The 142883-nt window shown below is 47.8% G+C and overlaps 2 protein-coding genes, 1 long non-coding RNA gene and 2 pseudogenes across 7 annotated transcripts; 2 read left to right on the plus strand and 3 right to left on the minus strand.

The window, feature by feature from the left end:
- The first annotated feature begins 10443 nt into the window (after positions 1-10443).
- LOC130605836 (nuclear factor of activated T-cells 5-like) lies at positions 10444-19417 on the plus strand. 5 transcript variants are annotated; one of them, XR_008973806.1, is made up of 4 exons: positions 10444-13147; positions 14214-14460; positions 15704-15759; positions 18105-18714. XR_008973806.1 is itself a non-coding variant. In XM_057421638.1 (3 exons), exons 1-2 carry the CDS (start codon positions 10789-10791, stop codon positions 14450-14452), a joined length of 2598 nt encoding a protein of 865 aa, XP_057277621.1. In that variant the 5' UTR covers positions 10444-10788; the 3' UTR covers positions 14453-14460; positions 18105-18714. The 5 variants fall into 5 exon arrangements, 2 of the variants coding, with proteins under 2 accessions (XP_057277621.1, XP_057277608.1); XR_008973803.1 differs by adding an exon at positions 18729-19417 and having other exon boundaries at positions 10445-13147; positions 15321-18229; XR_008973804.1 differs by having other exon boundaries at positions 10445-13147; positions 15321-15759.
- Positions 19418-35087: 15670 nt separating this feature from the next.
- LOC130605865 (RNA-binding protein NOB1-like) lies at positions 35088-37941 on the minus strand (annotated as a pseudogene).
- Positions 37942-38264: 323 nt separating this feature from the next.
- LOC130605854 (uncharacterized) lies at positions 38265-39187 on the minus strand. Its single transcript, XR_008973811.1, has 2 exons — positions 39126-39187; positions 38265-38423 (listed from the first exon to the last, which is right to left on the minus strand). It is a non-coding gene; the product is annotated as an uncharacterized LOC130605854 (long non-coding RNA).
- A 16363-nt stretch (positions 39188-55550) lies between these two features.
- LOC130605826 (NEDD4-like E3 ubiquitin-protein ligase WWP2) lies at positions 55551-92703 on the plus strand (annotated as a pseudogene).
- An 877-nt stretch (positions 92704-93580) lies between these two features.
- Positions 93581-99543, minus strand: LOC130605857 (26S proteasome non-ATPase regulatory subunit 7-like). The gene is made up of 7 exons (XM_057421659.1): positions 99456-99543; positions 98745-98836; positions 97293-97385; positions 96437-96534; positions 96051-96131; positions 94655-94746; positions 93581-94065 (listed from the first exon to the last, which is right to left on the minus strand). The coding sequence occupies exons 1-7, from the start codon at positions 99527-99529 to the stop codon at positions 93627-93629; spliced, it is 969 nt and encodes a 322-aa protein (XP_057277642.1). The 5' UTR covers positions 99530-99543; the 3' UTR covers positions 93581-93626.
- Between the last annotated feature and the right edge of the window lie 43340 nt (positions 99544-142883).

Below are 142883 nucleotides of genomic sequence, written 5' to 3' on the forward strand. Positions count from 1 at the left end.
ATAATGTTGAGACCTGTTTGCTGATTGTGATGGGGATCACCACGTTGGCACGCATACAGAGTGTGTTTTGCCCACGACCATTTCGTCTGATTTCAACAGTTAAGCAGAGTCAGGTTTGGGTCTTGTCTGGGGTTAAACAACGATATAGGAGGACCAAGAGATTTTCACAGAGGCTGGACAGCTATGAGTGGCAGGGTGTGTGGGATAGTATGGGCAAGTATCTAGGTCAGTGGGCCACTCGAGTACTTTGGAATTTCACCACCGAACAACTGCAAAATCCAGAAGAATTAGTAAAACACTTAAATGAGGTGTGCGGTCATTCTGGCCATACCAGAGATGGACAAATCATGGCAACGTGCTGGGGCTTGGCCTATGCTTACAGGGCCCTGTTCAACACTATCCAGCACCTTCAAAAGGAAAAAAATGTCCCTGGATCTGAGGGCAAAGCAACAGTCAGCGCAGCTACTCCAGCTCCAAGCACTGCAGCTACACCACCCCCAGTGACAACTACAGTCTCTACCCAAACTTTGGCTGCAATGGACAGCGCAGCTACCCCAGCTCCAAGCACAGCAGCTACACCAGCCCCAGAGACAAGTACAGTCGCTACTCAAACCACAGTGATAATCACTGCAGCTAAACCAGAGGACCACTTTGTACCAATATCGTTTGCCCCTGTATGCAAGAGAAAAAGCAAAAAAGAGGCAAGAAGGGTGAAGCGAGATGAAGAAACAATGTATTCACCACCCGGGCCAGCATTTGCTCAGGAGTCATCATCACATGAGGAAGAAAAAGAAGAGGTGACTTCTCGACCTCGGACCTCAACCGAGCTATGGAATATGCGAAAAGATTTTACCCATCAACCAGGGGAGCACATCATCACCTGGTTACTCCGATGCTGGGACAATGGGGCCGATGGTCACGAACTAGAAGGTACAGAAGCCAAGCAGCTGGGATCACTTGCTAGGGAAGGGGGAATTGACAAAGCAATTGCAAGAGAGAAAAAGTCCCTCAGTCTTTGGAGGCGGCTCTTAGCAGCTGTGCAAGCAAGGTTTCCATACAAGGACGATGTTATGAGTCGTTCAGCCAAGTGGACTACTTTAGACAAAGGCATCCAGTCTGTACTGGAATGTGCCATCGTAGAGATGATCTATCACATCAAGCCGAATAACGGGGATATACCCATAGACCCAGATAAAGTCGAAGGTACACGACCCATGTGGTGAAATCTTACACGGAATGCACCGTCATCATATGCCCATTCATTGGCAACAGTAACCTGTAATGACATAGTACCACTAACAGTGGATGAAATGATTCATAAACTCCGAGAGTTTGAAGACAATCTCACCCCTTCCATCATCTCAGCTGAGGAAAAACTGTCCCAGGATCTCAAACAATTGAAGGACGACCTATCTGATTTATCCATCTCCTCCCGTGTACCAACACACGTCTCAGCCATTAACAAGAGGCGTCCTGTTGTTCGATAGAGAAGATACAGGAGGTATACGCCACTGGGTACCCTATGGTTTTACTTGCGGGATCACAGAGAAGACATGATGAAGCTAGATGGAAAACCTACTTCAGCTTTGGAGGTACAGGTGAGTGAACTGAAGAGAGGAGCAAGGGCCAAGACTGATCACCCCACAATAGCTGTGGCTTCAGTCTCTGGTGAGCAGTTTCCCGGATGGAGTGGAAGAGCTGATTTTACTCCAGCTCCTGTGATAACGAAGAATAATCCCTTTTACCACGACTTAAGTGTCCAACGCTGTGATGACCATTAGAGGGGCCCTGCCTCCAGCCAGGTGGAGGTAGGGGACAGTCGGATTTACTGGACTCTGTGGATCAGATGGCCTGGCATATCAGTCCCACAGAAGTATAAGGCTCTAGTAGATACCGGTGCACAGTGTACCCTGATGCCATCAAGCTGTCAAGGGGTGGAACCCATCTATATTTCTGGAGTAACAGGAGGATCCCAAGAGTTGACTGTGCTGGAGGCTGAAATCAGCCTGACTGGGAGGGAATGGCAAAAGCACCCCATTGTGACTGGTCCAGAGGCTCCATGCATCTTCGGCATAGACTAACTCGGGAGAGGGTACTTCAAAGACCCAAAAGGGTGCCGACGGGCTTTTGGTATTGCTGCTTTGGAGACTGAGGGAATTGAGCAGCTGTCCACCTTGCCTGGTTTTTCAGGGGATCCTTCCGTTGTGAGGCTGCTGAAAGTTGAAGAACAGTAAGTGCCAATGGCGACCACAACAGTGCACCGGCGGCAATATCGCACCAACCGAGACTCCCTGATTCCCATCCATCAGCTGATCCGTAGACTGGAGAGTCAGGGAGTGATTAGTAGGACCCGCTCGCCCTTTAATAGCCCCATAAGGGCAGTGCGAAAGTCTACCTGAGAGTGGCGACTAGTGGTAAACTTTTGTGGCCTGAATGAAGTCACACCACCCTTGAGTGCTGCCATACCATACACGCTAGAACTTCATTATGAACTGGAGTCAAAGGCAGCCTAGTGATATGTCACGATTGATAGTGCCAATGCATTTTTCTCAATTCCTTTGGAAGCAGAGTTCAGGCCACAGTTTGCTTTTACTTGACGGGGCGTCCAATTCACTTGGAACAGACCGCCCCAGGGGTGGAAACACAGCCCTACCATCTGACATGGACTGAACCAGACTGCACTGGAAAAGGGGCAAGCTCCAGAACACCTGCAATACATTGATGACTTTATTGTGTGGGGCGATTTAGCGGAAGAAGTCTTTGAGAAAGGGAGGAAAATAATCCAAATCCTGCTGAAAGCTGGTTTTGCCATAAAACCGAGTAAGGTCAAGGGACCTGCACAGGAGATTCAATTTTTGGGAATAAAATGGCAAGATGGACGTTGCCAGATCCCCACAGATGTGATCAACAAGGTAACAGCAATGTCTCCACCAACTAATAAGAAAGAAACGCAAGCTTTCTTGGGTGCAGTGGGGTTCTGGAGAATGCACATCCCAAATTACAGTTTGATTGTAAGCCCTCTCTATCATGTGACCCGGAAGAAGAATGATTTTAAATGGGTCCCTGAGCAACAACAAGCCTTTGAGCAAATTAAACACGAGATAGTTCATGCAGCAGCCACTGGACCAGTCCAGACTGGGACAGATGCAAAATATGTAATCTACACTGCAGCCGGGATGAACGGTCTTACCTGGAGCCTCTGGCAGGAAACTCCAGCAGGGATTTGAGGTTGACCACTCTGTTTTTGGAGTTGGGGATACAGACAATCTGAGGCCATCTATACCCCAACTGAAAAAGAGATCTTGGCGGCCTATGAAGGGGTTTGAGCTGCTTCAGAAGCAATTGGCACTGAAGCACAGCTTCTCCTGGCAACGTGGTTGCCCATGCTGGGCTGGATGCTCAAAGGCAGGGTCTCCTCTATACATCATGCAACCGATGCTCCATGGAGTAAGTGGGCTGCACTAATTACACAACGAGCTTGAATAATAAATCCCAGTTGTCCAGGCATTCTAGAAGTCATCATGGACTGGCCAGAGGGCAAAGATTTTGGAATGTCACCAGAGGAGGAGGAGGTGATGCGTGCTGAAGAGGCCCCACCATATAATAAACTGTCAGAAAGTGAAAAGCAGTATGCCTTGTGTACTGATGGTCCTTGCTGTATTGTGGGAAAGCATCGGGGATGGTAGGCAGCTGTATAGAGTCCCTGACGACAAGTGGCAGAAAATGCTGAAGGAGAGGGTATATCGAGTCAGGTTTTTTGAGGTGAAAGCCATTCAGCTGGCCTTGGACACTGCTGAACGAGAAAAATGGACAGTAATTTTTACTGACTCATGGATGGTGGTGGCAAATGCCCTGCGGGGGTGGTTGCAGCAATGGAAGCAGAGCAACTGGCAACGCAGAGGGAAACCTATCCAGGCTGCCGCAGTGTGGCAAGATATCACTGCACAGGTACAGAACCTGGTGATGAAGGTACGCCACATAGGTGCTCATGTACCCAACAGTCGGGCCACTGAGGAACACCAGAACAATCAACAAGTAGATAAAGATGCTAAGATTGAACTAGCTGAGATGGACTTGGATTGGCAACATAAGGGTGAATTATTTTTAGCCCGGTGGGCCCATGACACTTCAGCCCATCAGGGCAGAGGTGCAATATATAGATGGGCTCATGATTGAGGAGTGGACTTAACAATGGACACTATTGCCCAGGTTATTCATGAGTGTGAAACATGGGCTGCAATTAAGCAAGCCAAGCAGTTCAAGCCTCTTTGGTATGGAGGGTGATGGCTGAAGTGCAAATATGGGGAGGCCTGGCAGATAGACTACATCACACTCCCACTAACCCGCCAAGGCAATTACCACGTGCTTACCATGGTGGAAGCAATCACTGGAGGGCTGGAAACATATGCTGTGCCCCACGTCACTGCCTGGAACACTATCCTGGGCCTTGAGAAACAGATTTTGTGGTGACATGGCACACCAGAGAGAATTGAGTCAGACAATGGGACTCATTTCCAGAATAACCTTACAGACTTTAGGGCCAAAGAGCATAGCATTGAGTGGGTATATCATATCCCCTGCCATGCACCAGCCTCTGGGAAAATCAAACGGTACAATGGGCTGTTAAAAACTACACTGAGAGCAAGGGGTGGGGGAATTTTCAAGCACTGGGATACACACTTACCAAAGGCCACCTGGTTGGTCAACACCAGAGGATCTGCCAACAGGACTGGCCCAGGCCAGTCAGAACTTATACATATTGTAGAGGGGGACAAAGTTCCTGTTGTGCATATGAAGAATTAGCTGGGGAAGACAGTCAGGGTTATTCCTGCTTCAGGTAAAGGCAAACCCACTTGTGGGAGTGCTTTTTCTCAGGGACCTGGATATACTTGGTGGGTAATGCAGTAAGATGGGGATGTCTGATGCATACCATACCTCAAGGGGTTTTGATTTTAGGGGAAAACAGCCAATGAACTTAATTGTATGCTGTTGCCTGCTGTGTAATACTTTTATAGCCCATCAACTAGATGTGTTCAGGTCACCAGCGACTGGCCCTGACTTCCCTCCAACCATCATCCCAACAGAGAATGATCTTTGATAAACCAGACGAGTTCTGCAGTAAAGGAACGATCAGCATCAGCAGGCAACGATCCAACACTGCACACAGTCTCTCTGCTCCGAAGACTGTTACAAGGGATGGAACCTGACATCATGGACTGAATGGACTCAGCAGCATTATAGGGATTGGTCCATGCACTAAGAAATGATCTCTTTCTCTCTGTCTGTGTGTGTATGTGGATGTATATACATGTAAGAGCGATGGTAAATTGAAAAATGTGGGATCTGAGCATGATGTGAATGGTATTGAATAAGGGGTGGATACTGTCCTTGGTTTAGCAGCAGCAGTCAATTTTTCTCCTTCTTAGTAGCTGGTGCAGCACAAGCTTTCTTGGGTGCAGTGGGGTTCTGGAGAATGCACATCCCAAATTACAGTTTGATTGTAAGCCCTCTCTATCATGTGACCCGGAAGAAGAATGATTTTAAATGGGTCCCTGAGCAACAACAAGCCTTTGAGCAAATTAAACATGAGATAGTTCATGCAGTAGCCACTGGACCAGTCCAGACTGGGACTGATGCAAAATATGTAATCTGCCAATGCAGTTCAAGCCTCTTTGGTATGGAGGATGATGGCTGAAGTGCAAATATGGGGTGGCCTGGCAGATAGACTACATCACACTCCCACTAATCCACCAAGGCAATTACCACGTGCTTACCATGGTGGAAGCAATCACTGGAGGGCTGGAAACATATGCTGTGCCCCACGTCACTGCCTGGAACACTATCCTGGGCCTTGAGAAACAGATTTTGTGGTGTCATGGCACACCAGAGAGAATTGAGTCAGACAATGGGACTCATTTCCAGAATAACCTTACAGACTTTAGGGCCAAAGAGCATAGCATTGAGTGGGTATATCATATCCCCTGCCATGCACCAGCCTCTGGGAAAATCAAACGGTACAATGGGCTGTTAAAAACTACACTGAGAGCAAGGGGTGGGGGAATTTTCAAGCACTGGGATACACACTTACCAAAGGCCACCTGGTTGGTCAACACCAGAGGATCTGCCAACAGGACTGGCCCAGGCCAGTCAGAACTTATACATATTGTAGAGGGGGACAAAGTTCCTGTTGTGCATATGAAGAATTAGCTGGGGAAGACAGTCAGGGTTATTCCTGCTTCAGGTAAAGGCAAACCCACTTGTGGGAGTGCTTTTTCTCAGGGACCTGGATATACTTGGTGGGTAATGCAGTAAGATGGGGAAGTCTGATGCATACCTCAAGGGGTTTTGATTTTAGGGGAAAACAGCCAATGAACTTAATTGTATGCTGTTGCCTGCTGTGTAATACTTTTATAGCCCATCAACTATAACTAGCAACGCAGAGGTAAACCGATCTGGGCTCCTGCACTGTGGCAGGATATCGCTGCCTGGGTGCAGAACCTGGTGGTGAAGGTACGCCATGTAGATGCTTATGTGCCCAATAGTCAGGCCACTGAGGAACACCAGAACAGCCAACAAGTGGATAAAGCTGCTAAGATTGAAGTGGCTCTGATGGACTTAGATTGGCAACATAAGGGTGAATTATTTTTGGCCTGGTATGCCCATGACACTTCAGGCAATCATGGCAGCAATGCAACATATAGATAGGCTCGTGATCAAGCGGTGGATTTAACAATGGATGCTATTGCCCAGGTTATTCATGAGTGTGAAACACGTGCTGCAGTTAAGCAAGCCAAGTGGTTATAGCCTCTTTGGTATGGAGGATGATGGCTGAAGTATCAATATGGAATGCCTTGCAGATTGATTATATCACACTCCCACCAACCTACCTAGGCAAGTACCATGTGCTTACCATGGTGGAAGCAACCACTGGATGGCTGGAAGCATGCCACTGCCCGGAACACTATCCTGTGCCTTGAGAAACAGATTTTGTGGCGAGACAGCACCCCAGAGAGAATTGAGTTCGGCAATGGGACTCATTTCCGGACAAACTTATAGACACTTGCCCCAGTAAGCATGGCATTGAGTGCGTATGTCACATCCCCTACCATGCACCAGCCTCTGGGAAAATCGAACGGTACAATGGGCTGTTAAAAACTTCACTGAGAGCATGGGTGCTGGGACTTTCAAACATTGGGATACACATTTACCAAAGGCCCCCTGGTTGGTCAACACCAGAGGATCTTCCAACAGGGCTGGCCCAGCCCAGTCAGAACTTTTACATACTGTGGAAGGGGATAAAGTTCCTGTGGTGCACCTAAAGAATTTGCTGGGAAAGACAGTCTGCTTCAGGTAACGGCAAACCCACTTTGCCCGGGGACCTGGATATACTTGGTGGGTAATGTAGGAAAATGGGGAAGTGGAGTGTGCACCTCAAGGGGATTTGATTTTAGGGGAAAACAGCGAATGAACTCCATTGTATGCTGTTGCCTGCTATGTAGCACTTTTATAGCCCAACAACTAGATGTCTTCAGGTCACCAGCGACTGCCCCTGACTTCCCTCCAACCATCATTACAACAAAGAATGAACTTTGATGAAACCAGACGAGTTCTGCACCAATCCAAAACTGCACACAGCCTCTGCTGCTCTGAAAGACTGTTACAAGAGATGGAGCCTGACATCATGGACCAGATGAACTCAGCAGCTTTATAGGGATTGGTCCATGCACTAAGGAATGATCTCTCTCTCATTGTGTGGGTCTGTATGTATTTATGTACTTATATGTATATGAAATAAGAGTGATGGTGTATTGAGAATGTAGGATCTGAGCATGATGTGAATGGTATGGAATAAGGGGTGGATACTGTCCTGGGTTCAGCATTCGCAGTCAATTTTCTCCTTCTTAGTGGCTGGTGCAGTGCTGTGTTTTTGACTTTCAGCCTGGGAACACCACTGATAACACCTATGTTTTCAGTTGTTGCTCAGTAATGTTTGCTCTGACCAAGGATTTTGTGAGTCTCGTGTTCTGCCAAGGACAAGGGGAAGCTGGGAGGAAGCAGAGACAGGACACCTGACCCAAACTGACCAAAGAGCTATTCCATACCACAACACATCATACCCAGGATATAAACTGTGGGCAGTTACACAAAAGGGCTAGATCACTGCTCTGATCGGGCTGAGTATTGGAAAAGCGGGTGGTGAGCACTTGTATTCTCTTCCCTTGTTATTTATTTCCCTTATCGTTATTATTATTTGTGGTAGCAGTAGTGGGTTTGTATTATACCTCAGTTACTGGACTGTTCTTATCTCACCCTTTGGGAGTTACATTCTTTCGTTTCTCCTCTTCTATCCCTGGAGGAAAGAAGGAGGCTGTTAACCCAGGAAGCTGGGAAATGGTAACACAAAAAAAAAACCAAAAAACAAAAAAAGGTGGAACAGGGCAATTAAAAGCAAGGAGTTTCCTCCTAAATCTGATGTCCCCACCCAGAACCGCTTCAGAGTTCTGCAGGGGGCTAATGAGGAAGCACACATCTAACCACATGAACATGTGGGTCATCATTAAATGGAGAACAGCTAAGGAGGACATTATTCTGGGGATCTCTTACAGACCACCTGATCAAGAGGACTTTATAGACAGATAGGAACAGTCTCATGCTCGCAGGCCCTTGTCCTCATGGGGGACTTCAACCACCCTGATATCTGTTAGAGGGATGGTACAGCCTGGCAAAGCAATCCAGGAGGTTCCTCGATTGTGTGGAAGACAACTTCCTTCTGCAAGTAATAGAGGAGCTGACAAGGAGAGGTGCCATGCTTGATCTCGTGCTCACCAACAGGAAAGGGCTGGTAGGATATGTGATGCTCCAGGGAAGCCTTGGTTGCAGCGATCATGCGATGGTTGAGTTTGAGATCCTCAGGACAGTGAGAGGAGTCTGTAGCAAGCTGACTGTCCTGGACTTCAAAGGAGCAGACTTTGGCCTCTTCAGGAACCTGCTTAGTAAGGTTCTATGGGATATAGCCCTAGAGGGTAGGGGGGCCCAAGACTGTTGGTTGACATTCAAGGGTCACCTGCTACAAGCTCAGGAGTGTTGTGTCCCGACTGGAAGGAAATGGAGCAAGAGGGCCAGGAGACCTCCTTGGATGGATAAGGAGCTGCTTAGGAAACTTAGAGGGAAAAAAGGATTCTTATAAAAGGTAGAAGAAATGGTAGGTGGCCTGGGAATAATACAGGGATGTTGTCCTCCCGGACAACAGCTTCCAAACTAGGGACCAGGTTAGGAAAGCTAAGGCCCAGTTAGAATTAAACTTGGCTAGGGATGTGAAAGATAACAGGAAGGGATTCTGTAGATACATAGTGAATAAAAGATAGACTAGGGACAATGTGGGCCCTCTCCGGAGGCTATCAGGAGAGCTGGCTACCCTGGATTTGGAGAAGGCTGAGGTTCTTAATGACTTTTTTGCTTACAGCTGGGTCCGGGCAGTCCCAGGCCCAGCTACAGATTGGATGGAGAAGAGATTCAGGGCAGCCCTGCAGAGAAGGACCAAGGGTGTTGGTCGATGAGAAACATAACATGAGCTGGCAATGTGAGCTTGCAGCTCAAAAAGCTAACCATATCCTGGGCTGCATCAAAAGGAGCATGACTAGCAGGTCGTAGGAGGTCTCCTACGTTGGAGATATTCAAGGCCCGCCTGGACGAGTTCCTGTGTGATGTACTCTAGGTTACCCTGCTCTTGCAGGAGGGTTGGACTAGATGATCTTTTGAGGTCCCTTCCAACCCTTAGGATTCTGTGATTCTGTGATCCTGCACCTCTACTCTGCTCTCGTGACACCTCACTTGGAATATTGTGGCCAGTTCTGGTGTCCTCCACATAAAAAGGATATGGAACTGCTGGAACAAGTCCAGAGGAGGGGCACAAGATTGATCAGGGGACTGGAGCACCTCCCATATGAAGACAGGCTGAGAAAGTTGGGGCTGTTCAGCCTGGAGAAGAGAAGGCTGCATGGAGACCTCATAGCAGCCTTCCAGTATCTGAAGGGGGCCTTTAAGGATGCTGGGGAGGGACTCTTCATTAGGGACTGTAGTGACAGGACAAGGGATAACAGGTTAAAACTTATACAGGGGAATTTTTGTTTGTATATAAAGAGGATGTTTTTTACTGTGAGGGTGGTGAGGCACTGGAATGGGTTGCCCAAGGAAGTTGTGAATGCTTCATCCCTAGCAGTGTTCAAGGCAAGGTTGTACAGAGGCTTGGATGACTTGTTTTAGTGTTAGGTGTCCTTATCCATGGCAAGTGGGTTGGAACTTGATGATCTTAAGGTCCTTTCCAACCCTAACTATTCTATGATTTTATAAGACTCCATTGCGCTAACAGCGGTTTTCCAGGCTGGCTAACTTCCCTGTTTTGAAGGTTCACTGAACCCATGCCAAACAGTACTTTTCCATTCCTGTGTGTTTCACCATGGACCATTATCGTCTGACACAGACACAGAACTAGTAAATTACTTTAAGAATATTGTTTTAATCACTTCCTAGTTTTGCTTTCATTAAATTGTACCTTGACTTTTTCTGTGAAATAGCATTTCCATTGCTAGTCATTTCCTAATTTTTTTTTGTTATGTAAGAAGCACTATATACATAGCCAGCAAATCTTCCATCTGATATTTCCTGGACATAGTGGATTGGTGGAAATTTTGTAAGCATAACCCAAGTAAGCTTAAAAATTGCTTAATGTCTGGTTCATTTTAGGCTTCAAGTGTTGTTGGACCAGCTCAACAAACACTGGAAAACAGTATGTCCAGCATATCAACTTCTGCTTCTCATTTACCTTCTGAAAATGAAAACCAGCAGCAAATACAGACGAAGCTGTATAATCCAGAGACACTAATTACTATCCAAACACAGGACATTTCCCAGCCTGGTAGCTTTTCAGCAGTCTCTACTTCAGGTCAGCTGCAGAGCAGTGATACGTTATTGCAGCAAGCTGCACAGTTCCAAACAAGAGATTCCCTAACCAGGGAAGTCTTGCAATCAGATGGCACAGTGGTCACTTTGTCACAATTAACTGATGCATCACAACAGTCTACACTCTCAGAACCAGCACAGGCATTTCAGGAACAGATTTCATCAAGTATTTTCTCATCAGGAAGTGGTGTGAGTAAGTTACAGAACACTATCCAGCAACTGCAAGTTGGAAATTTTCCAAGAAACACTGCTACTGGCAGCAATAGGAATGTTGACTTGGTGCAACAGGTATTGGAAGCTCAACAGCAGTTATCCTCTGTTTTATTTTCCGGTTCCGACAGCAGTGAGGATGTTCAAGATCAGCTAAATGCAGATATCTTTCAGCAAGTTAGTCAGATACAAAATAGTGTAAATCCTGGGATATTTTCCTCATCAGACACAGCTGTTCATTCCAGATCAGAGAACCTTTTGCCTGGACGAGCTGAAAATGTTCACTCACAACCTGAAAATGCATTGTCCAATCAACAGCAGCAGGCGATGGAGACTTCTGCTGCAGTGGTGATAGGAATCCAACAAAAAATTTGCCAGGCTGCAACACAGATGCAATCTGATTTGTTCTCTTCAACATCAGGAAATGGAGCCCTCCAACAGTCACCTGTTTACCAGCAGGCTTCTCACATAATGAGTGGGTTATCAACAAGCGAAGACATGCAAATACAGTGTGAATTATTCTCTTCATCTCCTGGTGTTTCTGGAAGTGAGACTACTCCTACTGCTCAGCAGCAGGTCTCCAACAATGGACATACTATGTTTCAGGCCGCAAATTCTGCAAGTGGCGAAGGAGCTTCAGAACAGAACAAACAGATGCAAAGTACTGTCTTTCAGACCATGGTTCAAATGCAGCATAGTGGAGAAAGTCAATCTCAAGTTAATCTGTTTTCAGCTACTAAAAACATGATGGCTGTTCAGGCAAGTGGAACTCAACAACAAGGAGGTGGTCTATTCCAGCAGAGCGAAGAAATCATGTCTGTTCAGTCAGGAAGCTTTATGCAGCAGTCTCCACATTCTCAAACTCAGCTTTTTCACTCTCAGAATCCTATTGGTGATACTCAGAATATATCACAGGAAACACAAGGCTCTATTTTCCACAGTCCAAATTCCATTGTCCACAACCAGACCAGTACCAATTCCTCAGACCAACTGCAGCCTCCAATGTTCCACTCACAGAACACCATCGGTATATTGCAAAGCTCTTCAGTTCCTCAAGACCAGCGGTCTGCTGACATGTTCCTTTCCCAGAGTTCAATGAGCAATGCTGCAACTCAAGAACAGGTATCATTCTTTACAAGCCCAAATTCCATTTCTCCTCTTCAGACAGCAACAAACACTGAACAGCAGACTTCTTTCCAGCGGCAGACAGAGATAGCTCACATCCAGAGTTCTATGCTTCCCCAAGAACAGCCCCAGACTCAGCCTACTCAGCAAGGTTTGTTTCAGTCTCAAGTGTCACTAGGCTCCATCCAGTCCAGTTCAATTCCTCAGAACCAACAAGGAACTATTTTCCAGCCTCAGCATTCAATAGTTGCTATTCAGAGTAGTCCTCCATCTCAAGAACAGCAGCAGCAGCAACAGCAAAACATGATGTTCAGTAATCAAAATGCAATGAGTACAATTGCTTCTCAAAAGCGGAACATGATTTTCAATCCAAATCAAAACCCAGTTACCAATCAGGAGCAACAAGGCCAGTCCATTTTTCATCCACAGACTAACATGACATCAATGAACCAGGAGCAGCAGCCCATGCAATTCCAGAGTCAGAGTACTGTGTCTTCTCTTCAGACTTCTGGATCCAGCCAGGCTGAAGCACAGCAGCCAGCCATCTTCCATAACTCACCCCAGATTCAGTTGGTCCAAAGTTCATCAAGTTCTCAAGAGCAACAAGTCGCACTCTTCATCTCTTCATCTTCCATGTCTGCTTTACAGAATAGTATGAGCCAGCAAGAGATGCAGCAGTCTCCTATGTACTCTTCTCAAAACAGCATGGCAGGAATGCAAGGAACTGCTTCTCCTCCACAGCAACAAGCTGCTTTATTCCACAACACAGCAGGAGGTGCTATCAACCAGCTGCAGAATTCTCCTGCTTCGCCTCAGCAAGCATCAGGAATATTCCTGTTTGGCATTCAAAACAGTAAGTGATAGATGCCTATTCTGAGTTTACAATTTAGAAGAGCTACTCATTGGAGTCCACAAGACTCAATTCTAAGATAATTAAAAAAAAATAAATAAATAAATCATGGAATAAGTAATGTAGAACCTCAGTTGAGAATATAGTCATCATGGTGCTCTGGATGTTACTGATTTTGCATAAGAACTCTTAGCTTAAATACCTCTTTTGGTTGTCCTACACTTAGGATTAACATGTGACAAGACCACCTTAGAACTGTGTGTATAGATACTTATGTAGAAATAAATATCTATACAATATATTCTAAAAATATTATTAATAACACTATACAAATAATATGTAAAATACATGTACGTACATGTTAAAGGGTTATGCCATCTTAAGACATCTCCACTAATCTTTCTCTTGCTGCATTTGGTTTCCACAGTTTACACAATGGCTTTGTGGAGAAGAGAAGGCTCTAGGGAGACCTTAGAGCAGCTTCCAGTGCCTCAGGGGGCTGACAGGAAATCTGAAGACAAGGCCCTGTAGGGACAGGAGAAGGGGGAATGGCTTTAAACCAACAGAGGGAGATTTAGATGAGATATTAGGAAGTTCTTCCCTGTGAGGGTGGTGAGGTGCTGGAACAGGTTGCCCAGAGAAGCTGTGGCTGCCCCATCCCTGGTAGTGTTCAAGGCTAGGTTAGAGAGGGCTTGGAGCAACCTGGTCTAGTGGAAGGTGTCCCTGCCCATGGCAGGGAATTTAGAACTGGATGAGCTTTAATAAGGTCCCTTTCAACCCAAATCATGCTATGATTCTATGATTCAGCACTTCCCTTATGCTCTGCATTTTGTTTTTCTTTTAGCTAAGTGTTGTCCTCTGGGGTGTTAATAGGGTTTGGTTATAATACAGGGTCCGTATATTCCATACATACACCTTGAAACCCTGAGGGAGTGGTGAGCAGGGGTGGCCATGTGAACAAAAGTGCCTATAACTTTCTACACAGCTCATATGTAAAGAACTTGGCTGATTCACTGCATGTGTTAAACTAATTTAAATGGTACTCTGTTTTTCACTTACTGTTTAACAGACTGTGGCCAGCTGCTAACTTCTGGACCAGCGACGTTGCCTGATGAGTTGATGGCTATAAGTCAGCCGGGTCAGCCACAGAGCAAGGGACAAGCAGCTGTGCCCACACTTCTCTCCCAGCAGATATCTGAGACGTCTCCACTACCTTCAGCTATGGCAACCAACCAGAATATTGAGAAAATAGATGATCTGCTCGTGTCATTGCAAAACCAGGGGAACAATATAACTGGCTCCTTTTAATTAGTCAAGTAAGTAATTTGTTTGGGTTTCTGGGCTCTTTGCATGCAGGCTTTTGTTCAGTAAGTCTTTACTTTGGAGTGTTAGCTAAATACCAGTGGTTAGGATGAAGAGTTATTTTAAAACAGTCAAAGATCAGAATTTGTATGAAATGGTTGGTTGAGATTGGTTCTTGTTGTTCAATTGCTGTATGTTTTATCATCTGCTGATAGGGTGTAGTACTTGATGAAGAAGGAAGGTAGATAACTGACAGCTTGGCAGATAAAAGTGTTATGAAATACAACTATAGTTAAAAACTTAAGGCTTATTGAGTAAGTAACATCTCAAATCTGTACTATTCTGAAGTTGCCCCCAGGGATCCAGTAATGTAATGTGAAAACAAGTTTAGGTAGAATATGGCAGCTGTTGAGAGTGTGCAACATGCTGAGTCTTTGTGAAAACACCATCAGCTGTTACTAGGAAACATTCTGCTTTTAAAAGGTGCCTTTTTCAGTGAGGTGAAAGAGGCTTTGACTACAAATGAGTACCAAGAACCAGGAGGACTGTGGAATCTTGTATTGTCCACAGTGTGTAACTTGGCACTAGTTAACTCTGTTGCTGTCCTAAATCCCCTGTAAGTTTCACTTAAGTGATACACTTCATTTTCTAATATAAACTGTTGGGTTTTTTTTAAATTTTATTTAAGTTATAAACTTAAATTAAAAAAAGTGGAAGGAGAATAATGCTGCTTTGGGAGAGTGCTGCATTCTGATACTGAGTTTCATGTCTGCTGGTGAGCAACACTTTCAAGATGAAGGAACTAAACTGAAGTAAGGGGCTGGCTTTTGTTAGTTATGTTTTAATTCTTTTGCTTGCTTGTTTTTTCCTGCAGAAATTCTGTGAAGAAAAAAGTGATGATTTCCCAGATACTCTCAGACCTTCTGACTCTGGATTAGGCTGTGTGGAACTGATTGCTTCTGTCAGTGGCCCTCTTCTCTAAAGAGCACACACATGGCCAATTGCAGCATCTAGCACCTAAGGCTATGACCATAGTATTTGGGATTTGTAGTGCAATGCTGAAAAGCTATGCTTTGTTTTACAAGAGCATGGGATTGTACCATTACCAGATTCCTAAGCCTCATTAACAGTGGGGTGCTCTTTGACTTTAAAGCATATCTGATCAGCTATTATTGTTGTTAGAAGGTAATACATGTCACCACATTTACTTTTTTTCCTCCTCTTCCTTCTTCACATCCCCTCTTTTGACTGGAAAAGCTTGTGAAGCAGAAACATCAAATGCCTGTGCCATGAGCCATGACTCATAGCTGTCAGTAAGTGAAGGGATTGTTTTAGAATTGAGTGGGAGAGCTAATACTGTGATTTGCTAATTGCAGTAGGCAGCAATGACAAATTGATAACTATAATCAGCAAGCAGAGAATTGTTTGTTTCTGTAGATAGCCAGAGGTGGGTGCTTCCCATCTGCAGATGTGATTAATCATTTTCCATGTCTCTTATGTGTAACTGTACATGGAGCAAGGGTTTGGTGGCTCTAAAATGAAGACATGAAGGGGAACTTTCAGTTAAATTTTGCTCTTAAAATCTTGTCCTCTAAAATACCTTCTAAAGAATGTTCTGCCTGGCTGAGGAAAGAACTCTGTCTCTCGCTCTGACTGGATGGGTTAGAACTCTGTAAAGCTGCATTAGCTGTTCTCAAAACAGTCTTCTCCCTTCCATTCTTTTCATGGTTTTCCTTCTCTCTTCCCCAGTTTCATATTGTGTTTTAAAAAAAGGCATAAATATCCTACTGGCTTTAAATGCCAGAAGCAGCTTTTAGAAATCCATGGCATTAAATTGCTTAGTCAATAGAAGCTTTGACAAATAATCAAGAATTAAGGAGAGGGGAAGCAATTTCTCCACCACCTTCTAAATGCAGGAACCCCCCTTAACCAGGCATTTTCCAGCTGTTACTGATGTAAATCTTCAGCTTGACTTTACTCCAAGTTAGGGGCAAATTACATAATTTTTAAGCATTCTGGAAAATTTCACTTAATCCTGAACTGTTGCATCTTTGTAGCATATTGAGCTCACTGCAGTTTTGAAGTGATTATTTTTCCCTACCAACAGTCCCCCAAATCTAGTTTCTAGATGGTCATGTTTCAATTTAAAAACTAAAAAAAAACCCCATTGACTGATGTTACAGAATATAAGAACAACCCACTTCAGATCATGCAGTTGCATTGTGAGGTATGTGAATTTTTTGGGTGCTCCAACTATCCAGAAAGTTTTGTGAATTCTCACTACAACCTCATTCAGATCTTTGTTTCTTCTGCATGTAGAAAGCTGTTGCTGCCTTGAGACTCAGACAGCTGTCATGTATGGCGATTATGCCTTGATAGAGTGTAGTTCGTATCATGTCATTTTACATTTTTGTTATTTTAAATAACAAAGACTAGTCTGTAAATGGTTTTCTAAGTTCTTCTAGTCTGTTTACCGTGTTTTTTCCCTTAACTTGTGTGTGTAATTGAGCCACGTAGAAAGTTTGTTTAATGGATTTTCCTATTTGTCAGTCTGTCCTGCCGTTCACTTTCTCTTTCTGTCTCTCTCTTTCTCTCCCTCATTGAGAGGCAATGAATTACATTTTCAGTAGTAAGGTTTCTTGCCGATATGAAGGGAACTTTTCAGAAAGAGACCTGCTCTTGGTCATTTAATTTTGAATACAGTTTTCAATCGTTCAGGTTTTGGATGGTTTATATCTAACGTGTGTTTCATTTTTTTGGAAAGCTATATTTTGTATTTAGGAAATGGTATACTATTTTGCTATTTGTACTGAGTGAGTACACTGGCATAAATATACAAATTTATATACATATATATATAATATTCTTTTTGCCACACATTTTTGTGGTAAACTTGTGAGTTTGTCTGATGCTCTACCACAACATGACATCTGATAACTGGGGCAGGGTGGGGTTTGTCATGTCTTTATTGAGTATTTAATTACTTTTTGCAACATAACTTGTTCATCTTTCACCATTCCATCAGGCAGTTTATTGTTCCAACTGACTATGAGAAGCTTCCCTTTGTGTTTTGATGTGTCTGTCACTCAGCAATATGACCTAGTAAGGAAACTCATAGGAACTTAGGCATATATAAAGTAACAGGGTTTCATTCAGAATGAGCCATTCAGCTTTTTTCCACTATCATTGTCTATTTAATATTTTTATTATCAATGCCTCTGTGTTTTAATTCTTAGTTTATGATTATGCTAAAATGTTTAAAATTTTAATCATGATAAAAAAAATCCCTGCTTCCTAATGTCCAGAGCTGCTTTAACCCTGAACCATACTTTCTCTTTCTGCAACTTATTTTTTATCTCCTGATAAGACAAGATATTAACAATCTCGTTATGGTTCATGACATGAAAGCAGCAGCCTTGCAGCATTGACTAAATGCTATGTGAGGCTATGTAGGAGACTGAGAATTATGGACCGAAGCAACTTCCAGATGCTTGTGGAAGTCAATAGCTAGTTATTTGAAAATGAACTAGTGGCTTTTGCAGGATCACAGTCCCACGACAAGCTGCTGGATGTCATCCAGAGCCTTCATACACAGAAGAAGTAATAGGAATGATAAATTCACTTGTGTGCTGCTTCAGTTTGTTCCATTGTTCCAAAGGGGTGTATCCTTACATGGAAGTGCTGTTGGTCAGTGTCAAGTCACCAGGGACCAATTCTCCATTTAACAAGATGGGTGTCCAAAAGAGAACTTCATACCAAGACTGCTACAGTTCCAGGGGAAGGGTATGTCTGAATTGTGTGCTGTTTTGGGTTGATCATGAAGAAAAGAGAAAAAAAAATCTAAAGTAAATTAGAAAAGGCCTGTGCTATCATGTTTTTTGCTTCTGGATAACGCCTTTTCTTGTGTTAAATTTGTCATGTTCATTTTAGGTCAGTGTTTAAATGTACAACACTTGGAACATGTGATTGGTTATAAAAAGCATGTCTTCTGAATGAAGAAATTGCTCAGCAGTTGATCAGTGGTTGCAGACAGCTGTTACAAAGGATAAAGAGAGGTTTGATAAGCCAATAAAGAGCTTAAAGATGGGCTGCAGGATTTCATGGCAGAAAGACCCAATAACAAGTGTGAGCCACATCTGTATTTTATCAGTCCTAAACATTTACTTTTGGAATTTAAGCAGTTGATATTGATAATTGGAGCTTACTCTGCCTTTTTTCTTTTATTTTAATCCCATTCCTGTATTTACTCCTTTACTCTGGTGTGCCTGTGATCTGTGAGTAGATGGATGGAGCCTGCAGAAATGAAGTGGTGACATCATGTCTAGTCCATTTTGGGTGAGAAAGAAGATACTGAGATATCAGTCTCTCTAAATGTAAAGTTCCCAATGACATTACTCTATAAGGGGAAGTTACTATCATATCCACAGAGCAGCAATGAAGTATGGAAGATACTACTGGGTGAAAATGAAAAACTGTAGACCTGCATTGCTGGGATGGGTTTTAAGTGTCTTGTTTTTTTCTGCTGCTTGAGCTCGCTTCTGCAAGAACTGTTAAGTTTAAACCTGCACGTTCAATGTGGACACTACCCTTCAGCTGTGTGTGCCTCTAACACACCCATGGTCCGCTCTCTGCACGGCATCTGTGGGGTGTTGGGATTCACAGAACACCCATTTGTTGGCACAGGTTAAAATCTGGGGAAAGGTACCCGCTAGCCACCACTTGTGACTGCTGCATGCGTTCTCTTGGCTGCTTATATGGGTTTATGTGTATCTATATGTATATAAAATCATGAGTAGCACATAATACACAGTTATCAGCTAAGTGTCTCTTCTGGCAGGAAGTTATTGGTTCTTTCTGCTTAATTAGAAAGTCTATGTTTTGTTATTAATTGCCTCCCCACTGTCCTATTTTTCAGAAGTTATTCAAGCCAAATGCTTTGTTATTATTTTAACATAAAAATAATTCCAGAAATTGTAGCATCATAGAATAGTTAGGGTTGGATAGGACCTTAAGATCATCTAGTTCCAACCCCCCTGCCATGGGCAGGGATGCCTCACACTAAACCACGTCGCCCAAGACTTTCCAACCTGGTCTTGAACAATGCCAGGGATGGAGCATTTACCACTTCTCTGGGCAACCTGTGCCAGTGCCTCACCACCCTCACAGTAAAGAACTTCTTCCTTATATCTAACCTGAACTCCTCCTATTTAAGTTTAAACCCATTACCCCTTGTCCTGTCACTACAGTCCCTGAAGAAGAGTCTCTCTCCAGCATCGTTATAGGCCCCCTTCAGATACTGGAAGGCTGCTATGAGGTCTCCACGCAGCCTTCTCTTCTCCAGGCTGAACAGCTCCAATTTTCTCAGCCTGTCTTCATACGGGAGGTGCTCCAGCCCCCTCATCCTCCTTGTGGCCCTCCTCTGGACTTGTTCCAAGAGTTCCATGTCCTTTTAATGTTGAGGACACCAGAACTGTACACAGTACTCCAAGTGAGGTCTCACAAGAACAGAGGGGCAGGATCACCTCCTTTGACCTGCTGGTCATGCTCCTTTTGATGCAGCCCAGAATACAGTTGGTTTCTGGGCTGTGAGTGCACACTGAAGTTGGCTCATGTTCATTTTCTCATTGACCAACACTCCAATTCCTTCTCCACAGGGCTGCTCTGAATCACTTCTCCACCCATCCTGTAGCTGTGCCTGTGTTTGCCCTGACCCCTGTGTATGACCTTGCACTTTGTATTGTTGAACTTCTTTAGGGAAACAATGCCATCTAGAGGGACCTTGACATGCTTATAAGGGGGGCTGATGCCAACCTTATGAAGTTTAACCATGCCAAGTGCAAGTTGTTTTAAGATAGAATAAAGCATGAGCAGTTCAGCATTAGTAACTTTGGTAGGTTTTTTAAATTAAAATACTGAGAGTCTGGGCAGCTGTATCAGTGGACATTGCACTAATTTAGATAAGTTAATTTATTTTTATTCATTTACTTTTTAAGCTTCTATTGTGATTCTGGTTTAGGATATAGTTTCTAAAAAGGAAACTTGTCTGAACAGAATTTTTATTACCTTTCCGGAGTCTTCAGAAAGACAACTAATCAAGTCAGAAGCTTGCATTTGTCATAAAATGTAGTTTAAATCATTATTTGAGTAGCAGGAAAGATGATTTATAAAAAAGTAAAATCCAAAAGTTGTTACTGGACTAGAAAAGCTGCGTTTTCCCCCAAGGGTATTTTCATTAAGAGTTAGAATAGAGTTTGATTGTCAGTTTTTGACTCTTGTGCCTCTCTACTGGGGCTGCTTTTTCAGGGTTATTCCAGGAGAGGGGTACAAGAGATTACAGCCAGCAATAGAGGCAAGAACAAGAATGAATTGCTTTGTGTACTCTCAGCTGTGAGTTGAGGGTGGAAGGTGAGAACTGTTGATCAGTGGTGACTTTTCATTAGTGCAAAATTTATTTTCAAGGAATAGGTGTTTGTTGTGTTCAGGACTGGTGGTAGCTCTAGTCTTTTAGCAGCTAAAAGGAAACTAGTGCCGAGATGCTTTGTTTGGGGGGGGGTTGTTTTAATTTGGATCAGTGTTTTGGGATAGATTGTGAGGGTCTCTGTTGAAATGGGATAAATGCTATTTAGATACAAAGAAAAACGCAGCAGCAGATAAACTTGTGGAAGTGTACTTGTAAAATTCTCTACTCAAGTTTGGGGATCTGAGGGGTCACACGAGAGAGTGGCTTTTCCTTTCTTACAGTCTGTATAGGTATGTAAATAGGCAATGCCTCTATATTCTAAGATTATATATATGTTTATAGAGGAATCATATATATTATATGTAAGTAATTAGTAGACATGTGCATAGAATACTGTTATATTTACATTTTTATAAACCTGAAATAATATTACTTTTCCTTAGTATGAGGTCATTTACCAAGAATTTTGTATTAACTCATTAATAGTTGTCTAAATGCCTTTCAGTATTGTACGTGTGGTGCTGTTGGTAGTATTGCTTCAGAAACTTGCTCTGCTTGTGAACGTCACTAATATCCATGGGTTGAAACCAGCTGTACACTTTTGTACTTTTATATTTTTTTTTTTAATAATTTCAGCTGTGGGGGTAGCAAAGCACTACCAAAAAAACTGATGGCCCTGGGCAGAGTTGCCCGCTGGATGGGCTCAGGAGTTGCGGCAGCAGCATGGGCTTTCTGCATCTATGTGCTCCCCTGACAGCTTTCCACAGGTGACTCCTGACTTTGGGACCTTTTCCCATTCTCAGTTTCCTGCAGCTTGTGCAGATAGGGAATGTCAGTGGCCGTGTTGCTCTGGAGGAGCTGGGCTGACACCAGCAGCTCTCTTCTGGTGAGTTATTAGTCGTTGTTGCATAGCAAAGGATCCCAGGTGTGGCTCAGCTGTGTTGTGTTTGGATCGGGAATGTGAAGCTTTATCTGTTACTCCTCTTTCTTCTCATAAAGGCAGGCATCTTTATTTTTCTTTATTTTAATGTGACATTGTACTGCAACAGTCCATATCTGGAAAACTCCTTGAAAGCTGGTGAGAGCTCTCCTTGTTTTTTAGGCACAAGGGTCCCTGCTGTGCACTGATCTCTTACTTAGATTGTGTGAGGAACTGGGCTTTCTCAAAAAAATCCACGTTGTAAAGTCACTGTGTTATTTTGTCCACCATGACTCTTGATGACAAATTGGGTGCAGTTTGACACAAGGTTGTTTAATGGACACAGCATTGCCGTGGTACAGGCTCTATCCACGCACCTGTGCCAATCTGAAAGCAAATGTCCTTATTTCCTCTCTTTGAGCCATCAGTTTGTGGCGTATCAAGACATGGACTCAGGTCGGTGAGGATGCTGAGACAAAACTTTATTACAATCAAGCCCCTTTATCCCCATGTTCCGTACTTTCCCAACCTGCACGATCACGCAACATTCAATCTCAGTGGCTTCTTTAATAATCTCCCAGGTAAATAGTCCAATCACAATGCTGATCACGCGCTGTTCATTGGGCAACATTTTCATCTTCTTGCTTCACTTTTTCTCCCATTCTTCAGGTCCTCTGGCCTTCAACTGAAATTCTTTGTTACAACAACCTGGCTTATCGCCCCAAGGCTTGCTTGTTTACATTTCCTGTCTTTCAACATTCCAACTTATTGCCCCAAGGCTTGTTTGGTATCAAAGCCTCAGAGCTTGTTCCCAGAGTGTTGCTCAAGCTCATCATGCAAATTCTATCACCTTCACCTCCCACATCTCCCCCTTCTTTGTTTTGTACATCTACTACCAATACCTGCTTAAGGGCCCGATCAATAAGAGATTGTATAAGTTTCATTAAACAAGGAATACAAATTAACAAGCTAATAAACACTAACAAAACAAAAGCTCCTAATGCAATCAATGTTTTTACCCATGCTCCTAGTCCAGCAAATAAACCTGAAAAAGGGTTCCAGTCATCCTCAACCTGAATTTTTCCTGCAAGATCTTTGAGAGTTTGAATACTTTTGTGAACCGATTCAGAGTGTCCTGAAAGGTTCATGCAACATAGGCCTTCAAAGTCCTCACACCCATGACTGTGGGCAAGGAGAAGAAAATCTATGGCAGCCCAATTTTGTAAGGTTGCATGTCTTATGGAATCTACATCAAGGAGGAGACTGGAAAGAGCATTAGATGTAGCATTTGTTTGCTTTGCAGGCCAACATCCCAATTTGTTTAAAGTTCCAAAAGATTTTGCAGCAGCTACTCCTGGTGCAAAAAGGGATGCTGGCATTATCTCTGTAGGATTCCAGAATGTAGCCCTGTCATTGCAATCATGAGTAAAAGCATGAGCAGATCTTTTTACCCTGTGGAGATGGTGAAACATAGTATAATTCAGTATCATAGAAATATTTGGGATTAACATTGTTAATCTGCCTAGACTACAAGGGCCTCCTCGTAGGTGAGAAGGGATGCCAGGCTATGCTCGATCTCTACAGATTAAAAGGATACCTCAAGGAAGTGATACCAGTATGTTAGAAGAGCAAGAAAGGTTGACAAAAGTGTAATTACACCACACAGAAGCATTTTGATAAACAGCTAAAGAAGAGTTAACATTCTGCACTAACGATTGGTTTCATCCTGTATAATGAAAATATAAACACATCCATTTTTATAGATCCTAACAAATCAATTTCTTGTGGTTCTAAAAAGGCTACTGGTCGTTGTACCACCCAGCCATCCCATGTGTCCACGGGGTTTGTGGCTGCCATTACTTGGGCTGTTAAGGGGATGTCAGCCACCATCCAGTTGTCCAACAGCAGTCCTACCAGGCATGTACTGAAAGGATTCATAGGTGTAGCAACAGACAGGCACAGGGTGTCTTGTTCTATCACATTGGCTAATGTTACCCAGATGTTTTCTTTTGGCTGGGCAGGAAGCCACGGTAGGGTCAGGCCTCCTCTGATGAAGAGGCAGAAGACAAGGCCAGACGAACCCATCATGTAGGGACCCAACGAGGTCTTTTATCTGTGGAAACAAAAGCATAACCTTGTCCCCAGGTTATTAGAGGGAATGGGCCTTCCCATTTATGAGTTTCAAGGTTATGTACTTTAACATGAGCTTTCCCCTGTTTAAAATCCTTAGAACCCCCAAAATGGTGCTGTATAGGAGGTCTGTCCTCCATCCAGCGTTTTAAAAAATTCAAAACATAACAGGCTTTCGCTATGCATTCTTATGGGATTAACCCTGAACTCCCCCTTTTTTGTTTCTGCAACATTGTTTTAAGGGTGCTATGTGTGCGTTCAATAATGGCTTGGCCTGTGGGAGAATGTGGAATACCTGTGATATGTTGAATTCCCCATTGTTGAAAAATTTTTTGTGTTTTGTGTGCTCTATAGCCTGGGCCATTATCTGTTTTTATGGGTTTTGTGACTCCTAGGGTATAAAAAGCTGTAATAAAATGTCGACAAACATCTTTGGCCTTTTCACCTGAGTGTACCGATGCATAAATACAAGATGAAAAAGTGTTGATAGAAACATGGACATACTTGTATTTGCCAAATTCTGGTACATGAGTAACATCTGTCTGCCAAATTTCAAGTGACAAAAGACCACGAGGATTAGTTCCAGTCATCAGTGTGGGCAAAATTTGTTGACAATCAGGACACGATTGTATGATTTGCCCCGCCTGGCCCTGAGTCAGCTGAAAAGCACGTTGCAGAGCTTTTTCATTTTGATGATAAAATTCATGGGATAAACAAGCTTGTGCAAAACGGTCAGGTAAGACCGTAATACCTGCAAGCCTATCAGCCTGTGTATTTCCTTTCTTATGGGTCTGGGTAGGGTTGTATGTGAGCATATATGTTGTATAAAGTATGGGTGTGCCGTTGATCCAGGAGCCACTTGAGCTCCCAGAGAAGGGCAAATAATGTTCCGTTGGAAACTTCCTTCAGAAAAGCTTGCTCTAGCCTAGAAACAAGGCCTGCTACATAGGCAGAATCTGTGATAATATTTATAGGCGTAGTCAATAATTTGAAAACATGGACTACAGCAGAGAGTTCTACTACCTGAGGTGATCCTGTGACAATATGTATATCACTTTTCCAGTTTCCTTCACTGTCTCTCCAAACTATTACTGTTCGGCCCTGTCTTGCCAGACCCATCAGTAAATACTGTGAGACCTTCAGCTATTGGTGTAATAGCTAATTGTGAAGTAGGTAAAAGGGGAAGAGAGTGTAGGGATTGTATAATTTTATGTCCTGGGAAGTGAATACTTATTTGTCCTGTAAAATCTGCTAGAGCACACTGAAAACCAAAAGATTGGTGAGTTTAAAAGGTCAGTTTCTTTGTATCAAGAGGCAGATATATAATTAGGTTCAACACCATCTAAAGTCAATAACTGCTCTCTTCCTTTCTGGATGACCATAGCTATCATTCCAATGGCTGTTGTAACTTTTTCCGCAAATGCTTCCGTAATCAGAGACAGATCGTGTTGTCTGGACACAACATTCATACAAGCATTTAACATATCATCTATGCTAGGATTTCATAAAGGTCGCAATACTTTCTGACAGTCAGGGTTAGCATTTTCAATAGCAAGTTGCTTAAAAATATATTTGCATGCTTTCTCATTGTTGATCTGTTTTTCCAGAGACCCATTAAGTCAGTCTAAAAATGTCATAAATGGCTCGTTTGCCTCTTGTTTGATTCAGACAAAAAGCTGTCTCTGTTTACCAGCTTCAGGGACAGCTTTCAAAGCATGAAGTGCCAATTGTTTAACTTGCTGCAAGCCCACCTGGCAAATCCTGGCTTGCACAGCCTTGGTGCCAAAATCAGCTTGCCCCAGTAATGTACAGCAGTGACCACTCGCAATGGGTCACGAGCCCCCAACACTAAGTTTTCAGTAGCCTGGGTGCCTGCAAGCTGCCTCATTTTTGACTCCCACATAGTGTATTGCATGTCTGTCATTATCAAACAAAACAACATTTTAAAATCATTTGGGGTAAATACATGAGTATCACAGAGAGACTGTATCAAATGGGTTGTATATGGGGCCCCAAGTCCATGATCTGTCACTGTTTGCCTGATATCTTCAATAAAAGCATAAGAGACTTTCCCACCGCAGATCTTGATCTGGCACATACACCACAGGGAAAGCATGCAATACATCTGCATCCCCTGCTAGTCTCACTTCCCCCTTTACAGCTGCCCATTAATCATGAGGATCTGGGGGATATAAATCAGGCCCCTTTTACAGATCAATAGGCCCTGGGTCAAAAGGACGATCCAGGTCATCCTCAGAATTATCAAGCTGCAGAACCGCAGGAGCAGCAACAGCAGACTGTTTTCTTGATCTCACGGCAGAGTCCGGCAAAAAGGGCAGTGGTAAGAGAGCCAAGAGTGCTGCTTCTGCTTCCTTTGCTTGTGAGCCAACATGAACTTTTAAAGTTCCAAAAATAATTTGCTAATGGCTCAATAAAGTGGCAGCAAATGTAACATTTTTTTGTGTCACAGTCCCATGAATTAACACCAGTTTTATCCCAAACCTCCAGGGTATAAATATGAGTGGAATTAATAGATGGATCAACTTTTGATGCCCGGAGAAGGATACGTTTCAATTCTTCCTCATCTACTTTTTTCCCCATACTTCATAAGAATATCAGCAAAGACTTGTAAAACATTTGTTTGCTCTTTTATTAAAGCAGTCCCCATAGTTCTCAGCCGCTTACCCTTGTCCTGGGAAAGGCAATTGAGTGCTCTGGATACGATTCCTTTCAGCGTGTACGCTTCCTTTCAGCATGTAGTCCTGTAGTTCAGATGAGCTACGCCACCGGATCAATGACTAGTCACTTCCGTGCCCCACATGGTGTATCAAGACACGGACTCAGGTCAGTGAGGATACCGAGACAAAACTTTATTACACTCTGTCCTGGGTTCAGCAGTAGCAGTGATTTATCTCATTCTTAGTGGCTGGTACACTGCTGTGTTTTTGACTTTCAGCCTGGGAACAGTGTTGATAACACCGATATTTTTAGTTGTTGCTCAGTGGTGTTTGACCACTGACTTTCTGAGTCTTGTGCACTGCCAGGGAGGAGGGGAAGTCGGGAGGAAGCAGAGACAGGACACCTGACCCAAACTAGCAAAAGGGGTATTCCATACAAGAGCACATCATGCCCAGTATATAAACTGGGGGCAGTTACCCGGAAGGACTAGATCACTACTCAGATCCGGCTGGGTATCGGTCAGCAGGTGGTGAGTGGTGGTATCCTCTTCCCTTGTTATTTCCCTTATCATTATTATTATTGGTGGTAGCAGTAGTAGCTTTGTGTTATACCTTAGTTACTGGACTGTTCTTATCTCAACCCGTGTGACTTACATTCTTTTGATTCTCCTCCCCATCCATCTGGAAGTGGGGCGAGGAAAGGGGGGGAGTGAGCGAGCTCCAACCACAGTGCTAATCACTGCAGCTAAACCAGAGGAAAGATTTGTGCCAATGTTGGTTGCCCCTGTACGCAAAAGCAAAAGAAAAGCACAAAAAGCAACCCACATAACGAAGAAAGATGAGGAAACAATGCACTTATTACCCAGGACAGCATCTGATCCGGAGTTATTATTACATGAGGAAGAAGAAGAAGAGGTGACTTCTCGACCCCAGACCTCAACTGAGCTACGGAATATGCAAAAAGATTTTACCCGTCAACCAGGAGAGCACATCATCACCTGGTTGCTCCGATGCTGGGACAATGGGGCCGATGGTCACGAACTAGAAGGTAGGGAAGCTAAGCAGCTGGGATCACTTGCTAGGAAAGAGGGTAATTGACAAAGCAATTACAAAAGAGAAAAAGTCCCTCAGCCTTCGGAAGCAGCTCTTGGCAGCTGTGAAAGCAAGGTTTCCACCCAAGGGCGATGTTATGAGTCATTCGGCCAAGTGGACTACTCTAGAGAAAGGCATCCAGTCTCTGAGGGTATCAACCATTGTAGAGATGATCTATCGCAGGCTGGATGCCAGGAATGCACCCATAGATCCAGATGAAGTCAAATGTACACGACTCATGTGGAGGAAATTTACACGGAACGCACCGTCATCATATGCCCACTCATTGGCAGCCATAACCTAGAATGAAATAGTACCACCAAGAGTGGATGAAATGATTCATCAGCTCTGACAGTTCAAAGACAATCTCACACCTTCCATCATTTCGGCTGTGGAAAAACTGTCTCAGGAGTTCAAACAACTGAGAGATGACCTATCTGATCTATCCAGCTCCCGACGTGTACCAACCCACGTCTCAGCTATTAATGAAAGGTGTCCTACTATTCAAGAGAGAAGATACAGGAAGTATACACCACGTGCCACCCTATGGTTTTACCTGTGACATCACGGAGAAGACATGAGGAAGTGGGATGGAAAACCTACCTCACCTCTGGAGGAATGGGTGCGTGAATTGAAGAGGGGAAAAAGATCAAGGATGATCATCCCATGAAAGCTGCGGCTTCAGTCTCTGGAGAGCAGGCTCCCAGAAGGAGTGGAAGAGCTGATTTTACTCCAGCTCCTGTGATAAAGACTAATCCCTGTCAAGAAGACGTAAGTGGCCAATGTTGTGATCACTGCCTCCAGCCTGGTGGAGGTAGGGGACAATCGGATTTACAGGACTGTGTGGTTCAGATGGCCTGGCACATCAGTCCCACAGAAGTTTAAGGCTCTAGTAGATTCCGGTGCACAGTGTACCCTGATGCCATCAAGCTGTCAAGGGGTGGAACCCATTTCTATTTTTGGAGTGACAGGAGGATCCCAGGAGTTGACTGTACTGGAGGCTGAAATCAGCCTGACTGAGAGGAAGTGGCAAAAGCACCCCATTGTGACTGGTCCAGAGGCTCCATGCATCCTCGGCATAGACTACCTCAGGAGAGGGTACTTCAAGGACCCAAAAGATTACCAATGGGCTTTAGGTATTCCTGCTTTGGACACAGAGGAAACTGAGCAGCTGTCCACCTTGCCTGGTCTCTCAGAGGATCCTTGTGTTGTGAGGTTGCTGAAGGTTGAAGAACAAGTGCCAATTGCGACCACAACAGTGCACCGGTGGCAATATCACACCAACTGAGACTCCCTGATTCCCATCCGTAAACTGATCCGTAGACTGGAGATTCAGAGAGTGATCAGTTGGGCCCGCTCACCCTTAATATAGCCCCATAAGGGCAGTGCGAAAGTCTAACTGAGAGTGGTGACTAATGGTAAACTTTTGTGGCCTGAATGAAGTCACATCATCCTATGATGCCATACCGGACATGCTAGAACTTCACATGCAGCTGCTCCATCCCAAGCAACAAAATCAACAAGCACAACAGCTACTCCAACTCCAACACCAGACACTGCAGCAACTCCAAACCCAGTAGCAGGAACTGCAGCTGAACCAAAGGACCAATCCACTCAGTCTTTAATAGCCCCATATGGCCAGCATGAAAGTCTAATGGAAACTGGAGCAGAGAATGAAGTTACACCACCATTGAGTGCTGCAGTACCCGACATGATAGGACTTCAATATGAACTGGAGTCAAAGGCAGCCAAGTAGTATGCCACAACTGATTGCCAATGCATTGTTCTCAGTTCCTTTGGCAGCAGAGTGCAGGCCACTTTTTGCTTTTACTTGGAGGGGCATTCAGTACACCTGGAACGACTGCCCTAGGTGTGGAAACACAGCCCTACCTTCTGCCATGGACTGATCCAGACTGCACTGGAACAGGGGCAAGCTCTAGAACACCTGCAATACATTGATGACATTATCATGTGGGGAGATAGATAAAGTGGAAGGAGTTTTTGAGAAAGGGAGGAAAATAATCCAAATCCTGCTGAAAGCCGGTTTTGCCATAAAATGGAGTAAGGTCAAGGTACCTGCACAGGAGATTCAATTTTTGGGAGTAAAATGGCAAGATGGACATCACCATATCCCCACAGATCTGATCAACTAGATAACAGCAATATCTCCACCAACTAATAAGAAAGAAACATGCTTTCTTAGATGTTGTGGTCTTCTGGAGAATGCACATCCCAAATTACAGTTTGATTGTAAGCCCTCTCTATCATGTGACATGGAAGAAGAATGATTTCAAATGGAGCCCTGAGCAACAACAAGCCTTTGAGCAAATTAAACAAGAGATAGTTCATGCAGCAGCCCTTGGACCAGTCCAGACTGGGCCAGATGTAAAAAATGTGCTCTACACCGCAGCTGGGGAGAATGGTCCTACCTGGAGCCTCTGGCAGAAAGCTGCAGGGGTGACTCAAGGTCGACCCCTTGGCTTTTGGATTCGGGGATACAGAGGATCTGAGGCCAGCTATACCCCAGCTGAAAAAGAGATACTGGCAGCTTATAAAGGGGTTCGAGTTACTTCAGAAGTGATTGGCACTGAAGCACAGCTCCTCCTGTCACCCCGGTTGCCCGTGCTGGGCTGGATGTTCAAAGGCAGGGTCTCCTCTACACATCATGCAACCAATGCTACATGGAGTGAGTGGGCTGCACTAATTACACAAGTTCGAATAGGAAATCCCAGACGTCCAGGAATTCCAGATGTCATGGTGGACTGGCCAGAGGGCAAAGATTTTGGAATGTCACCAGAGGAGGAGGTGATGTGTGCTGAAGAGGCCCCACCTCTGTCAGAAAGTCTAAAGCAACATGCCTTTTTTACTGATGGGTCCTGCCATTTTGTGGGAGAGCATCGGAAATGGAAGGCAGCTGAATGGAGTCCACAATGACAGTTGCAGAAATTGATGAAGGAGAGGGTGAATGGAGTCTGTTTGCAGAGGTGAAAGTCCTCCAGCTGTGCTGGGACATTGCTGAATGAGAAAAGTGGCCAGTACTTTATACTGACTCATGGATGGTGGGAAATGCCCTGTGGGGGTGGTTGCAACAATGGAAGCACAGCACCTGGCAAAGCTGCTGATTGAAGTGGCTCTGATGGATTTAGATTGGCAACATAAGGGTGAATTATTTTTGGCCCTGTGGGCCTATGACACTTCAGGCCATCAGGGCAGAGATGCAACATACAGATGGGCTCGTGATCGAGGGGTGGTTTTCACAATGGACACTATTGCCCAGGTTATTCACGAGTGTGAAATATGTGCTGCAAACACATATATGAAATATGTGCAAGCAAGCTAAACTTTTAAAGCCTCTTTGGTATGGAGGATGATGGCTGAAGTGCAAATATGGGGAGGCATCGCAGACTGATTATACTGCACTCCCACCAACCTGCCAAGGCAAGCGCCATGTGCTCACTATGGTGAAGCAACCACCAGATGGCTGGAAACACACACTGTGCCCCACGCCACTGCCCGGAACACTATCCTGGGCCTTGAGAAACAGATTTTGTGGTGACATGGCACCCCAGAGAGAACTGAGTCAAACAATGCGACCCATTTCTGGAACAACCTTATAGACACTTAGGCCAAAGAGCATGGCATTGAGTGGGTATATCACATCCTCTACCATGCACCAGCCTCTGGGAAAATCAAATGGTACAATGGGCTGTTAAAAACTACACTGAGAGCAATGGGTCGTGGGACTTTCAAACATTGGGATACACATTTACCAAAAGCCCCCTGGTTGGTCAACACCAGAGGATCTTCCAACAGGGCCGGCCCAGCCCAGTCAGAACTTTTACATACTGTAAAAGGGGATAAAGTTCCTGTGGTGCACCTAAAGATTTTGCTGGGGAAGACAGTCTGGGTTATTCCTGCTTCAGGTAAAGGCAAACCGACTTGTGGGATTGCTTTTTCTTAGGGATCTGGACATACTTGGTGGGTAATGTAGGAAGATGGGGAAGTCTGATGTGTACCTCTAGGGGATTTGATTTTGGGGAAAACAGCAAATGAACTCAACTGCATGCTGTTGCCTGCTATGTAGCACTTTTATAGCCCATCAACTAGATGTCTTCAGGTCACCAGCGACTGGCCCCGACTTCCCTCCAACCATCATCCCAACAAAGAATGAACTTTGATGAAACCAGACGAGTTCTGTGGTATCATCAGTAGGCAACAATCTAAAAATACACACAGCCTCTTCTACTCTGAAAGACTGTTACAAGAGATGGAGCCTGACATCATGGACCAGATGAACTCAGCAGCTTTATAGGGATTGGTACATGCACTAAGGAATGATCTCTCTCTCTCTCTCTTTGTGTGTGTGTGTATTTTTGTATATATATATATATATGAGACAAGATTGATGGTAAAATGAAAAATGTCATTTCTGAGCATGACATGAATGGTATGGAATAAGGGGTGGATACTATCCTGGGTTCAGCAGTAACAGTCATTTTTCTACTTCTTAGTAGCTGGTGCAGTGCTGTGGTTTTGACTTTCAGCCTGATAACAATGCTGATAACACCAATGCTTTTAGTTGTTGCTCAGTAATGTTTACCAAGACCAAGAACTTTTCTGAGTCTCATGCTCTGCCAGGGAGGAGAGGAAGCTGGGAGGAAGCAGAGACAGGACACCTGACCCAAACTAGCCAAAGTGGTATTTCATGCCACAGCACATCATGCCCACCATATAAACTGGGGGCAGTTACCTGGAAAGGCTAGATCACTACTCAGATCGGGCTGGGTATCAGTTGGCAGGTGTTGAGCAGCTGTATTCTCTTCCCTTGTTATTTCCCTTCTCATTATTATTATTGGTGGTAGCAGTAGTGATTTGTGTTATACCTTAGTTACTGGGCTGTTCTTATCTCAACCCGTGGGAGTTACATTCTTTCGATTCTCTTCCGCATCCCTCTGGAAGCTGGGGAAGGAAAAGGGGGGGGGGAGTGAGTGAGCGGCTGTGTGGTTCTGGGTTGCTGGCTGGGCTTAAACCGCGACACAAACAAGCCCTTTTATCCCCTTGTTCAGTACTTTCCCAGCCTGCACTGTCATGCCACGTTCAATCTCAGTGGCTTCTTTAAAAATCTCTCAGGTAAATAGTCCAATCACAATGCTGATCACGCGCTGTTCATTGGGCAACATTTTTACCTTCTTGCTTCACTTTTTCTCACATCCCTCAGGTCCTCTGGCCTTCAACTGAAATTCTGTGTTACAACAGCTTCCTGGTTTATTGCCCCAAGGCTTGCTTGTTTACATTTCCTGTCTTTCAACATTCCAATTTATCACCCCAAGGCTGGTTTGATATCAAAGCCTCAGAGCTTCTTCCCAGAGTTTTTCTCAAGCTCATCTTTAAAATCCTGTCGCCTTCACCTCCCACAAGCCTGCAGGTCTTATCTCTGCTGTTCCCAGAGATCTGTAGCTTTTGCTGTTAAAGTTCATGAAATTGCCTCATAATATTCAAGTGTATTGGGAGAAGGGTGACAAATCCTAGAATTTGCCTGCTTGCTATGGGACACTTCGCTGACACTCTTTTTACTTCAGACTCTAAACTTCCACCATGCAGCAGCAGCCCGCTGTGATATATTCCAGTTGTGTGTGTGCTCCAGGACTCAGATGAGCCAAGGCTCCTGTGTTGGTTTTGCGTAGATATCTTTCACTTCTCTGTGGTCCCTAGAGCTCCCCACTCTGTGAGCTGGGGTTGGTCTGGCCTGGGTGTTCTTTGTTCAAGAGCCCAGCTGCCCCCCAAGTTTGGAATAATGGTGCTTGGGGCAAGCTCCCTTTTGGAGTGGCTCTTTGGGGTGTTGCGGAACTGGGCACACATTCCAGTATCCTGTGTAGCAGACCACAGTATTATTGAAGCCTTTTTATTCTGGACACAATTTGAAATACTTACATTTGAGCTCATTATTAAGGAGTAAGTTCCAACAAACCCTGAGAGGAGAGCTTTTTACCTCTGTCACTATCTGCATCTTTGAGTGGCTTACCCACCTTTCTGCCATGTGTTCCTGGGTCACTGGTTGACTGCTGAGCTGCCTCTTCCACTGTCCTGCAATATGAAAGTAGCATCAGATATTTGTGCATTTCTGTGTATGTGGCTTTTGTAGTTGGGGGTTTTCCAAGCACTGATACCTGGTGTTTTCAGTTTGTTCTGTAAGAGGATATTTTATTTGCATCTATGTTTTTAGCTATCCTGTGATAATCTGTTGAATATTAAAAAAAAAACAAAAATATTTTGCTTCTATTGGGTCATTTGTATACTCCCAACTATATTTCTGTAAACAGCTGCAGTCAAGAATAAAACAATGAAAGTTTTCATTTTGCAGTGTAAAGTCTTGTTGTATTTTTTTTCCAAGGGCATCTCCTCTCTGCTGGGAGAAAATGCTGTTCCTCAGTATGGAATCGACCCACCTGGGAACCATACGGAGCTGGGGTCAGGAAGAACTGGAATAGCAGGAGCCCGTGCTGGCTGAGTGTCCCATTGGAGCTGCTGTGTGAGTAAAGGCACCGTGTCACACCTGTGCATGTAAAAAAATACTGCAGTGTTTCTTCTTGACTTCAGAGTCCAAAGTAACCTTCATGGTGCACCACCTCAACCCCAGCCTGCAAATGACAATGTTCTAGGGACTTCCTTTCAGTCTGTCCAAAGCAGAATTCTATCTGTGAGGGCCCTGGGGGCAATGCAGACCGGCTCCTCCAACCAAGGGAGGTGATGCCGGAAATCCTAGGCCAAGGTGATGGGAGTTACTGCCTTGCTTGCAGTCTTCCTTTATCTGCACCTTTTGGTATATTTATGCTAATATGCTAAAAACACCCTGGGGTTGCTGAGGCTCAGTGGGTGTCCCCCTTCCTTCTGCCCCCCCCCCTCCCTCCCAGGGACAGTGACCTCCAGCAGGACCGTGGGGGCCAGCAGCCAGTACCTGTTATTTCAAAGAAGTGACAACTACAGTTACTCCCAGAGCTGGGCAGAACACCTCACTGCCAAATATTTAAGCAGATTTATCCAAAAGGCTTTTCCTAGCCCATACCACTACCCCAGTGCCTCCCTTTTCAGCCCTGTGCCTACTGCCAGAGTCAGACATGACTGTGCCATAGCAGAGCAAATGCAACTCCCCCCTGCTGCTAGCATCTGCCCTTCTGGAGCTGTTGACCCTGCTGCAGGCACTTGTTATCCACTGCCCATTAGTGCCCCAGGACGAAAGAAAACACCCTGAGAAACCCTGCCTGTCTCCCCAGCCTCCTCTTCCTCTCAAGGCTCAGAGAAAGGCATACACTGGACTCTGAGCCCAGCCCAGACAGCCACGGACACAAGACTGAGCTACAGTGCTGTGGATTTTGGTGTTTATTAGCAACACAGCCATGGCCTGGGGCATACTGGGGGCCAAGCAAGGAAGCCACTACCTTGCCTGGTTTCTGGCAGGCCATCCTGGGTTGGAGCCTCCCTAACAACTATCATCCCCATGTCATGGCTGCTTTTTGGGTATCAGAGGAGCACAGAAGGAAAGGCCCAACCCCTGCCCCTTCCTGGAGCCATCCGGCAGCAACATGCAACACCCAGACAGATGGTCCTTCCCTTGCAACAGTGACTACAAGGACACCTCCTGCCCTTCACCTCCTCTTCACAAACTTCTTTGTCACAGCATTGGGGTTCAGGCACCTCTTGTCTGCGCCCAGAGCCACATCCTGCATCTGGAGGTTGGCTGTGCAGCTATAGATGTCATTCTCCACAAAGGGTGAGACCCTGGTGATGTAATCGGGGTCAAAGACATTGACCTTCTGCCTGGCCCTGCAGGACAGGCACTGCTGTGGGAAGGGCTGGTCTTCCACCAGGTGAGGGTTGTTGGTGTGCTTCTTTCCTTGGGGGGCTGGCAGCAGATACTGCCAAGAGAGAAGCAGTCGTTAAACTCACTTCAGGGGCAACTTGTCACCTTCAGGTACTTAAAGGTGACTACAGGCCTCTAGAGAAGAACTGAGCAAATGAAGCCCAAAAGCCATGGGGTTGGGTGGAACATCTGGAGGATGATCATGTCTTCACTTTGACTCCTGCCAGCTGATGGCTCCCTCCAACCTCTCTGGCCACAGGCCAGGCTCTTGTCCCAGCAGCAGCACCCAGCACATGATGTACACTCACCCTGAGCCATCAGGGGTTCAGCACCTTGGGACTGCAGGAGAAGTGCATGTGGAGGCTCCCATCATCACTGACGCTCACTGAAACCTTCTTCAGGGTCTTGTTACCACACAGTGGGGACAGAAAACCTTTGTCATATCTGAAGTGGTCCTGCAAGACAGGGATGGGGGGGGGGAGGAAATTTAGTGCTCCCCAGGCCATGGAATAGGGGATCATCCACCCAGCCCTGGCAAGCACCGTGCTGAGGGCAGCATGGCTCTGGGCACTCATGCTCACCTGAAGCAGCTGTGGCAGCACAGGATGTAGCTCCTGGCCTGGCAGATCAGCATGCCATTGACCACCAGCACATGGAGGCCCAGTTGCAGCAGCATGTTCTGCAACAAGGAGGGAGAAACCAGGATCCTGTGAGCTGGGACTGCCGGGAGATTTCACCGGGGTCTGCCTGGGAGAGAGGCTGACAGGAGCTACACCAACAGGCTTTGTAAAGGAGCCTCTGCCACAGAGAGAATGGGCTGGGTTTAAGATAAAAGAGGCTGTTGCAAAGCTGCGCTCAGCCTGTCTGGGGACTCCTCTGTCTCTGTGTGCTGGTTTAACCAGCCCAGAGGCTCAAATAGTTTTGAGAATCCACCAGCCCTCCACATGTTTGAGGCTGGAGCCATCCCATGCAAGACAGTGACTGGCACCTATCTGCATGGCGAAGTCCATGGTGATGCAGCTGACCTGGATGCTGTCAGGATCAGTATCACAGTGTCTCATGTCCTGATGGACTTGCTTGAGGTTGCTGAGTGTTATCCAACCCTCATCATCACTCTCCTCCTTGTCCTTCTCATCACCACTGGCCTCATGCTCTGAGCTCTGGTGCTCCTCAGGGAGTCTCTGGGCTAACAGAGGTGGCTTGAGCTTTCTGGGGTGGAGGAGACAATCGGTGATGGCACATGCAGTGGAGGTCAGAAATGCCAGCCAGACCAGGGGTGGCACAGCCAGCAAGGAGAGGAGGCACTGGGTCTCATCATCAGCTCCTGCAGCTCCTCCTCAATGCTGGAGAGGGGGGCTCACCAGCTCTCAGGGGCTGGGCTGATGCTGGCCCTTCCCTGGGTGCTTGTGGTGTGGGGGGACACAGGACAGGGGCCCTTTGCCCACTGCTGCCCAGGGACTCTGCAGGGCTGCATCCCCAGCTCCAGTGCCTTACCTTGGAGCACCGCAGCTCTGTCCCTTACCTTGGAGGGCAGGTAGAAGCCAGTGAGGTGTAGGGGGGGTCTTGGGGTGCCACAGGGCAGAGCTAAGCCACACCTGGGGAGGGATCAGGATGCTGAAGGACTCTGAGGATGGGGCCCCATCCCTGGGGAAGATACACAGACCCAACTTCTCCTGGGGGTCTCAGCAGAGGCAGGCGGAGCCACTGGTCTCAGCCTGCAGCTGGCAGGTGAGGGCAAGAACCTGCAGGTCGGTGGCTGAGAGACTGGGGTAGTCCCTAGTCTTATTGGAGAAGTCAGTCACTGGAAAGGAAGGGGAAAAAAAAAAAAGGGAGAGGAAGTCAAAGAAGGAAAGGGAGCAGTTCGTCTGGGTAGTGGGGAGCCGCCACCCCCCCCCTTCCCTGTAGGCTTAAGTTGAAGGTTTAGGCTTGATACGCTGATAGACTCCACAACTTGTTAAAGTTGTAAAGTAGGTATGCATTACTCAGAGCTGAGGCGCATAGGGGATCGTTCCTCCAAAGGCATGCACGCCTCAGCATTGTTTCCCTCTACATTTATTCTCTAAAGTTATACATATGCATGAGGTTGCACAACACGCCTATACATATTCATGTCCTATCCCCACTTCATATTATAATGAAGAAGTCCTTTGCACTTGCACAGTGCCTCCTGATGGTCGTGAGCAAGGGTCTCAAGATGAAGTAAACAAGTCTTCCTCAAGCCTGAACTTTTCACCCCAGTCGTTACGCATGCTCCAAGGAGGCTTGGTCATTGTCCAAACCGCAGAGCCAATTTCAGCCAGCCTGGGCATCCAAAGGACGGGAACCAAGTCACAGTCCCTACCTCTTAACAATAGCCATGTCCTTACACCTTGTTCTAGCATACAAGGCAAGTACGATAAGCATGAACGAGCAGTAACATTGTTAAGCAAGCGGCTTAACCCTAACCCCCTTGTACATAGGTTAACCCTTTGCATCAGGCTAACATATCAAATGCAATAATATGTATGAGTTTAATGTAGTAATTATTACATAATTAGTAATATTACATAATGTAGTAAAGTAACTATATTACATAAAAATGTAATAAAGCAAGTTGTTCTAATTTGCTGACATGTAGGGAGTAAGAAATGTCCAGCTGAAAATCAAAACCAAGATGCTTTGCAGGTAAAACTGCCCCTTCCTTCCTCCAGTTTTCTATTTCACATACATGTGTCTGGAGTGTACGCAAATGGTTGCACATTGTGCGATCTTCCAGCATTGGTTACCACATATATTCCCACAGAAACCGCTGAGGTTATTTGCTGGTCATGGTATGGTGGCACCTTCACAATAAGGTGATTCTGCAATTCAAAAATAACTTAAAAATCACATTAGAAACCTTATTTCATTATTATTTACCTTTGTAAGCTTAAATAATAGGTTTAAACTAACAATAGTGTGTGTGCCTTTAACATAGTAGAATAGGCCAAACTGTTCTAACTTGCTAACACATAGAGAGAAAAGAATGTTTGGCTGATGGGAAGGAACATCACAGGACTGATAACAACTAAGGAGACAGTAAGTAAGACCAAGGATGCCAGCCTTCAAGATAGCAGAGTGGCACCCAGTCTGGAGTGAGACTGGATCAGAACAGAAGCAAGGACATACCAACTGCTAACTCAGCACTAAGACCTTGTGAGCATGCGCAAGCACTGAGATCATTCAGTAAACACAGTGAGGAAGACTGACAGAGACCACCAAAGACCCCCACTCAGCAAGAAAGTGCATGGGTAATTAAAATGCAAATATTATAATTAGTTCATGGGGGAAAACATAAATATGCATGAGTATGCTAAATATATAGTTACTGTCGGCAAGCATCTGTTGCACTCACCTTTGCAAAACTATTTGCGTGTGCGCCCAGTGCTGCAATAAAGAATGCTTCTTTCTAAAATTCCAAATTGAGTCTTGGAGAGTTTCTTCAACCGTCTTTTATGGTAACACCCCGAATCACAGTGCCTGGGCCGTGCTACAGGGCTCCGCAGTACCACCCCGGTACTTACCGAGGAGTAAGAGATCGAGCCCTGGTCATCGGAGACCCAGCTCGTAGTGCAGTGTGGCCAGGTGACGACATGTCAGCCGGTCCCAGATCTTGGCCAGCACCTCAGTCACGATGTACAAGTTCTAGGCAATGTCCTGCAGGCAGCACCGTCAGCATGGGCCAGATCCTTGGTTTCCCTCAATCCCTTCAGGTGCTCCCCAGTACCTGCAGTGGGCTAGCACTCAGGAACTTGCTGGTGTCGGCCACAATGTGCACTCCACGCACCCCATAGCCCTACTGCATGGCATGTTAGGAGCTGTAGTCCCGTGCCGAGTATGCCGGGAGTGACAGCATCCACAACCCACGTGACCGCTTCCAAGTGGCGTGGTCAGGTAACCAACTTATAAAACAGAGGATGGTGTAGCCAGAAGTGGAGTGGTTATCAGTATTTCAGGCTGCAGGGCAAACTGAGACTTGGTCTGGATGCGATGCTTTTGTCTCATGGTTAGGGCTTGGGGAGAGGGAGATGAGATGTTATGTTATGTTGGGCTGCAGGCGCTGTTCCACTCCAGGCTTGGTGAGGTAAGGCTCAGCCTTGGGTGGCAGGTTCCTCGAAATGGGTTTCCTTGGTTGCTGCTTCCCTTTCGTGGTGCCCTTGGACGGACAGCCTTTGTTGCTTGCAGGGAGGCGGCAGGGCTGCCTCCTGCTCTGGGGGACAAGGGTGGGCCACCGGTACTAGGAATCTCAGTCAGGGAAAGCTGGGGAGAGGTGGCCTTGTCCTTCGAAGGAGAGAAACCTGTAGGCATGAGGGAGCACACTGGGCCCAGGCTGGCTTGAGAAGGGTGGAAAGCCGCGCCCTGAGCACGGATGGGGTCCTCTGGAGGTTGAGAGGTATTTAACGTGATCCGGGACATCAAAGTAAGCAACAGAGAAACGAGGCAAAGAGAAAATGGAAAGAAGAGTCAAGATTTGAAAAAAAAAATAATAAAAAAAAATAGATGCAGCCCAGGGGGATGGGTCTCTGTTGGCTTCTTATGTGTTTTACTCACCATAAAGCAGTGGCTGTCTCTTGGGGGCATTGCATATCACAAGATGCTCAGGCAGGGATCAGTGTCCCCACTGTGGGCCGGTCCTGGGTTCAGCAGTAGCAGTCATTTTTCTCCTTCTTAGTAGCTGGTGCAGTGCTGTGGTTTTGACTTTCAGCCTGATAACAATGCTGATAACACCAATGCTTTTAGTTGTTGCTCAGTAATGTTTACCAAGACCAAGGACTTTTCTGAGTCTCATGCTCTGCCAGGGAGGAGGGGAAGCTGGGAGGAAGCAGAGACAGGACACCTGACCCAAACTAGCCAAAGAGGTATTCCATGCCACAGCACATCATGCCCACTATATAAACTGGGGGCAGTTATCCGGAAGGTCTAGATCGCTGCTTGGGTCGGGCTGGGTATTGGTCAGCGGGTGGTGAGAGGTTGTACTCTCTCCCCTTGTTATTTCCCTTATCATTACTATTATTGGTGGTAGCAGTAGTGATTTGTGTTATACCTTAGTTACTGGACTGTTCTTATCACAACCCATGGGAGTTACATTCTTTTGATTCTCCTCCCCATCCCTCCGGGAGTGGGGAGAGGAAGGGGGGGAGTGAGAGAGAGGCTGCGTGGCTGGTCTTAAACCATGAAAGGGCCCTTGCCCCTTAGCACAATACCTGCGGTGCAGGTTGCTAATAGTGGCATGAGAAAGGCCCCAAAGGACAAGTTTTTCTGTCAGTCGGTCCAGTGAGCTGGTCACAGGCTGGTGCAGAAGGTGCATCTTAGGAGGGGTGCATGTACCTGTGTTCTGTGGACCTTCTTAATGGCACTAATGAGGTAAGTGGTGATGTGGAGCTGGAGAGTCATAACAAACACAAAGAGTTAACAGTAACTTGAGGGAAGGTCAGGGTGATCTGTGAGCTGGGATAATGTCAGTAGGAGTAACTGTAGTAATAGCAAGTGCATTTAGTCTTGTGTAAGATCTCCCTCCTTAAGTCAGCTCTCCCCCACTGGTGAGTGGGTGGTGATCAGCATGTGTTAGTGAGCCTCCTGCCTCTATCTGATAGAGTTGAGACAGTGGCCAGTGTAGCACCAGGCAAGGTTTTCCAGATAGAGGTGGGGATTGTACCAGGCATAGGCTGGCTCTGGGAATGAGCGTGGGGTACTGGGCAGTTTTGCCATGCTGGGGGGGTGAGATCAGGTTGTGTGGGGCTGGCATGGAGAAGGGGATGGAGGGCAGAGACACTGGTTCATAAGAGGGGGTTAAAAAAGGATTCTGGCTTTGGGATGGAGCTTGGTAAAGTCTAATTATGGTGTGGGGTGGGGGTAGGAATGAGAGACTTCTGTGCAAAGAGGAAAGAGGGAGGTGGTAGAGGCTGGAATGTTGGAGATGCTCTTCTCCCCTTTTTGTCCTTCCCTCCCCCAATCAAATTGGCAGGTACTCCAGGCCAGGGCCAGGCAGGAGGGTGCCCTTGGCTTTGGTGGCTTGGGGGGAGAGGATCAGATTTAACCCCATCTGAACCCTTGTCACTGCCCTGGACAACAGGGACTGAGGGTCCTTTTTGCTCCTGCCCAGGGATGGCCAGCAAATGCCCTCTTCTGCCCTGCTGTGTCAGGGTCTTGTGCAGGCAGGGACCCTCTGGTCTGTGACCTCGATACCTACCATAAGCACAGCCTCTCCAGCTCTTCTGCCTGGGAAGTGCAGAGAGGAGTGCTGCCCACAGGCTCAGGAGGACAGGACAAGTGATAGCTGATTCTGTGGTCCCAGACCGAGCACCTTGTGCATGATATGTGACCTCATCCTTCTACCCCATGGTCAGTTGTTTTGGCCCAGCCACGTGTTCTGCTGGGTATTGCAGCCTGCATCCTTCCTGCCTGATCCCTGTCCCTGGGGGGGGGAAGCTGCAGCAGAAGGGGCAGGGGGAAGCGCTGTGCCTGTGGTGATAGTGGCATGGTGCCAGAGAGTGTGGAAGTGGTGAGTGCTTGGGGAAGTGGAGATCTGGGCTCGTAGCCTGCTCTGCAGTGTGATCCTTCTCTGTGTTCGAAGCAGCTATGGGTCCCCGTCCTCTGCACAGTGTGTTAGAGTAGATGGGACCAGTTTTCCTGTGGGATTTTGCTGCTAGGAAGAGACCCAGACTGTCCTTGAGGGATGTGGCTGCTTCCCCATACTGTGACTGTACCTTCCTCTATTCTGCTGGTGTCACTGCCTCATCCTTTCCATGGGATCCCCTGCATGGTTGCCATGCAGGCTGCTGGTGAGCTGATGGTGGTGGTGCTGCTGGTGGAGGTGGCGGTGCTGCTGCTCATGAGCTGGTGTAGGCTGCTGGTGTGTGCTGCTGCTCTGCAGCGTAGAGCAGGGTGTGAGACAGTGCGTCTTTGGAGACTGCTTGCTCCTCATGCTGGCTGTAATCAGCAGACACCTTTGGGTTAGGGTGAGCTGCAGCCACCAAAATGAGGTGTCCAGAGGGCTGAGCACTGCCCACCTTGGCTCAGATTTCCTCAGGCTGTGGCAGTGGTGTTGAATAGGGGTTTGTCTCCCTAGGGTGCAGCATTGCCATTGCCTCTGGTGCAGGGCTGATTTATCAGGAGTGAGAGGGAACCTGTGTTCACCAGGTGTGTACCTGTCCATTGCCAAATCTACCTGCCATCTGGGTCACTTGAAGTCATGGCTGGGCTACATTTGAGCTCAGAGGGGCTGACCTGGGATCCCAGTGCAGCCTTGGCTTCCTCCACACTGTGGGAGTGGTGCTAAGGGGTGTCTTCCCTCTCTGCTTCCAGACAGGGGTGATACCATGGCCGCTGTGAGCTCCAGCAGGGCCAGGGCCGGGCCACCCTATGAGAAGTCCCAGCTCTCTGTGAAAGGTGGGTTCTGCTGCCTCGCCGGAGGTGGGGCTGGGAGCCCCGTGGTGGGGAACCTGGATTTTGGGTGTTTCTGGTCTGGGTGTATGTATGTTCTGCCTGCACCCCAGGGTGGGAGACCTTCTCGGGGGGAGCAGGGGCTGGGGATGGCAGCACTGCCCTGCGTCCTATGGATGGACACTCGGGTAAGTGGGGCAGCTATCAGCTGGGCTCTGCTGCTTCCTATCCTCGGCTGCCGTTGGGACATGCTGTTGGGCTGCCGTTGGCCCTGCCAAGGCCACGTTGGTCCTCCCATGGCCATGAGATTGCTCCCGACACCTGGAGCTGAGGCCCCAGCTCTGCCCCACAGTCTCTCTGCAGGCACTGCTGGCCTGGGGGCAGCTGAACCTCAGCTGGTGGGTGCCTCTACCCAGCCTCAGGGTTGAGGCCACAGTGATGGACCCCTTCTCTGGTCTCTACAGGAATGTCACAGCTCAGAGCCACTTGGTGGGAAATGTATGTATGAGCCAGACCCCATGGAGCACAGGAACCCCAGCCTCTGCCCTGCTTGGGGGTCCTGTGCTCTGTAGGGACCTGCTTGGAGGTATGTGGTGGGGAGGAAAGGTGGTAGCTGCAGCAGCCCCTTTGCAGTCCCTTCCCTGGAGGGGAACGAAGCAACATTGTGTGCCCTGGGCCACCTGTCAGGGCCGGGGAGCCAGCATGTGACAGGAGCTATACCTCCTCTGTTAGCCAGAGTGCTGCAGCCTGCATGGAAACACAAACCCCACAGCTATTTGCTGCCATTTGTGGTCTCTAGAGTGTGGCTTGTGACAGCAGCTACAGCATAAAGGCAGTCATTCAGGCTTGGGCTGTGCAAGCAGCTGCACAGGGCTGGAAAAGGTTTATTCTCTTTCCAAGCACAGCTCTGCTGCTTGTGAGATACAGACCTGGTATTGAGCAGGAAGAGGGGCCTCCTGTGCCCCGGGGTGATATAGGGCTGGTTCAGACTCTCCCCAGTGTCAGGGGCTGGGGCAAGCTGCTTTCCCTGGCACTGCCAGCTGCCAGCTATGGAACTGTGAGGGTGTCCCCTGTGTGGACAGGCTGCTGTGCCCCTGGGTGGCACCTTGTCTTGCTGGGGCAGTGAGGGCTTCATGGGGAGCTGTGCTCCTGCTGCCACCACCATCATCTTGCAAAGCCAATGAGGTCCTGAACACCTGCCCGGGGTATTTGCAGGGCTAGGCTGTTGCTGTCAGGCAGCCTGCAGTAGGGGTCTCTGCCACAGGGCACCCTCCCCTGCAGCTTTTTCTTCCCGAGGTGTGGAAATGACATGCTGGGGCTCCTGGAGCCACTGCTGCTCCCACCCTACCTGCCTGTGCCTCTGCAGGGGCACAATCGGCTCTTTCATTAGCAGGCCTCCCAGGGGGCTGTGTGGAAAATGAGTGGAAAAGGCAACTGGCTGTTCTAGCTTGTCTGTTAACATCCACCAGAAAAAAACATGTCAGATTTTTCCTTGATGCTGTGTGCTGGGAGAGAGGGCTCTTAAAGCTGCAGAGCCAAGTGCTCTTGTCTGCCCATCTTGTCTAGCCTGGAACCTGTTCTCTCCTATCCTCTGCAGACTTGCTGCTTGGCTTTTGCTGCAGCTCTCAGTGGGCCAGAGACTGCTGCCAATCCCCCAGAGGTCCCATGGGAGCCTGTGTTCCTGGGAGACCCCTTCCTAGAGTGGCCTCCTCACCTGCTGAGAAGAGGGGAGCCTGTTCCCTCTGCCTGCCAGCCTGGGGAAGTGGCAGGTCATACAAGGATGTGCAAAGGGCACTTGGGATTTCAAGCCATCCCAAGTCAGACACTTAATGTTCATATGCAGCCCATGACCTTCTGCCTGGGGAAGGTTGAGAAATGCATGTGCCCTCTGCTGCTGGTGGGGGCCTGGCCATTGTCTCCTCATCCTGGAAAGCACTCAGCAGGAGTGTGCTGGTCCTGCTGGGCAGCAGACCCACTTTCTAGCTTAGTTGAGTTTGTTATGGCTTTAGTGAGGTTTTCTGTAAGTTACTGATATGTGAGTGGCCTTTGGTTTATGTTCTTGTAGTTGTTCTACTTGGTGCAGAAGAATTATTCTGGTTGCTCTGCTTTTGGGCAGGGGTGGTGCTCTTTCTGCTGGTGATGTCTGTTGCAGTGCATGCAGGGTTCCTGCCTGCCAGGAAGATGTTGGAGCTCTCCCTGTTCTTCCTGTTGGCTCTTGCCAAGAAAGCCTCACTTTGGGTGGAAGACTCTCAGCTAAGAGTCCTGGAGCCTGGAAGAAGAGCTCAGTGATGAGCCTGGTCAGGCCTGAGCTCCCAGGAAGATTGGGAGAGCCTGATGGAGCTACCAGCCTGAGCTGTCAGACAGGAGCTCCTGCTCTGGGTCGGTCCAGCCTTGCTTTCTGGCTCACAGTGCTTCCCACCACCTTGGCAGTTGCCTCAGGGCCTCTCCTCTGGCAGGCAGGACTTTCAGAGGGGATTGCTGAGGAGATGATCAATCACAGAAAATGAGCTGGAGACTTCCACAGAGCTGAGCTGCTCCCAGGCTCCTGTAGAACAGCTAATTCATAAAGGCACAGCCCCCTTCCCTGGCCCCCAAGCTGCTGCCTGCTGCAGAGGCACCTCTTTGTTCCCAGGCTCCAGGAGCTCCTCACCTGCTCCTCCTGTGAGGCCCAAGGAACAACCCTGTCTGGCCTTGCACCACAGTCTGTGTGGAAACCAATACTGGGCCTTGCTGTTTTTTCCTGGTCTCACTGTGTGCTGAGCAGTGGATGTCTGCGGCTCTGGAGTGAGCCAGGCTGCAGCTCACAGATGAAAGCACTTGCTTTTATTGCTTGCTGCTGGGGTTGCAAGTTCCATCAAGAAGCTCCTGTTTCTGGAGGAAACCACATGCCAGGGTTTTTGCATATCCTGCACAGTCTTTTCTTTCCCTACTGCTGTGCCCCAGGCAGAGCTGCTGGAACTGGGCCTTGCGGGACCCTCCAGGAAGTCAGAAGCAAACAACCCCCCCACCCCCCACCCCACCCCACCCAAACTTCTGGAAAGCTGCAGCTTCTTCTTCTGTAATGTCAAGGGATGTAATGTCAAGGGATGTAATGTCAAGGGACATGCATGCCCCAGCAGCAAAGGCTTTTAGCAAGGAGTTCTGAAGGCAGAAACTCAAATCAGCTGACATGACTGGTCAGTGAGCTGCCTGTGTAGTGGTTGGGCCATGGTCTCGTCAAAATGGTCATCCAAGCCAGTAAGTCACAGTGAGGGCTGGACAGTGCCTACCCTGTGTCACCTTTTGGGTGTCACTTCCCAAGTGTCCTGCAGAACTGGGGACCATGTCTACCAGCGTTCCCCCTGTGCCCTGGCTACCTCCAGGTTTTCTTTGAATGGGAGGCTGCTCTCTATGCCCAAGCCAGTGGGTCGGCAGGGTCTACTGGCTCTGGTCAAGTTGTACCATGTCAGGGCTGTTTTGCAGACAACCAGCTGTGCCTAGTCAGAGGTAGTGGGCTTTTTGGCCTTCTCTCGTCTTCCCTCCCAGGCCTGTGATGGTTTAGAGGAACAAAGCAGAAGTCTGAGGTCCTCCTGGTTATACCTAGCAGATAAATGGAGTGGGACACACTTATAGAATCATAGAATAGTTAGGGTTGGAAAGGACCTTAAGATCATCTAGTTCCAACACACCTGCCATGGGCAGGGACACATCATACTAAACCATGTCACCCAATGTTGCAGAATGACTCTAAGAGCAGGACCATAGAGTTCTGGAGGACTGTGCAAGCAAGGCAGGGGGTGGCCCCCACAGGTAGCCGGAGACCGGACATGGGAGGAGAATGTGGAGGAAGCTGTGGGGGGCTAACCAATACTGTTGTGCCAAGAAGGAGTGGCTGAATACCACTCCTATATATGTGTGAACTGCGTCACAAATAAAGTAGAAGTTGCTTATCACCCATATTGGGTTGGCCTGTCTGCTTCTCCTCGCCGCTTACAACCCAAGCCTCTCTCCAACCTGGCCTTGAACACTGCCAGGGATGGAACATTCACAACTTCCTAGGGCAACCCATTCCAGTGTCTCACCACCCTCACAGTAAAGAACTACTTCCTTATATGTAATCTAAACTTCCCCTGTTTAAGTTTGAACCCTTTACCCCTTGTCCTGTCACTACAGTCCCTAATGAAGAGTCCCTCCCCAGCATCCTTATAGGCCCCCTTCAGATACTGGAAGGCTGCTATGAAGTCTCCATGCAGCCTTCTCTTCTCCAGGCTGAACAGCCCCAACTTTCTCAGCCTATCTTCATACAGGAGGTGCTCCATCCCCTTCATCATCTTCGTGGCCCTCCTTTGGACTTGTTCCAAAAGTTCCATGTCCTTTTTATGTTGAGAACACCAGAACTGTACTCAATACTCCAAGTGAGGTACTCCAAGTGAGGTGTCACGAGATCAGAGTAGAGGGGCAGGATCAAATCCTTCAACCTGCTGGTCACTCTCCTTTTGATGCAACCCAGGATACGGTTGGCTTTCTGGGCTGTGAGCGCACACTGCCAGCTCATGTTAAGTTTCTCACTGACCAACACCCCCAAGTCCTTCTCCACAGGGCTGCTCTGAATCTCTTCTCTGCCCAACCTGTAGCTGTGCCTGGGATTTCTCCAACCCAGGTGTAGGACCTTGCACTTGGCATGGTTGTCTCTAAGCTGCTGGTGGCTGAGACCGAGCTGGATCCAGGAGCATGAGCAAACCTTCGTACTGCCTGGGGAGACTTAAATTTTACCCAGGACAGTAAAGATTATCCCTTCCCCTAAACTCTGGGCTTCCCCTTGGTTTAGGGATGGCTGTGGAAGTCCAACTTTCCCCTTGCCCCTTCCTGGGGGGGGCCTGTAGCCACAGCATGGAGTCATTCCTTTGGCTGCAGGTATGCACAGCAGTTAAGCTAGTCCTCATCTGAGCACCAGGGAGGTGGGTGCTGCCCACCCAACAGCCCTGAGCTCTGGGGCAAGCCGATGTGGGTTGGTGCTCCCACTGATGTTATCTGTTGCCCTGCCTTTTCTGTCTGGTGCCAGGGTGCTTTCAGGGAAGGGTTCTGGCTCTGGGATTTGATTCATCTGCAGATTGATGGAGGGGGTAAGTAGGTTGCTGGTTTTCAAGGTAGCCCAGAGGATCTACTTGTCTTCTGGTTGTATAATAAGCAGCAGTCCTGGCTGCTCTGGAGTACAGATTTGATTGTGTAGAGCCATTTGAGTGGAAACTGGCCTTTGCATCCAGTGGAGCTGCAAGGAGGGTTTAGGGAGCTGAGAGGATGGGAAGCACGGTCTGTCTGAAAATCTTCCTGGCTGTGTGTGTGGAGATGGAGCCACCCCACTCAGGGAAGTGGCAGCTCTCTGGTGCCTGTGCCTATGGGTGTCAGATATATGTGGCTCCTGGAGGTCCTGAAGGGCTCAGCCTGGGGCCGTTATCATGCTATCTGCTCCCAGCCTTGTTTCATGGAACCATAAATCCACTTAATGGGCTGGGTGGGAATTCCAGCTCACCTCTGCTAAATGGGAGTTCTGATGCTGCATGCGGGGCACTGGAAGTAGCTGAACTGAAACCTTATTCAGGCCCAAATCACCCCCATACCCCCTCCCAAAATAATAATAATATTTTTGACATTCTGGCTGCTGGTGGGACACAGGCAGCCCTTTGTGCTCAGCTGCTCAGGGGACCCTCTGGTAGTGCAACAGAAATGTCCCTTTGTGCATCTTGCATGCTGGATGGGGACAGTGAATGGAAGGTTCTGCTAGTGTTTATTTTTTTTTAAAATCTGAAGGGGGTGGAGGGGGGAGAAGGAAGCTGGCTGGGAGGTTCATGTTCACATCCTCCACTTGGAGACACCGTGTCTTAGCTCCTGCACTGCCGCCCCTCAGCTGGGCACCGGCACAATGAGGGCTTGTGCAGCTCGGCTGCCAGGTGCTTGCAGAGGGGGCTGAAGGGGACCCCTGGAGTATGTGGGTATGACTTCCACATGGCTCAGAGAAAGTGCAAATTCCTATGGCTTGGAGCAGCCAGGGAGAAACAGGGTGTGGATATGTTCTGTTTTTCTGGTTGTGCTTAGTAGCATCTTCTATCTCAGGCTGTTAAAAATGCCATTGAGATCAGTTCCCCTTGGAAGCAAACTGGGAGCAACTCCTTTAGGCAGATGGGTAAGACCAGGCTTAGAGAACCCCTTGATGGATGATTGGAGGGTAATGAGCAACAGAGTTGGGCTCCAACCTCCATACTGTGCCCCCATGAGGGTGGGCTTCTGCTGTGCCTGGGCACTGGGGGCACCTGCCTCCTTTGCACTAAAACCTGAGACTCTATCACAAGATCAACATGTCCTGCAGCCCTGTCCTCACTGAAGGCCCCTGGGGCCCTGCCAGCATCTCACCCTGGAGCTAGAGATGGCATGATCCCATCTTCCACCTCCCACTGGCAGGTACCACACCCTGTCCCCGTGACAGACCAGGACAAATCAGGGTGGTAAAAAAATGGTGCCGTTGTGTTATGAGCAATCTCTGCATAATAATATAATTTGAGCATGAGTCAGGAAGTGTCTGTGCTGGTGTCCTGGGCTTGTGTACCATATTCGTGCAGCCAAAATTTCCTGGCCTTCTGTCATGTTTTAGGCCCAGCCAGCAACACAGAACCACGCAGCTGCTCGCTCACTCCCCCACCCCCCTTCCTCCCCCAGCTCCCAGAGGGATGGGGAAGAGAATTGAAAGAATGTAACTCCCACGGGTTGAGATAAGAACAGTCCAGTAACTAAGGTATAACACAAATCACTACTGCTATAATAATGAGAAGGGAAATAACAAGGGAAGAGAATACAACCGCTCACCACCTGCTGACTGATACCCAGACTGACCTGAGCAGTGATCTAGCCCTTCCGGGTAACTGCCCCCAGTTTATATGGTGGGCATGACATGCTGTGGTATGGAATACCTCTTTGGTCAGTTTGGGTCAGGCATTCTGTCTCTGCTTCCTCCCGGCTTCCCTTCCTCCCTGGCAGAGCATGAGAGTCACAAAGTCCTTGGTCAGAGTAAATACTAATGAGAAACAACTAAAAACATCAGTGTTATCAGCGGTGTTCCCAGGCTGAAAATCAAAACCACAGCACTGCACCAGCTACTAAGAAGGAGAAAAATGGCTGCTACTGCTGAACCCAGGACAGTATCCACCCCTTATTCCATACCATTCACGTCATGCTCAGATCCCACATTTTTCAATTTACCATCACTCTTGTCTCATATATATATAAATACACACACACACAAAGAGAGAGATCATTCCTTAGTGCATGGACCAATCCCTATAAAGCTGCTGAGTTCATCTGGTCCATGATGTCAGGCTCCATCTCTTGTAACAGTCTTTCAGAGTAGCAGAAGCTGTGTGCAGTTTTGGATTGTTGCCTACTGATGATACCACAGAACTCGTCTGGTTTCATCAAAGTTCATTCTTTGTTGGGATGATAGTCGGAGGGAAGTCAGGGCCAGTCGCTGGTGACCTGAAGACATCTAGTTGGTGGGCTATAAAAGTGCTACATAGCAGGCAACAGCATACAATGGAGTTCATTTGTTGTTTTCCCCCAAAATCAAATACCCTTGAGGTACACATCAGACTTCCCCATCTTCCTACATTACCCATCAAGTATATCCAAGTCCCTGAGCAAAAGGAATCCCACGAGTGGGATTGCCATTACCTGAAGCAGGAATAACCCAGACTGTCTTCCCCAGCAAATTCTTTAGGTGCACCACAGGAACTTTATCCCCTTTTACAGTATGTAAAAGTTCTGACTGGGCTGGGCCAGCCCAGTTGGCAGATCCTCTGGTGTTGACCAACCAGGGGGCTTTTGGTAAATGTGTATACCAATGTTTGAAAGTCCCACCACCCATTGCTCTCAGTGTAGTTTTTAACAGCCCATTGTACCGTTCGATTTTCCCAGAGGCTGGTGCATGGTAGGGGATGTGCCCTTGTGGCCAAGAAGGCCAATGGCATCCTGGGGTGTATTAGAAGGGGGGTGGTTAGTAGTTCGAGAGAGGTCCTCCTTCCCCTCTACTCTGCCCTGGTGAGACCGCATCTGGAATATTGTGTCCAGTTCTGGGCCCCTCAGTTCAAGAAGGACAGGGAGCTGCTGGAGAGAGTCCAGCGCAGGGCAACTAAGATGATTAAGGGAGTGGAGCATCTCCCTTATGAGGAAAGACTGAGGGAGCTGGGTCTCTATAGTTTAGAGAAGAGGAGACTGAGGGGTGACCTTATTAGTGTATATAAATATATAAAGGGGGAGTGTCACGAGGATGGAGCCAGGCTCTACTCAGTGGCAAACAATGATAGGACAAGGGGTAATGGGTACAAACTGGAACACAAGAGGTTCCACTTAAACTTGAGAAGAAACTTCTCAGTGCGGGTGACAGAACACTGGAACCGGCTGCCCAGGGAGGTTGTGGAGTCTCCTTCCCTGGAGACATTCAAAACCCGCCTGGACACATTCCTGTGTAAGATGTGATATACCCACTCAATGCCATGCTCTTTGGCCTAAGTGTCTATAAGGTTGTTCCAGAAATGGGTCGCATTTTCTTACTCAGTTTTCTCTGGGGTGGCACATCACCACAAAATCTGTTTCTCAAGGCCCAGGATAGTGTTCCGGGCAGTGGTGTGGGGCACAGTGTACATTTCCAGCCACCCGGTGGTTGCTTCACCATGGTAAGCACATGGTGCTTGCCTTGGCGGGTTGGTGGGAGTGTGATATAATCAATCTGCCAGGCCTCCCCATATTTGTATTTCAGCCATCATCCTCCATACCAAGGAGGCTTTAAACTTTTGTCTTTCTTAATTGCAGCACGTTTCACACTCATGAATAACCTAGGAAATAGTGTCCATTCTTAAATCCACCCCTCGATCACGAGCACATCTATATGCTGCATCTCTGCCCTGATGACCTGAAGTGTCATGGGCCCACCGGGCCAAAAATAATTCACCCTTATGTTGCCAATCTAAGTCCATCAGAGCCAGTTCAATCTTAGCTGCTTTATCCACTTGTTGGTTGTTCTGGTGTTCCTCAGTGGCCCAACTCTTGGGTACATGGGCATCTACATGACGTACCTTCACCACCAGGTTCTGCACCTGGGCAGCAATATCTTTCCACAGTGCAGCAGCCCAGATGGGTTTACCTCTGCGTTGCCAGTTGCTCTGCTTCCATTGTTTCAACCACCCCCACAGGGCATTTGCCACCATCCATGAGTCAGTATAGAGATAAAGTACTGGCCACTTTTCTCATTCAGCAATGTCCAGGGCCAGCTGGATGGCTTTCACCTCGGCAAACTGACTCGATTCACCCTCTCCTTCAGCAGTTTCTGCAACTTGTCGTCCAGGACTCCATACAGCTGCCTTCCATCTCCGATGCTTTCCCACAATACGGCAAGAGCCATCAGTAAACAAGGCATACTGCTTTTCACTTTCTGACAGTTTATTATATGGTGGGGCCTCTTCAGCACGCATCACCTCCTCCTCTGGTGACATTCCGAAATCTTTGCCCTCTGGCCAGTCCATGATGACTTCTAGAATGCCTGGACGACTGGGATTTCCTATTTGAGTTCGTTGTGTAATTAGTGCAGCCCATTTACTCCATGTAGCATCAGTTGCATGATGTGTAGAGGAGACCCTGCCTTTGAACATCCAGCCCAGCACGGGCAGCCGGGGTGCCAGGAGGAGCTGTGCTTCAGTGCCAATCACTTCCGAAGCAGCTCGAACCCCTTCATAGGCTGCCAGTATCAGTATAGCTGGCCTCAGATCCTTTGTATCCCCGACTCCAAAAGCCGAGGGGTCGACCTTGAGTCTCCCCTGGAGTTTTCTGCCAGAGGCTCCAGGTAGGACTATTCTCCTCAGCTGTGGTGTAGAGTACATCTTTTACATCTGGCCCAGTCTGGACTGGTCCAAGGGCTACTGCATAAACTATATCTTGTTTAATTTGCTCAAAGGCTTGTTGTTGCTCGGGGCCCCATTTGAAATCATTCTTCTTCCATGTCACATGATAGAGAGGGCTTACAATCAAACTGTAATTTGGGATGTGCATTCTCCAGAAGACCACAACACCTAAGAAAGCATGTTTATTTCTTCTTAGTTGGTGGAGACATTGCTGTTATCTCGTTGACCAGATCTGTGGGGATCTGGTAACATCCATCTTGCCATTTTATTCCCTAAAATTGAATCTCCTGTGCAGGTCCCTTGACCTTACTCCATTTTATGGTAAAACCGGCTTTCAGCAGGATTTGGATTATTTTCCTCCCTTTCTCAAAAACTCCTTCCACTTTATCTATCTCCCCACATGATAATGTCATCAATGTATTGCAGATGTTCTAGAGCTTGCCCCTGTTCCAGTGCAGTCTGGATCAGTCCATGGCAGAAGGTAGGGCTGTATTTCCACCCCTGGGGAAGTCGATTCCACATGTACTGAATGCCCCTCCAAGTAAAAGCAAAAAGTGGCCTGCACTCTGCTGCCAAAGGAACTGAGAACAATGCATTGGCAGTATCAGTTGTAGCATACCACTTGGCTGCCTTTGACTGCAGTTCATATTGAAGTCCTATCATGTCGGGTACTGCAGCACTCAATGGTGGTGTAACTTCATTCTCTGCTCCAGTTTCCATTAGACTTTCATGCTGGCCCTATGGGGCTATTAAAGACTGAGTGGATTGGTCCTTTGGTTCAGCTGCAGTTCCTGCTACTGGGTTTGGAGTTGCTGCAGTGTCTGGTGTTGGAGTTGGAGTAGCTGTTGTGCTTGTTGCTTTTGTTGCTTGGGATGGAGCAGCTGCATTGTGTTTTGCTGTGCCATCAGATCCAGAGACATCTTTTTAGCGCTCCTCACAGAGCAGGACTCTGCAGGCACAGGCCAAGCCCCAGCATAGTGCTGTGATTTTTCCCTCTCTGCTCTTGCCAGGAAGACAGCACATCTTGTTTAAGTGATCTGCTAATTTTTCTGGATTTTGCATTTCATTAGAGTGGAATTCCAAAACACTGGATGGGCCAAGTGGCCTAGGCGCTTGTTCATACGATCCTACAACACCCTGCCGCTCATGACTCTCCAGCCTCGGGGAAGACCTCTTGGTGATATTCTTAAATAGTTGTTTAACCTTAGACAAGACCCAAGACAGATCGTGCTTAGCTTCCAAGATCAGATGAGATCAGGTTTTCTGAGGGTGGTATGGCCGTGGGTAAAACACAAGCAGCATATTCAGCAACATGCTGGTTCCCAGCAAAAGAAGCAGGTTGGTTTCAAGGGCATCTAAAGGATATTCATAATCTTTAAAATTCATCACATCTACTGTAAGTAGCCTAGTGGGGGAGCGGAGGGTGTGAGAGGATGTCACCTTTCTAGGTTGGCCCTCTGAGGAGGGGAAAAAAAGAGGTGCAATTGTTAAAAATTCCCATTACATGCCTCCCAAAGTATAGAGGTGATGGCCATGCTGGGAACGCATATCAGAGTGGTTTCATGATCAATAATTCTATTGTACAACAAACCAAGAACCTTAGCACAGGCCCCAAAGCCGATAAACACAGCAAATACTGTCTGTAAGGTGTGACATGCTGAAACTCTGAGACCAAGTACAACAACTCTGAGAGCAAATAAATCAACATTGTGACGAATGACTATTAATCTGAAACAATGAATGCTTATCACAAATACAATTAGACACACTCTGATCAGATGTGATGTAATCTCAACCCTTTGCACCCCACATTGGGCACAAAAAATGACTGTTGTGGTTTAAACCCAGTGGGTAACTCAGCACTGCGTAGCTGCTTGTTCACTCCCTGCCCCTTCTTCCCCCCTGCTCCCAGAGGGATGGGGAGGAGAATCAAAAGAATGTAAATCCCACGGGTTGAGATAAGAACAGTCCAATAACTAAAGAATAATACAAAACTACTACTGCTAATAATGATAAGGGAGATAACAAGGGGAGAGAATATAAAACTAAAAAGGGAAGGAAAAAAAAAACCCAACCAAAAATAAACACAAGTGGTGCACCAAACAATTGCTCACCACCTGCCAACCAATACCCCCCAGCCCAACCCAACCAGTGTTCTGGGCTTTCCGGGTGACTCCCCCCCTAGTTTATATACTGGGCATGACATGCTGTGGTATGGAATACCCCTTTAGCTAGTTTGGGTTAGGTGTTCTGTCTCTGCTTCATGTTGGCTTCCTGTGTCCCTCCTCACTGGCAGAGCACAAGAGACTGAAAAGTCCTTGATCAGAGTAAGCATTACTTAGCAACAAATAAAATATCGGTGTGTTATCATCATTGTTCTCAGACTAAAGTAAAAAGCACAGCACTGAACCAGCTACTAGGAAGGAGAAAAACAACTGTTACAGCTGAACCCAGGATACTGGGGAAGGAGGGTCTTCCTTGAGAGCTGGTGATGGGGCTGGCTGGGTGTCCTCTGGCAGTGCTGGTAGGTATGTGTAGGTGTGGGGCTGTTGCTGGTGGTTCTTGCTGGGACAGCCGGCCCTGAGGGAGTGGGCACATTGCCCTTGGGGGCATGGGGGGGCCTGGAGGGGACCAGAAGGCTGATATCCCATCCCATAGGGGAGCTGGTGTGGTGAAGCCATTCTCCATCATGGCTGGTATCCCGAGTGGTGAATGCTTGGTCTCTTTTTCCATTTCCTCCCATCTCCCACAGTGGAGAACAGGCAGCCGACTCTGGATGTGCAGATGGAGAACAAAGGCAGCGTTGTCTCTGGTGGAGAGCTGATGATTTTCCTGGACGAGCCTGCTGCTGATCTTGGAAGCCTGCCTAATGCCAGTTCTGTGACAGAGGATGAGTGCTGCCCATCTCCACATGCATGTGGCAGCTCAGTGCACAAGGTGGTGAGCAGCAGCAGGGAGAGGAGTGGGTCTGAGAGCACCCCTGGCACCCCTGAGCAAGAGTCTCAGTGCCAGCAGCCACCTTCTCTCCCAGGTAAGGCTTTGGCCCCTGCCCTCCCCGCCTTGCACATGGGCTCCCGTGGGAGCAAGCATGTGGTGGGGCAGGAGCAGGAGCATCAACAGGCTCATACCCTGCCTCCATGATGGCATGAGAGGAGAGGTGCTGCTCCAAGCCCTTCTCCAGGTGCTCCACCAGCCACACCTGTGGCTTAGCCCCTTCTTTCGCTGTCCTGTGTGGACTGGGGAAATGGCTTCTGTACTTAACAAATGCAGAAAAGGGCTCCTTATGGCAGAGCATGTGTGGAGACATCAACTGACATCTGCTAGGGGAGCGAGCAGAGCTTGTGCTGGACAGGGGCTGGTGCATTGCTTCCCTTGGCTCATTCTCTTCCTCACTGGGAGATGAAGCTGGTGAAATCTGGTAATCTTTAATGTGGCCACTCTCTGGTGTTGCCACTTCTGCAGAGGCCTACATTTACCTTCCCTGGTGCTGTGCTTGGAGTTGCAGGGTGCTGTAGGGATGGGCTATGCCACGGCATGGCAGTGGGCAAGTAGAGCACCTCAGTGCAAAAGCAGGGGTTTCTTGTGTGCTGGTGGGTCCCTTGTGGAAGGAGGGATGGAAGGAAGGAGGGATGGAAGGAAGGAGGGATGGAAGGAAGGAGGGATGGAAGGAAGGAGGGTAGAACTAATAGGTGTCTTGGTCATTTTCTTCACTCATTCAGGGTCCCAGCTGTCTGGATGGGATCCGAACAGCATGGCTGCAGCCATGGAGAGCTAGCCCATGGCTCGGAGCTAGCCCAGCTAGAGCCACAGCCGGCACGCTTCAGGGACCGCAAGGTTCAACAGAGATTAGGAAAATCAGAGGGGATAGCACAGAGGAATCGCGATTCCCGACATCTCCCGATCCCCGAAGCCCCATCAGCCCTTGCGAGAGAGCGGCTGACGTGGTGGGGGGCGTTCCCACGCTGACGGCGACCACCCCCCTGCCCCTTGCCTTGAAAGAGCCTCTGAGAGGGGAGCGATGTGTCGCGGCCCACCAGGCGCAGGGAGGAACAAGTAGGTTGTGTTGCTGACCCTGTCGCTGGTGTCTCAGACTGCTGACCAATATGGTCGCCTCCAGAAAGAGAGCTTGCAGTAAGAAGACTGTAGCAGCTCAGACAGAGACCCCGTCCCAAACCATGGCTGTTCAGGTCTCTGGATGCAGGGAGTGCCAGAGCCTGCTGCTGCCGGGGGAGGGAGGACAGCATTCCACCTGTGTGAGGTGTGAGCAGGTAGAAGATCTACTTAGCTTGGTGGTAAAACTTAAGGAGGAGGTTGAGATGCTGAGGACCATAAGGGAGTGTGAAAGGGAGATCGACTGGTGAAGTAACTCCCTGGCGTGCCAATTGGAACAGTTCCAGGGAGATACCCCCAAAAGGGGATGGACCCCCTGCCCTCTCAGACAGAGGGGGATGGCCCGAGGCAGCCCCTGCCGTGTAGCTGTTGCGCAGAGGTAGGGGACCAAAAAGATGACGAGGGTTGGAAGCGAGTTCCAGTTCGACGTCGTGGGAAACCCTCCTCCCTTCCTGCCCTGCTTCCCCAGGTGTCCCTCTGTAATAGGTTCGAGGCCCTGGATCTTGAAGGAGAGGTAGGTGAGGATGTGGTGCAAGGCCCGCCTACAAGGCCACATAGGAAAAGGGAGTCGACTTTGCACCTCAAGACTGCCTCTGATAAGAAAGAAAGAAGGGTCATTGTAGTAGGGGATTCCCTTCTGAGAGGAACAGAGGGCCCAATATGCAGAGTTGACCCTCATCATAGGGAAGTGTGTAGTCTGCCTGGAGCCCGGATCAGGGATATCACTAGGGCGCTCCCCAACCTGGTGCACCCGACGGACTACTACCCACTGCTGGTCTTCCAGACAGGTGAGGGGGAAGCTGCTTCCCCCAGTCTGAGGGGGATGAAGAAAGACTATAGGGCCTTGGGGCGGATGGTGAAAGAGTCTGGGGCTCAAGTGATCTTCTCCTCACTCCTTCCATCTTCCATTGATGATGTGGGACGGAATGGGAAAATTCAGTCCTTAAATGATTGGCTTCGAGACTGGTGCTACAGGCAGGGCTTTGGATTCTTTGATAACAACTGGTTTTATAGGGCACCAGTCTGGACAATGACATGTGGGAAAGGTTTGTCTCACAGAGGCAAAAGGATGCTGGGGCACGAATTAGCAGAGCTCATTTGGAGAGCTTTAAACTAGATTCGAAGGGGGATGGGCTTGTAGCTGGGCTTGCCCCAGTGGGGCAGCACTCCAGAATTGATGAAGACTGGGAGGCCTCCTATAATCCTAGGGTGAAATCGGTGTGCTCAGCTCGCTCCCTGAAATGTCTGTACACCAATGCGCACAGCATGGGAAATAAGCAGGAGGAGTTAGAAACCTGTGTTAAGTCAGGAGACTATGATCTGGTGGCAATTACAGAGACATGGTGGGACAGCTCACATGACTGGAATATAGTCATGGAGGGCTATGTCCTTTTCAGGAAAGACAGGCCAGCCAGGCGGGGTTGCTCTTTATGTGAGGGAGCAACTACAATGCCCGAGTTCTGTCCAGGGACAGATGACGAGCGAGTTGAGAGTCTGTGGGTGAGAATTAAGGGGTAGGCTGGCAGGGGTGATACTGTTGTGGGTGTCTGTTACAGGCCACCAGATCAGGGTGAGGAAGTTGACGAGGCCTTCTACAGGCAGCTGAGAGCAGCCTCACAGTCACAGGCCATGGTTGTCGTGGGGGATTTTAACTTCCCTGATGTTTGCTGGAAGGACTACTCAGCAACCCAGCCACAGTCCAGGAGGTTCCTCCAGTGTATGGATGATAACATCCTCCTGCAAATGGTGGATGAGCCAACCAGGAGAGGAGCGCTGCTGGATCTCATCCTCACTAACAAGGAGGGTCTGGTCGAAGCAGTAATGATTGAGGGCTGCCTTGGTTGCAGCGACCACGAGATGGTGGAATTCAGGGTCTTGTGTGGTAGGACTAGTAGAATACCAAGTAGAATTGCAACCCTGGACTTTAGCAGGGCAAACTTTGGCCTTTTCAAGCAATTGCTAGGGGAAAGCCCATGGGCAAGGCTGCTTGAAGGTAAAGGGGCCCAAGATAGTTGGTTGGCATTCAAGGACTGCTTTTTCTGAGCTCAAGATCGGAGCATCCCGACACGTAGGACGTCAAGGAAGAGGGCCAGGAGACCTGCGTGGCTAAAAAGGGAATTGCTGGGTATGCTCAAGTGGAAGAGGAGAGTTTACAGGTCATGGAAGGAGGGGCTGGCCACTTGAGAGGAATATAAGGCTGCTGCTAGAGGATGTAGGAAGGCAGCTAGGATGACTAAGGCCTCCTTAGAATTAAATCTGGTGAGAGGGGTCAAGGACAGCAGAAAGAGCTTTTTCAAATACATGGCAGATAAAACTAACACCAGAGTCAATGTAGGCCCACTGATGAAAGGGATGGGTGCCCTGGTGACAGAAGATAAAGAGATGGCAGAGTTACTGAATGCCTTCTTTGTCTCTGTCTGCTCTGCTGCAGGCAGTCCTGAAGAGCCCTGTACCCCTGAGACCTTAGATGAAGTCAGGTCAATGGAGTGGTTTGCCTTAGTCGATGAGGAATGGGTTAGAGACCAGTTGAGCAATCTGGACATCCATAAATCCATGGGTCCAGATGGGATGCACCCGTGGGTGCTGAGGGAACTGGCAGAAGTCATTGCTAGACCACTCTCCATCATCTTTACCAAGTCTTGGGAAATGGGAGAGGTGCCCGAGGACTGGAGGAAAGCAAATGTCACTCCAGTCTTCAAAAAGGGCAAGAAGAAGGACCCGGGTAACTATAGACTGGTCAGCCTCACCTCCATCCCTGGGAAAGTGATGGAACACCTTATCCTTGGTGCCATCTTAAGGCATATCAAGGATAAGAGGGTTATGAGGGGCAGTCAACATGGCTTCACCAAGGGGAAGTCATGCTTGACCAATCTCTTAGCCTTTTATGAGGAAATAACACGGTGGATGGATGATGGCAGAGTGGTGGATGTGGTCTACCTTGGCTTCAGCAAAGCATTTGACACAGTCTCCCACAGCATCCTCACAGCTAAATGGAGGAAGTGTGGTCTGGATGATCAGGTAGTGAGGTGGACTGTGAACTGGCTGAAGGAGAGAAGCCAGAGAGTTGTAGTCTATGGGTCTGAGTCTAGTTGGAGGCCTTTATCTAGTGGAGTGCCTCAAGGGTCAGTACTGGGACCAGTATTATTTAATATATTCATCAATGATTTAGATGAGGGAATTGAGTGTACTGTCAGCAAGTTTGCTGATGACACTAAGCTGGGAGGAGTGGCTGACACGCCAAAAGGCTGTGCTGCCATCCAGTGAGACCTGGACAGGCTGGAGAGTTGGGCAGGGAATAACTTGATGAAATATAACAAGGGAAAGTGTAGAGTCCTGCATCTGGGCAGGAACAACCCCAGGTTCCAGTATAGGTTGGGGAACGACCTGTTAGAGAGCAGTGTAGGGGAGAGGGACCTGGGGGTCCTAGTGGACGACAGGATGACCATGAGCCAACATTGTTCCCTTGTGGCCAAGAAGGCCAATGGCATCCTGGGGTGTATTAGAAGGGGGGTGGTTAGTAGTTCGAGAGAGGTCCTCCTTCCCCTCTACTCTGCCCTGGTGAGACCGCATCTGGAATATTGTGTCCAGTTCTGGGCCCCTCAGTTCAAGAAGGACAGGGAGCTGCTGGAGAGAGTCCAGCGCAGGGCAACGAAGATGATTAAGGGAGTGGAGCATCTCCCTTATGAGGAAAGACTGAGGGAGCTGGGTCTCTGTAGTTTAGAGAAGAGGAGACTGAGGGGTGACCTTATTAGTGCATATAAAAATATAAAGGGGGAGTATCACGAGGATGGAGCCAGGCTCTACTCAGTGGCAAACAATGATAGGACAAGGGGTAATGGGTACAAACTGGAACACAAGAGGTTCCACTTAAACTTGAGAAGAAACCTCTTCTCAGTGAGGGTGACAAAACACTGGAACCGGCTGCCCAGGGAGGTTGTGGAGTCTCCTTCCCTGGAGACATTCAAAACCCACCTGGACACATTCCTGTGTAACCTTATCTAGGTGTTCCTGCTCTGGAAGGGGGATTGGACTAGATGATCTATTGAGGTCCCTTCCAATCTATAGCATACTGTGTGTTACCAGCCTCCCTGTACAAACTGCTTTGGAAGCAGACCAAGGTAAGGGTCCTGTGCTGGTAGCGCCTCGCAGTCCATTAATCAGTGGTTGCTGCAGCCTTAAGGCAGATGATAAGTGTCAAGTTTGTCCTTGTGCAGCAGATGCCACTCTGGATTTCTCAGTGAACCCCAGCAAAGCATCCCAGAGAAGGTTTGGAGAAGGCTAACCTCCTGGATGACAGCAGAGTTGAAAGGTGCTGGGGTTGGCTCTACAGCCAAGGTGCAGCTGACCTGAGCCTTTCTTGAAGTATTTGTTTCTCAAGGAATATCAGGTCTGTGATGGCCCAGTTTCCACCAGTTGCTCTACTGGCAGCCAAAGGAATTGTTGGTTGGGGAGATGTGGGGCAGGCTGTGACCAAGTACAGCAGTTGGTCTGCAGGGGTAATCACCTTCACATGGGGGTTACAGGCACCCTAGATCTTGCCTCAAGCAAGGCACTGGGTCAGGCTGGGAAGCCCAGTGCCCCTCCGGGTGATGGTCACGTGGGGATTCTTCGGAAGGTCCAGGGAGAGCAGGAGAAGCAGAGCAAGCAAAGCTGAATGGAAATAACAGCTGCTTCCAAAGGAAATTAGCTGCTTGGGCACCAGGCTATCCGGTGCTTGGCACAGTGCCCTTCCTTGCCTTCTAGCTGTGCTGGAATGGCTCAGTGCTGCTCCTTTTGGAGCTGTGGTTATTGAGAGACATGTCACACTGTCAACATGGCGTTGAATTTAACACCTATTTATATTTCCAGAGCATGGCAGTGGCCTAGTAGCCTATACAGATGTTCTGGTTAGAAGTGTGCCTGTAGAGAGGGCTCCTGCAGCCTGCCTGATAAGAGGTTCTGCATGGCCCCAGGCTTAGGAGCACTCTCAGCAACAAGCTCCACACCTTGAGCTCTTCTGCACCTCCTTCTGCCAGGCACATACAAAAGATGAGTGAAGGGGAGAAATGTTTCTGACTCTAAAAAGAAACCCTGTCCTTCCGTATTGTGTGTTTGTCTCCCACCCAAGGAGGGAGTGCGATGAGAAATTGGTAGGTTGCTGAACACAGTTTGTGCCCTGTTGTTGTTGTTTTTTCTCTTGATTCCTGCTGTTCAGGTGTTAAAGCCTTCTACTAAGGGGTGAAAGAGTACTCAGTGTCCTGACAGGAGCTGGACTTTGCAGCTACTTAGCAGCTATATGTAGGTGCTAGAAAGCCTGTGAAGAAGTTGTAGTCTGTGGAGGCAGCTGACTTCTCCGGAGTAGAGTATGGGTTCTTTGTGCTTGGAAATGCTGTTTGATGTTTGCTCTGTTTATACACAGAGCCATGTTTATTTTCATGGGCTTGGTGATGGATGCTGGCAAACTTGCTCATAGGATGGAAAGAAAAGGGTCATTCTTTGCTCCTCAGCTATTTCTATGCTGTCCTCTCAAGGGAAACTGCTTGGTCAGGACTTCTCTTTCTTTTCCTGAACAAATGTCATCTTGGGATTTGATGCTAACCTTGGTGACAGGGTGTGAAATTCCACAGCCCTCTGTGCAGAGAGAAAGCAGAGCCCAGAGGTCCCCAGCTGAGAGCTGGTGCTGTGGATGCCAAGAGAGTTGCCACAACCCCCAGTTTGTCTTGTGGTGGCTCTTCTGACAGCAGGGAATTAAGTAGCTTGGTTTACTGCTTGTCCTAAGGAGAGACTCCAGCTGGTGAGCCACGTTGGTGTTACGATCCATGAGAAACCACTGTTACCTGTCATGAGCTTGTGCAAGCTTCAGTGATTTCTTCAGTGCAGCATCCTTTGCTTTCTGTGCTTGTGTGATGTCCAAAAGTCACCTCTCAGTTAGCAATGGGCATGAGCATCCCTGAGGGCTGGCAGGAGACACTCCTCTGTGTTATAAATGTGGCTCAAATAAATTGACGAGAGCCAGACCAATGAATCAAATTGGTTTATTGAGCAAGCGACAGCAAGCAAAACAACGCTGGGCGGCCGGGGAGTCTCCGCTCAGCCAACAGCACGCACCCCACTTCCCCAAAGTCACTGGTTTTATACTCTTCTTCATCCGATATACGTGTCACCTCCTGGTGCTCTCTGCGTCTGTGTGACCTGTAGATAAGGGGTCTCATTCTGTCTCACGGTGGGTGTGGGGAGGAAGGCTCCTTATCGCCTTCCCCATGCATCATTTACTTTAACGGATACCCGTGGTCTATAAGCAACATGTCAAAGCACCGTAATTTTCCAGTAACTATTAAGCAAGCAAGTAACTCTAAGCAAGTAACTCCTAAGCAAGCAAGATTTGATTAACAAACAGGAATTTACTCATTACACTCTGGGTCCCTCAGATGAAGTATTTCCCTTTGTGAGACCCCTTGCCCTGCAAAGCCCCACGTGTGGGTGCAGGATATCCCCAGGCATGTGACTTCTGGTGTGACACAGCAACAACAAAAGGCTGCTTGGGGCCTTGGGGAACAAGCTGGGAGATGGGTCTTGGGTCAGCTGGAAGGGGGTGGGTAACAGGAATAAACTGGGTTCAGAGTTTTGGAGCCAGGCATCTCTTTGGCTGCACGTCCTGCTGCCATGGGGCAAGGGGCTGTTCTGCCCCAGCTCCAGGGTGATGCTACATAGGTGCCACCTCTGCTCCAGGCACTGCAGGTGTGAGGGCTAGGTTCTGGGGATATGGCTGCCTCCCCCCTTTGCAGGCATAGGGGGAATTTCTCAACTCTATGTTTCAGGAGCTGACACCCCCTGCGTGTGCTGCCCTCCCTCCTCTTTGGCTGCAGTTTAGGATCTGGTGTGCTGAGAGAGACCAAGACTGATGCTTCCACCTCTGCTGGCATCTCATGTCAAGACCTTCTGGCTACTGCAGTGGGAAAAGGTAGCTGTTCCTGGGTTTCATGCCCAGGCCTCACATCGGTGTTGTGGTGTGGGGGCTCTGCCTTGGCAGAAGGTGGGGAGCCAAAAGATCTATGTCTCCCTGGCTGACACCAATTTCCTCTTTGGCATCATCTGTTCCCTCTGCCTCCAGCCCAGGAGTGGAGATGGGGCAAAGCATTCGATGGGGCAGCCACCCCAGGTCCCCAGGCAATGGGGCACAGCAGGGGTCTTGTCAGTTGCCTGGGTAATGGGCTGCCCTCTGCACACCCCATTTTGTCCTACCAGCATGGCTACAAGAGGCTGTTCCCATTTGTGCTCTGCCTTGTTTTTTCCCCACTCTTATTTTAGGAGCATGTTCCCAGCCCCACTGCTCTCACATGGCCTTGCTGGGTTTGTTTCCACATGTCTATTAAAAGACAATTCCCAGATGGGAGCACTCATAGGAGGGCTGGGCTGGGCAGCAGGCTGCCTAATTCAGGCCTGGCAACTGTGTGTGGCCAGCTGGCATCCTGGAAACATCTTGTTTTGGTTTCTAAAAACTGTCTGGACAGCTCTGAGCAAATCTGTGCTGAGAAGGGCAGGGACCAGATCCATCCTGTTCCTTGGGCGCTGCTCCCAGTGGGACCAGCTCCTGCAGTGGTACCACTTCCCCAGTCCCCTCTGGCTGGGGCTCTGGGGGCCATGCTGCCTCTCAGCCTTGCCATGGGGTGAATGTGGGGAGGTGGGTCCTGGCCAGCTTTTGGGAGGTGTGTGGTGACACTGTGCCCTGCTGAGTCCCATGGATGGGCAGTTGAAGGGCAACCTTCACTTCCTGACCAGGGGAAGAGGAGCCTGTTCTGCACCTGCAGCTGCTTCAAGCCCCCAGGTGCTGGTGGACAAAGCAAACCCCCAGCACACAGTGATGCTCTAGGGGTAGCGAGGGTTTCTGGGGTGAGTTCACTCTCTGAGGAACCCTTTTGCAGGGCTGCCCTCCTAGGAAGGTCTGGAGCAGGTCGAAGCGACCTCAGCAGCTCCCGCTCATGGGCTGCTCTGCTCATGGCTCTGATCTATTTTTGACAACCATCTCCTGCTTTCCCATGTCTCCTCCCAATCCCAGCCCTTCCTCTGCCCACTGTTGTGAGCTGCTTCCCAAAGAGAGTGGCTTTGGAGTCAGTGGGAGGAACCAAGGGCTTGCTGGAGCTGGTGAGGGTAGCATGACTGATATTGCACCCTGTCACTGCCAAGTTTCTGTCCCCTCCCAGCTCCAGCCCCAAGATGTGGGGACAGTTTGCGGGTTTTGAGCTTTTAAGGGGAGGACTTGGCTGGGGCAAACAGACTTCCTCATCCCTACGGTCCTCACCCTCTGTGGTCACTGCCCTGGGCTGTGATCCTGGGTGGAAGTGGCCAGGCTCCGCCTCTGCTCCCCTGGCCCCGGATGCAGCATTGCACGCTTTCAATAACAACTAGGCTTTTCATGAACGAGAAAACCCAGCCTTTTCCTGAATGCCTCCGGGCTGCCTCAGGGGTCTTGAGCGGTCGGAGGGTGAGTTTTCTTGGGGGGTGCTGCAGGCAACCTGCCTGCTGGGGTCATGGTGTCAAGGGAGCTTCGGAGTGGCATAAATAGAAGCCCCCTGAGCCAGTCACAATCTGGTGTATGATTTAAGCTCCCATCTTTCCCAGCTGCTTGTTCCCTCCTTTGCCAGAGGCCCCATCTGTTCCAGCAGCAGCAAATGCTTGCACCTTCCTCACCTGCTTTTCTACAAGCCTTGTAGCTGGGCAGGAGGCACCAGTGAGGGTTCCCACCGTGGTGCAGGAGCCAGTGTGGGGTCTCTTCTGGGAGTTTTGCTGCATGGGTGGACAGAGCAAACTGACTTGGTGCTACAAGCAAGTTTCTGGCCATGACAGCCTGGGGTTGTTCCTTGGCACATAGGGTGGCCAGGGTGAATGTTGCAAACAAATGCAAGGTTGTTGTCACCCAGGTTACTCTTCCGTGGGACTCTGCCACTGGCAGGTGGGTGCTGGGACCCATGGGCAGGTCCCTGGTGTATCTCACCTCCTGCATTTCTTTCCCTTGCAGGGCACACCAACATGTGTCTGGAGTGTCCAGGCAGAACACAGGGAGTGGAGAGCAAAGTCCTAGAGCCAGGAGCCAGCACCGGCAGCAGGGCAAGAGCACGCAGGTTGCTGGCATGGCCAACGGCACAGGTGAACCAGCACCCATTGGAGGGGGAGAGCAGAGCTTGTGGGGCTCTTGTGGGGGAAAATGCATTTCTGCTAAGATCATAGAATGGTTTGGGTTGGAAAGGACCTTAAAGATCATCTAGTTCCAACTCCCTGCCATGGGCAGGGGCACCTTCCACTAGAGCAGGTTGGTCTTGTATTGCCTGTGAATTTCCTCCCTGGGAATTAATTGATTTATATTGATTTTACTTTTGATAAGATGGGCAACTCCACAGAGCACACTGGTAGGATCTGCCTGTCGTGAATAATTTTTGTGGCTCCTCTCTGGAGTCTCCCTGACAAAAAAGGCTGCATCCATCCAGCTCCAGCTTTTTAAAAGGATACGGGGACAGCACTGTCACTGATACCACAGTGAGTGGACTTTTTTCAGGATTGGGAGCATTTAGTGGAATTAGAGAAAAAGTTTTGGGCTCTTTGCCCCCTGAAGTGGGAAGAACAGCTGTCTTGAGCACCAGAGAAGGCAAAAACCCATCCCTTGAAAGGGGGCTGATTCTTGCACCAGAGGGTATTTTTTTAAAGGTATTTATGTTTTGTCTTGGGTTTCTCCACAAAGCCATAAATGCTTTGTGGAGCAGGGATTGGGACCTGCTGAGTGCCTGACTGTGAAGCCACAAGCAGCTTATCTGTTTTCCTTCTCTGGCTCTTGCGGAGCTGGCTAAGCAGTGCAGCATCTCCTGCTCCTCTGCACTGCTGCTGCCGGCAGCACTGTCCTTTCTTTTCTTTTTGTCAGAGACATGGAAGAAGAAGCAGAGTACTTCAATTTGGATAGAAAGAAAAGTTTTGTTCAACCCAGAAGGAAGATATTTTTTTTTTCATGTCACTAGAAAAACCTGGGCCAATATAATTTTATTTTTGCCAAACCCCGTTTTGACACCACCAGATGGGGTCACCATCTGACCCCGTCAGATCGGTTTTGATCCCAAACGCCATCTGATGTCTTCACCCAGAACCACTTTGCAGTTCTGCAAGGGGCTAATGAGGAAACACACATCTAACTACATAAACAATTGGCTGATGCACCAGTAAAGAGGATCACTACAGCTGCCACCAGGAAAATGCAGCGGGTCATAGTAGTAGGGGATTCTATTTTGAAAGGCACAGAGGCACCCATCTGTCAGCGTGACCCAGTCTCAAGAGAGGTGTGTTGCTGACCAGGGGCTCAGATCAGGGATTTTGTAGAGAGGCTGCCTGGTCTAGTAAGTTCCACTGACTATTACCCACTTATAGTCATCCGTGTGGGTGCTAGTGATATAGATATCAGTAGCCCGGAGAACATTAAGGACTACAGAGCCCTGGGAGAGGTGGTTAGGGGCTCTGGAGCTCAGATGATAGTTTTTTCATCAATTCTCCAGGATAAAGGGGAGGACCTTAAAAAGCTAGGCATATTTGCCAGGTTAATAAAAGGTTAGAACAGTGGTGCCATAGTCAGGGGTTTGGGTATCATGGGACTCAATTTGGGAGGCCAGGTCTACTGGAGGCTGGTGGAGCTGGTCTAAAGGGGAAGAGTGGTTTTGGTAGGAGGCTTGCCATGCTGGTCAAAAAAGCTTTAAACAAGATGTGTTGGGGGAGGGGGGCATCATTCCATCCCAAGACACCCCAACACATAGGTGCTGTCAGTTGCCAGCACCTATAATAAATGCTCGGAGCAATGCAGAGACATTTCAACTGCTCCAGCCAATGAGCCGGCTTTGTTTGGAGCTCGGCTCAGATGCCTCTATACAAACGCCTGTAGCATGGGGAACAAACAAGAGAAATTAGAGATGTGTGCATGTCTACAGGGGTATGATATAATAGGTATCACAGAAACATGGTGAGATGGCTCCTATGACTGGAGTGTTGGAATGGAAGGTTACAGGCTCTTTAGAAAAGACAGGCCCAGCAGATGGGGTGGGGGAGTTGCTATTTATGTTAGTGATAGGCTGGAGAGTATGGAACTCTGTCTGGGGACAGGTGAGCAGTCAACTGAGAGTTTGTGGGTCAGGGTTAAAGGTAATATAGCTATGTGAGACATTACTGTGGGGATCTGTTACAGACTGCCTGATCAAGGAGAGTCTGTGGATGAAGCACTCTATAGACAGATAGGAAAAGCCTCACTCTCACAGGCCCTTGTCCTCATGGGGGACTTCAACCACCCTGATCTCTGTTAGAGGGACGGTAGGGCCCAGCATAAGCAATCCAGGAGGTTCCTTGATTGTGTGGAAGACAACTTCCTTCTGCAAGTAATAGAGGAGCTGACAAGGAGAGGTACCATGCTTGACCTCGTGCTCACCAACAGGGAGGGGCTGGTTGGAAATGTGATGCTCCAGGGAAGCCTTGGCTGTAGCAATCGTGAGAAGGTCAAGTTTGAGATCCTCAGGACAGTGAGAAGAACGTGCAGCAAGCTCACTGCCCTGGACTTCAAGAGAGCAGACTTTGGCCTCTTCAGGAACCTGCTTAGTAAGGTTCCATGGGATATAGCCCTAGAGGGCAGGGGGATCCAAGACTGTTGGTTGATATTCAAGGATCACCTGCTACAAGCTCAGGAGTGTTGTGTCCAGACTGGAAGGAAATGGAGCAGGAGGGCCAGGAGACCTCCTTGGATGGATAAGGAGCTGATGAGGAAATTTAGGAGCAAAAAAGAGGCATATAAAAGGTGGAAACAAGGATAGGCAGCCTGGGAAGAACACAGGGTTGTTGTGCAGGAAGCTAGCTAGGTACCAGGTTAGGAAAGCTAAGGCCCAGTTAGAATTAAACTTGGCTAGGGTTGTGAAAGGTAACAGGAAGGGATTTTATAGGTACGTAGCAAATAAAAGATAGACTAGGGACAACGTGGGACCTCCCCGGAAGCTATCAGAACTGGCTACCCTTGATTTGGAGAGGGCTGAGGTTCTTAATGACTTTTTTGCCACTGGCAAATGCTCCGACCACACCTCCCAAGTCTTGGAAGGCAGATGCAGGGACTGTGAGAATGAAGACCTTAGGCCCACTGTAGGAGAGGATCAGGTTCAGGACCATCTTAAGAACCTGAGTGTATACAAGTCCATGGGACCTGCTGAAATTCACCCATGAGTCCCAGAGGAGCTGGCGAATGAAGTTGCTAAGCCCCTGTCCTTCATATTTGAAAAATCATGGCAGTCAGGTGAAGATCCTGACAACTGGAAAAAGAGAAATATAACCCCCATTTTCAAGAAGAGAAAATTGTAAGACCCGGGAAACTACAGACCACTTAGTCTCACCTCTGTGCCTGGCAAGATCATGGAGCAGATTCTCCTGGAAGGCATGCTAAGGCACATGAAAAACACCGAGGTGGTTGGTGACAGCCAACATGGCTTCACTAAAGGGAAATTGTGCCTGACCAATTTGGTGGCCTTTTATGATGGGGCTATAGAACTGATGGACAGGGGCAGAGCAGTTGACGTCACCTACCTGGACTTGTGCAAAGCGTTCAACACTGTCCCATGTGGCATCCTTGTCTCTAAACCGGAGAGACATCAATTTGATAGATGGACCACTTAGTGGATAAAGAACTGGCTGGTTGGCCGCACACAAAGAGTTGTGGTCAATGGCTGTATGTCCAGCTGGAGACCAGTAACGAGTGGTGTCCCTCAGGGATCGGTGTTGGGACCAGTCTTGTTCAACATCTTTGTCGGTGACGTGAGCAGTGGGATTGAATGGGCCCTCAGCAAGTTTGCCGATGAGGCCAAGCTGTGTGGTTCAGTTGATATGCTGGAGGGAAGGAATGCCATCCAGAAGGACCTTGACATGCTTATGAGGTGGGCTGATGCCAACCTTATGAAGTTTAATCATGCCAAGTGAAAAGTCCTACACGTGGGTCAGGGCAATCCCAGGCAAGCTACAGGTTGGGCAGAGAAGAGATTCAGAGCAGCCCTGTGGAGAAGGACTTGGGGGTGTTGGTCAATGAGAAACTTAACATGAGCAGGCAGTGTGCGCTTGCAGCCCAGAAAGCCAACCGTATCCTGGGCTGCATCAAAAGGAGCGTGACCAGCAGGTCGAAGGAGGGGATCCTGCCCCTCTACTCTGCTCTTGTGAGACCTCGTGTGCAGTTCTGGTGTCCTCAACATAAAAAGGACATGGAACTGTTGGAACAAGTTCAAAGGAGGGCCATGAGGATGATCAAGGGGCTAGAGCATCTCCCATATGAAGACAGGCTGAGAAAGTTGGGGCTGTTCATCCTGGAGAAGAGAAGGCTGCGTGGAGCCCTCATAGCAGCCTTCCAGTATCTGAAGGGGGTCTGTAAGGATGCTGGGGAGGGACTCTTCATTAGGGACTGTAGTGATAGGCCAAGGGATAACAGATTAAAATTTAAACAGGGGAAGTTTAGTTTAGGTATAAGGAAGAAGTTCTTTACTGTGAGGGTGGTGAGGCACTGGAATGGGTTGCCCAAGGAAGTTGTGAATGCTCCATCCCTGGCAGTGTTCAAGGCCAGGTTTGACAGAGGCTTGGGTGACATGGTATAGTGTGAGGTGTCCTTGCCCATGGCAGGTGGGTTGGAACTAATCTTAAGGTCCTTTCCAACTCTAACTCTTCTATGATAGAGAGTTAGAGATTTTGGGTGGAGGGGAGCAGAAAGCTGGTGTGAAATGGTGCTTTTCAGCTCTAGCTCCTGGTCCTGCTTCTTTCCCTGAGGCTGTGACTGGTCTCTGGTTTGTTGCAGTGCTGTACTGGGTGTGAATGTGTTCTGTTCCCTGTGCTCACCCAGCCCTTCCTGGTGCCCTTGCTGTCTGTGGGACACTCCCTCAGGCTGCGGACAGAGGTTTTTGTTCCTGAGTACAACTTGGCTCCTTGGCTTTGGTTTTAAAATATGTTTTATTGTCCCAGCCCCAGCTTCCCCAGTGTCTTTATGACTGCTGTCCTTGTCACTTGTTTGCCACTCACTCAACCTCTGTGTCTCCAGCAAGTACTGTCGGTGATGATTTTACACTGGAGGATGGGTAGATGAGTATTTTTGGTGGCTGGGATTAATACTGACACCCTTACTTGTGCTCTGTTGGAATGCTTCTAGAAACCAACCTCTTCCTCCTCAGTTTGGTACATTTTGGTGACATTATCATGTTTTTTTTGAGCAGACTGTTGCAAGAACGTTCTCCATTATATTTATCACAGCTGTAATTTCATCGGATAATAAAAGGAGATTATTTCAAGGCATGTTTTCTGCACAGCCACATTGTTTAGCCCTAGCTGTGTTCGCCTGGAGCCCTTCCTTATCAGGTGAACTTTGGATCAGCTTTTCCCCTGCTTTGTCCAGGACTTAGATCAAACCGATCAAAATGTAGTTACCTGGGTCATTCTGCAGGTTCCCTTTGAAGACTGGCACAATGTGATTGAAGCTTCTAAAATTGCCCTTTTCCAAGGCTTGTTAGAAATGAGTAGCAGTCTGATACCTCCTCAGCTTAGTCTTGTAGGATTCTGGTGCAAGTTGCTGTGAGCCTGCTGACCTGGAAGTCTTTGCCTGTAGGTGCTGCCTGAGGGGCTTCTTTAGTTGCTCATGCTGTGTACCAAGATTTCTCTGGTGCTGCAGGATGCTGTCCTGCTACCCTCCAGCTGAAAAGCAGAAGTGTCCTGAGCAGTTTGCCTCTTCTACAGTGTTTGTAGTTCTTCAGTCCCCTGTCTGTGGGGGTTTATACTGTTTTGAGGCTTTATCCTACAATACTTTTAAATGCTTGGTCTTGTAGACACAGATACTTTGCTTTTATTTTTCTGTTTCTCAAGTCTAACTTGTGGAGCTCCATCTGTATCCCTTACTACAGTTGTTGCTGGTTTGGTTTTAATGCTTTTGCTTTGCCACTGAAGCCAGGATGTCTTGTGGTGAAAGTTATCCTCTGCTGGACTGCCAGGTATCAGGGTTTTTGGTTATCTAATAAATGTTCATCAAGCAAATTCCCTTTAATTTTTCTGGTCTGCATTTTCTTCCTTATCAGTTTGCTTTGTATTTTCCCTTTGCTTTGTCTCTTCCACTTCCTTTTTCCATAAGCTCAGTGGAATCCAGCAACATTTAGCTCTTACCAGTGCAGCTGACTTGCTGAGCCTGGGCTTCCCTCTGCCTGGGAGGATGCTGCACAAGCAGTTTCTGAGCTCCTGCTTGTACCTGAATTCCCAACAGGCACACAGTGTGTTTGCAAGTTGCAGGAGAGATACTGAGCTTTTTTCTTGGAACAAAGGCATTAGCAGTGGTTCCCAGAGGGGTCTGACTGCTGGGTGAAGGAGGTGCTGCCATTGCTGTAGGCTGGGAGCATTGTAAGTCCTGTGTTTGGGTGGTTAGTGGCTGCCACCCACCACGGGCTCTGCTTCTAGGGCTGCATGGGTGCAGTAGATTAGCCAGGACCCCATTACCCTTTCTGGGTGCTGACATCTCTGCTCTCTGCCTTTCCAGTGAACGGAGATGCAGTGGGTGCTGCAGACATTGAAGAGGAAAGGCCAGCAGTGGGAGCAAGCATAGCTGATGGCTCCGTCACTCCTGCTCTTCCTGCCTTGACCAGCTCTGTAGAAGCAGAGGAGCCAGCTTCCAGCTCCAGTGCCCTGCCAGCCCAGGCAGTGGTGCTGGCCCTGGATGCTCTGCCCACTGGGTAAGCTCTGACTTCTGCTTGAGACTTTTGTTCCCTTGAAGGGGCCAGTTAGTGGGGACATGAGCAAACTGGGGCACTGCTGTGTGCTGGAAGAATCATAGAATCATAGAATAGTTAGGGTTGGAAAGGACCTTAAGATCATCTGGTTCCAACCCCCTGCCATGGGCAGGGACACCTCACACTAAACCATGTCACCCAAGGCTCTCTCCAACCTGGCCTTGAACACTGCCAGGGATGGAGCATTCACAACTTTCTTGGGCAACCCGTTCCAGTGCCTCACCACCCTCACAGGAGGGGGCTGTGCTGCACTGGGAGTTGGTGGAAACGATGGTCCTGAGGGTGCCTGTTGGGGATCCCTGCATCCCTGGTCACCTGGCACAGCCTGTGCTCTCTCATCTGAGCCCTCTGCCTGGGGCTTCACTGTTGTGGATCCCTCCTCTGCGCTGGGGTCTTATCTGTGTCTGTTGTGGGTCTCAGGTAATATACAGTGATTTGTGTCTGCATCAAGCAGCCTCTGGGCATCCATGCCCAGGGGAGCAGCAGAGTCCTCTGCTGTCCTGGGGATACTGAAGGGATCAGTCAGGGAAAAATGCATGAGAGAGCATGGATTTCCAGGGAGCTCCCTCTGAGCAGAAGGGCAGGAGCATGCACTCCACAGACACTGTGGAGACATTGGCCACTGTTCGGGGGAGGTGGGCAGGATCCTCACATAGCTATGCCTGTTCTTTTCTCTGGTGTGGGTGCTGTGCATCCTCCTCCTCTGGGAGATGCGGGGAAGGGACTGGGAGGAGAACTGGGGCTAGCTGAGCACTGTTGGTGGGCATGCTGGCTCTTGGTGGGGCTGCAGTCAGGCTCTGGGCTCAGCTCCTCTCTGCTGCAGCTGGGTCATTCTCCCCTTGTATTTCAGACACCTTTAATTCTAGACTGAAAATGCGGGGGGGGGGGGGGGGGGGGGGGGGGGGGGGGTGAAAATGGCTTGTGTTTCTTATGAAGGGAGCTGTTTATTTTCTTTTGGCTGAGGTAATGCCTGGAAGGTCAGGACCTTGTTCCTGTGTCAGTCACAGGTAATTAGGGTTAACAGCTCAGTGTGTCTTTGTGCAGGGTGTGTAAGTGTTTCTGTTCTCTGGCCTGGGCACTTCCTGTTTCCAGGCAGCTGGAAAAGTCCAGTGCTCTGAAAAAGGCCTTTATTCCAGCCAGAGCTTGTGCCCCTTTCTGCTCCTACCAGGTAGACTGAAGGTCTCCTTTTCCTCATCTCTGCACAGCCTGAGTTGGAAACAGGCTGTTGTTTCTTTCCAAGGGGGGGAGAGGAGCCCATGGGTATCTCAGGATTGGGGTTTCAGAGGCTCAGGAAGGTTGCAAGCATGGCTTTCTGAGAGACACCAGACATGCATTTACCTGGCCCAGACAGGTGAAAGGGTGGCCCATGTCCTCCCTGTGCCTGTCTCCCTGCAGTGCTCACATGCCAGAAAACTGGGCATGTCAGAGCGGGGAGGAGGATAAAGCTGTGTGCTTTGGGAGATGGTTGGAGAAGAGCAGTGAAGGGGGTGTGAGCCATCCTCCAGGCTGAGCTTGTGGAATTTGTATCTCTGGAGACACCTTAGATTATTACCCTGTGTATCAGTCCCTCCCTGTCCTCGCTCGTAGGACCTGCAGGAGGGAAAGAAAGCAAAAACCCTCTTGCATGTGCTGTCCAAATCCTATGCTCATGCTAGGCTGGCTTGAGTAGCAGATGACCTGCTCAGTCAAGTGGAGACCATGTACCAAGGTCTTCCCAGATGACAGAGAGCAGAGAATTGAGTCTGTTGAGCTCTCCATGATGTGAGATCTGCCCCGAGAGCTGCCAGACCAGGTTCTGGGTTAATAGGGTTTTGCTAAACACAGATTGCACAAACACACTGTGGCCCTGGGGTGGTGTAAATGAGCTTCTGGGGATCTCCTGAGACTTGATCCAGGGCAGCTGATTTTTGGCTGGCTCACCACACCAGGGTATTACTTTGACTAGTGGTTTGGGGCCCAGCTTGGGAGATGGGGATGCGGCTGCCTGGGCTGATAGAGGCAGTGATGTCTCAGGCAGAAGGGATGCAGACAAACCCAGGCCACTTCAGCTCTGGCAGCAGTGTACTCTGCAGAAAGCCATGCAGGATAGCCCCTTGCTGGCCTGGCTCCCAGGGGATGTCTGTGCAGAGAGCACTGCAAAGCCTGTGAATTCTTGCTCTGCCGCTCACAGGAGCAACATCCCCTGCAGAGCTGCCAGTTGCTCCAGTGCTAAAGAGCTGGAAAAAGCTGTCATGTCCTTCCTGCTTTCTGTATGAGCCCTGCCTCAGTCTCCCAGTATCTTCTTTAATCTGTGGGAGCCAAGGACAGCACTTCAGCCTCTTGGAGGGGTGGCAGCTTTTCCCACTGCGTGCTGGTGGGTGTGCTGAGCCCCAGCGTCCCTGCTTGTGCCAGGCTGAGTGCAGATGGAGTCGAGAGTGGCTGGATTCATGTGGGGATTCAGAGCTATTTATTCTGCTCAGATAGCTGAATATCTGTACCAGATGTGGCAGGCACAAAGGCATCTCACACATCTGGGACTCTGGAGGGTGCTGGAAGGTGTTGTGAATAATTCCAGCCCCAACAGAGACCAGAACCTCCTTCACATCCTCCTGGCTTGGGCAGAGCGTGCTTCCTTATGGAGCCAGGGAGTGTATGTGGCACAGGAGCAGATGATTGCAGCACTCGGGGCCTTTGGTGCAGGATCCTGTTTCTCACATAGGGGCTTCTGAACAGATCAGTAGCAAAAGGGGAGAGGGCAGGAGAGGCACTGGCTCCTCATCTGGTTCCTGTCAGTGATGATCCTGCATGGGGACAGCCGGCCGTTAGCACAGTGTGTATACACGGCGCTGTTTCACCTGTACAAAGAGGTACGTTATGCTTCCTGGCAGAATGCATGGGGCTGTGGTTTCTTACATAAAGAGGGCATTTTGTTTGGACTGCAGGGTTGCCTCAGCAATGCCACTTCACACCGCCTGTTGCTCCTGGTATCCACTGCTGGATCCCTGTGGGCAGCTGGAGGGGAGCAAGTGAGGGCCGACATGTCACACGATCCATGCTTGCAGCAGTGGTGCACATGGGTGAGAGCTCCCACCATCTAGTGCTTGCTCAAGCACTGATCTTCCTTGCTGGTGGCCATGTGGCAGCAGGCGTAGGGCAGGAATGCCAGCTGGACTTAGTGTCCCCAGAGGAAAAGCCTGTGGTTGCGTCTCCCCAAACTGCCCCTTGTGGGATGCAGGGAAGCTCAAAAAGGCTGAAGCCAGCTAAGACTGGGCAAGGTGATCTGAGCAAGGCTGGGTGTGCCACCATGTCCCTGTCTCTCAGGCCATTGCTGTGTGTTAGCAATGACAACAGCTCATCCCAGCTTTCTGTTTAACAGTGGTAATTTGCTGTTTGTAGGGCAAAGCAGCCCTCAGCAAACTTACTTTCCAGATCACCAGGGAGCTGCTGACCTGAGGAGCATGTGATCTTGTCAACTGTTTGCATAGGGTGTGAGATGGGAACAGAGGACATCAAATCAGTAGCTGCCACCACCAGCAGCTTTCCCTAGTCCTGCGTGGCTCTTTGCAGTCATGAGGGCACCCAGAGGTGTATCTGAGAGGGGTCCAGAAACTCTCTGTCCTGGAGGAGTCCTCATTGTGGGTTTTCTGGTCTCTAGAACCACAGAAATGGTACCTGGGGGCTTGAGAGCCTCTTGTCATAAAGGACTTCCAAGTCTTCAGAGCCATATTGATCACAGAACCTGTTGTTAATAAGTCTGGAGGACCTGTCCCCTCCAGTAACAACTGCTGGCACCACCAGTTCTGTGTACACAAGGCTGAGGTCCTGTTCATCTCTGAAGCACTGTATGCCAGCATGGATAGAACGGGTGGGATGTCAGGCTGGGGTTGTCCTCACTGTAGGCAGGTGGTGCTGCAGCTTTTAGATCCATCCAAAGGGTTAGACAATCTCTTGGCTTAATCCTGAGCCTGGCATTCATTTTCCCTTCCTGCTTTTGGGGAACTGACTCTTTATCTTGGAGTGCAAGAGTGCCTTCTGCCCAGGGAAAGGGTTTCCAGGCTGCCTGCGTGGCTGATAGACTGCTGGGGTCCCCAGCTGATGGCACCCTGCCTGGGCTTGGGAACACAGCAGAAACTCCCCATTTCTGCCTTCCCACCACTTTTGAGAGCAGTAATAAGGCTGCGATGTGCGTGACCTGTGGTTGTGGCTGAGGTCACTGTTTGGTGGCTTCAGAAACTCCCTGAGGAGTTTTGAGGGTGAGCAGGGTTGGTGTGAGCCCAGGTGATGGGACATTAGTGCTTACAGCATCTCCGTCACAAGGGCTGCTTTCTGCAAGCCCCCATTTGTTGCTGTCACAACAGAAGCCGATCTATTAATTTTCTAGAACTTTTTGTGATGATTGAGACTGAAGATTGAATTGGGAGGGAGACCTGGGTGAGCAGAAGTGTGGCAGGAGAACACTGGATCTGTCAGCAGCTGCCAGCTCACCTCTCTGTTGCAGAATAAAAGCTGACAGGAAAGCTCAGTGCTCCATGGAGCTTTTACCTTTGCCAAGGCATACGCTTTCATGAATGAATTAAGGCAAAGCATGGTTTCAGTGTAGCCTTGTAAAGCCAGGCCTCCCCATCACACTGGCTCCCCTTAGGGGCCACCTCCCAACCAAGTGCCTTGTGGCCATGTGATGTCTTTAAACAATGTCTGTCAGCAGTGAGAGGGAGGGCTGCCAAGGAGAAAATTCATCTCCAGCCCAAACTCAAAGGCTTCCCTTTAAAGATGTATTAAGAAAAGCCAAATAAAACTGGCATAAAAAACTCACAGGGCATAAAACTGACCCTGTGTGAAATCTTATGCTGACCCTCCTACTTTCTGGAGGAAATGATGAATTTATGCTCCAAATGATACCTGTTTCTGGAAAGCAGGCTGCTGCAAGCACCTCTCTGATCATCTTGATCTAGCAATCCAAACAACTGCCATGTAGACCTGCTCTCATTCTTTATTTTAAAGAAAGGTTAGAATGCTGTAGCTAAGCAACGTGAGGAGGTGGGCTTGCAAATCCACTAGCTGCAGCTCTCTGGACGTTCTGGGTAATAAGGTGATTATTAATTACAGTCACTGATCTGGGGGAGGTTGGGCTGCACAACTGTGGTCCGAGTGGATGGGCACATGTGCAAACAGCTTTGCTAGGGAGGCTGTTGGGGCAGGATTTAAGGTAGATGAAAGTGACTGTGACATCACTTGGTCCTACATGCAGAAAGGCTCTGGTTCTGGCTGCCCTGCCGATGCAGGGGCTGCAGTTGCTGGATCCATGTTGCTTGTTCCAGCTGAACCTTTCACTTCTCCTCTGTGTTTGAGGAGAGGACAGGTGCCATCTCATCTACCTTGGGTTTGCTTCATATACTCTCCCGAGGGGTGCTGCTCTCCCCACCTGGCCCTGGAGCAGGGGACAGATGCCTGAGGAGCCCTGCAGTGGGATGCAGTCACTCTGGCTGCCATTGCAAAGGGCAGTTTGTTTTGGGAGCTCCCCCTCAGACAGAATTTGGGCTCTGGGCTAGCAAATATCAGCTGTCTCATTATTACTTTTTTTTCTGCAGGTGGGAACAGCAAGAGCTGCCTAATGGTAGACAGCAAGACCACCACATGGGAGAGGCCTCTTCCTCCAGGGTGAGGGGCTCTGGGGGCAGCTGGCATCTCAGATACTCAACTAACTTCTTGTAGCAGACACACAGGAGTCTGTGCAAAAGGGGGGAAGGTGGCAGGAAAGTCTTTTCATTCCTAAAAGGAAATGGGGTGAGATGGCCAAGTGTTTACTGGCCTGAAAACACATGCTGTATCCTCAGAAAGGTCTTCTCAGCATTTGTAGAAAGGAAAAGGCCTTCCAATCTGATGGATTTTGACCTCTGTTAGAGGATTATTTTTTTTAACAGTCCACAGAAATCACTGAACACCTGAGCAGCAGAACACCTGTGGGCAGAGCAGGGGGGTGGGCCTTTAGGATGGGATGCCAGCAAAGTCCCCCTGAGGACCAGGAGAAGGGAGGGTGTGGGCCTCATGTCATCTGGAAAAACATGCTTCTAGATGAGGGCTGAGCTCCTGGTGAGCAGAAACATGCATGCTTAGTGTGCCCCAACCTGGAGCTGGACCCTGGGCTCTCTCAGAGGGGCCTCTTATGTTCTCAGCCACACTGGGGTCTGCTTGTACTTGAGAAGACAATGCTGCTCAGCTCCATGAGACCTGCAGGAAGCACTCTGCAAAACTCATGTCCAGGAGGGCCATGCTTTCATTTGCAGGAGTAAACAGTCTTCAGGTTATAAAGGCTATACGCAGCCCTGGGATCCATGTGCTTGTTGAATTCTCACTTCTTTGTGCTCCTAAAAGCAGAGAACTCAGTACAGCCAAACTGTTGTTCTCTAGACTGAGTTTGTTTAGGGCTGGAATGACTGAAGTGTGCTTTAACCACCAATGTAATGTGTGAAAGTGAAATACAAATCTGTCCTTTTTCCATGGGAGCCTTCAGGTTCCTGTGGGCACATACTACCTTTAGTTAAGTTGTGATTTCTGCAGCTGCTTTCTGATCCTGCAACAGCTTTAAATGTCTGGTGTTAAAAGAGAGAGGCTGTTACCTGGAAAGGCAGGTTTAGGAGTACCCCACATATGTTCTTTCCCTTCTGTGTAGGTTTCCAAGCCAGTGCCTTGCCTTTGTCAGAGGTCAGCTGTCTTGGAAGAATGCTTATGGCATCCTGGTGTGAACTTGGCTAGTGTGTAGGCATCCCATCTAGGCTTCATGTGCCTTGTGCAAGACTTACTTGTATTTTATATTTCCTTCTGGTGGATCTTTGCCCAAAAGAGCCCTTTCAGCTGTGAAACTGGTGGTTGTGCTGGAGATGGGAATGGACCCCTCATGTTAAAGGGTATCTTAGTCTTGTGAGAGGAGCCAGAGAGCAAGTGTCTGAAGTCAGCCTGTAGTGTCAGAGCACAATGAAAAGTTATGGTCTCTATAGCTGGACATCTGGGTCCAGGCAGCTCTTGGGTCTTCCTCTCTTGGAGGACTATGAGCTGCTTTTCTCACCTGTATTTCCAAGGGGCAGAACTCAACCACAAATCCTGACCTCTTTGGGGTTTCTTTCTTCTGCCTTCACACCAGCATTTGTACTGAGTTGACATATGGCAGCTGGAAGCATCTGCCAGCAAGACCCACCAAGTTGTCTGAGGACAAACAGTGACATCTTCCCCTGGTGTTTCCAGGTGGGAGAAACATGTGGATCCTTGAGGTAGGTATTACTACGTAGACCACAACACCCAGACCACCACATGGCAATGCCCCATGGCTGAATATGTCAGGAACTATGAGCAGTGGCAGTCCCAGCGAAACCAGCTCCAAGGAGCCATGCAGCAGTTCAGCCAAAGATTCCTGTATCAGGTGAGAGCTAGGGTGGTGGTGGTGTCAGGGATCTCACCTGGTTCACCCACCAGTCTCACCCAGGAGACATGGAGTGTGGGGAGGTGCTTGCTTGCTGGGCTGTGTTAGAGCCCACAAGCTCCTCTGCATGTGGAGAACTGCCTGGGAGTAACTTTATTTTTATAAAACAGCTTGCATGGCCCTGAAGGGTGGTGGGAGGTGTCCTTAACATCCTGTCCCCAGTGTCCCTGAAGTGTCAGCATGGCTGGGCACATGCTTTCTCTCATGTCTCCCATCAGGCAAGCCTTGCTGCTGACCTGCAAGGCTTATGGAACTTGCTGCATGCTGTAGGAGCTGGGCATGTGCTGAGGAAGCCATGGGAGCCTGGTCTGTAGCAGGAGGGGAGGCTCTTGGGGGTGAGTTTATCCTGCCCCAAGTCTCCGTTGGGCTGAGGACAGCGTGGTTGGGTCCTGGGTGGCAGCAGGAGTCAGCAGCAGTAGCTGCAGACCCAATGTACAAATGATGACATGGTGAGGGCTGCAAGAGCCAGTGGACCAGAGAATACAGGGAACAAGCACTTGCTAGGCTTGGTGAGCTTGCTCCTGTTTTCTCTGCTTCCCCTGGTTTCTGGTGTGGGCTGAGTAGTTGTGCTTCCTTGCTCAGGGAATGGACTTTCAACAGCCCTGCAGAGCAGTAGCTTCTGGGCAGAGACCACTCTTGTCCTGGCCTTGCCTTTGTTGCTAGAGCTGGGACCTGGCTTCCAGTGGTGTTGAGCACCCTCTGATAACTGGGACAGTGCTGGTGGCAGTTGTGCTGCAGTGTGAGTAATGCTTGGGAAAGAGCCAGGCTGGAGCATTTCCACCTCCCAGAGCAGTGATGTCCCAGTGCTGTCCATTGTCAGCTGGGTGAAAAACATGGCTCTTGCCAGGAGGCAGGAGGTCTGCAGGGCAAGTGTGGGGTGAAGGTGGGCAGAGCAGAGTGACCAGCTTCTCCCCGATGCTTATCTCATCTTGGAGAAAGCCAGAAGGCTGGCATGTCCAAGCAATGCTGGTGTGAGCTCTGTGCTACAGTCAGGAGCTTGGATGCTCTTTGGGAGAGGGTGCAGCCAGAGCAGTTGTGCAAAGTCCATTCTGCTTGAGGCACAACTGGGGGTGCAGGAAGCTGCTCTGCCCCTCTCTTCCCCCTGCCTGTCTCTCCTGGACAACTCACCAGCCCTTCCAAGCCTTGCAGCAGGAACTGGATTGCCACAGCTCTGCTGCCCACTGCCAGCCTGTGCTCCTCAGAATAGGAGGGAGCTTCTACTGGAGGCTGAACAGGGCTCCAGGCCTGTCGCTCACTCCCATCTCCGGTATCATCAGCCTTGGAGCTGCTCCAGTGCTGTGCAACTCACCCTGGCCAGGCTCTGTGGAGAGCAGAGAGAGGGACTTGTGTTCCAAATTTAGCCTGATGGAACAGCTGTACCTTTTTTTGTCAAGCTCTCTGCTGCCAGTAGTGATGTCTCCTTCTTTGCCTCCTTCCCCAAGGGGCTTTCTGCTTTTCTTTGCCATCCCATCTCCAGCATCCACCTGCCATCCTTGCTGGGAGAGGAAGGTGGGGAGGTGATGGATGAGCAGTGCTGCAGCCCTGGGCAATTCAGAGCTATCTCCATGCAGCCCCTGGGGGAAGCCACAGTTTATGGGGGGCCAGGGTGCAGCCAGGGACTACTCTGCCACCTCAGTGGTGCAGGGCTCCCCAGTCTGTGCCTGCATGCAGCATCCCTTGCACCAATTGATCTTGTTGGCACAAGGGGCCAGGTTGTTCCCAGGGGCTGTGGAGCGCTGCAGGAGGGATGGCTCCCCAGACCTCTGCCCCAGGCTCTTGTGTCCCTGCCCTGTTAACTTTAATTAGCTGGTTTTAGGTCACAGTGAGGTGATGCCGCTGGACGTGGCTCAGCTTGTGGCTCTTTCTGGCCTGTTTGGGTAGGGAGAGAGCAGAGGCTGCCCCACACCATGCTGGGGCAGTGCCTCCTGCGCTCAGTCCTAGCATGTGGGTACCAGAGACTACACTCAGGCACGGACTGTGTCAGCCCCATCCCTGTCGTCCCCCAGGACATCCCTGGGGTGTTGGGCTGCCACGGGTGTCCTGAGTGCTGGTTGCTTGTCTCAGAGTGGGGGGCCCTGGCATTTCCTGAGCCCAGGCTACCTCTGATCCCCAGCCCAGTGCTGAGGGCTGGGACGTGGCCCCTCTCTGGCAGCTGGGTTTCAGGAGGTACAATGAAAATGCCTTTTTGGTAACAATGATTTTCTTATTTAACTGTTAAAAGCACTTGCAGGCCTCCTCCTCCCTGGACCCCCAACTGTCGGGGCTGTGCATCCATCCCCAGGGACCTCCATTGGAGCTGGAGATGGGGGGCTTAGTCGTGGGGCAGCATTCCAGCCTGCTCCCTCTGTCCCAGGGCATCCTCCGGTTCAGGCTGGGTGATGGCCACTGGCTCTGCCTGCCCTGGGGAAGAAGAAAGGTGCTTTGTGCAGTGGCCCCCGACCTGCCGGGGGGGTGGCAGTGCGCGGAGCTGTCCATCTGCGCGGGATGAATGTGGCCTCAGTGCAAGGGCATCCTGCACCCTGCTCAGGAGGAGGGAGACGCCAGCCTGCCAGGAAGTGCTGGGCGTGGACTGGGCTTGTGGGAATGATTTCATTGGAGAGGCCTGCGATATTCCTCCCCCTTGTGTGTGGTTCTTGGAGGAGGCTGGAGGTGTATCTGGTGGGGACAGGCGGCAGGAGCTGTGCACATCTGGACCCTGCCATGCTGTCCCACTTCCCTCTGTGCGGCACAGCCCCTGCCACACCACCCCCTTGGTTGCCACAGCCTCTGTTTAGTTTGTGCTTTTTTTTTTTTTTTGGGGGGGGGGGGGGTTTTGTTTTGTTTTTGTTGTGTTTTTTTTTTGTTGTTGGGGTGTTTTGGTTTGGTTTGGTTTTAGTTCTCTGGCAGCTGCAGGCCAAGGGGAGGCAAGTGGGAGCCAGGCTGTTCGGCTTACTGCTGCGATCCACTCTTCCCAGGCGTCCTGCCCTCGTTTAATTTTGTGGCTTTGCCCTCTCTATTGTCTCTAGTCATCCGGTGCTCCGTCTGACAGTGATCCTCTCGGTCCCCGTCCTCCTGGCTGGGGTAAGTACTAAGCCACCTCACCTGCCTGCCACCACACTCACCGCACAGCCTCGATGAGGACACTCCTCTGTCACCCAGAGCAGGACCCTGGGAGTGCAGGATGGTGCTGTCAGCAGCTCCTGCACTCCCATCCCTGGTGTTAATGGGAATGGTGGCTGGGGAGCCAGTGTTCCCTGTGCTCTGCTGCATGTGGGGCTGAGCCTGCCTGTGATTAGCATGATCTCTGATTTGAAATCCAGCTTTTTTTCCTTTTTTCCCCTTTTCCTGGAGGAGTTCCCAGCTTCTTTCAGCTACCGAATGCAGAAATGTTTGTAGTTGTTCTTTGGACTGGGGGAGAGGTTGGGGATCCAACTCCTCGCTTGTCCCCAGACCCCTCCTCTGCTGAGCAGGGTTCCATCCCACTGCTCTACCTGCCTCCCGAGATGCTCTGTCTCAATCCACAGTGAGGCTGGGAGGTGGCAGGAGCAGGGCTGGCTGTCCTGCCCCCATGGTCCAAGCATTGTGTGCCAGAAGGTTTTGATAGATCCCTGTGCCATCCTCAGGGAAGAGAGGCCCCCTCCATGGCGAGAGCATCCCTGAAGAGGGCAGGCTGAGATGCTTGTGGGTGCAGATGGGCTGTGCTGTGCCAGGCAGGAGAGGGGTTAAAACTGTGGGGAGCTTGGAGCAGGGCAGAGAAGGCTCAAGGCTGCTAAGAGGTGGTCTCTAAGGGCAGGGTCTCTATGGGGACAATGCTGGAGCCTTTGCTGTCATGCTGGGTGATCCACCTCCTGGATCCGAGATGAAAGGGGCCCTGTCCCCAGTTTCATCTGGGCAGACTGGGGGGAGGCGCAGCTCTGCATGGATTGAGCTCCCAGGATAGATGCAGTCCCAGTCATCATATATGGGGTCTGCCAGAACCATGGTGTGTGAGCTGCTTCCCACAGTCTGGGGGTGAGATGGGGTGAGGGGGTGGCTGCGGTGGCTGGGAGGTGACAGGGCAGTGTGTGTGCAGGGTGTCCTGGCCGGCATGGAGCAGGGCCCTGCATGCTGGGAGCGATGCAGGCACATGGAGGGAGGAGGTGTGTTGTGTGGGGCACATATGTTGTGGGGAGGTGTCAGGCGGGCACAGGGGGTGGCTGTCAAGAGGCAGAGCGGGGTTGTTGGTGGGCATGCAGACAGGGTGAGAAGGGCTGTGCAGTGTGGGTGCAGGCACCCAGGGGCTGGTGGGGTGTGGAGCAGGTGCAGGATCATCAGCAGGTCAGGGCACATGGTGCCCAGACATGGCTGGGTGGCTCTTGCTCTTCAGAATGTGAAAATGATGTTGGAAGCGTGTGTTGGGAAGGGGGTGAGGCTTTAGGCATGGAGGGGGGTTGAGCAGTGGTTCTGGGGTGAGTGGCAGGATTGTTTTATGCTTGTGTGTAGCAGAGGAGGGGGGTTGGTGCACCAGCAGTACAGCCAGGCAGGGAGCTTGGATGTGTTTGAGGAAGCACCTGCAGATCCACAGGGAGGGCTGCTGGGCTTGTGGAGTGCTGAGTGTCTGAAGGAGGGTGCGTGTGCCACCTGCCCAGCGAGGTGCATGGCCAAGCATGCCTCCTGTGCCAGCCTGGCAGCATGTTGGCAGGGCTGGCCTCTGCCATGGCACCTCCCACTTGCTGGCCTTCCCTGGAGGTGTGTCAGCTTCTGCACTAGAAAAAATGTAAGGCCTTTTCCAAATGAGCAGGGGTAGTGCTGGTGGGGAGGTGGGACAGAGGAGCTGACAAAATTCTCATGAGCTGGGAAGGGGAGGGCTGTTCTCTAGACTGTGGGTCAGGACTGGCCAGGGTGCTCCAGCTAACACTTCCTCTCCTTTTTCTCTTAGAGAAGAGACAGGACAGTGGGCAAGTGTATTACGTGAACCACAACACACGGACCACCCAGTGAGAAGACCTTCGCATGCAGGAGTAGGCAGCCTGTGGGGGGAGCAGGGAGGATGCTTGTGGTTTTGGAAGGTCCATGCAATAGGCTACTGGATGCCAAGAGCTGTTCATGCAGGGGACTGAGCAGGCTGCAGAGGAAGTCATAGGGAAGACTGGAGGTTTTTCTGGGCAGAAAGAGGTGCTTTCTCCTTGCCCTGTTGCCTTCCCTCAGGGCTCTTCTTGGGCTCCTGAGAGCTTTGGGGTGGTGGTTCTCCAGAGGCCTGCCCCAGCTGAGGACCTGGCCCAGGCCTCCACTGAGGCTGCCTCTCCCACAGACAGGGAGTGAAGCTGTAGCCTGCAGGCACACTAATCCCATACTGTGAATTCCTTCTTTGTCTAGCACAGAACTGAGCTGCAAATTGAAGGTTGTCCCCAAGGGCAATAATTTGGAGGGCCACAGTTGAGGGTGAGATGCCTGAGGTGCCTGCCTGTTGACCCTTTCTTTGTTGGCAGGATGATCCAGGAGCCACCACTGCCACCCAGCTGGGAGATGAAGTACACAAATGAGGGTGTGCACTACTTCATGGACCACAACACTTGCACCATGACCTTCAAGGACCCATGCCCTGGATGCGAGTCTGGGTAAATGCTTCTGGGCTGAGCTCCTCACCCTCCAGCCTGGCTGCGCACTGGGAGCTGGAGCTCGGGCTGCCTGCTCGCAGCTCATGTCTTCCTGTGGTCGTGACACAGAGTAAGGAAAGTGGGTCAGCTTTGTTGCAAAGACACTGAACAGTGGGTTTAGGGGCTCACATCTGGCTCTGACAGGGGAGAGCTGCACCCCAGCCATCTTCCTTCTGCCCAGCAGGCGATGAGGATGCTGGGGTCAGGCAGCTTGTGCCAGGCAGCTCAGGATGCTGAGCCAAGGCCCATGCTGCTTTTGCAGGAGCAAGCAGGGTGGCTCCCCAGCTGCATATGACCGGAGCTTTCGCTGGAAGTGCCACCAGTTCCACTTCCTTTGCCATGTGAGTAGAGTGGCCAGAGGGCCCTGGCAGCTCAGAGCTGCTGTGCTGGATGGGTATGTGAATGACCTGACCCCATGGGCCAGGGTCAGAGGAGCCACTGTGCCAGCCTGCACAAAGCCTTGTGTACTGTCTTGTTTGCAGTCAAATGCATTGCCTAGCCATGTGAAGATCAGCATGTCCTGATAGATGCTCTTTGAGGACTCCTTCCAGCAGGTGAGGAAGTGCTTGGGGCTGCAGTGCCTGGGGAGGTGTGGAGTCGGCCCTTGCACCAGCCCGCGATGACTCTTCCTCTTGCTTCTCCCCAGATCATGAACATGAAGTTGTACGACCTGTGGCGCTGCCTGTACATCATCATGCGGGGAGAGGAAGGCCTGGACTACAGTGGCATTGCCAGGTGAGCGCTGGGTGCTGGACCTGCTGCTGGATGGAGCTGTGCCTGTGGTGTGGAGCCCTAAAGGGCAGTGCAGGCACAGGAGTCTGTCTGGCAGCTGTCCCAGGTCTCCAGCCTTTCTGCAGCACTTGCTTGGGCAGAGGATCCTAAGGGTGTTCAAATGGGAAACAGTGAGTTTTAGGAATGGTGGGACACCCTGAAAGCATTGCACTGGCCTGTCCTTGGCACAGAGAGTACTGGGGGGGACTCAGTGTGAGCTCTCCTGCTGCCCTTGGGATAAGGGGTGATGGGTGAAGTGGCTTCTTCTCCCCACAGCCAACAGGCCCTGTGTTTCCTGGGACAATCGGTGTGTGCCAGGTGTGGTGCCTGCCCCAAGGATGGCATTACTACAGGGCATGGGCTGCATCTTGGTTGGAGGAGGGTCCTGTGCCCCCATGAGGCCCCACCAGCTCACTCAGGGTGTTTGCCTTGGTGCTGGGCTATCACTTCCCCTGCCTGCTGCCATTCCAGCACTCGTGCTGCTGTGCTCTTGCCCACTCCTCCTTTGTGGTGCTGCTGCCCCTGGCTCTGGTGCAGGAGCTCCTGCTCTCCACCTCTCTCTGTGTCCTGCCAGTGGTTTTACCCTATGGTAGGTTACATCATGCTGTTCTACCACAGGGTAGAACCACGGACGGGATGCTGGGGCTGCGTCTGAGGACTCCTGTCTCCCTGCATGGCTGGGGAAGCAGAGCCAGGATGGCTCCCATTCTGCACTGCTTTGAGCTCAGGGTGGAGCTCCCAGGGGAGCCTGTGTGGAGACTCAGGGTGGGTGTGCACAGTAGTATGTGTGTGTATATGTATGACAGCCTAGGTGGGACTGAGCCACATGGTGCCTGCTGGGACCCCCAGTTCTCCAAGTGGGGCATCTGGCAAACTAGAACATCTGTTGCTGATGTCTCCAGAAGTGCTTCACAAACCACATACAGCACCCCTGGGGCAGAGGACACCCTCATAAAGTCACACCAGCGTCCAACACCTGCAGTAGCACCCTGTGGAGATGGGGACCTAGTTTGTGCGGGGTGTGTTGTGGAGGCACAGGGCTGTCCACTGCTGGGGCACAGCCCCTGGGTGCCCAGGCTCCTCGAGCTGCTTGTCACCATGCTCCCTCTTCCTCTTGCCCCAGGGAGTGGTTCTTCTTCCTGTCCCACGAGGAGCTCAGCCCCATGCATTGCCTCTTTGAGTATGCTGGCAAGAACAACTACTGCCTGCAGATCAACCCTGACCACCTCACCTAATTCCGCTTCATCCGCCACTTCATCGCCATGGGTAAGAGCTCAGGGCAATAGGCAAGATTGGTTAGGGAGGCACTGGGGGGAAAGATGCTTCATTCATATGCTCCCATGGAGCAAGGGCCTTGCAGGGGATGGGGTGGTCAGTGGGGCAGCCTGCCATGGCTGTTCTCAGCTTGGTGGCGTCGCCCTCCTTAAGCCCTTCTTGCTCCAGTGTGGGTCTATGAGAGATGGGCCATTGAGAGTGTGTGGTGGGGAAGGCTGTGGAGTGATGTATTTTAAATCCAAGGAATGGCTGTGGAGCCAGAGGGGACCTGGTTTCCCAGGGGCGGTGGCATGGGTGGCTCCAGGTCTTTGGCTATTACCCCAGGTGCTGTTTGGTCTGCAGCTCCAGGGACTAGTTTTAGCCCCAGTAGCGTGAGATTTTCCAGCTGCCCAAGCCTCAGCGTGGCTCCTCCCATTCATCTCCCATTCCCCAAGGCCAATGTGCTATGGGTTGGCAGGGGTTTCCTGAGCTTGGGGAAGGGTCCCTGGCCCACAGCCCTGCAAGGTGTGCACAGGAGGTAGCTGTGAGCTGCTCTGGACCTTGATCTGCCCTACCCTGTGCCTTGCAGGATACCAATAAACCCCCAGACTATTACTCTCTGCTGGGTTGTTCTAGACAAGTGTCTGCATTATTTTTGGCTGCCTTTGCCTTGGAGATCCTGGAAGCCAGGGATTCAGGGAAGCTGCAGCACAGCTCTGTTTAAACAAGTGCTCTTAATAGAGCTGTGAGGGGAGAAGGAGATGTGGTGGAATTTGTGGTGGGGAGGGGAGAAGGGCTGTGAGCACACCTGTGCCGGGCAAGCTGCCCCTGGGCAATACTGCCAGGGGGAGCCCGGTTTCCAGCTGGGAGTGCATGCTGCAGCTCTGGGACCTTGTGAGTGATTCCCTTTTGCTCCGTGGCTGCCCCAGTGGTGGAGCATCATCTTGCCTCACCCATCTGTCCTGGCATCCCCTGTGACCTGGTGTCGCTTTCCCACTGCAGGCTCTGGGAAGTTCATTGATACTGGCTTCATGCTTCTACAAGCAGATGATGAACAAGCAGTCCACACTGAAGGACCTGGAATCCATCAACCCCAAATTTTACAACTCCATTGTCTGGACCAAGTGTGTCTCATGCTCCTTCTTGGACCCAACCTGTTCTGCTGTGGGGAGGCAGTGCTCCTCCTCACGGCCCCTTGCTGCTGCCAGGTGCCTCTGTCAGAAATCACATCCCGGTGTTCCCCTACAGGGAGAACAGCCTGGAGGAGTGTGGCCTGGAGCTGTACTTCATCCAGGACATGGAGATCCTGGGCAAGATGACCACCCATGTGCTAAAGGAGGGTGGTGAGAGCATCCAGGTGACAGAGGAGAACAAGGATGAGTACATCATGTGAGTGGCTGTCCTGAGGCCCTCGACAGGCCGTACCCTCACTGGATGCAGGGCAGTTCTGGGGTTGGGAACACGGGGCTTGTGATGTGGCCGCCTCCCTGGGCTACATGGCCTGTGACAAGTATGGGCTGGTGCAGTTGGCTGGTCTCTGCTGCAGTCTGGCTTACTGCTGGCTGGGCAGTTGCCAGTACTTTCAGGAAAGAGGATTGGGGAGAGAGGTTGAGACTTCTCACCCTGCCTGTCTGCTGCTAGGCTGGCTGGGGGCTGCCAGGGCCATCTCCTGAAGAGGCTCCAGCCAGGGGACATGGTTTGTACCCCTCAGTCTCCTGAAGGCTGCTGGTCTGTGCTCAGGGTTGTCTGCTGCTCATGGGTTCAGAGGCAGAGAGACAAACCCACTAGTGAGGAGCCCTGGTGATTTGCAGGAGCCCCTCTCCCACTCCCCAAGCACCCCTGCAGGTCCCAGGGCCCTCCTTGCTGGCGGGAGGGATGGTGATGGTTCCCCACACTGCTGGCTACCTGCCGACTGCCATCTGCCTCCCTAGGCTGTTGACGGACTGGAGGTTCACACGGGGTGTGGAGGAGCAGACCAAGGCTTTCCTTGATGGCTTCAATGAGGTGGTGCCGCTGAAGTGGCTGCGGTACTTCAACAAGAAGGAGCTGGAGGTAAGCTGGTGCCTGTGCTGTAATGGGGGACATGGAGGTTCCGGTGCTTCTCACCTGCAGGCTGCCTAGGAATGGCACATAGTGATGGTCTCCATTCACAGCCTCTGCCACTTGGCTCTGCTGATGGGAAGGTGGTTGGGTCTATGGGGTGGCTTGTTGGGTCCATTAGCAAGAAAACATCTCATAAGAGGCAAGAAATTCCTCCCGACAGCTCTTGCCCAGTGCTGGAGCCTGTGCCTTGTGAAGTCTGGCACTGGAGGAGTCAGTGCTCTGAGGGGTGGGTGCAAGGCCCTGGTTCTGTCCCCAGCTGATGCTATGTGGCATGCAGGAGATAGATTGACATAAATGACTGGCAGAAGAATGCCATCTACCAGCATTACACCAAGAACAGCAAACAGATCCAGTGGTTCTGGCAGGTCAGTCCCAGTGCCAGCAGCATCTCTGACCCACTCCACAGCCCTAGGATCATCCTTTGCCCATGGCCTGGGGCAGGCAGCATTGCAGGCTGTCAGGAAGAACAAAATGCAACCATGAGCATGTGTTCAGCAAGTAGCATTTGGCTGTTGCTGGCAGAGGCCCTGGTGCCACTGCTGAGGACAGCAGGCAGTACTTAGTGGTCAGTGTGCTTCTAGCTGCTCTTGGGCAAGATGACAGAAGGGGGTGATATGTAATAAAACTGTGCTGGCTTGGGCAGTGCTGCTCTGTGCTGGCCAGGAAAGAAGGGGGTTAGAAATGGCTCTGAAGGAGGGCAAGGCTGGGCAGAGCTGCTCTCTTCAGACCCTTGGGATACACTCTTATCTGAGGATGCAAGAATGGAGGTGAGGGCTAGACCACCCTGGGCTGTGTCCCAGGGTGTGGGGTAAGTCATGGCAGGAGCCGTGCTGCAGGACGGTGCCCCAGGCCTGGCTGAGCTGCAGGCTTGACAGGGATCCCACTCTCCTGCTGTGTCCTTGTTGTAGGTGGTTAGAGATGGACAACGAGAAGAGGATCCGGCTATTGCAGTTCATAATGGGGATGTGCTGCCTGCCCGTTGTGGGGTTTGCAGAGCTCATTGATGTATGTGCCCAGGGAGTCCTGGGGAGCTGAGCGGAGGCAGTGGCCAGGTGTGGGGCTGGGGGTGGGACCTGGCTGTCCATGTGTCCATCACAGAGTGCAAAGCAGCCTGCAGCAGTGAAGCAGCTGTGATGTCTGAGCATGGTGATTTCATCTGGTAGGGTGCCGTACCCAGACACATTCCTTAGCCATGAACCATGCCACCAGAGTTAACTTTGTCAGTCCAGTTTGTAATCCCATTTTGAATGAGATTTGATTTTTTTATTTCATTTTGATTTCTGTGTGATGAAACCCCCTTTACAGAAAACCACAGTGTGGCATTATTCTGCTCTCATCCTTTAATTTGCTGCTTTTTGGGGCCTGTACCAGCCTTTCCCTTACTTTCCTGGAATCGGTGTCAAGCTAACTTAACCCACTTGTTTATTTTTCTTGCTGGCAAATGAGGTTTTTCCAGCCCCCTGAAACTTCTCTAGCATTTACTATCAGTTAAAAAGTGACTTCAGTGATTCAGACTTCCTGAGCAAGGTCCTTTAAAACTCTCAGATGGACCTGATCAGTCTTGCGGGTCCATGGATAAATATATTTTAGCATTTGCTGTTTAACTGTCTTGTTTGGAAGCCATGCTGTTCCCTCTCTGTGCTGCCAATATGCTTGTCAGCTTTTTCCTGTCTTCTTTTTTGTATGTTCTCTCTGAAGGGGTCAGAACAGGAAGAGTACTGCTATGAATTTATGCCCTGATGTATTTCTATGATCATAAGGGTGTGTGATGGTGCAATCAGCTAATAGTGTGTCAAAGGGTTTTCTTTTCAGCTTCTGGACATGTACTGAGATTTGCTGTGCTCATAATTAACAGGCAGCAATGGGCCTCAGAAATTCTGCATCAATAAAGTTGGCAAAGAGATGTGGCTGCCTTGGAGCCATATATGGTAAGTCATTTCTCCTCAGCTCTGTTAGGAGCATGTGGGGACAACAGCGAGCAGCCTCTATGGAGCTGCACAGGGCCCTGGGCACTCTGTCCCATCCACCCACATTCCCAGGGGATATAGCTGCTGTTCCTGGCTGTGTATCTTATGGCAGCTGCTGTGTGCAGCTGAAGCTGGAGAGGACCCTGCAGAGGGAAGGAGGATTGGGATCGTGGTGCTGTTCGCAGCCTCTACTGTCTCTTCAGCTTTAACCATCTGGATCTCCCTCCCTACAAGAGCTACAAACAGCTGAAGGAGAAGCTGCTTTATGCAATTGAGGAGACAGACAGGGGTGATGGGGCTTTGGTGCTTTCCCGGGGAGGGCCCTGAAGCTGGGCATAAGGTCCTGCACACAGAGCCCAGCATTGAGCCCTCTCCACAGGATGGTGCACAGGCAGCTAAGATGCTGTTGCTCTTGTTCCTGGGCGAGATCTACATTTAACGCAGTCCTGGGGGAAATAGGTCCATGTTTCCCTCCCTAAAGAAATTCAAGGTGTGACAAGGTGCTTGCACCTCACACTTCACTGGCTCTGTTCAGCTTGTTAGGCACAGGCTGGTGCAGAGGGGATGGGAAGAAGCCCTTGGCAGGGCAGCATGAGGTGCACTGAGGCTCCCTGGTCTCCCCCCTTGCAAACACAGTTAAATGAGATCTGTTTTTGGCACAGGCTATTTTTCCCTAGCATTTTCTGCTTTTTCACGGCACTTTAATAGATGCAGGCAAGGAGGGGAAATGGCTCTCGAACTGATTCTTGGGTCACTTTTGAGTCTTATCCAGCACCCTGCAAAAGGAACGGGGAACCACAGTTGATGTTGCACTGTGCGAGGGCCAGATCCACATGGCCCAGAGCCAGTGCCTGGTTGACCATGCCTGTTGTGTATTTATTTAATTTGTAAGCATGTGGCCCCTTTGCAGTTGTGTGTCATCATTAAGTGGTTTGTTGCTCAGAGCTGGTGCTCCACAGCTCTCGTCATGTTGGGGCACATCTGGCCTTTGCTTGGTTCACAGGTTCAGCCCAACCCCCTGTTGTTTTTTCTGTCATTGGTTGGGCTGGTGGCAGGAGCTCCTGGAGCTGCAGGTGAAGGCATGCCTCCCTGCAGAGCATCACACCAGCCAGGAGTACTAACTGTCACATAACAAAGAGCTAACCCCAATCTTGTCATTGGCCAGATAAAGGACGGCAAAAAAATAAGATTTTACTAGCCCAGCACAAAGTAAAACTGAAAAAAAACCAGCATCAGCCCCTTCACTAGTCACTGCGTGATGCTTCTGGAACTCAGCCCCCCCTGCTCAGCTCAAAAATGAATTTATGTGAACAAACCATTTCTTAATCAGGAGCAAAAACTCAGTGTTGGGCAAGACCAGACCTCATGTGAAGGTTACCAAAGTACTTGCTAGAAATCCTCAGCTGTTGGCCTCAAGGGGAAAGGAAGAGTGTTGCACTGAAAAAACATAACTAACATTTCCCCCTGGCTCTCAGCCCTCCCTGGCTGGGTGCTGAGGCCTCCCCATGGCTGCCCACTTGAGAAGACCTCTCTGGCCATGTCAGGGTGGACACAAAAAGTGGATACCAAAGCAAAGCAGAGCGCTGACCCTCCAACAAGAGACAGGAACCTAGCACCAAAGTGATTTAGTTTACAAGATTTTTAATTTACAAATAAAAAACCTACACATTTTACTTTTTCTCCTTTTTCTCCTCTTTCTTGACATTGCTCTTTTCCTTGTCTTTCTCCTTCTCATCCTTTCTCTCCCTTTTACTCTCTTCCTTCTCCTGTCCTTCCTTCTTCTCTGCATCCCTGTTGGCAATCTTGTTGTTAATGAGGTTGTGCAGGGCAACCACAGAACGGATGAGAGAAGCCAGGTAAACCACCACCATCTGGTCATTGGTCTTCAGATAAAAGGCCTTGACAAACTCTTGCAGGTTGACATCTGGTAGCAGGTTGAAGACATCCTGGAGGTGGTAGATGATCTGGTGATTGATGGGGAGTTTGCTCATAGCTACTTTCTCTAGGTAGCTCCTGATGTCCAGAAGCTTGGAGTTCAGTCCCTTCAAGCCATGGACCTGATTTGTGATACGCTGTGACAGCGTGCCCACTGTGGTATCCTTGATATCCCTGAAACACCCACCACAGAAAGAATAAGCATTAGAAGATTACTTTGCATTCTCATAAGCAGGTAGGTACATTAAGAGCTCTTTACAGCTTAAAAAGAAAAGCAGTTTGAAGCACAAGTGAAATGAATGCACCCAGTCAAAGAATGAGCACAAGCAGATGTACGTGATAAAGCAATCTACAATAGATCAGTGATGTATCCCATGGTGTGTGTGTGTGTGTTTCTCTTTGGAATAGTATTTGTAACACCAGTTAGAGGGGGAGACAAACAACAGGATTTCAGAGGGTGACTGCTCTCTTTTTTTTTTTTGCCCAGAGAGCTACAGAGCCATCAGCAACACTCCTGTTCAGCCCTTACAAATGATATTCTGCAGCTTTGATTGCATGAATATATAGTTTCATCTTCTCATCAGTGGGCAGTCACACTTTTCACTAGCAATGAGCAAATATGCCAAGCAAGACTACTAAGTGAATACTCTCTAACATTTAAGTAGCATGTTGAACAAGAAGCTGGCACTGGGAGGTGCCAGACAGATGGGATCATGGTCACTGCCAAGTCTCCCAAGAATGCTTTCATATTAAAGGTGCTTACCGTAGCAAGTGTTCAACACCAACTTCCTCTGCTTCTTCTGCTCCAATCTCGCTAGTCACATGCTCAAATGTCTTGGAGGTCGGAATACCATCCTTCAGAGCACAAGGATAGAGGAGATACGGTCAGACCAAGCCACAGGTACAAAGGTGTATGCCTACCAGTCAGCACAGGCATCCTCCACGCAACCAGTGGGGCAGCTCTCACAATGCCACTGTGTCAAACTGATGTCTGCTTATAGGATCAGGAAGAGGTGGTAGGGCAAATTATAGCAAAACAGCACCTCAGGGGACTGAAGTACACAGCTCAGGAGAAGGCTGTAAGTGAATCACAATGCCTTTTAAAAGCATGGAATTTTAGAGTATGAGAAATCATATTAATGAAACCAGCACAGTCCACAAGAAATCAGAGGAAAGGCTCTAGTTGGATTTTTCTTGATTTAATTAAGGCTACCTAACTGTTGCAAGCCCAGAGCTGCAAGCAGTTTCTTCTTTCCTGTGCTCTGTGTAAGTTTCAATTAATGTATTTTGCTGGTCTATGTACTGGTGGGTAGAATAGAAAGTATCACAAATATTTCTTACTTTTTTTGATACAACCTTATTACATTTTGGGATACCTTTTGTCATCCTGGTATTTGCTCTCAGCCAGTTAGAAACACATATGCAGTTCCAGAAAGAAAAATACCAGTATGGAGCAATCTCATTAAAAGTATAACTTATACACTGGATATTAAGGAAGATGTTTAAAAGAGTCACAGGCTGAATACCCGAGAATGCCTCAGAAAGGCAAAAGGATCAAACTTGTTTATATACATCCAGAATGTAATTTAAATAAAAAACCTGCAAATGAAAAGCTAAAGCTGACTTACTACTGTATGTTGTTTGCCTGCATGGTACTGCAAGTGATTGATTAAGTATTGCTCACGCCTAACCTACCTGCCCAGCACTGCCAGGTGCACAAATGAGTAAGCACACAATTACTCCAAACACTTCTGCAAACATGCTGATGTGTCAGAGCAACATCTTAAAAGTGCTCCAATCTGTGACTTTCTTCATGGCCACGGACATGATGGAAACACGTAAGAAGCATCTAAATCACATGGACTGCTGCAGCTATGGAATTCCTCAGGTCAAACAGTAACACACAGCTTTTCTTCCAAGCACACTGGTGGATGAAAGCTTTAGTTACAAATGCATTATGACTGGGGTTTAACCTCTAGTGTCAGCAGATTTTGGCTGCAAGTCACAGGCCCTCACTAGTGAGTGCAACATCTTGTATGTCAAAGGCAACTATGTGCCATGGGATGCACATCCTTCAGAAAATAAGGCAATCTTAAAGGCCATCTTTTAATGGAAACCCCGTTCCTAAGAAAAGGCAGGGAAATATGTTGAATACTCACATCGTGAACTTCTTCAACTGAAATATAAGCTTCTGTGGGCAGCCCCAGGTCCTTTGGCTTCACATCAATAATCACCAACACCTTATAGAAAAAGCAAACATTTCAGAAAACTGTATTTCATTCAAAGACCATAAACAAAAAAATAAAAAAATCCCCAAATCGGCTCTTCATAGCAATGGTACACCGGCTTCTCAGAGGCATTAACTCCAGGCTCTGAGAAAAGACATCTATAGCTGTTTCAAAAGACTTGGATCAGAGTTTCTCAATCCCTTTGCAGCTATCAGGTCTTTAACACACTGCATCACCCTTGGTGAGGGCCAAGGGTTCCTAGATCTCCATTTAGGGAGAGGACCCCCCTCCCCCAACCAAAGAAGTGCCACACTTACAGAGTTAGGACAGTATATTTTCATCAGTTCGTTGATGGCAATGTCGTTCTTGTGCAGCTTAGGGCCTGTGTGGTACCAACCAACTATTCTTTCTCTAGCTGAGCAAAACCAGAAAGGATTCTAAATCAGAACTGCATCATAAGACAACAGCAGAAAGATTTAGGCAGAGATCAAATTAACAAATCAAGGGTGAAAATCTGATGTGTGTGGGAAATAAATTACAGTAGGCAAGGCAATGACATGGGTAGTGACAAAGAGTTTACTAATCGTACCTATCATAACTTACTAACTACACATATAACTTTATTCCTAGATTCTTAACTAAACTGGACTATTTCATATGACTTATTAATTTTGCAGATATCAGGATGCAATAGCTTGAAACTGACACCTAGAGATGCAAAAATTCTAGAAATGCGAATCGTATAAGAATGACAATTGGTCCCAGGGCTAAGAAAATTTACAGGAACTGAAGTTATGACTGAACATTCAGCTCCAACTGAGTAGTAAAGACACTTTTTAACTTCAGGGCACATCTGTACAGAGCGGATTATAGAAAGTTCTGAAATTCTTCAGAAATAATGGCATTTTGAAATCTGAGTTATTCTGAAATGCAAAGCTGTCAGGTGTCTTGGGAAAACTAGCGAGATATAAATTAATGGCTTAAGAACACAAACTACTTGCACGAATTAACCAGTGGAAAACCATCAGTGAAAGTGAAGCCATGCAGAGAATTAGCATGGAGTGGCTTCTTATGTGAGCAATTAACTCTCTACCTTCCTATGAATTCACTTCCCCATACAGTCTTGAAAGTTACTGGGAGTGTATCCCTGATGGCAAGACCACCTCAACTTACCATTGACCTTCTTAAACATTCCATACATGTTCTCCAGATAGTCATGGTCTAGGAACCACACAGTATCATCCTTGTCATCTTCATCAAAAGGTACTGGGAATAAAACAAAATATGAGTATTTAAGAATCTAACCTCCAGAATGAAGATTTTTACAGAAAGACTGAGGGTTGGGATATCTTTGGGATGCTAAAGGATAGTGGATTTTAATCAGTTTCAACTGTTGTGCAACACTGCTGCCCAAGCTAACCTGCCACATTGGCCAGTTCTCTCAGGCAAAGGCTATCTCATCATTACTAACAGTTTAGAACAGGAAGGAAATGCAAAGTATTCTTAAGGTTATCCTTGGTGGACAACATCAAGCATCAGAGAGAAATCCTCCCACATACACAACTGACTCAACAGCGTGCATGGACATTTGATATGATAAACTGAGTATTCCAGCAGACTCTATGGCTTGTCAATCAAGAGCAGTCTACTTAGAGAAAAATTATTTTTCAGTGTAGAACATGTCATTGACATACTTACAGGCTACTAGAACACTGTGAGGCATTTAAGTAAGGACTATTTACCCTTGAGTAAATGACTAGTTATTTTATCAGCATGAATACAGGCAGACAGGCTCAGTTCTGAGAACAAAGACTAGTCTCAATCTTTTAATTTACAATTATAGTAAAAGCTTCATAGTTGAAAGGCTACCAAAACAACAACAAAAAACCCCACAAACAAACAAACCCACCCTTTTTTCAACTGAAATGGAAAAAAGCTCTTCCAAAAATTGGGGGGGGGGGGGGGGGGGGGTGGTGGGGTGGAAGGAAAGAGTCCACACCTGGGAGAAAAACTCCATGTAAACTGTGAAATTCCATACAAACTAAAATCGTTTTGCTCTGTCACAGAGTAGTTCTGTTGGGAAGGAAATGATCTAACAAACACAAATGGGTCAGCAAAAGCCATGCATTCAAGAAGTACTTTTACTATCACATATAAATATTTAAGAGGAAACTATTTCAACACTATTAACAACATACTTAAGAAATAGTAAGTAATTAGACAAAATCTGAGGAAAAGGAGCAAGGCTAAAATATACATTATATCTTTACAGAAGTAGGTAACAGCTACATCAGCACTGAGCACTGAATTCTGTGTGACATGTTGAGACACTGATCACTTAGGAGCAAGTTCAATGTCACAAAACATTCACCAGCATTTTAAAATAGGTTTATACCTGCTCCCAAAACATTCCACAGCGTACAGTATTACAGGGAAGATACAGCACAAGACTGGCTGGAATAGGTGTATTTTTGACAGCTGTAAGCATTTTTTGTTAGATATAGGCTGATTTGTATATGGAGGGAATAATCTGTGCTCTCACAGAATGACTTAAAAAACCCAAATGCAATTCATCTATTAAATAATTCAGTAGGTTTGAAGAAGGGTAAGTCACCCAAAACTCACCTGCAAAACTGTTGGACACATCTAGTATTTTTTTCTGCCACGAGCCCAGCAGCACACCAACGACACGCTTCTGATTTCCAACTTTTCCTATTCTAAATGGAAAAGGATGTCAATTCCCACGAAAAAAAAAGCCCAATTCAGGGAAGAAGGTACTAGCGGACCCCTTGCTTTGCCCCATTTCTGCAAGTTAAACAGCACATAGATTAGAAGGGAAAAAGAGGCATTATGACTGTTTTATTACTAATTGTTAATTTACATCCAGAAAAAGGCATCTCGGTGCCCTCAGAACCAAACCTTGCAAACCAGCGATGCTGAAAGAGGGCTGCATGGTCCAAGGCAGCTCACGAGGGGGGTGAGGACCTGAAATCAGCACTGCTGGAGCCTCTCCGCAGGACAATGCGCTACAAAAAAGTAAGTTCTTACACTGCTCGGTAGCATCCACAATTTATTTTCGCAAAAGCAGGCTTGTTCGCCTTGTGAGATCTTATTTTTAGTTTTTGACATTAAAATTTCTTGTCAATCGGTGCAATTGAGTTAGGCACGAGTTGCACACTAGATGTTTAGAGAGCTACTACTCAGCCCCCGCTCGGGCGCGCTGCTCCCCTCATGGAGCTGGGTCCCCCCGCCACGATCTGCCCGTCCCCCGCCGCGCCGCTCCCGGCCCAGCCCGTGACTCAGCGTCGCAGCAGCGCCACACGCACCCAGCCCCACCTGTTGAAGTGATCGACGACGCTGAGGAGCACCAACGGGTGCACCACCACCCGGTCCACCACCAGATCAGGCATAGCACCAACCCAACCCTACTCGGCCACTATCCCAACCACCCACCCTTCCTCACCGTGCTAGCCCACTCCCAGCTTGCTCCGCGCTGAGGCGGGGCGGGGCTACCGCCGCCATCTTTAAGAGGTCGTCGTAGTCAGCAGCTGGATACCATCTTGGAGAGGTTGAGGAAGGCAGGCGTTGCTGCCATCTTGAAAAAGTGCGTTCCTACTATCGACAACGTGGCACTATCTTGGAGAAATTGGGTGGTTTCGCCCAGAGGTGAAGGGCGGGTACACGGAGGTGCTGGTCCACTTTCTTTACGGCAGTGCTTCAGCGTGCCCCATCTGTAGGAGGGTGGTTGTAGGGCCTGGTTCTGTTTAGTGGCATGCTGAGAAAGCAGAGTCAGAGTGAGGTGGGCAGCTTTATTGAGTGTGTCCATACACAGTCAGGGGGTCCCTTATCCACCTAAGTAGCCAGCAAGGGTGTTTGCCCTATAATTTTTCCAGGGACAAGCAGTTTCTGGAGCTGGCTGGCTTTTCCTGGCCCCCTCTGCTGTTCTCGTGGAAGTGAGTGTTGCATTTGCCTTTTTCCAATTTTCAGGAATATCTCCTAGCCACCATAACCTTTCAAAAACTGAGAGCGTGACCTTAGAATGGTGTTAAAATTTTTTCATTGCCACGAGAGTGCGGGTTTAAAGTGCAAGGTGCTGTTTTTTCATCTTACAGAATCATAGAATCGTTAGGGTTGGAAAGGACCTTAAGATCATCTAGTTCCAACCCCCCCTGCCGTGGGCAGGGACACCTTACGCTAAATCATATCACCCAAGGCCTCCTCCAACCTGGTCTTGAACACTGCCAGGGATGGAGCATTCACAACCTCCGTGGGCAACCTATTCCAGTACTTCACCACCCTAACAGGAAAGAATTTCCTTTTTATATCCAACCTAAACTTCCCCTGTTTAAGTTTTAACCCGTTACCCCTTGTCCTGTCTCTAATGAAGAGTCCCTTTCCAGCATCCCTATAGGCTCCCTTCAGATACTGGAAGGCGGCTATGAGGTCTCCAGGCAGCCTTCTCTTCTCCAGGCTGAACAGCCCCAACTTCCTCAGCCTGTCTTCATATGGGAGGTGCTCCAGTCCCCTGAACATCCTCGTGGCCCTTCTCTGGACTGTTCCAACAGTTCCATGTCCTTTTTATGTTGAGGACACCAGAACTGTATGCAATACTCCAGGTGAGGTCTCACAGGAGCAGAGTAGAGGGGCAGGATCACCTCCTTCGACCTGCTGGTCACGCTTCTTTTGATGCTGCCCAGGATACGGTTGGCTTCCTGGGCTGCAAGCGCACACTGCATTCATTTTCTCATCAACCAACACTCCCAAGTCCTTCTCCCCAGGGCTGCTCTGAATCTCTTCTCTGCCCAACCTGTAGCTGTGCCTGGGATTGCTCCGACCCAGGTGTAGGACCTTGCACTTGGAATGGTTAAACTTCATGAGGTTGGCATCAGCCCACCTCACAAGTGTGTCGAGGTCCCTCTGGATGGCAGTCCTTCCCTCCAGGGTATCAACTGAACCACACAGCTTGGTGTCATCGGCAAACTTGCTGAGGGCGCACTCAATCCCCCTGTCCATGTCAGCGACAAAGATGTTAAACAAGACTGGTCCCAACACTGATCCCTGAGGGACGCCACTCGTTACTGGTCTCCAGCCGGACATTGAGCCATTGACCACAACTCTTTGTGTGTGGCCATCTAGCCATTTCTTTATCCACCAAGTGGTCCATCCATCAAATTGATGTCGCTCCAATTTAGGGACAAGGATGTCATGTGGGACAGTGTCGAACGCTTTACACAAGTCCAGGTAGATGACATTAACTGCTCTACCCCTGTCCATCAGTTCTGTAGCCCCATCATAGGCCACCAAATTGGTGAGGCAGGATTTCCCCTTAGTGAAGCCATGCTGGCTGTCACCAAGCACCTTGTTGTTTTTCATGTGCCTTAGCATGCCATCCAGGAGAATCTGCTCCAAGATTTTGCCAGGCCCAGAGGTGAGACTAACTGGTCTGTAAATCCCCGGGTCATCCATTTTCCCCTTCTTGAAAATGGGGGTTATATTTCCCTTTTTCCAGTCATTGGGAACTTCACCTGACTGCCATGATTTCTCAAATGTGATGGCCAGCAGCTTCGCAACTTCATTCGCCAGCTCCTTCAGGACCCACGGATGGATCTCATCAGGACCCATGGACTTGTGCACATTCAGATTTTTAAGATGGTCTTGAACCAGTTCCTCTCCTACAGTGGGTGCAAGGTCTTCATCCTCACAGTCCCTGCATCTGCCTTCCAAGACTTGGGTGGTTTGGTCAGAGCCTTTGCCAGTGAAGACCGAGGCAAAGAAGTCATTCAGAACCTCAGCCTTCTCCAAATCCTGTGTAGACAGTTCTCCCGAGAGCTTCCTGAGGGGGCCTACATTCTCCCTAGTCTGTTTTTTATTTGCTATGTACTTGTAGAATCCCTTCCTGTTATCTTTAATACCTCTAGCTAAGTTTAATTCTAACTGGGCCTTATCTTTCCTAACCTGGTCCCTAGCTTCCCAGACAACATCCCTGTACTCTTCCCATGCCACCTGTCCTTGCTTCCACTTATTATCTTGATATTGGGAGTTCTAATATCATATGCAGGTGTTATCCTGACCTCCCCAGCTGTGTGTTTTGCCTTAATTTCTGTGTCTGCAACTTCAGGAGTTGTTGCAGCCTGGGCTAGAAGAACTCCACCACCTTGCCTTTCGTTCCAAAGCTTCAGGTAACTTCAGGGTTCCCAGTGCCACTGTGATAGAAGTCTATGTAAATAGGCAGAAATCCTTATTACTGTTAATGTTTGCTTTTTTCCATGGGGACTGTGTTAGTCTAACTTGTTTGTAAACATTTTTTCTTTCTGAAGTATAATTTTCCTTGATGTAAGGGAGAAAGAGACTGACCTAAGCAGAGTACTTTAGGCTAGTCTTTGTAGAAGAGCTTTTGCATCTCAGGAGTAGGAACTAGTAGACCCATAGATTGTCTCTTATACTTAGAGCGAGAAAATAAAACCCAAGGCTGTTACTCCTGAGTCTACTATAGAGTAATTATGAAAAGTATAGGATAGTTTCACTGATTTAAAGTATTTTTACACTTTTCCCACATTACATGCTTTTTGCATATTTCTTGTGTCTTATCAAATGTCTGTATTCTGGGTGAGTACTAGGAACCTTGACAACCATCAGCATTTCTAAACCTGAATCTAGATAAATTTAATGCCAGGTGAGAGGCGAGTGATAGGGTCTCAGCTCAAGCTGATCCCATGCACAAGAACTGCTGCAGTGCCCCATCCCTGGCAGTGTTCAAGGCCAGGTTGGATGGGGCTTGGAGCAGCCTGGTCTAAGTGGAAGGCCTTCCTGCCCATAGCAGGGGGTTGGAACTAGAGGAGATTTAAGTTCCCTATCAAAACAAACTATTTCATGATTCAATGAAATCTAAACTTTTGCAGTGCTGTTTAGCATCTTTTCACACATAGATGTTCAGCAAAAGCAGCGTTCACTTACAAACTCTGAGAACTGGGGACCTCTTGTGGAGTTTTTTAGATGCTGTATCCTTTAGGGTTGCTTTTAAAAACAATTTCTGCTCGAGTTTTTAAGAGGTTTTTTTTTTTTCCAGCAGAGGGGGACCTCTGATCGTGAAATTCAGGTACAGCCAGTGTTCTTGTCACTTGTTTTATCAATATACATATAAAACTCAATGTTCAAATTAACTAGTTTAATAGGTAATTTAGCTCATTGATTTCTGGGCATATCCTAAGTGCCATTACAAGCTACAGATATTTTAAATACCATTACCTAATAGAAGGAATGTTTTAAGCACCTTTTATTGATTTTATTACTGATTTATTTTGCTGTCTTGGTTCAAAATCAGTTTAACCACTCTGTCATCAAGAAGAAATATATTGTTGGTGAAATACAGTCAATTTCCTAAACCCCTTTGACCTTGTTATATTCCAATAAGGAATTGCAATTGTTAAATCATGTCGGGCAATAACCAAGGGACAGAGAAGATATAAAATTTGGAGCAGTGGGCCAGCATACCAGTAAGCTGTTTTGACCTTGGGCATTCAGACTTTGTATGTGACAATCACACTTCAATTTTGTTCTTGGTTCTTGCATCAGAAGAGATTTAAAATCTCAGCAAGCCAGGAAGGTTGTGGAAGGGTAAAGATGTATGATCCAGAGACAGTTAAGGGGCATTTTAATGACCTGCTGTGACTTTTTGTTAAAATTACTCTCTTACTTAGTGCATTTTAAGTTTCATTTGCTGAATTGTATTGCTAGTAGTTTAGTGTACTGATGTTATACACAAAAGGAGTAAATTGGTCTGGTCATTGGTATTTCAGTTATTTCCCTTCCCAGTTCTTTTGACTTGAGAAGTTTATCAGTATTATTGAGCTAATCTGTTGCAGAATGGCTCTAAGAGCAAGGCCATGGAGCATTAGAGGCCTGTGCGAGCAAGGCAAGGGGTAGGCCTCACAGGTAACTGGATACCAGATGTGGGAGGAGAATGTGAAGGAAGCTGTGTAGAACTAACCAATACTGTTCTGACTAGTAGGCGTGGCTAAACACCACTCGGATTTCAGTGAAGGGCGCCACAAATGAAGTAGAAGTTTGCTTATCACCCATATTGGGTTGGCCTGTCTTGCTTCTCCTCGACGCTTACAAATGGCGCCCAAACAGGGACCATGGACTAAAAGGCCCCGACTAGCGGGGACCCGGATTACAGGGCCCCGACTAGCGGGGACCCGGAACGGCGAGTGAGCAGCGCCGGTGGCAGCGGCCGGGAAGCACGGGCAATGCTGATGCGGTGGCGTGACGGACCCGGGTGCTTGGACTAACCGAAAGGAATCCGCCGCTGGGGCGAACCAGACACTGCTGCGTTGGGAGGCCGATCCTGAGACCGAGGTTACAGGACGATCCAGAAGAAGACGATCCGGAAAAGGCCGGCCATGAAAATGGACCGAGAGGTAGCCCTGGACTTATTACAGTGCTTTTTATAAAAGCGGGGAATTGAGCCTGAGACTCTAAAGCAGCTAGCAGGTCTAGTGGCTGTAGGGAAGGCTAAGGGATTTTTTTTGCAGATCCTAATACAGTTTTTAAGGAGAGTGATTGGCGAAAGCTTGGTGATGAACTATTTGACTCAATGCTTAATGATGATAAAACGGCAAAGAAACTCGGTAAACCACGGAGAGAAGTAATAAACTGTATAAAAAGATACAAGGCAGAAAAGAAAACTGCCGCGGTAGCAACGGAGAAACTAGGAACAGACGTCCCCGGTCGGTTGAAACCGGGGGAAGATTACAACTTGTTTCCCCCAACTCGCGGGAGCACAGGGTTTCCCCCCCCTTCCTTTTCTCCCCCTCCTCCATCAGAAGGTGCCGCGGAGGAGGTGTAACCCCTCTGCTCCCCCACCACCCCAGTTCCGAAAGTAGGGACTTTGAAAAGGACAGAGAAAGTATATTAGAAGGTATACGCATGATAAATGTCGAGGAATCCGAAAGAAAGAGAGTGGTGCCTCGGCGCCGGATCGATTGGGGTACCATTTGGAAGCACGCCGTAGAAAATAGAGATCATGCGCTAGCGGAAGATTTAAAGGAACCGCGAGCCTTTCCAACCCATTATGCCCTAGAGTGGAAATTTTTAACTCAGTTACGGAGGAGCCAGGTCTGCAGATGGCTACATACCGAATGAGAGACATCTGACAAGAAAGACATAGCTGCGAGCAACGGAGACCCTGAGTTCGGCCCAGGATCAGCCCCCGAATCCCCTGAATCCGAGCCAGATTTATATCCTCTGCTTCCAGACTCTGACTCTTTGTCTCCCGGGTCCTCTGCTCAGACTCACTGGCCCTGGAGAGCTCAGTTGTAACAATGGGTAACCAAAGATGCGATCATTACTGGTGAATTTTCTGCAATGGGCATCTTTGCATATCCTGTGTTTACTACACAGCAGGGGGCAAAAGAGTGGGAAGCTCTTGATCTCAAAATAGTTAAGGAGGCCTGACAAGCAGTGACCACTATGGGTTAAAATCCTCTTATACTCAAGCTGTATATGTTATGATTTTTTCTTGCAATTGACAGGGGGAGCCCATACAGTTTCTCTGTGATACTCATGTACTAGAAGTTGGTAAATATTAGTATGTCCAGGTTTCTATCAACCTTTGGAGACCTTTGTAGATACTGCTGGCCACTTCTTCCAGCACAGGCTGGCCACCTGTGTCAGAATGAGTGCGCATTTTGGTCAGTATAAAAGCCCAAGCCTCATGTGATGTGGGGGAGGCAGAGCCTCTGCGGGGACGCCCACTAAGGTTGAGCCTGCCACCTCGCACTGCAATGATGCTTCTCGGAGCTGGTTTGCTGTTAGTCTCCACAGGGTCCTTGTGCCACGTTCTGTACGTGGAACTGTAGTGGGAGTAATGATTGTCTGGATTTTGTGCTTCAAATATTGTAGTTGTGTGGTGTGTGCTTGTGGCATCCCATACGCATGTGTGTGTGCTGAGGGCAGATGGTGTTCTGTGTATTTTTCTTGTTGTTGGGTTCATGTAAAAGCTTTCAACGGGTAGCTGTTTAACATTTCGGGCATGAAAGGGTTAATGTAAAGGTGCGGTTGCCAGCAGGTATTTATGGTTGCTGCTGAAGCAGGCAGGCTGCTATAGTTGCTGCCAGCAGGAGGGCTTTTGCAGGGGTTAAAAAAAAAAAAAAAGGGTGTGGGGGAGAGAGAGAGTAATGATGCTGCATTTAACCTGTCTAACCTGTCTACTTCTCAAGAACTGATAACCTGGAGGGGGATATATTTGTGTCCCCCTGCCTACAGGTCCATGGTGACTGCCTGCAAAGTTTGTGAAGCCTTGCCATGAGCTGGACAAACGAATGGAAAAATCTGATGCCTCAGCTACAGGAGCTGACCGTGAATACCCCAAGCAGAGTGAGATAGAGGAAGAGAAAGAACAAATAACTGCAAAACATCACCTGGGGGCAACTGCAAAGTAACATCTTGAATATGTGTGCTTGTAAAGTAGCTATTATTAGAGGTTGTGATTTTGTGTATAAAACCACCTGTATTTACTAGCTAGTTGCTAATAAGAAACTACACCTTGTATTGTATAGATTTGTCACTTGTAAAAGAGATGTTAGAGTATGCAAATTTGCAGTAGCTGCTAGAAAAATGCTAAGGCAAAAGCTAGAAAGATTTTAATACAATGGTAGTGTTATAAAGCAGGTAATGGAACAAATTAAGAGTGTGGGAGAATTCCACTGGTAAGAAATTTCTTTAGCTACTCCCTCGCTACCATCAGCATCTTCAACATGCTGCTGCTGCACCCTGTAATAGTTACTGGATAAAACAAAAGGGGTGAGATGTGGAGACAGTGTTCTCACAGGAGAATGCATAATTGGTACATAAACTTTGAATAATCCTGAAAGATACAGCAAGGCCCTGAGAGGCCTGAAGAAGCTTAAGCAAGCAAGATAAGAGGCTGGAATTCACCAAGTTAATGAGAACTGTGGACTGTTGGCAAGCTTTCAAGGTTGAGTTCTCACACCTGTGTTTAACCAATTATATGCTACTCACTAAGGGCCTTCAAGGCATGTATCCAATCATAATATGCCAAATCACTGTAAGTGCTTCAGCTGGGGCCTTGGCTCAACTAAGCAGACTGAGTTACTGAGTTGCTAAGCAGACAAATACTACATTGAAGGCAATTTCTGATTTGTTGTTTAATGTTGACTCTGTAAGACATGCAACACTGCAGAACCTTTTGTTGTTGGAACAGGGACATGGATGTGAAGAGTTTTGTCATAAATTGAGACCACAACGGATCATAATCGAATTAAAATTTTATTAATTATAGCAAGTAGAATATGAGCAAAAACAGCGCTGGACGACAGGGGAGTCTGCGCTCCGCCAACTGCCGTGCTGAGCAGTTCAAACAGCCCCTTTTTATACATCTCACTTCCGTGTTCATGAAGTAGTGGAGGTACTCTGCGCATGCTTCCGCTGTTGTTAGGGGGTCAACCTCTGCCTCCTGGTGATCGTTGAGACTGAAGTAAGAAGTTTTCCTCCTTTGTTCCATAGTTGACCTTTTACTCATATGTCCTTATATGGAGTTGTTTGTCTTATCTCCGCCAGTTCCTGGAACATCTTACAGTTATCTTTAGTCAACATCTGCTAAGCGGTACTTGGTTTAGTTTGTGTAAGCGCTTATGGTTATCTTATCTTGCACAAGCTGTGTCTGGTGATTGTTTGAGTAAGCGATTTCACATCTTTTGTTGCCTAACCTTTACATTGGGCTTAACATAAATCTTAATAAACAATACCCTTATCCTTAGTTTCTTACAATCCCCCCTTTTTCTTTTTATCCTATTATTGCTTATTAGACGCTACTTTCATTCTCGGCACTGCAAGTAAACCTTTTTCCACAATCCCAACATTTATCGTAACACTCACAAGGTAATACCTCACAATTACAATAGGCACAGTTTTTCCCAGGTTGCCTTCAGATGTCTATCTGGAGATGATACCGACCAATCAGAAGCAATTGTTTCACATCCCCAGTATCCGCAATAATAATGTCCAGGGAGGTTACAATAAGCGGGTCCAGAAGAGGGACACATATAAAATGGTGATACATTTTCACAATTAGCTGAAAGAAATCTACATACAGGTTGTACAGGGAAGTTAGGTTGTCCCGCCCCAATGAAGGTGGCTATCACTTTGGATGTTTCCCAGGATATTAATTCCCATCTTAATGGTTCATGCGGGTTTCCATTTACTTGGGTTATTATCAATAACAAAACTAACGGTATACCAGGAAAAAGGGTGTCTGTCAATTTTGCTATTTTAAGTATATTTTTACCAGTCCTGGGGAAGTTTGGCCATTGCTGCTTTTGCGTCCCATTGTTCTGGCCCTTTTCTCCACAGTTTGTTCCTCCTCTGCCTCCCCCGTCGACTCGGTTGCTTCGAGCCACGGGGTGTACCATCTTCTTGGCAGCAAGGGAATTCTTCAGGAGAGTAGCTGTTTCGGGCTTTCTGCCTATTTACATAGGCTTCCCACTTTGCAGCTTTAACTAATGGGGCAAAGCAAGGCACGGTTAGTACTTCCCTTCTACATTTTATAACCAAAATTTCAGTTACAAAGGGGACTGGTTCGTTGGAGTGGTAACAATAATATTGAGGGTTTACTCCTTTGGCAAAAATCTTCCATCACTCATGGGATTCCCGAATAATTTCTTGTTTAGACTCTAATTGTTTTAATTTCCACTCAGTGAGAGTTCTTTGGATTTTCCAACACTGTGTGCAAACTCCTATCGGAGGGTATCCATATTCACAGTGTGTCCACCATTTATCCTGGCATACCTTACACCTAAAACAAGCAAATGGATAACAATTGCAGTTCAAATTATTACACCTAATTCGTATATCTAGAGTACATATATTATTTACATCAGCATATCTTCTATATTCACTATTGTGTGGTTGCATAAGTTTAGCAATTTCCTTCAACACACTTTGTACGCTTCCATATATAATAGAAAAAAAGAGAAATAATTATAGCAAATATAAACAGCAATACACACTTTATACCAAAAGATAATGCGGTGAAATAATCAAATAAAGTCTCTATCATTACGTTATCTTTTCAGGGTTATCTTGGTGTCACCTGGAGTACTGATTACTTTCCAGTGGGGTCTCGTCACTGGGCCTTTAATGCGACTGGCATGAGTCCATCCACGCTCAGCAGTCCGGACAGCTGTTTCTGTTGTAAGCAAAACAAGATAAGGTCCCTTCCAATTGGGTTTTAGGGTTTCTTCCTTCCACACTTTAATCAATATCCAATCCCCAGGTTTAACATTGTGAATTTTTAAGTCCAACGGGGGTCGTTGCACAATCAGTCCATGTTCCCAAAGCTTGTTACGATGTTCTGCTAATTGTGAAACATATTCATTAATCACACGGTCTCGAATTAAAACATTTGTTTGTGGACTTTCAATTCTATAAGACATTCCATACACCATTTCAAACGCTGATATTCCTACATCTGCTCGGGGTCTGGTTCTGAGAATTAATAGTGCCATGGGTAGGCACTTAATCCATGATAATTTGGTTTCTATCATTAATTTAGTCAAAATAGTTTTGATTTCTCCATTCATCCTTTCAACTTTTCCCGAACTTTGTGGATGCCATAGTGTATGGTATTCCCACTTAATACCTAAGCTTTCTGTAAGATCTCTAGCAAATTTTGACACAAAGCGTGTTCCTCTGTCCGAGTCGATTACTTCAGGTACTCCATATCGAGGTATAATGTGTTCAAGTAACACTTTAGTAACTTGGTTAGCAGTTGCCCTGGAGGTAGGAAAAGCCTCAACATAATGTGTTAAATGATCCACCATAACTAATAAATATTTATAACGCTCTACCCTTGGTAGTTCAGTAAAATCTACTTGTATGTGTGAGAAAGGTCTGTATGCTGGGGAACGTCCTCCAAGAGGTCTTTGTCTCATGTTGTTTCGATTAACCTTTTGACAGGTCTCGCAGGCTGCCGTGACTGTCTTTGCTATATTATATACGCCTATACAGGCAAACTGTTGATTGAAATGATCAACTAATGCCTGGGTTTCCCAGTGTGTTTTACTGTGTATTTTTGAAAATATTTTGAGTGCTATGCCTTTCGGCAAGACTTCTCTCCCATCTGGCAATATGTACTTCCCATTTTGTTCCTTAGCTCCCATTTGTTCTAGTTTTTCCTTTTCTGCAGACTCAAAACTCAAATTTTTACTAACAGGTACTTGTTGCATAGTCAAAATCATACTATAATTGCCTGCCACTCGTTTTGCTTCTGTATCAGCTGCATTATTTCCCCTAACTTGATAACTTGTACCTCGCTGGTGTCCCTTTATATGTACAACTGCTATTTTATTTGGCATTTTCAATGCTCCCAGAACTCACCGAATTAATTCCGGGTGTATCAGTTCCTTTCCCTGTGAGTTAACAAATCTTCTCTCCTCCCATATTTTTCCAAAAGTGTGTACTACTCCGAATGCATAGCGTGAGTCTGTATATATAGTTCCATCCTTTCCCTTCAGTGACACTAATGCCTTCCACAATGCATACAGCTCACAGGCTTGAGCCGACCAGCTGGCACTCAGGGGGCCTGATTCTATTGTCTTAAATTCTCCTTTTTCCAACTTAACGATGGCATATCCAGACAATCGTTTACCTTCCACTATTCGTGATGACCCATCTATAAATAATACTTCTCCACATTGTAGTTCTTCTTCTTCTAAATCTGGCCTAATGCGTGTCTGTTGTTCAATTGTTTGAAAACAATTGTGCAATAGTTCATTACCTTCTCCTGGGTATAAAAATTCAGCGGGGTTAACTGCTCCAATAGTTTTCAAAGATAGTTTAGGGGATTCTATAAGTATTCCCTCATACTTTAATAATCGGCTATCTGTAAGCCATTTTTCTGCTTTTTGTTGTAACACTCCCCTGATGTTATGAGGCGCATATAAGACAGCTTCTCCATTAAAGGTAATGCGATTTGTTTCCTCAAGTAATAAGGCAGCAACAACAATGATTTGTAAACAACTCGGCCAACCCCTGCTCACAGGGTCCAACAGCTTTGATAGGTATGCCACCGGTTTCTTCTGTCCGGCCCATTCCTGAGTTAATACTCTGAATGCCGTTCCTTCATGTATGTTAACAAATAAATGGAATGGCCGCTTTAAATCTGGTAGGCTTAAAACCGGTGCTTGACTTAGCTCTCTTTTGAGACTGACAAACTGCTCTTGATCCTGAGGGGTCCACTTGGGTATTTTGTCTTTAGACAGTTGTTCATATAAGAATTTAACTTTAAAGCTATAGTTTTCTATCCATTGCCTACAATACCCAAATAGCCCTAATGCCTGCCGAATTTGCCTCTTAGTGACAGGCATAGGTAATTCCAAAATTCCTTTAATGCGCTCTGGATCCAATATCTTCTGGCTGTTAAACAAATAATGTCCCAAATATTTCACTTTTTCCTCCACAAATTGTAACTTTTCTTGTGATACCCGTAGGCCCTTTTGTGCAAGAAAGTTTAGAAGTCGAATGCTTTCTTTTCTTACATCCTCCTTATTATTCCCTGCTATGAGCAGATCATCTACATACTGTAACAGCACGTTCCCCGTTTGTACCTGGTATTCTTTTAAGAGCTCTTCCAGGGCCTGTCAAACAGATTAGGGGACTCAGTGAACCCTTGGGGAAGCACGGTCCATCTCAACTGCTGTCTACGGCCTGTCTCTATGTCTTCCCATTCAAAGGCAAAATAATCACGGCATTCTTCTGCCAGTGGACAGGCCCAAAAGGCATCCTTTAAATCAGCCACACTATACCAGGAGTTATGGGGTCCTAGTTTGCTTAGCAGTGTGTATGGATTTGCTACTACAGGGAACCGGATGATAGTTCTTTTGTTTATTTCCCTTAAATCATGTACGAGCCGATATTTCCCATTTGCTTTCTTTACAGGCAAAATGGGGGTGTTAAAGGGTGACATACAAGGCTCTAAGATTCCTTGTGCTAACAATCGATCAATTTCTGGTTTTAATCCTCTCCGTCCTTCTAGGGATATGGGATGTTGCCTTACCCTCACAGGTATGTGGGGTTCGGAAATTTGGATTTTAATCGGTGGAATTTCCAGTCTACTAATTGTGTCCGGAGAGTACCAGACATCGGGGTTAATTTGTTTTTGATCATCCACGGTCAAAGGATAAGCAGACACTGTTAGCTCTTGATTTTTCACTTTAATTTCTAATTGCAATTCAACAATTAAATCTCGTCCTAACAGATTAAATTCTGCTTCAGGGACGAGCAAGAGTTCACCCATTCCAAATTTATTTTCAGTTTCGAATACCACATTTTTGATTTTGCTTACTTTAAAGGGTTCTCCTTTTTCCCCAATTACTTGTACTTTTTCAGGGGAAACTTTATATCCCTCAGGTATTTGCTTAATAGTTGATTTCTCAGCCCCAGTGTCTACTAAAAAGGTGAACTCTTGTTTATGGGGACCTATTTTTAATTTTATCAAGGGCTCATGATGACTCCGGTCCCCTAAGATATAGAGCCCCTGACTCTCCTATTCCGTTTTCAATATTTCCTCATCTCTGATCCTTTTTCTGCAATTCTTCTTTATATGTCCCTTCTTTTTCTTTTGTTTAGTTTTTATTTAATTCAGCGGGTAAAGTCTAGCTCCCGGTCTTTCTAGCCACACTTCCGCATATTGACTCTCCTCCGGGTTAAGGGTTTTTTTATTATTAACCCAGAGGTTTAATTGCTGTCTTACCCAATCTTCTTCTGACCCATAGACTGGCCAAAAGACATTTTTAGAAATCTTCTTCCCTCCCCATATCTTAGTACAATATTCTATCATTTTTTTGTTTAATCCAGGGAAATATCTCCAATTGTCTAAGATATATGCCAGAGGGGTATTCTTAGGTACAATGGGTACCCTTCCCATGGGAGTCGAAGGCTTGCTGCCCTTCGCCCCCATCTTCTGGAATATCCACAAACATACATTCACTCGCTCCTCTTGTTCCTGGCCCAGTCCCTCGCGGGAGATGGGAGACCCAGTACTTAAGAGTCCACACTCGCTTGATTCAGTATATTGAACCTCTCACTCGTTATATTCCAGGAAACCCAATCCCGCCCGAACGGCAAACCCGCGAACAACTTCGCAATATACTTACACGTCCTGCGTCTTCGTCCGGACTCCCGTGCACAGAATTTTATGGGATTTTACCGGTTTCTCCTTTGCTCATTATTCTAGAATTTAGGTTCGTCGGTAAGGTTGGGGTGAGCTGTTGGTCGCGGGGCCGCGAAATGTCGCGGGGCGCCTCCCCGGAGGACCAAAGCCCACCGTTCCTTATCCGAGTCATGGCACCAGAAAATTGTCATAAATTGAGACCACAACGGATCATAATCCAATTAAAATTTTATTAATTATAGCAAGTAGAATATGAGCAAAAACAGCGCTGGATGACAGGGGAGTCTGTGCTCCGCCAACTGCCGTGCTGAGCAGTTCAAACAGCCCCTTTTTATACATCTCACTTCCGTGTTCATGAAGTAGTGGAGGTACTCTGCGCATGCTTCCGCTGTTGTTAGGGGGTCAACCTCTGCCTCCTGGTGATCGTTGAGACTGAAGTAAGAAGTTTTCCTCCTTTGTTCCATAGTTGACCTTTTACTCATATGTCCTTATATGGAGTTGTTTGTCTTATCTCCGCCAGTTCCTGGAACATCTTACAGTTATCTTTAGTCAACATCTGCTAAGCGGTACTTGGTTTAGTTTGTGTAAGCGATTGTGGTTATCTTATCTTGCACAAGCTGTGTCTGGTGATTGTTTGAGTAAGCGATTTCACATCTTTTGTTGCCTAACCTTTACATTGGGCTTAACATAAATCTTAATAAACAATACCCTTATCCTTAGTTTCTTACAGTTTGATGGAATGTGTTGTATGAATCTTTCTGGTCATTCTAATTCGATACACGCACAGCTGAAAACCCTGGCTCAGCTTACCCAGCAATTGCAAGTGAGCAATGACCTAGGGATAACTAAATGGTTGTCCTCATGGGGCATTACAGGTTGGCTTAAAACACTGCTATTTGAAGGACTGCGCTTATGTATCATTGTTATTTCAATCATTGTAGTTGTTAGACTTGCTTATAGTTGTGTGGTGAAAACAAATGAACAGAACGACCCACAATGTCTTGCTCACACAAAGAAAAAGGGGGGAATTGTTGCAGAATGGCTCTAAGAGCAAGGCCATGGAGCCTTAGAGGCCTTGTGCTAGCAAGGCAAGGGGTAGGCCTCACAGGTAACTGGATACCGGATGTGGGAGGAGAATGTGAAGGAAGCTGTGTAGAACTAACCAATACTGTTCTGACTAGTAGGCGTGGCTAAACACCAGCGGATTTAAGCGAAGGGCGCCACAAATAAAGTAGAAGTTTGCTTATCACCCATATTGGGTTGGCCTGTCTTGCTTCTCCTCGACGCTTACACTAATCAGCTGGTAGATGTAGACTGGGAAAGCAGACAGTATGTTGCTTAATGAAAGACTTGAAAAGTAATGAATGTTGGTGCTCAATAAAAAACGGCTAATGAATTGATTGCATTGATGCTTGATGTAATTTAACTGTAGAGTGGCAAACATCAGTATTTATATGAGTTGGTTCATGACTGCAGAGCTGAACCTCAAAGTTTAGAGAGGTTCTGCAGTACATGAACACCTGGCTGCTGACCTGAAGTGGGGAGGGAGGGAGCTGTGTTCTGTTCTCTACATGGAGCAAGTGTTTCCATCATTAATTGCTGGGCTTCTGTTTTATTTTTTTATATATATATATATATCAAAAAACCCAGAAAACCCAAACACACACCCAAAGCCGAAACAAAAACCACAAACCCCAAAACTTGCACATAACTGTTTTCAGAGGTTTAAGAATGAGTTTTGGATTAAAAAATAAAATCATAAAGAATAAATTCACTTCTTTTTTTTCCTTGTTTGCCATTATTCTCTACCTCTTGATCTGTTAGGTGTTAACTTTTCTGAAGTGCAAGGTTGTCGTGGTTTAAACCCAGTCAGGTAACTCGTTTGCTCACTTCCCCCCCTTTCTTGCCCTCCCCCTGCTCCCGGAGGGACGGAGAGGAGAATCGAAAAGAATACAACTCCCATGTGTTGAGATAAGAACAGTTTAGTAACTAAGGTATAACACAAATCACTACTGTTACCACCAATGATAATAATGATAAAGGAAATAACAAGGGAAGAGAATACAACACCTCAGCACCAGCCGACCGATAACTCGCCCCCCTCAGCCCGACCAAGCACCGACCGATACCTCCTCCAACCCTGCAGTCTCCCAGCCCTTCCGGCTAACTCCCAGTTACATCCTGGGCATGACGTGCTGTGGTATGGAATACCTCTTTGGTCAGTTTGGGTCAGGTGTCCTGTCTCTGCTTCCTCCCGGCTTCCCCTCCTCCCTGGCAGAGCATGAGCCTCACAAAGTCCTTGGCCAAACCAAAACATCGCTATCAGTTCTGTTCCCAGGCCGAAAGTCAAAACACTGCACTGCACCAGCTACCAAGAAGGGGAAAAATGACTGCTACTGCTGAACCCAGGACATTATCCACCCCTTATTCCATACCATTCACGTCATGCTCAGATCCCACATTTTCAATATACCATCACTCTTATCTAAGTGCATAGACCAGTAGCTATAAAGCTGCTGCGTCCATCTGGTCCATGATGTCAGGCTCCATCTCTTATAACAGTCTTCCAGAGCAGGAGAGACTGTGTGCAGTGTTCACACTCGTGAATAACCTGGGCAATAGTGTCCATTGCTAAGTCCACCCCTTGATCATAAGTCCATCTCTATGTTGCATCTCTGCTCTGATGGCCTGAAGTGCCATGGGCCCACCAGGCTCAAAATAATTCACTGTCCCCTTAAGCAGTTTCTGCAGCTTGCTGCTGGGGACTCCATACAGCTGCCTTCCATCTCTGACGCTTCCAAAGCACTGGAGGGGCCCAGTGGACTAGACACTTGCCCATACTGTCCCACACACCCTGCCACTCATGACTGTCCAGCTTTGGGGAAAATCTCTTGGTCACCCTATATTGTTGTCTAACCCCAGACAAGACCCAAACCTGACTCTGCTTAACTTTTGAGATCAGACAAAATGGTTGTGGGTAGAACACAGTCTGTGTGTGTGCCAACATGCTGATCCCCATCACGATCAGCAGGCAGGTCCCAAGGATACCCAAAGGCCATTCAGAGCCTTCAGAACTCTCAGTTGATGCTGCTGTACTTGTCACTGGGGCTGTTGTAGCTGCTGTGCTTGCCGGCTCTCCCACCGCCAGCTTCTCTTTTCCTCAGTCCAGCTCTTCCTCCTCTGCCTTGCTGGGAAATGCTGCGTGGTCTCCTGCATCCTCCTGGGGCTCGGCGGGCGGCTTCCGGGGAATGCTCTCGGCCGTCGCGGGGCTGGGCTCGGCCGCGAGGCTCGGCTCCTCCGCGGGGCTCGGCTCCTCCGCCGCCTTATCCCGCTGCTCGGCAGCCGCCTCCTTCCTCTCCTCGACCGCCCCGACCTCCTCCACCGGCAGCCGTCCCCTCGCGGCCTCCGGCCCCGCTCCCGCCGCCGCTTGGTGCCCGGGGCCGCTCTCCCGGGCCGGTTCGGCTGCCGCCGGCTCCCGAGGCCGCTCCCCCTCGGCTCCCCGCAGCCTCACGAAGATGGAGAGTAGGGTGAGGGCCACGACGGTGAAGAGCAGCCGGACGGCCAGGTACAAATCCACGGCCACGTCCGTCCCGCCCTGTTGCTGGAGCCCGCCCGTATTACAAGCCATTGCCATAAAGCACAGTGAGACAAGAACCTTAGCCCAGGCCCCACACTTGATAAACACTAACACAGCAAATACCGGCTCTACGTAAGTTACAACATTCTGAAGCTGTGAGATCAAGAGAAACAACTCTGAGAGCCAATAAATCGTCATTGTGACGAGTGACTATTAATCCGGACAGATCTGTTGTTATCTCAACCCTTCGTGCCCCACGTTGGGACAAAGGTGATGCTTACTGGTGGCACAGAAGGAAATCTTTATAGGCTTTTCCTAAAACAAGATCTGCTGCTGTCAGCTGCTGGGAGGAACCAGGAAGAAAACTTTTGGTACCCAGATTCTGAGTGTTTTCTATATCTTTTGTCATGTTCTGACCTCTTTTCCAGACTTGAGGATTGCACTTCTACTTCAGGAATCTCACTTCCATCAGGAATTTGTCTTTAAATGGCGAAGTAATTATATGCTTCAGAAATTTTTTGTTTGTGTTTGGGTGGTGTTTGTTTTTTTTTTGGTGTTTGGTTCTGTTTGTGGTGTTTTGGATTTTTTTTTTGTGTAAGCTTTTGTTTTGTTTTAATTTTCTGTTTTTAGTTTCTGTGAAATATCCTGTGTCATGTTTGGGCCTCAGACCTTATTAAACTGGTAATACATTCTGCGGGCAGAGTCTGCTTGCCAGCAGGTTTATAATTTAACTAATGCTGGCCTACAACACTTCAGTAACACAGCTGAGGGACAGTTTTAGTGTTCGAATCTCTTACCTTCTTTCAGCCTCTCAGTATTGGAGGTGTAGAGCAGTGGTGGAAATTTGTAAGGGGGGGGGGGGACGACACGGACAACAAACAAATGGAGGTGATTCTGTTGGTAGTATCACAGAAGCATGATCATCTACAGACTAGAGAAGGCAGACATTTACTGAATACATGCAATTTGTATTTCTAGGTGTTCTTTCCAGTAATGAGCATTAGAAACATAACAGTGCTTTAAATGAAAATACCAGCGTGGCACAGTAATGAACTCCATTCATCAAGGTGTCGTGGCTTAAGCCCAGCCAGCAACGGAGAACCACCCAGCCTCTTGCTCACTCCCCCTAATCCTGCTCCTGGAGGGGAATCGAAAGATTGTAACTCCCATGGGGTGAGATAAGAACAGTCCAGTAACTAAGGTATAACACAAAACTGCTACTGCCATTTTATTCCCCAAAATTGAATCTTCTGTGTAGGTCCCTTGACCTTACTCCATTTTATGGCAAAACCAGCCTTCAGTAGGATTTGGATTATTTTCCTCCCTTTCTCAAGAACTTTTCCCACTGTACTGCCCCACATGATAATGTCATAAATGTACTGCAGGTGTTCTGGAGCTTGCCCCTGTTCCAGTGCAGACTGGATCAGTCCATGGCAGATGGTAGGGCTGTGTTTTCACCCCTGGGGCAGTCGGTTCCAAGTGAACTGAATGTCCCTCCAAGTAAAAGCAAACTGTGTCCTGCACTCTGCTGCCAAAGGAATTGAGAAAAATGCATTGGCAATATCAGTTGTGGAATACCACTTGGCTGCCTTTGACTCCAGTTCGTAATGAAGTTCTAGCATGTCCGGTACAGCAGCACTCAATGGTGGTGTGACTTCATTCAGGCCACAGTAGTCTACTATTAGTCTCCACTCTCCGTTAGACTTTTGCATTGGCCATATGGGGCTATTAAAGGGTGAGTGGGTCCTACTGATCGCTCCTTGGCTCTCCAGTCTATGAATCAGCTGATGGATGGGAATCAGGGAGTCTCGGTTTGTGTGATATTGCTGCCGATGCACTGTTGTGGTTGTGATTGGCACTTGTTCTTCAACCTTCAGCACCCCACAACAGAAGGATCCTCTGAGAGACCAGGCAAGGTGGACAACTGCTCAATTTCCTGTCTCCAAAGAAGCAATACCAAAAGCCCACCGGTACCCTTTTGGGTCTTTGAAGTACCCTCTCTTGAGGTATTCTATGCCGAGGATGCATGGAGCCTCTGGACCAGTCACAATGGGGTGCTTTTGCCATTCCCTCCCAGTCAGGCTGATTTCAGCCTCCAGTACAGTCAACTCTTGGGATCCTCCTGTCACTCCACAAGTAGAAAAGGGTTCCACCCCTTGACAGCTTGATGGCATCAGGGTACACTGTGCACCGGTATCTACTAGAGCCTTATACTTCTGTGGGACTGATGTGCCAGGCCATCTGATCTACACAGTCCAGTAAATCCAATTGTCCCCTACCTCCACCAGGCTGGAGGCAGGGCCCCTCTAATAGTCATCACAACATTGGTCACTTATGTCCTGTTGACAGGGATTAGTCTTTATCACAGGAGCTGGAGTAAAATCAGCTCTTCCACTCCATCTGGGAACCTGCTCCCCACAAACTGAAGCTGCAGCTTTCATGGGATGGTCATCCTTGATCTTTGTTCTCTTCTTCAATTCATGCACCTGTTCCTTCAGAGATGAGGTAGGTTTTCCATCCCACTTCCTCACATCTTCACTGTGATATCTCAGGTAAAACCATAGGGTGGCCTGTGGTGTATACCTTCTATATCTTCTCTCTCGAGCAGTAGGACGCATTTTGTGAATAGCTGAGACATCGGGAGCTGGATAGATCAGATAGATCATCTCTCAGTTGTTTGAACTCCTGAGACAGTTTTTCCACAGCTGAAATGATAAAAGGGGTGAGATTTTCTTTGGACTTTCGGAGTTTATGAATTATGCCCCACCTCAGGCACCACAAAGAACTGCCGTGGTTTAAGCCCAGCCAGCAACCCAGAACCATGCAGCTGCTTGCTCAGTCCCCTCCTTCCTCCCCCTGCTCCTGAAGGTATGGGGAGGAGAATCAAAAAATGCAACTCCCACTGGGTGAGATAAGAACAGTCCAGTAACTAAGGTATAACACAAACCCACTACTGCTACCTCCAATAATAATAATGATAAGGGAAATAACGAAGAGAATACAACCACTCGCCACCTGCCGACCGATACCCAGCCTGACCTGAGTAGTGATCTAGCCCTTACGGGTAACTGCCCCCAGTTTATATACTGGGCATGATGTGCTGCAGTATGGAGTACTTCTTTGGCTAGTTTGGGTCAGGTGTCCCGTGTCTGCTTCCTCTCTTCTTCCCCTCCTCTCTGTCAGAGCATGAGACTCCAAGTCCTTGATCAGAGTAAACATTACTGAGCAACAGCTAAAGACATTGGTTTTATCAGTGTTGTTCTGAGGCTGAAATTAAAAAGCACAGCACTGCACCAGCTACTAAGAAGGAGAAAAATGACTGCTACTGCTGAACCCAGGACACAAGGTCAGGAACTGAGGTCTGAGTGGCTGTGTGGTTGGCTATCTCCTCCAGACTTAGAGCCTGCTTTAGGTATAGCTCTTGATGTGTATTTTTCCATCTTATCTGTGAAGGAGCTGCTGTTTGCTGGTCAGTAGCCTCTCCTTGGAAAGAAATGTTCAATTACCCATGTCACAGAGTCCCTTCTGGGTAAAGAGGGTCTCTACCTACCTAAAGGGCTGAGTGCATAAAGGAGGATTATGTAAGTCAGCAGATGGTGGGCTGTGGGTAGGCAGGCTCTGGGTGTGGGGAGAAGGGTAAATCATGCAGAACGCAGTAACACTTCAGCCTGAGTTGCTCTTTCTCTGTAGCTTTCCAGCATGTGCTAGTAATAAGTGACATCCTTGGGACGTTGGCTATAAAAGGTCCATGCAGCTGAAAAATATTGTTGCCCGATACTTTGGATCATAATCAAAAATAATTCTTATAATGTGCTCCTTTAATACTGGTTTTCTTTGTTTTTAGAGGAAAAACTCTTTTTTTTTAACTGGGGTGGGGGAAATTGAACAGCTAGAGACACTGTCCACTGATGTAGTTTCACTGAGGTGCCTTCCAAAATGCATTTAAAAACCAGTGAAGAGAAGCTATGCTTTCTTTAGACCTGTTGATAGTTTGTCACAATACGTTTGTGCTACCAGTTTGAACAGGAAATATATTTATTTCCCTATGAATATGTTTAGCTTTGTCCAGATAACTGTAGTGTCCTGTTAAGTTTTCTTTGGCCAGGATGTACCATAAACTGTTTTAGAAAGAATGGTGCTGCCTGGAATTGAACAAGGATAATGCAAGCCATGAAAGCAAAACAGAAAGTCACTACGACATTGTCCTGGGTTCAGCAGTAGCAGTCATGTTTGGTTTTTTTTTTCCTTTGTGCTAGCTGGTGCAGTGCTGTGTTTTGACTTCCAACCTGAGAACAGTGTTGGTGAAGTCAATGTTTTCAGTTGTTGCTAAGTGATGTTTACCCTGACCAAGGACTTTGTGAGGCTCATGCTCTGCCAGGGAGGAGGGGAAGCCGGGAGGAAGCAGAGATGGGGCGCCTGACTCGGGCTAGCCAGGGAGGTATTCCATACCACAGCACGTCATGGCCGGGGTGGGGGGTGACTGGGAGTTACCCGGAAGGACACGGGCTTCCGGGTAGAACTCGTCTTCTTGGCCGGTGGTATCGTATTCTCTTCCCTTGTTATTTTCCCTTATCATTGTTGTAGTTGATAGTAGCGGTGGTGATTTGTGTACATTGGTTGCTGGACTGTTCTTGTCTCAACCCGTGGGAGTTGCACTCTTTCGATCCTCCTCCCCGTTCCTCCGGGAGTGGGGGAGAACCCCGGTGGGGGGGGGGACACGGACCTCGATTGTTGTCAGCTCGGCACCACTCACTGGGAGTGAGTGAGCAAGTTACCTGACTGGGTTTAAACCACGACAGACATTAATTCTAATTTGTTTTTGTTAAACTGTAATTCAGTGAAATGCTGACATCGTATGTTGGACAAATGATGCTATAATGAGTGTCCTTATCCAGTATGCAGTTTGCTTCTGAAGACTTCCAAATAACCTTTTTTGTCCCAAATGCCTGTTCTAGACTGTAATCTTTAAAGCAAACTTTTAAATCTGTAATTATAAATTGATCCGTCCACTTTATAAAATCTTTATGTATTGTGTTGTAGTAACTTGCTTCCCTATAGGGTACTGTTACTTGACCAAACATATATGTATATATGTAGAATTTGCTTACTGTAATTTGGCAATCTGTGAATATTGTTGTTTCTGCCAATGAATTTTAAAACATTTGTTCATACTCATGGGTTAGCTGGTGACTCCAATAATCCTGTCCTCCTTGCAACATGAACAGTGATATTTTGCCTGATAACTTTTGTGTGTAGAATTGTCACTTTATTTATTTAAAAAGGGTTTGTAGAAATATTGTCAACATGTAATGTAAATTTATGGAGAAATATTTCATGCTTTATGTTGCACATTTCTGTTTTTTGTTGCCCCACCCAGTCATCACAGGGTATAGAAATGCCAGAAATTTATTATTTATTTTTTTTAATAACTAAATCACTGACTATTTTTCTATATTTCAGTGCAGAGTGATTTTACTTATTTTATTCTGGTACCCTTGCTGCAAAATTATTTTTTGGAAAATAGTGGTAACAAGCAGTTAAAGCACAACAGGTTCTAGTCATACTCATTTTTCCACACCTTGAGGACTAGCATATTCTTTGATATTTTATTTGTACAAAGCAAATCTTCAAAAACACTCGAAGCTTTCAAAAGCAACTGCTGTCAGTCCTTTGATTTATGAGGCCAATAAATACCTTGAGGAGGTGCATTTATCATGGAGATCAGCATACCAGGAGCCATTTTCTGAAGTGATAAAGCTATGTGATTAAAATTATTTCCTTTGTTCTATAACCGAGACACATTCCCTATTTTTCAAAATGTCTGTTGGACTTCATGGCTTGTAGTTTGGCTGTGTTCCTGTAATGCACTTATAAATAATGAAAAATTGCTAAAATGCAGATGCTGATGCTGAATCTGGGAAAACAGACTGTCTGAAAGAAGCTTACTTTCAACTTTGGCTTATTCCCTATTTTTTTCTCCAGTGCTAATTCTTGTGTGAATTTTTAATAGCACTTTTTAAACTACATTTTTTTTTCTGTGTGGCTTTTTTTTTCTCTTTTGTTTGTTTTGGTGGGTGTTTTGTTTGTTTTTTAAAGTGATCATATACCTTATACCTCCTTGCAAAGCCTAAAGAATTGTGATTAGGAAGTCATAAAAATATTTTAAATAAAAAAACATGTTCATAGGTTGTGGCGCTGTTTTGCAAGCTCCAGTTTCTTCATCTGTTTCTAAACTTGTATTGGAGGGACTTTCTGAATGCAGTTCTGTAATGTTAGCAGATGAAGAAAGCTTCCATACTTTCCAGGCTTTCACTGAAATAAATAGCAACTCCCCCTCCCCGCCTGCCTGGCCTGTCTTTTCTAAAGAGCCTGTAAACTTCCATTCCAACACTCCTGTCATAGGAGCCATCCCACCATGTTTCTGTTATGCCAATGATATCATATCCCTGTAGACGTGCACACATTTCTAATCCCTCTTGTTTATTCCCCATACTATGGTCATTTGTATAGAGGCAGTTGAGCCAAGCTCCAAATGAAGCCAGCTCATTGGGTGGATCAGCTGAAATATCTCTCTATTGCTCCGAGCATTTATTACAGGTCTTGGCAACTGACTGGGATTGCTGGGATGGAATGATGCCCCCCTCCACCAACACATCTAGTTTTAAAGCTTTCTTGACTAGCCTGGCAAGCCTCCTATGAAAATCGTTCTTCCCCTTAGACCAGCTCCACCAGCCTCCAGTAGACCTGGCCTCCAAAATTGAGTCCCATGTTCAAATTAACCAAACCCCTGACTGTGGCACCACCCTTCTAACCATTTATTAACCTGCCAAATCTTTCTAGCCTTTTCAGGGTCCTCCCCTTATACCTGGAGTATTGATGAAAAAGTTATCACCATCATATATCAATGCATGCATCCCAGAGTAAAATTCTCAACATACATGTTCCTGTCCATCCTGGGGAAAGGGCCTTTCTAGAAGTATTATTACACAGTTAATACCACCCTTTCCCTTCTGGAGCATTCCAATAACCTGTTTGGGGTCCCTTAATCTGGACTTTCATTGTCCAGCTAAAGACTGGGTAATGTCCTACCAAGATATTATCAGAGCTAAGAGTTTTACCCAGTGGCAGCAGGTATTGCCTGAGATGCTGTTTTCCCTGCAAAGACATATCACTAGGAACAATAGGCAGTTGGTAAGGCTGCCATACATCAGTTCATATAGACTCATATGATTTCTTCCTGGCTGTATTCGTATCCTTAACAAAGAAATTGGTAGGGCTTATAATCAAGTTAAAGAAGGTTCTTGACATATTTTAATTGTAACTTGAGTGTCTGATTTACACGTTCCACTTTCCCACTAGCCCTAGGTCTATATAGGGTATGCAGATCCCACTTGATTCCCAAACTCTCTCCCTCCTTACTACTTCTGCAACAAAATGCAGACCTCTGTCCGAGGACAAGCCTGCTGGTACACCATATCAGGGTATTATTTGATTCAATAAATGTTTTACTACTTCATGAGCCATACTGGTGTGACAAGGGAAAGCCTCCGGCCAACCAGAAAACATACCTATTAGTACTGATATATATAATGTATATAACCTGAGCCCATTATGGTGTGGCAATTCTGTAAAGTCCACTTGCCATTAGTCTCCTGGACAATTGCCTTTGTTGCTTCAGGTGGGGGTCTCTTAGCATGGTAAACAAGGTTCACACTTCTTTAGAACACTTTTATAATTCCAGCCATTTGCATACTCAGAACTTGGAGCTTTAAAGTTTCAGTTATTGATTCTGTTCCCCCATGAATTGCCTGGTGGTTTTCTTCTCATAAGGGGCTGGGGGATTATTACTTGCCTGTTTGGTGTAACCCACCATCCTTCATTACTCTTCTTGGTTCCTAATAGACTAGGTAATTTTTCATCCTCTGTTTGATAACTTGGAACTTCATTATCCAAGCACTGATACTTATGAGGCAATATTAATAAAAGGTCCCCACCCACAGCTTCTTCAGCTGCTTTGTCAGCAACACGATTACCAATATTCACTGGAGTGTTACCAAACTGATATGCCTTAAAAGCAATTTTTGACTTTCTGACAATTCCTGAAGTCTCAGTAGTACCATCAGCTTGGCTTTCTGTGCTGATGTGGGGGGGGGGAGGGGGGGGATGGGGGGATGCAGGGCTTTAACCTCTATTATCTTATGTTTGGTTACCACAGCATATCCTGCTTTCCAGTTTCCATTTTCATAAAGCTGCTACCATCCACAAACAGTTCATAATCCACATCTTTTAGGGATGTATCTTGCAGGTTGTTATGACTGGAATACACCTGCTCGATAGTCTGCAAACAGTTGTGAGTCAGCTCTCCTGCTTCTGGATCAGTTGTCAAAACCACTGCTGGGTTCAAAAGGTTAGTTACTTTCAATTCTACATCCTCTTGTTCTAAAAGCGCAGCCTGATATTTTAACAGCCTGCTTGGGGAAAGCCAATGACTGCTTTTCTGTTCCAGAATGGTTGTTACCATGTGAAGTACAAATACAGTCCATTTTTGTCCCAAAGTATTTGACAAAATTTTCTCTTAGAGGCTCTAATCCTTTTCTTGCTTCCAGTTTTATAAGATATTGTTTCTGTCTTACCGGTCTGATGTTTGGTTTCAGATGAATAGTTACTGCTTCTGCATTTCGTGATCGTCCTGGTGCTCCAGCAGCCCACACTTGCAGGGTATATTCTCCACTTCCTCTGGTATATCCAGCTCAGTGTCTGGTTTATGTAAAATAAAAACTTGGGCCTCCACAGCCTTTTCATCAGGAACATGTATCTCAGTTTTCTGTCTTTAAACCTAATTTATGCATGTAATTTCCTCAGTATACCTCTATCCAATAGCAGCATGGGGCACTTGGGCATGGAAAGAAATTGATGGGTCAACATCTGTTTGCCAATTTTAAAATATAAAGATTGAAAGAAAGGCCGAGTACCTGTCCACCCTGTGGCACCAATGCCTGAAGCTCTTTGTTTGGTTAATTACCCTTTACAAGTATTTATAACAGAATAAGTAGCTTCTGTTTCTACAAGCAATTTTATCTTATCATTCCCCAACCTAACTGTAACCAGGGGGGCTGCTGGGAGAGTTTCAAATCTTCCCCCAGTCCTCCTCAGCCCTCATCTTAAAGTAATAATTTTCTCTTCCTGTCCTGACATTCCACTAAATCTCTGGTGTTTATTTTGATTCTGAGGGCATTCTCTCTTCCAGTGCAACCTGTGAACCTGTGGAGTCTGTTTATAAGCCTTTCCATGTAACCCTAATTTCCGACCCTTTCCTCCTGGGTCACTCACACTCCCCCCATTCCTGTTTCCTGTGTGATAGCTGCAGCCAACAATTTTTTCTTTTTTTTTTTTCCTAAACATTCTGATTTTACTCTGGAGCTTAACTTATGCCCCCACATATACAATAACAATAGTTGAAACCTGACACACTATAACCCACAATACCTAATACTGTATTATATTAATAATTATATTAATTATATAAATGACATTTATATTATTAATTGGGGACTCAAACCCTTTTCTCCCACCATGTGAGCCATTTTAGGGAAGTTGCACCAGAGCAATTGTAGTCCGATTGCGATAGGTCTCCCAGGCCACATTTTTCCCAAATCATATTGGTCTTTTCCTTCCTTCTCTGATTCAGGATCAATAGCAGTATATTTATTCATAAGCTCTTTTAATCTTTCCATGAATCCAGAAGGTGATTAATTTATATCTTGCTTTATTTCATATAGCTTACACCAGTTCACTGTCTTGGGTACTGCATTCTTAACACTGAATGAAATCCACCTCTGATTCTGTTTCAAAGCTTGCCTATCCTGGTCCCAGTTAGGGTCCCAGTTAGGATCGGTGGTAGGTACGTGAAGATTCACTGTACCTGTCAATGTGCCTGCTGTTATTTGTTGATCTACTGCGGTCCAAGCCATATGAATAATGATATCCCTGTCAACACTCTCAAAAGCATGATGCATAATTACCAGCCACTTGTTTCCAAATATTCAAATCTATAATGGTAAAGGGAATCTTTATCATAACTGGACCATCATTGCCCACAGCTTGTCTTAAAGGTACAATCACAGCTTCCCTTTGTTTTACCCTAGTTTGCCCTGCTGTAGGGCAAAATCCTTCAGCCCCCCCTCTAACATCTCCCTTTCCAGTGCCTGTGCCTGTATGTCGTGGTTTAAACCCAGTCAGGTAACTCGTTCACTCACCCCCCTTCTTTCCCTCCCCTACTCCCAGAGGGACGGAGAGGAGAATCGAAAAGAATGCAACTCCCATGGGTTGAGATAAGAACAGTTTAGTAACTAAGGTATAACACAAATCACTACTGCTACCACCAATAATAATAATGATAAAGGAAATAACAAGGGAAGAGAATACAACACCTCAGCACCAGCCGACCAATAACTCGCCCCCCTCAGCCCAACCAAGCACTGACCCATACCTCCTCCAACCTTGCAGACTCCCAGCCCTTCCGGCTAACTCCCAGTTACATCCTGGGCATGACGTGCTGTGGTATGGAATACCTCTTTGGTCAGTTTGGGTCAGGTGTCCTGTCTCTGCTTCCTCCCGGCTTCCCCTCCTCCCTGGCAGAGCATGAGGCTCACAAAGTCCTTGGCCAAACCAAAACATAGCTATCAGCTCTGTTCCCAGGCCGAAAGTCAAAACACTGCACTGCACCAGCTACCACAAAGGAGAAACATGACTGCTACTGCTGAACCCAGGACACTGTACTTGTGCTTGATTCTCATTGTCAGCACCTTTGGCCCTGTTATTCACAATACCCCTTCTCAGGGGGGCTACCATCAAATCCAAATACTCCTCTGCATTCCTCAAATGTTTAGTGCATAACTTTCCTATGCTGCGCAAAGTGCAACTGTATTTAAGCAAATTTTACTGTCTTTCTCCAAGGACAATACTAACAGGTTCTGAGATGCAAAATTAAAACTGCAATCCTTTTCCATTCCAGATGATTTCTCAAAGTGAAAAATATTCCTGCATAAGCTATTTCATTCAAATTTCCTACGTGTCTCAAGAATAACATCCACCACTGATTACAGTATTTTCCAAAGTCTCCCAAGTAATTGAACCACCACTTTGTTTCAAAGTCTCCTGAGTGACCAAGCCACTTGGGGGTTCACTGATTTGTTTCCAGAGTGTTGCAAAATGCAACCCAGCGGGGGCCTTTTCAGGACTCCCCCTTTGGAAGCAGTGGTACCCATAATCCTGACCTCCATGCAGATATCAGAGTCTGGACAACCAGAACCAGACTACCTTTTACACACCACACAGGGCGTCCTCCCCTATGACTTACATGGAAAGGGACATAAAATCAGGGTTCTTACCGAGGTCCTGAGTCAGTCCAGGGAGCTGTGGTTCCTTTCAGGAAAACTCTCCCGACACCAGCGTGAAGGTCCCAGAGCCTCCCCAGGTCCACGGGAAACACAGCAGAGGGGCCCTGTTGGGGTGCCAAATTGTTACCATAAAAGTAGATCAGAGAAACTCTTTAAGACTCAATTTGGAGTTTTAGAAAGCAGGCATTGAATCATAGAATCATAGAATCACTGAATAGTTAGGGTTAAGATCATCTAATTCCAACCCCCCTGCCATGGGCATGGACAACTTGAACTAAACCGTGCCACCCAAAGCTCTGCCCAACTCAGCCTTGAACACCGCCAGGGATGGAGCAGTCACAACTTCCTTGGGCAACTGTGTTAGGCGAGCTTAACACGTGAGGTAATGGTCCATGGTGGCTCCCCCTGTGTGTCCCACTTTAGCTTCTCCCCAGAAGGTCCTGCTTTAGTTCCTACCTGGAAAGTCTGGCTTTAGTTCCTACCCAGAAAGTTCTGCTTTAGAACTCCCTGGAAAAGTCTTGACCCTTGGAGACCTTTCTAGATATTGCTATCCACTTATTCCGATGTCAGCTGGCCCCCTGCATCAGAATGAGTGTGCATTTTTGTCAGTATAAAAGCCTGAGCTTCATGCAATGCGAGGTTGCAGAACTTTGTGCCATCCAGGTCAATGTTGCGTCTGTGGGGATGCCCGCCATGGTAGAGCCTGCCTCCTCACACTGCGATGATGGTTCTTGGAGCTGGTTTCCTGATTGTCTTCACAGAGTCCTTTGGGGTTGGTAATGTATACACTCTTGTCGTGGTTTAAACCCAGTCAGGCAACTTGTTCACTCACTCCCAGTGAGTGGTGCCGAGCTGACAACAATCGAGGGCCACCCCCCCCCACCAGGGCTCTCCGGAGGAACGGGGAGGAGGATCAAAAGAGTGCAACTCCTACGGGTTGAGACAAGAACAGTCCAGCAACCAATGTACAACACAAATCACCACTGCTACTACCAACTACAACAGTGATAAGAGAAAATAACAAGGGAAGAGAATACGATACCACCGGCCAAGAAACGAGTCCCACCCGGAAGCCCGTGTCCTTCCGGGTAACTCCCAGTTACCCCCCACCCCGGGCATGACGTGCTGTGGTATGGAATACCTCCCTGGCTAGCCCAGGTCAGGCGCCCCGTCTCTGCTTCCTCACAGCTTCCCCTCCTCCCTGGCAGAGCATGAGCCTCACAAAGTCCTTGGTCAGGGTAAACATCACTTAGCAACAACCGAAAACATCGGTTTCACCAACACTGTTCCCAGGCTGGAAGTCAAAACACAGCACTGCACCAGCTACCACAAAGGAAAAACATGACTGCTACTGCTGAACCCAGGACAACTCTTCAGAAATATCCTTTACTGTATCTGTTAGATTCTCTTTATTTTCCTATATTAATAAACTAGTTGAGAGTTTTCTATTTGTCTCTCATTTTCTGTCACCTGGAATCCTCAAACTCTGGAACATAAATGGTGATGAGAATGGGATTCCAGGTCTGAGAAAGTGTGAGATAAATAGTTGGGTATAAAGAATTAGTGGGGCCAGGTAGCGGAGTGCACCACTACCAGGTTATGCCACGTATTACAACAAAGTGGGGGTGCACAGCTACCAGATTGCACCACATTCTGTACGTGGGGCCATGTAGTGGGGGTGCACAGGTATCGGATTGCACCACATTCTGTATGTAGGGCTGCATAGTGGGTTCTGATTGTTTGCCTGGATTTTGTGTTTCAAGTATTGTATTTGTGTGGAGTGTGCTTGTGGGATTTCTTGTTTGTTTGGGTGTGTTGAAGGCAGGGCTTGGTCAGTGAAGTGTGTAGCTGCACCAAGAGATGCTGTTCTGTGTCATTTTTTTCCGGGCTTGTGTAAAAGTTTTTAAAGGGCAGCAGATTAACTTTTTGGGCAAGAAAGGGTTAAAGCAGAAGTTCGGTTGTCAGCAGGTATTTATGGCTGCTTCTGAGTAGACAGGCATTTGTAGCTGAGGCAGAGCAGGGTGAGCAACTTGAAGAAAAAATAAAGGGGGGGGCATAAAAAGACAGTGAGGACCCATTAGTTAGTTGATAGAGTTGGGTAACCATGTTCAAGAGGAAGCCGCCCTCCAATTCAACTCCCAGTGCTCCACTGATGGAAAGGTAAGGATGGACACCAGAGCTTTGGAGTACTTTGTGGTATAGGTGGGAAACCTGTACTCAGGTGTGGCCAGAGCCATGGAGTGAAAAATGCCCTCTCAATCTATTGAAGTATTGAGGGCCATTTGTAGAGACACCACAAGCAAAACCGAAGGAGGATCTGCAACATGCTGCGCGCATGGGAGGAGCCCTGCTTAGTGTGTTTAAAGTAACCTGGGGGCGAATCCAAGACTTGGAGGAACAGATAGATAAGTTGAAACAGGTACTGCTAACTGAAAAAGCTAGAGGGGCAGTGCAACCAAAAGCTTTATTAGCCATCACCCAAACAGCATCAGGGTGGCAGGAAAAACTAGAGAAATTGGCTACATCATATACCGCATGGACTGCAATGGCAGTGGCAGAGACACCGAAAGTCCAGTGAAGAAACGGGACCTTGGGTACAGGCAGTAGTAACCCAACCAGATAGGGATTCTGAAACATGGGATGGGGACATCTGGAGTATCTCTGATAGTGAGAAGGAGGAAGATGAGTGGGAGAGAAATACAGAGAGTGCTTGGGCAGCTCCCATGGTAAAATGGAGGGGGGGCCATGGACCCACTATCAGGCTGTTGGGCCCGAGCGGATATTATGGAAGATTTTTCACCAGAGGATGTGAAAAGCCTACTGGCCAAGTATAGCCAAAGACCTGGGGAGAAGCCCCAACAGTGGCTTGTCCAGCTCATGGAAGAGGGGACAGATAGTGTCCTTTAAGACAGCACAGACTCGCCCCATTTCAGCAGGCTATTGAGTGACCCATTTGTCCAACAAGCACTTAGGGCGGTTCCGGCAGGGACTAATGTCCCTCTTGTTATGGTGGTGGCATATGGGTTACAACAGTGATACAATGCAGATGGAGCCTGGCCTCCTACTAGTGGTCAGTGGGTAACACTGTTGTTACTAAAATGGGAATGTATGAAAAGGGCAGTACAGCATGGGGATCCAGGACGTTACATGACAGAGCCCTTCACGGCTGCAGTACATAATTTGCTATTGGAAGGGTGCCTTCCTGCCTGGAAGTCTTATCTTATTCCCATCGTAATGACTGCCCAGGGTATGACCATCAGTGATATGATAGAAAAGATAGGACAAATGTCTCTAGATATTTTCACATAGGCTGGAGAGAAGAATAATCAGGCTATTAGCTGTAGTGTTTAGATAATCCTGGGCAGACAGTCAGACAGTAGCAGAAGAGAGGACTGACAGAGGAATCAGGAGACCAAAATGATGAATTATAGAATTTATGAAGTTGAACCTCCTTCAAATTCAACTGTGAACGTAAGGTACAAAATTTAAAATCTTTTCTAGGGGGAGTCACATCTCAGAATTAAACTTCTAGTAAAATTTTTTTTTAATAATTTTGGTTCCAAAACTTGTGTGTGCATCCAAGCAAAAAAAAATCCAATTCTATATGGAAAATATAGGAGGATCTGATGCCTTAGTTAATGTGTGTGGCTAATAACCATGTTTCTACAGATAACGGGGTGGCCAAAGACTCCATATGGGCAGAAAAATCTTTCTATGTTTACAGCCAGGGACAAATGGAAATGGGCAGAGGAACAGTGCACAGAGATGGGGAAATGATGTGTTCTTGATAAAGCAGAGGTAGTGACTCTATACCAAATCGAGCTCACACACTGTTGCTTTGTCATTTCTGCTCTCAAGACACCTACAGGTACTCTCTTTTATAAATCTGGCTTTAACTTTGATATGCCAGTGTCCTTTGATTTGTGTCAAGGCTGTAAACTTTGTCTCATCCAGGATCTGCTGTCTTCTCCCAGAGCCCTGTCTCTGTCTTGACAATGATCACCCTGGCCCTGCTCCCACAGCCTTCACTCCAGCAGCCTTGCACCTCTCACATCTCTGCAAATATGTTCAATGAGATGATTTCACTGCTCTGACTACATCACAGCTCTGTTTAAGGCCCTTTGTTGGCTCCACTGCATCCACCAAAATCTGTCTTTATGTCAATCCCCTTTATACTTTTGCCAAAGCTTGATTCTCTGTCGTGGTTTCATTTGGATGTCTGTCCTCATTCTCATCCTCTCAAATTACTTGGTTTTCTGATGAATATTTTTGCATTTTCTTCCATACTGTCATTAAAGAGTGAAAAAAGCACTTGAAGTCCCCAAAGCCCTTGCCATCCTTTCTTTCCTGTCTCTGCCCACTAAAGGCTGCAGCCTCATAATGGCAGAGTGTCGTGGTTTAAACCCAGTCAGGTAACTCGTTCACTCACCCCCCCCCTTCTTTCCCTCCCCCTACTCCCAGAGGGACGGAGAGGAGAATCAAAAAGAATGCAACTCCCACGGGTTGAGATAAGAACAGTTTAGTAACTAAGGTATAACACAAATCACTACTGCTACCACCAGTGATAATAATGATAAAGGAAATAACAAGGGAAGAGAATACAACACCTCAGCACCAGCTGACCGATAACTCGCCCCCCAAGCCCGACCAAGCTCCGACCGATACCTCCTCCAACCCTGCAGTCTCCCAGCCCTTCCGGCTAACTCCCAGTTACATCCTGGGCATGACATGCTGTGGTATGGAATACCTCTTTGGTCAGTTTGGGTCAGGTGTCCTGTCTCTGCTTCCTCCCGGCTTCCCCTCCCCCCTGGCAGAGCATGAGGCTCACAAAGTCCTTGACCAAACCAAAACATCGCTATCAGCTCTGTTCCCAGGCTGAAAGTCAAAACAAAGCACTGCATCAGCTACCAAGAAGGGGAAAAATGACTGCTACTGCTGAACCCAGGACATTATCCACCCCTTATTCCATACCATTCACATCATGCTCAGATCCCACATTTTCAATATACCATCACTCTTATCTAAGTGCATGGACCAGTAGCTATAAAGCTGCCGAGTCCATCTGGTCCATGATGCCAGGCTCCATCTCTTGTAACAGTCTTCCAGAGCAGGAGAGACTGTGTGCAGTGTTCACACTCATGAATAACCTGGGCAATAGTGTCCATTGCTAAGTCCACCCCTCGATCATGAGTCCATCTCTGTGTTGCATCTCTGCTCTGATGGCCTGAAGTGCCATGGGCCTACCAGGCTCAAAATAATTCACTGTCCCCTTAAGCAGTTTCTGCAGCTTGTTGCTGGGGACTCCACACAGCTGCCTTCCATCTCCGATGCTTCCAAAGCACTGGAGGGGCCCAGTGGACTAGATACTTGGCCATACTGTCCCACACGCCCTGCCACTCATGACTGTCCAGCTTTGGGGAAAATCTCTTGGTCCCCCTATATCGTTGTCTAAACCCAGACAAGACCCAAACCTGACTCTGCTTAACTTTTGAGATCAGACAAAATGGTAGTGGGTAGAACACAGTCTGTATGTGTGCCAACATGCTGATCCCCATCACGATCAGCAGGCAGATCCCAAGGATACCCAAAGGCCATTCAAAACCTTCAGAACTCTCAGTTGATGCTGCTGTACTTGTCACTGGGGCTGGTGTAGCTGCTGTGCTTGCCGGCTCTCCCACCACCAGCTTCTCTTTTCCTGAGTCCAAATCTTCCTTCTCTGCCTTGCTGGGAAATGCTGCGTGGTCTCCTGCATCCTCCTGGGGCTCGGCGGGCGGCTTCCGGGAAATGCTCTCGGCCGTCGCAGGGCTGGGCTCGGCCGCGGGGCTGGGCTCCTCCGCCGCCTTATCCCGCTGCTCGGCAGCCGCCTCCTTCTGCTCCTCGACCGCCCCGACCTCCTCCACCGGCAGCCTTCCCCCCGCGGCCTCCGGCCCTGCTCCCGCCGCCGCCTGGTCCCCGGGGCCGCTCTCCTGAGCCGCTTCGGCTGCCGCCGGCTCCGGGGCCGCTCCCCCTCAGCTCCCCGCAGCCTCACGAAGATGGAGAGTAGGGTGAGGGCCACGACGGTGAAGAGCAGCCGGACGGCCAGGTACAAGTCCCCGGCCACGTCCGTCCCGCCCTGCTGCTGGAGCCCACCCGTATTACAAGCCATTGCCATAAAGCACAGTGAGACAAGAACCTTAGCCCAAGCCCCACACTTGATAAACACTAACACAGCAAATACCGGCTCTAAGTAAGTTACAACATTCTGAAGCTGTGAGATCAAGAGAAACAACTCTGAGAGCCAATAAATCAGCATTGTGACAAGTGACTATTAATCCAGTCAGATCTGTTGTTATCTCAACCCTTCGTGCCCCACGTTGGGCGCCAAAAAGAACTGTCGTGGTTTAAACCCAGTCAGGTAACTCGTTCACTCACCCCCCCCCCCCCCCCCCCCTTCTTTCCCTCCCCCTACTCCCGGAGGGACGGAGAGGAGAATCGAAAAGAATGCAACTCCCACGGGTTGAGATAAGAACAGTTTAGTAACTAAGGTATAACACAAATCACTATTGCTACCACCAGTGATAATAATGATAAAGGAAATAACAAGGGAAGAGAATACAACACCTCAGCACCAGCTGACCGATAACTCGCCCCCCAAGCCCGACCAAGCTCCGACCGATACCTCCTCCAACCCTGCAGTCTCCCAGCCCTTCCGGCTAACTCCCAGTTACATCCTGGGCATGACGTGCTGTGGTATGGAATACCTCTTTGGTCAGTTTGGGTCAGGTGTCCTGTCTGTGCTTCCTCCTGGCTTCCCCTCCCCCCTGGCAGAGCATGAGGCTCACAAAGTCCTTGGCCAAACCAAAACATCGCTATCAGCTCTGTTCCCAGGCCGAAAGTCAAAACACAGCACTGCATCAGCTACCAAGAAGGGGAAAAATGACAGCTACTGCTGAACCCAGGACACAGAGCAAGCAGCGAGCTGTGAGTGGCACAGCTCACCTACTGGGAGTTTTCATATACAGTTATGGTTAGTACATGCTCTTATATCACCTATCCAGCCCCACTTACTAATTTTATCCACTTCTACAGATTAACATTTTACTTGCAAGTTCTTCAAGGCAGTTGATGTCATTTTTTTCATTGGTACAGAACTTGAAGATGATGCTACAATATAAATTAAATAATAATAAACAAGCTTGGGTAGTAAGTATTTGAGATGAATAGAAGTCATTCTCTAGTTCTGAAAAGAGCTGCTATCCTTGCCAACAGAGGTCAACCTATATAGATTGCAGATTTGGGGTGGTTTTGTTTCCATAAAAGTCGGTCAGAGAAACTCTCTAAGACTCAAGCTGGAGTTATAGAAAGCAGAAATTCTTTATTGCAGCGCTGGGCGCACATGTGAATCATTTCACAAAGGTGAGCGCACCCATTACTTGCCAGCAGCAGCTATATATTTAGCATACTCATGCATATTTACAGCTTTTCCAGGAACTAATTAAAATGTTTGCATCCTAATTAAGCATGAGCTGTCTTGATGAGTGGGGTTCTCTGGTGGTCACCGATAGTCTTCCTCACTGTGTTTACTGAATTACCTCAGTGCTTGCCCTCACTCGCAATGTCCTAATGCTGAGTTAGCAGTTGCTATGTCCTTGCTTCTGTTCCATTCCAGTCTTGCTCCATATTGGGTGCCACTCTGTTATCTTAAAGGCTGGCATCCTTGGTCTTATTTACTGTCTCCTTAGTTATCAGTCCCATGATGTTCCTTCCTCCATCAGCTGAACATTCCTTTCTCTCTATGTGTTAGTAAGTTAGAAAAGTTTGGACTATTCTACCATGCTAAAGGCACACACACAATTGTTAGTTTAAAATTTAAGACTACAGTTTCACTGTTTTTAGTCAGAATCATTGCATAATCAGATTTTTGGTTCTGTTCATTGTTAGGCAAGATGAATCCATGAATCAGTATGGATTCTGTAGCCCAAAACCCATAGTGCTGAAGAGCACATTAGTTTTGTTTTTAAAGTGTGATGAAGCAGTGGCTATCCTGGGTTCTCTCATGATGGGAGCAAATGAAGCAGAGAATCTTACCTGGTTCTGGTGCTGAAGGGAAGGGGTCTCTGCAGTAGCTATGCCTAATAGATTTTAAAAATATAACAAGAAAACACAATTTTAAAGAAAATAAGTGTGACCATGTAGTGCTTAGGCATAGAAACTTAAAAGGGCAAATAATATACTGCATGTGTTAGGTTCTGTATAGAGGCAGCATACATTGATTGATGGCTTGGCTTCGCAAACGAAGATTTGGGAAGGGTTACAACCATGCTTACTACAAGCACGATGACCAAGGGCATGTGGGATATGCAAATCTGGTTGGAAAAAAGGGTGCTTAGGCAATGAGGAAGTGTCCAACCAGGACTGTCATATCCTGTGCAATCTTGAGCTACCCATGCGCTGGTCCGCCCGCATGCAAAGGTTGGATCTGCACCTTCCCATGCACCTTGTCACCTACCGTTTCGACCCTCACCTGTCCATTACAGACAAGTGAGAGTAAGCCCTTCCAGACTGCACAGTGGATTTTTTAAGTGAGGCGCAGCTTGCGCAGACCTGGCCCCACCCTTTTCACCTGAGGTTTAACTGCCACAGCCTAGCTAGCTAGGATGGTGACAGCAAAGTCCACAGGTCGTAGGTTTTGTAAGAGTGTCTTTCTCTTTGATGGAAGACCATGCAAGGCTAGACAAGCTCCATCAGCCCGGGTTTGAAGATAGGAGTTTTCCTTCTCCTGTGAGGAAGGCCTGTCTTTGCTAACGAAGATTCAGGAAGGGCTTTAACCCACACATTCTGAACAAGACCATCATTTCCTGGGTCAATCTCAAGTGACCGATGATGCAACAGCACAACATCAAGTGTCTAGGCGGAATTCTGACTTAGAGGCGTTCAGTCATAAGCCTGCAGATGGTAGCCTTGCACCAGTGGCTTCTCAGCCAAGCTCACGCACCAGGGGTCTGAACCTGCGGTTCCTCTCGTACTGAGCAGGATTACTATTGCAACAACACATCGTCAGTATAGCAAAATCTGCATCCCTGTATCAGGGAGAGGCCAACCCCTATCCAAGGGCACAACTGTAAATTAGTGTAGGTATTGAGATATTAGATTGGATTTCTTTTTTTTTTTAATTTCTTGGTAGGAATTACATCTTTACCAGGTGAAGACACTGACAGCACTTGCATGCTTTCTATTTATCTAGCTTGTTCAATAAAACAAGCTTACAATAATTTCTCTAATAGCAAATAAGGGAAATCTTAGAGTTAAATAGGAATTCCGGCTGACATCACACAGGCTTCCTGAATGAAGGCACTGGAAAACTCATGAAGTGTTAAACTATGTACACAATTCACTAAACTGAGAACAAGCCCTTGGAAAGTGAGACCACAGAAAACACTCGCTTCAGGAATGACAGAGTACTGAAAATGAGTGAGTCTCACTGAAATGAAAATGTGAGTCTGGGTTTACGATTTTCTGGCTCTTAGAGATATAGCATTGATTAGTCACCAGCAATAAGACATGCTCTGTCCTTTTAAAGCAACAAGCTGTTCAATCATGCTGCATATGAAGGGAGAAGCAGAGAAAGTATGGTGAAAATTTCCTCTTTGCACCCCTCAAATATGATGGATGCTCTAAGTTTACATAAGTGCATGGGGAGAGTGTCCAAGAGGGAGAAATCCATCAAGGGATACTGAACACAAACATATCTCTCCTGCTCTGGAGCTCCCTGAGCAGCAAGCTGTTGGGAGAATGTTTGAGGGAAGTGTTGCTAGATGCATGCTCTATTTTTACACTCCTCCCTGGGTACCTGTTTTTGACTGTTGGATGCTGAACACGGGAATAAGTAGATATTTGATGGCACCCAGCACAGACATTTGTAGGTTATCTTTTCCTTGCTACATTAATTCAGAGAAAGTAGAGAAATACAGCTTCAGTAGTATTTGTCTTATATACCAGAACAATCACAAAAGGGATCTGGTCACTTTATTCAGCTTATACGACAACGCCTAATTCTTCTGTTCCACCACAACCCCACAGGTTTTAAGGTGGCCTGTCAGAGTGGGATTATCAATCTGGGATGTTTTCAGCGCATCCATATGGATAGCCACATGACTGATAGGAAATTGCATTACTCCTTTTGGTCTTCCCAGGATTATCAGAGGATCTCTTTAACGATGAGGGCAGTACACAGTTAAGAAGCTGATTTTCATTTGCTGTTTTTCTCCAGTCTTGCAGATGAAGTGAGGTTTAGTGTAGAATTGTACCTTAATTTCAGTGTTGTATATAAAGCTTTTAAAAAACCCATCTTTATTCTTCAAAAGAAGTAAACTTTTATTACACTTTTTCTACCATTGTAAATTTGATTGGCCAGATGTTTTTTAAGCTTACTATGATTTTGTTCAAAATTGTAAGATTTTGACTGGGGCCTATTTTGGTGAATGCTAGTTGGGTGCGTGTGTGTGTGTGTGTGGGGTGTTTATGTTTTTTACCCCTTAACTTTTGCAGATGTAAGTTCTATAATTTACAAAGCTTGCAGTGTATCTTTGTTTTGGTAAACTAAAATATCCTGAGGCATGACAAACTCACTCATGGAAATATTTAAAAGAAGGATACAGAAGGTAGTGGTAAGGGTGAGGGGATGACTGCAGTTTGTTTTGGCACATCAGAAGAGATGCAGCAGGTTCCCAGACTGTGGGAACTGAACATGAACACAATGTGCCCCGCTGACATAACAGCTATCAGGGCACAGTGCTCCCAGGTCCTTCCTGTCACATTTCTGCCTATATCACTTTCTGGAATTGTCCACAGATGCTTCCTTGGGCACCTTTGCTAGTGTCCTAAACCACAGCCTTTAGGTTGTACCCAGCTGTAATGCTGGATTGCCTTTTGATTCTCAGTCTACCTAGAAAGGGAAAGGTGAATAAATCAAGTGGGCAGTGCAGTGAGTGAATTCCTTTGCTGTGTATAGACTCAGCACATTTTGTGTGATTTGTTGTGGCTGGAGAGCAGCCAAAGGATTAGGTCTGAGGGGAGGGAGGATGGCAAGCTGGATGTTCTAGGCTGAAAATCACCTGCCTTTCAGGAAACCTCATCCATACCTGTAGATCAGTCTGTGTAGGAGAAGGTCTGAGTCCCATCTCCTCCTGTTCAGTTGCTAGGTAAGTGATATGTGAGCAAAGGCAAAGCATCCTCTTTGAAAGTGAATTAGGAACTCGTGGCAATATAATGCTGGTGACATTTGTACGTGGAATGTTAGCAGTTAATTTTCTATGGGGATTAAGGTCAGGCACTGCTACTGATACATGATTCCCACCCCCCCCCCCCCGAAATCCCTTCTTCTCCAGATATTTCACTGAAGGAATGTTCCATCTTTAGTTTAGGGTTTACTTTCTGTGTGTAGCTTCTTGTTAGTTTACCTGTTGTAGGGTTGCTGAAGGTCGAAGAACAACAAGTGCCAATTGCAACGACAACAGTGCACGGGCGGCAATATCGCACCAACTGAGACTCCCTGATTCCCATCCATAAGCTGATCCGTAGACTGGAGAGTCAGGGAGTGATCAGCAGGACCCACTCACCCTTTAATAGCCCCATATGGCCAGGGCAGAAGTCTAACAGAGAGTGGAAACGAACAGTAGACTATCATGGCCTGAATGAAGTCACACCACCATTGAGTGCTGCAGTACCCGACATGATAGAACTTCAGTATGAACTAGAGTCAAAGGCAGCCAAGTGGTATGCCACGATTGATATTGCCAATGCATTTTTCTCAGTTCCTTTGGCAGCAGAGTGCAGGCCACAGTTTGCTATTTACTTGGAGGGGTGTCCAGTTCACTTGGAACCGACTGCCCCAGAGGTGGAAACACAGCCTTACCATTTGCCATGGACTAATCCAGACAGCACTGGAACAGGGGCAAGCTCCAGAACACCTGCAATACATTGATGACATTATTGTGTGGGGCGATACAGCGGAAGAAGTCTTTGAGAAAGGGAGGAAAATAATCCAAATCCTGCTGAAAGCCGGTTTTGCCATAAAACGGAGTAAGGTCAAGGGACCTGCACAGGAGATTCAATTTTTGGGAATAAAATGGCAAGATGGACGTAGACAGATCCCCACAGATGTGATCAACAATATAACAGCAATGTCTCCACCAACTAATAAGAAAGAAACTCAAGCTTTCTTGGGTGCAGTGGGGTTCTGGAAAATGCACATCCCAAATTGCAGTTCGATTGTAAGCCCTCTCTATCATGTGACCCGGAAGAAGAATGATTTTAAATGGGGCCCTGAGCAGCAACAAGCCTTTGAGCAAATTAAACGAGAGATAGTTCATGCAGTAGCCCTTGGACAAGTCCGGACCGGGCCAGATGTAAAAAATGTACTGTACACTGCAGCTGGGGAGAACGGTCCTACCTGGAGACTCTGGCAGAAAGCTCCAGGGGAGACTCGAGGTCGACCCCTTGGCTTTTGGAGTTGAGGATACAAAGGATCTGAGGCCAGCTATACCCCAACTGAGAAAGAGATACTGGCAGCCTATGAAGGTGTTCGAGCTGCTTTGGAAGTGATTGGCACTGAAGTACAGATCCTCCTGTCCACCCCGGTTGCCCGTGCTGGTCTGGATGTTCAAAGGCAGGGTCTCCTCTACACATCATGCAACTGATGCTACATGGAGTAAATGGGCTGCACTAATTACACAATGAACTCGAATAGGAAATCTCAGTCATCCAGGCATTCTAGAAGTCATCATGGACTGGCCAGAGGGCAAAGATTTTGGAATGGCACCAGAGGAGGAGGTTATGAGTGCTGAAGAGGCCCCGCCATGTAATAAACTGTCAGAAAGTGAAAAGCAGTATGCCTTGTTTACTGATGGCTCTTGCCGTATTGTGGGAAAGCATCGGAGATGGAAGGCAGCTGTATGGAGTCCTGGACAACAAGTTGCAGAAACTGCTGACGGAGAGGGTGAATCGAGTCAGTTTGCCGAGGTGAAAGCCATCCAGCTGGCCCTGGACATTGCTGAATGAGAAAAGTGGCCAGTACATTATCTCTGTACTGACTCATGGATGGTGGCAAATGCCCTGTAGGGGTGGTTACAGCAATGGAAGCAGAGCAACTGGCAACGCAGAGGTAAACCCATCTGGGCTGCTGCACTGTGGAAAGATATTGCTGCCCGGGTGCAGAACCTGGTGGTGAAGGTACACCATGTAGATGCTCATGCACCCAAGATTCGGGCCACTGAGGAACACCAGAACAACCAACAAGTGGATAAAGCAGCTAGGATTGAAGTGGCTCAGATGGACTTAGATTATCAACATAAAGGTGAACTATTTTTGGCCTGGTGGGCCCATGACACTTCAGGCCATCAGGGCAGAGATACAACATATAGATGAGCCTGTGATCGAGGGGTGGACTTAACAATGGACACTATTGCCCAGGTTATTCATGAGTGTGAAACATGTGCTGCAATTAAACAAGCCAAACGGTTAAAGCCTCTTTGGTATGGAGGACGATGGTTGAAGTATAAATATGGGGAGGCCTGGCAGATGGACTATATCACACTCCCACCAACCCACCAAGGCAAGTACCATGTGCTTACCGTGGTGGAAGCCACCACCGGGTGGCTGGAAACATACGCTGTGTTCCACACCACTACCCAGAACACTATCCTGGGCCTTGGAAAACAGGCATTGTGGCGACATGTCACCCCAGAGAGAATTGAGTCAGACAATGGGACTCATTTCCGGAATAACCTTATAAACACTTGGGCCAAAGAGCATGGCATTTAGTGGGTATATCACATCTCCTACCACGCACCAGCCTCTGAGAAAATCGAACGGTACAAGAGGCTGTTATAAACTACCCTGAGAGTAATAGGTGGTGGAACTTTCAACCACTGGGATACACACTTATCAAAGGCCACCTGGTTGGTCAGTACTAGAGGATCTGCCAACAGGCTGGCCCAGCCCAGTCAGAACTTTTACATATTGTAGAGGGGGACAAAGTTCCCGTGGTGCACATAAAGAATTTGCTGGGGAAGACAGACTGGGTAATTCCTGCTTCAGGTAAAGGCAAACCCACTCATGGGATTGCTTTTGCTCAGGGACCTGGATATACTTGGTGGGTAATGCGGGAAGATGGGGAATTCCGATTTATACCTCAAGGGGATTTGATTTTAGGGGAAAACAGCCAATGTTAACTAATTTGTATGCTGTTGCCTGCTGTGTAAAACTTTTATAGCCCATCAACTAGATGTGTTCAGGTCACCAGCGACTGGCCCTGACTTCCGTCCAACCATCATCACAACAGAGAATGAACTTTGGTAGAACCAGACAAGTTCTGTGCTAAAGGAACAATCAGCATCAGCAGGCAATGATCCAAGACTGCACACAGCCTTTCCTGCCCTGAAAGATTGTTACAAGAGAAGGAACCTGACATCATGGACCGAATGGACTCGGCAGCATTATAGGGATTGGTCCATGCGCTAACAAAATGTTCTTTTTCTCTGTGTGTGTATGTGGATGTATATATGTAAGAGCGATGGTATATTGAAAATGTGAGATCTGAGCATGATGTGAATGGTATG

This window comes from Pezoporus wallicus, unplaced genomic scaffold (assembly GCF_028554395.1).
Source record: "Pezoporus wallicus isolate ANWC-B61680 ecotype Strahan unplaced genomic scaffold, APGP_CSIRO_Pwel_v1 contig_8114, whole genome shotgun sequence".
Classification (NCBI taxonomy): domain Eukaryota; kingdom Metazoa; phylum Chordata; class Aves; order Psittaciformes; family Psittacidae; genus Pezoporus; species Pezoporus wallicus.

Coding starts and splice junctions, on each gene's coding strand:
- LOC130605857 (XM_057421659.1), bottom strand. CDS start 99,529: ATGCCTGATCTGGTGGTGGACCGGGTGGTGGTGCACCCGTTGGTGCTC. Junction 96,132..96,436: donor AAATATACTGTCCTAACTCT/GTAAGTGTGGCA, acceptor TTTTTCTATAAG/GTGTTGGTGATTATTGATGT. Junction 94,747..96,050: donor CAGTTGAAGAAGTTCACGAT/GTGAGTATTCAA, acceptor TGTGCTCTGAAG/GATGGTATTCCGACCTCCAA.
- LOC130605836 (XM_057421638.1), top strand. CDS start 10,789: ATGTCCAGCATATCAACTTCTGCTTCTCATTTACCTTCTGAAAATGAA. Junction 13,148..14,213: donor CCTGTTTGGCATTCAAAACA/GTAAGTGATAGA, acceptor ACTGTTTAACAG/ACTGTGGCCAGCTGCTAACT.